We start from the raw sequence: 101,533 nt of genomic DNA, 5'->3' as shown, positions 1-101,533 counted from the left end.
TTTAAATCTTTCCTGAGATATACTTCAAATACTATAAAATTCACCCATTTAAAGCATATCATGCAATGATTTTTCAGTATGTTCACAGAAGTGTGCAACTCTCACCAAATCCTATCACTAAGTCTAAGTTTAGAACAGTTTTGTCACCCCAAAAAGAAATCTGTCACTAGTGAGGAGTCACTCCTAACCCGCCCCACCCACCCACCCACCACTCTCCAGCCTCAGGCAACCATTAAACTATGTTCTGTGTCTGTAGATTTCTCTACTCCAGACATTTCGCATTAATGAAATCATACAATATGTAGTCTTTTGTGACTGCCTTCTTTAACTGAGCATGATTTCAAGGTTCATCCGTGTTGTAGCATGTATCGATATTTCATTTCTTTTTACAGCAGAATAAATCCATTGTGTAGAGAGACCACATTTTGTTTATCCATTCATCAGTTAGTTCATGCACATTTGGGTCACTTCCACTTTTGGCTACTATGAGTAATGGTGCAATGGGTACTCATGTATAGGTTTTTGTGGGAACAGATGCTTTCATTCTTGGGTGTATACCTAGAACTGGAATTACTGGTCATGTTTATCTCTATGTTTGACTTTTTGAGAAACTGCCAGTTTCCCAAAGTGTCTGCACCTTATTACATTCCCACCAGCAATGAATGAGGGCTCCAATTTCTCTATAACCTTGTTATTGTCTATCTTTTTGATGATAGATATCCTGGTGAGTGTGAAGTGGTATCTCATTTGGTTTTGATTTGCATTTCTCTAATTACTAATGATGTTGAGCATCTCTTCATGTGTTTTTGACCATTTGTGTTTGTGTGTGTGTATGTGTGTATAGGGGGGGAGTTGAGAAATGTCTATTCAAATCCTTTGCCCTCTTTTTAATTGGGTTCTATGTCTTTTTATTATTGAGTGAATGGATGAGTTTTAGAAAAGCAGAGGGCAGGAGTAAAAGCTTAGATATGGAGAAGAGTGAATGCCAGCAAAGAATAGCAAATAAAACAGATTGGCACGGCATAGGAAATGTGAATCTGCACTTAGCAGAAATGGCTGTCAAACATCTGTATTTAATTATGAAGTGGGGACAACAATGAGACAAAATATGACAAAGAACCGGTGTTTATACACAGGATAAACTCATAAATAGAAAGTAATACCATCATCTTAAATGGGCTGGTCACTGATTTAGAAATATTATATTTAGAAACATTATCAAAGCGTGATCTGCTTTAATCCTCCATTGCATGATTTATCCCATTTTTTAGATGAGGGAACTAATGATCAGAAAACTTTAACTTGTCCCAGGTCAAGTTAAATTGACCCAGGTATTATTATTTAACTAATAAATGTCAAAGGTAAACTTCAAAACCAGGTCTGTCAGCCTCAGAAGTACAAGAGAGTGGCAGTGTGCTACTTGGGAGATAAAATTAGAAAGGAAGGCTTGGGATCTTGTGGTACCTTGACTATTCAGGAAAAGAGTTTTTGCTTGGGACGCCTGGATGGCTCAGTGGTTGAGCATCTGCCTTCGAGCAGGTTGTGATCCCAGAGTCCTGGGATCGAGTTCCGTTTCACGCTCCCCTTAAGGAGCTTGATTCTCCCTCTACCTATGCCTCTGCCTCTCTCTGTGTGTGTCTCTCGTGAATAAATAAATAAAACTTTTTTTAAAAAAGAGTTTATGCTTAATTTGCAGACATTGGATAGCTGCCATTTCTTAGCTAGGGTGATGAGGAACTACATTTTGAAAACCTAGAACAGCAAGGTTGGGAATGGGGAAGGCCAGAAGCTGGGAGGCAGGTTAGGAAGTTCTTTTTTTTTTTTTTTTTTTTAATTTTATTTATTTATTTATGATAGTCACAGAGAGAGAGAGAGAGAGAGAGAGAGAAAGAGAGACAGGCAGAGACACAGGCAGAGGGAGAAGCAGGCTCCATGCACCGGGAGCCCGATGTGGGATTCGATCCCGGGTCTCCAGGATCGCGCCCTGGGCCAAAGGCAGGCGCTAAACCGCTGCGCCACCCAGGGATCCCAGGAAGTTCTTAAAATAGCCCAGCAGCACTTGACAGGATGAGCACTGGGTGTTATGCTGTTAGGTTGGCAAATTGAACTACAATAAAAAAATATACCTAAATAAATAAATAAATAAATAAATAAATAAGCCCAGCTGAAGCATAGAGGACAAGGACCAAAGAGTCACAGGGAATCCAGGCAAGATGACAGACATGCATGCAGTGGTGTGCTGGAGCCCACTTACACTGGCTCCCTAGAAGCCAGTTATTAAATTTTCAGCCAATTGTTAAATGCCGCCTTTATTGCGAATTAAATTACATCAACATACAATTTAACCTTTTACATTAAAAACAGAGGTAATATACACTCCAAAGTCATGGTTTCCTAATTATCTCACTCCATTTTACTGTTATCTGTGCTCTTGAGGCTATTTTCATCCATTTTCGCTGTATGGTGGAAATACTCTGTGAATGGTGCTGCTGAACATCTCTTCCCAACTTTAGTGACACCATGATGGTACCTTGATGTTGGCCACGATAGAGTATCCATAGCACTGAAGTTGATAAATCAATATATCAGGGGGCTGCCGGTTGTCAAACTTTCAGCAGCACACCGCTGGGGAGCAGAGATGTTGGGAAGGCAAAGCACGTAGAATGGGGCAGGTCTGTAGATAGAGGCAGTGCAAGATGTGTGAGGGTTCTGGTCCGGGACACATGCCTGGACGTGCTGGCTGTCCCGATGCACATGAGGAACGTGGGATATGGGGCAGTGGGAAAGACAGACTGACCAGGAATGTTTCCTCAGCAAGGCAGGTCTTGTTCAGGCTTTGAGATAAAAGGAGAGGTAGGTATAGGAATGAAGGTACACATGGGATGCCTCATTTTAGCCTTTGGGTACTTCGTTGGTCTCCTGATTTCCCCACACCACAAGACTAAGGGTGGAACTTTCCAGAGCAAAAACTGTTTTATCTGTGCCTGAGTGCTCACTTCAGGGAGTGTGGGGGTGGGGGTTCTGCTAGGTGCTAAGAAGGCAGTATTTGAACTGAATTATTTCTGGGAGTCAAAGTGGAACCACCGCTGTCCATCTTTCTCGGACAAAAATCCAACAGGGTCAAGGTCTCTGGGGATAGCAGGTGTGGTGGGAATCCAACGTCCACGTACAACTAACCATGAGAACTTGGCAAGTTACTTAACTGCTCTAATTCTCATCTGTTCAGGTGGAACGGTGAACTAAGAGCTTTCCCAGCTTGGGTTCTACGGGCCTTTGCCCATCGAAGACACCACGTCTCCTTGCTGTCTCCTCAACCGCTGGGCAGGCTTGCCTGAGTTCTAGGGCTCCCAAAGATGGTAATTTATGAAGCAATCAGTCATCTGGCCATCATCCATCAGGTGGGAGAGGAGGACCTGCGATCTTGTCAGCCTAAGTAAAGGCGACACAGAAGGGCTTTATCAAATGAAATGGGACGGATGGATGGCGGGCTTCCCAGTGTCAGGGAAATATTGATTCAGGCAAATATATGATCTATCACATGAATATCTCAGAGGCTGTTGCAAATAGAGACACTGCAGTACCGAGAGTGCCTTTTACATGATGAAGGATGGCTTTTTGGTGCCGCATCATTGCAAAGAGAAGTGGTGCGCACAGCCCCAGCCTCACTCCCTGAGTCTTGCATTATGGAAACAATGATGCTCTTTCATTACCGCAGGTAAGTGGAGAAATGTACAATTATGGTCCTAATAAAATCAGAGGAATAGAGATGGTGGCAGCTTCCCCAGGGACCCAGAGTTGCCTGGGATTAGGCAGGGTGCAGGGCTGCTGATTGCACTTTCAAGACGCTGCCTGCTGGAGGGAGTTTTGAGGTACCTGCTGACTCCCTGCGTTGTCTCTCTTGCCCGACAGTCAGAAAGCACACAGGAGCCCCTTATCAGGCCTTGGTTGTGCTAGTTACTGTAATCACCAGTGGAGTTACCCTAATCACAGGTGACCTAACATGTTATTTATACCACACTGTATTGGTATTTGAGCATATAAACCAACCTGTTTTGCTGATGCAGGGGCTGGATTCAAAGAGGTTGTGGGGTTGGGGGCAGGGGGTGCTCACGAGGCTCTTCTGTTGTCCAGCAAAAGGGCTAAGACCAGAATTCAAGCTTCCTAAATATTCCAGGGCTGATTTCCACCATACGCCAGTTTTGAAGCATAATCCAAAGCCCACATCAGAAACCCCCCTATACTCCACCTGAAAATCTCCGGTGCTGCACTTCATCCCCACTAGTGTTAAAGGGACCATCATTGGCCAGCGTGTCTACCATGAGCTTGAGAGGTTACACTTGTTTTTCAGTCTCGGCTGTGCTACTTTCTATCTTGTGTTTTCCAAATACTTAACTCTTTCTAAGCCTCAGTGACCACATCTATTACACGGAGATGAATTCATTCTAAGCGTATTAATCGAGCATCTATTACATGTCAGGTACTATGCTATAGATGCTGATAATAATAGCGTCTACCTCACAAGTGTTTTGGCAGAAATGGAGTGAAGACAAGTCAAGTGCTGAGCATCATGGCTGGCCAATGAGAAAATTCAGCCAATGTTAGCAATTTACATAGGTCAAGCTGCCCTATGCATCCTTGTTTCCTTCCTTTTACATATAGTTGTTTGAGGACCTGATAAAACTGTGAGGTTCAGGGGTGAATAAAACATAGTCCCTGCTCTTGACAAGGACTGTCTTTTGGCACAGGTTATCCTGGGTTTGAATCCTTCCTTGGCTAGCGGCATAAGCGTACGGGCTTTTGTGAGGTGTCAACATTATAGAAATATAAAGGTCCAGTCCAGTGCCTTGAACACAGCATTCAGTTAATGATGCTATCATTATTATATTATCGTTATTGCTATCATTATTATATTTTCGTTATATTGTAATGTCATTATTATATCATCATTACATCATTATATTGTCATTATTGGGATTATTATTAAACAGATACTTTCAGTGCAATGTGAATATACTAGAGGGAACAAAAGGAGAGGGGCCATAAAGAGATGAGTTCCTAGAGTTGGTTCTTGACACTGCTCCAGAAGGAAAGTAAAAGATCCACCGGGCCAGAGAGAATAGAATTTGCAAAGGCTGGAATGTTCAGGGAGGAGGACGAGTTCTGTGTGGCTGGAGGAAGGGGCAGGTGGGGGTGAGGGGAAGCCAAGTGAGGCCCGAAAAATGGGACAACTTGGTCAAAGGTCATAGAAGTTATGAAGGAGTTTGTCTTGCAGAAATTGGCCCTGAGGAGCCACTGCAGAAGTACAAGGGCCTGTTTTGGGGTGAGACACAGAGACCCGGCTGCTTTCATGGCACCTCGCTCAGGGAGCTAACTTCCCAGGTGACAACCCTGACACTCGTGCTTTCCTGCCCTGCTCCTCGGGGTGCCCAGCCGCGCTGGTCTCTGCTCCCCACGCCTCCCTGCATGGCCCTGTCTGGCCTGGAGCACCCCCTGAGCATCTGGATTCACCTCCAAAGGCAGAAGGAGGAAACATCCTGGGCCAGGCCATGCCACCTGCGCTTAGAGAACTCACGTCCAGAGCGTCCACGTTGCAGACACACCAAGGCCTGGGCAGGGTCCCTGCGGTTGGCGACCAGGGGTGACCCTCCAGACCCTCCCAGAGCCCGTCTCCTCACGGTGGGAAGATGGGGGAAAGGCAGACAGGAGCGGACTCCGGCCTGCAGGCTGACGTGAGGGAAACGTCAGCTCCCGCTGTTCTGCTCAGCTGCTCCTTCACCGCTGGACGTTGGGCCTCCTGAGGGCCGAGGGCCGCCTTGCTGCTCCGTGTGAACGACGGGCTGGTTCCCCACTTGCCCCCTGGAGACCTCAGGGCCCTTCCTAACTTGTCAACAGGCTTCCCCTCCATTGTAATGACTCTTGCTCAGCGGCAGATGGGGAACACGGCTGCTTTCCCAGCAGCTTCTCCCTTTCAGGAGTGGCTGTCCCCTGGCGACCTCTGTGAGCCAGTCACATCGTCTACATGGTGGCCCTGCTAACCCAGTTCCCTGTCAGCCATCCTGTGGCCCGAAGCTACCCTGCCCTGCGGCTTCGGGGAGTGTGGGAAAGCCCGTCACAGTCACACTTCTCCCCGCCCAGGGCAGGCTGTGGGTTGTGGAGCAGGGAATCCAGGGCCTACCTTGCCTCTCCTTGTCAAGGCCAGGAACCAACCTTGACACACGGTAAAAAGGAGGTGAAGTCTCCTGGTGTCAGCTCTCTGGTCTGTTGTCCTAGAGCTTCCAGAGCCTTGGGTGTTCCAGGGACCTAAGGGCCTCACAGCCCTGCAGGGTCTCGGTGAGATCATGGCCTTTCCTGACCCCCCGGCCACGAACAGGTTCAGGTCAGCAACCAGTCCTCGGAAGACACTGGAAATCCGCCCTCTCGGATGATCCTACCAGTAAAAACCACTTACTCTGGTTAATGGTCACTCATTCAAGCTAATTTTTCCCTTATTTATTTATTTATTTATTTATTTATTTATTTATTTATTTTTAAAGATTTTATTTATTTATTCAGGAGAGACACACAGAGAGAGAGAGAGGCAGAGACACAGGCAGAGGGAGAAGCAGGCTCCATGCAGGGACTCGATCCCTGGTCTCCAGGATCACGCCCTGGCCTGAAGGCCACGCTAAACCACGGAGCCACCTGGGCTGCCCACTTTTTTTTTTTTTTTTTTTTAAGATTTTATTTTTCCCCCCTTTTAAACAAGAACTTTCCGGATACCACACCTCAACCTGTAGTGTGGTGGTGGCAGAGAGAGCCCTGGGGCAGCAGGCCCTGGGGCCCTAGAGCAGCATTTGCGCTGTAGGCCGCTGCCTGGGTCCTGCTGCTCCTGTCAGGTTAGCTTTCCCTCCGGCTCTGCGGAGAGTCGTCACAGGGATCATGGGGAAACGGTAAGAATCTCAAGTGGTTGTGGTGTGGCTGAGGAGAGGAGTGGCTTCTCATTTCCAAGGTTCCTTCAGGCAGGACCTTGGAATTAGTCCCTGGCTATTGGGGTCACCATCTCTTATTTTGTGTGAATGGTGCGACTCCCCAAATAAATCATAACTTTCTGCGAGGTCGGGGACACATACATATGCTTTCTGCATATCGTGTTCACAGGCCATCTCTGTTGCAAGTCAGAGATAGTTTTTTGGAGAGTTATTTCATTTAATAGTTTCAAAACTCTGTGACGACAGCTATCAGGACTTCAATTTTACAAATGGGGAAGGGGAAAGGTTGAAATGCATTGGTCAGGGCAGCCCGGGTGGCTCAGCGGTTGAGCTCCTGCCTTTGGCCCAGGGTGTGATCCTGGAGACCCGGGATCGAGTCCCGTGTCGGGCTCCCTGCGTGGAGCCTGCTTCTCCCTCTGCCTGGGTCTCTGCTTCTCTCTCTCTCTCTCTGTGTCTCATGAATAAATAAATAAAACCTTAAAAAAAAAAAAAAAAAGAAATGCATTGGTGGGAGCCCAAAGCTAAGCAAGTGGCAGAGTGGGGATTTGAGCCCAGCTTGGCAAATCCTGTGCAATTTCTACATCACAGCAACCAGCGTAAGCACCAGCCCCCCGGACTTGCAATCCAGGCTTCTAGGCTATATGATGACCCAGCCTGTATCTCCAGTTCTTGCTCCTGAACTTTGTAGCCTCGTGTGTCAGTGCTGATCATGGTGAGCAAGTAGAGGGGAGGGCCTGGAAAACCAGCAGGTGGAGATGAGCCTCCGAGTGCAGGAACCCGCACGTGCAGTCTGATGAATCTGCTTTACCTCCTTAATTGATTTTGAGTTTGTCTCAGAGATACACACGTGCACAGTCTTTTTCAAAAGGGATTCCTCGTTGGAACTACAAAACCAAGACTGTGATGTGAGTGACAATTTTCTCCATTCCTCCCAAGGATGCTATATAACTGGTACCATCCTAGGTGCATGGGAAAGAAATTAATTTGTCACGTGCAATGGATGCCTGGGGGCAGTGGTTCTCAAACTGTGGCGCTGGACTCCCTGCTTGTCCCTAAGGCTGTCTCTGGAGATGCATGAGGTCAAATAACTTTTCATACTAATACTAAGACATTATTTTCCTTTTTCGCTGGGTTGACATTTGCAGTGATTGTGGAAAAGTAGTGGTGTGTAAAACTGTTGGCACCATAGCATGAATCAAGCCGTGGCACCAAACTACACTAGGAATCGTATTTTTCATCACCACACGTTTGCTGAAGAAAAAAATTAGGTTTCTCCTCAGAATTCTTTCATTAGATCCTTAAAAAAAAGTTTTTGTGCGAGGAGGCAAGAAGTATTTATAAGGTACTTCTGCTGCATACCAAAGTACCATGAAAATCTTGAGGAAAAACACTTGTGTGATTGATTATTTGAGCTATGGGTGAACCAGCAGCTTTTTCCAAAGAACAACATTTTTACTTGAAACAATACTGATAGACAAACTATTGTTACTCATATTCGGGTACTTATAGATATTTTCTAAAAAAATGCATAACGTAGGCCAGTCATCTTAAGGAAAGCAATTGATGGTATTCTTGCCCAAGATAAAATTGAGCTTTCAAATGAAAATTAAATTTTGGAAAATCTGTATGTATCACTGTGAGCACCACAGCTCCTCCGTTGTTAAAGATTTTTCTGATGAGATCGATGGTGATACTAATGATTGTAGGATCTTTTTATATTATATAATGAAATATGTCAACATTTGGAAGATGCACATAAGTCAGTAAATAAATGTTTTCCAAATGACCGAAGCATAGTGTTATAAAGTCATGCATGGATAACAGAACCGTTCAAAGTGTAAGATAGGCCAGTAGATTTTAGTGTAACAGGGTGCGTAAAGTTCACGGATATGATTTCAGATTTCACGTTACAACTAACCTTTAAGGAACTATCGTTTGTTGCATTTTGGCGTAGAACCAAAGAAGATCTCCAATTATTGGAGAGGGCCATACAGTTATCCTCTCTTTGTGTGGCTGGATTTTCTTTATTTACTTTGCCACAAGAATTTGTCACAAAAGATTAAATAGACAAGCAGATATGCAAATCCAAATGTTTTCTACTAAGTCAAACATTTGAAAAGATTTGCAGGGGCACCTGGGTGGCTCAGTGGTTGAGCATCTGCCTTTGGCTCAGGGTGTGATCATGGGGTCCTGGGATCAAGTCCCACATCGGGCTTCAGACAGGGAGCCTGCTTATTTCTCTACCTCTCTCTCTGTGTCTCTCATGAATAAATAAATAAAATCTAAAAAAAAAAAAGTTGAAAAATAGATTTGCAAAAAATGAAACTCCTTATTCTTATTATTTTTAAAAATTTTGTATACAAGTACACTATTTTTAAAAAAGATTTTATTTATTTATTCATGAGAGACACACACAGAGAGAGAGAGAGAGAGGCAGAGACATTGGCAGAGGGAGAGGCAGGCTCCATGCAGAGAGCCCGATATGGGACTCGATCCCGGGTCTCCAGGATCAGGCCCTGGGACAAAGGCGGCACTAAGCCGCTGAGCCACCCGGGCTGCCCACAAATACACTATTTTATTAACATGTCATAGGTTTATTATTGTTATTTTAAAATAAATATATAAAAATTTCTTAATTTTTAATATGCTAAAAATCAATATATATAGTCCATGTAAACCAAAGCTCTTCGGAGTCCTGAATGATTTTTTCTTTAATTTTATTTATTTATGTATCTGAGATAGGAAGAGAGATAGAAAGAAAGCCAGCTGGGGTGGAGCAGAGGGAGAGGGACAAGCAGACTCCATGCTGAGTGTGAGCCTCCATCTCAAACTCTGAGCCTAAATCAAGAGTCAGGTGCTTAACCCACTGAGCCACCCAGGTCCCCGATTTTTTAAAGAGTATATGGGGTGCCCCCAAAACCATTTTAAGAACCACTGCCTCAGAGCTTTAGGTTTAATGTCTCAGAGACCCCAGAACTTTAGAGTCAAAAATTCTGCATAAATTGCTGTGAGGAGGGCAGGCAGTCTCATATTTTCTAAAAGCTTCCTGAGAAAAGATACATGCACAGGAAGTAAACTTCTTAAGAACTTGCCTGTCTTAAATTAACATTGTTATACTCTCCTACTTAATTGATAGTTTCATATCAAAAAAGAGATTGTATGATGTCTTCTTTTTCTTGAGTGCCCTAAAATATCATATTTATTTAATAGTATCCATTTGTTCTTATTCATTTCAATGCTGATGGATCCCCAGTAGAGACTTTCAATCTGAAAACCCACCTCTTTTGGTTCTGGCAAATTCTCTTTAAGTGTTTCATGTCTGGGGACGCCTGGGTGGCTCAGTGGTTGAACATCTGCTTTCGGCTCAGGTCATAATCCCAGAGTCCTGGGATCGAGTCCCGCATCAGGACTCAATGCTCAATGGGGAGCCTGTTTCTCCCTCTGCCTGTGTCTCTGCCTCTCTCTATGTCTCTCATGAATAAATAAATAATTTTTAAAAGCGTTTTATGTTTGTTTTCATATCCTCCAGGGTCTCTTTCTAGAACTCATTTTATTTGAATATTGGACCTTCTAGTTTTCTTATTCTTAGGTTGGTCTCCTAGTTTTCATATTTTCTCTCTTCTCACTTTCCTTCTGTTCTCTCTTTTTGTTTCTTTCTCCTTTTTGGTTTACTTCCTAGGTAATGTCCTTAATTTAACTTTTGAACTCTACTGAATACTTAATTGTTGCAATTGTCTATTTAATTTTCAGGGGCACTTTTTCTTATTCTCTTAATTGTCCTTTACCACAGTCTGTGGTTTCTGTTTCATAGTTACAATACCTCTTCTGTTACCTTTCTGAGAACACAGATGATACAAAACTTTTTTTTCCTTTTTTTTACAAAACTTTAAATGTTTTATTTTCCTTGGATTGTCTCTGTTTCCTACAACCTATTATTTCCCCTTTGATTTTTGTGTCTGTCTTTCCCATGAGAGGATTCTCTCTGGTGTTCAGGTATCCTTGCTCATTTGCTTGTGTTTATGAACAAGCACTAAAAAGCAAACTGAAATCTCTGCGCACATACGTAGGGTTTGCTGACTGTTGAGCTTTGCTATAAGATGGTCAGTGTAGGCCGTTTGTTGGGAAATCTCCACTGTGAAAGTCTTTAACTCTTTCCTTTAGGGCTATCTTAGAGATGTTTCTGGAAGAAATGTCTTTCAAATATCTATGTTACAGGTCTAGCTACAAGCATTCTGGAAAACTGGAGGGAGAAGGCTAAAGGCCACAAAGTATTGAGCATAAATGTTCATTTTGTTCATTAGAGTATGATCCCTGTCTTCAACTCTCGTTGATATCTACCATTCCAAAGACTCTCTGCAGAGATTAAATCTCCGGTTCTCCTGGGCTTGCAAGAGGCAAGTCATCCATGTACTTGGAAGGGAGGAAGAGATCTGGGTGTCTGTTATTTTTAAAAATAAATGATGTCATATTTACATAAAAGACAATATGCAAATATTATATACAAAAGCATGCAAGTGATACATATGTAAATTATGATCCTCATTAATAAGGTTAACGTCAATTAAGAACTAGAACATTCTAAATATTTTTGCACCTACATCTGTACTCATCTTTTTTTTTTTTTAAGACTTTTATTTACTTATTCATGAGAGACACAGAGGCAGAGAGGCGGAGACAGGAGAAGCAGGAGAAGCAGGTTCCATGCAAGTAGGCCAGTATGGGGATATGGGACTAGATCCTGGTACTCTGGGATCACACCCTGAACCAAAGACAGACGCTCAATTGCTGAGGCACCTAGGCGTCCCCATCTTGCAGCCTTCTTCACCATCCTGACCTAGAGGTAATTACAATAATAAATTTTGTATTTATCATTTCTTTGCTTTTAAAAAATAATTTAGGGACAGCCACATGCAGAAGAATGAAACTAGACCATTCTCTTACACATACACAAAGATAAACTCAAAATGGATGAAAGATCTAAATGTGAGATAAGAATCCATCAAAATCCTAGAGGAGACCACAGGCAACACCCTTTCTGAACTTGGCCACAGCAACTTCTTGCAAGATACATCTATGAAGGCAAGGAAAACAAAAGCAAAAATGATCTATTGGGACTTCATCAAGATAAAAGGCTTCTGCACAGCAAAAGAAACAGTCAACAAAACTAACAGAATGGGAAAAGATATTTGCAAATGACGTATCAGTTAAAGGGCTATTATCCAAGATCTTTAAAGAACTTATTAAACTCAACAGCAAAGAAACAATCTAATCATGAAATGGGCAAAAGACATGAAGAGAAATCTCACCAAAGAAGACATAGACATGGCCAACAAGCACATGAGAAAATGCTCTGCATCACTTGCCATCAGGGAAATACAAATCAAAACCACAATGAGATCCCACCTCACACCAGTGAGAATGGGGAAAATTAACAAGGCAGGAAACCACAAATGTTGGAGAGGATGTGGAGAAAGGGGAAGCCTCTTGCAATCTTGGTGGGAATGTGAACTGGTGCAGCCACTCTGGAAAACTGTGTGGAGGTTCCTCGAAGAGTTAAAAATAGAGCTACCCTACGACGTAGCAATTGCACTGCTGGGGATTTACCCCAAAGATACAGATGCAATGAAATGCCAGGACACCTGCACCCCGATGTTTACAGCAGCAATGTCTACAGTAGCCAAACTGTGGAAGGAGCCTCGATATCCATTGAAAGATGAATGGATAGAGAAGCTGTGGTCTATGTATACAATGGAATATTCCTCAGCCATTAGAAACGACAAATACCCACCATTTGCTTCAATGTGGATAGAACTGGAGGGGATTATGCTGAGAGAAGTAAGTCAATCGGAGAAGGACAAACATTATATGGTCTCATTCATTTGGGGAATATAAAAAATAGTGAAAGGGAATAAAGGGGAAAGGAGTGAAAATGAATGGGAAATATCAGTGAGGGTGACAGCACATGAGAGACACCTAAATCTGGGAAACGAACAAGGGGCAGTGGAAAGGCAGATGGGCAGGGGGTTGGGGTGACTGGGTGACAGGCACTGAGGGGGCACTTGACAAGATGAGCACTGGATGATATGCTATATGTTGGCAAATTGAACTCCAATAAAAAAATAATAATAAAATAAAAAATAATTTATGGATGCCTGGGTGGCTTAGTTGGTTAAGTGTCCAACTCTTGATCTCATGGTTGTGGAATCAAGCCTGTCGTCGGGCTCTGCATTTAGCATGGAGTCTGCTTGAGAGTCTCTCGCTCTCCTCCTGCTTGTGCTCTCTCTCAAAATAAATAAATAAAATCTTTTCAAAAATAAAATAAAATAAAAAGTAGTTGAGTGTATATACCATATATGTATATAGCCATAAGCAAGGTTGGTTTTGGTTTTGTCTGTTTTGAGCCTTATAAGAATGATAGTATATTATATGTTGTTCTATAATTTGCTTTTTTTCACTCAAGATATGTTTCTTAGAATAACTGCTTCTAAGCAGACGTTAGGTCAATCCTTCTCTTTGCAGTTCCAACTTCATTCCCACTTGCAGAATTGCCTTGTGCTGCCAATCCCTGAGCTTTCAGAGTTTCCTCAGTGTAAATTGCCTCACGTGTTGGATTTCTCTACTACTAGCTGAGGGTTTAACTTTTTCAAAGGTTGCTAAATCACCAAGTTACTATTTTTAGGTGTTTTCCAGCTTCTAAAATGTTGCCTGTGTCTTTTTTTGTTTTTCAAGGCTCACACTTCAAAGCTTTTTGCAGTCACATTAGTGAGGTTTGGAGAGGGAACCAATGTAACCATGTGTTTAATCTGTCATCATCATTTTTCTCTTAAAAGGCTTTATTTATTTATTCATGAGAGACAGAGAGAGAGAGAGGCAGAGACACAGGCAGAGGGAAAAGCTCCCTCCGTGTGGGGAGCCTGATTAAGGACTCAATCCCAGAATCTCAGGATCACAACCTGAGCCAACGGCAGACGTGCAACCACTTGGCCACCCAGGTGTCCAAGTCTGTCATCATTATTTACGAGTTTTTACTTCCTCCCTTCAAATGGATTAAAATCACCTGGGATGGTCCAATTTACGTTTCAGTGGTGCCCTCATTTTCAGAGCCTACTCTATAGATAGGTATATATATATACATGCATGTGTGCATGTGGAAGAGAGAGCACAATCGTGAATGTATAAGTGTGCAGATGGATCTACAGTGCTCCTTTTTTCCCCATAGGTTTCATGGTGACTTATTCAGCCATACTGAGTGGCTACTTTCTGTCATGTATTATAACAGACACATAAGGATATAGCTAGTTATGGCTTCTTTTCTTAGAGAGTTTATATGATAGAGAAAAAAAAAAAGTAAAGTCATGAAATGGTTCCGTGCGATACATAACCACTTTGAAATTGCAAGGCATTGGGATTGGGTGGTGTAGGACTGAACTTGGGGAGAGAGATTGGGGTTGGGATGGGTAAGAACTGAGAGAGGAGGCAAAGCTTCCATGAGACCTAAGGGCATACTTTGGAGGAGAGAATGGAATGGAGGCTATTCTAGAAGGGCAGATCTCAGGATACCCTCTCTTTGGCCTACTAAGCACTAGCTCTGCTAGCATTCTACATCCTTGGATATGCCAACATCTTCCCTCAGGAGACCGGCTTAGGCTCTTTCTACCTGGAATACTCTTTTTCCCAATCTTCCCTTAGCTCACATCAAAACTTAAGGGCACCTGGGTGGCTCAGTCGGTAAGGGTCTGCCTTCGGCTCAGGTCATGATCTCAGGGTCCTGGGATGGAGCCTGCACCAAGCTGCCTGCCGGTCTGTTTCTTCCCCTCTCCTCCCCCACTCAGGCATGCACTCTCTCTGTCTCAAATAAATAAATAAATAAATAAAATCTTAAAAAAAAAAATCCTTAAATGAAAAGTCTGCTTCCTTAGGCAAGCTTTCCTTGACTCCCTCAACCAAACCACTGTGTCTCCTTCCACCCTTGTCTGCAGAGTTCTTCTCTAGGCATGCGCTGTACTTTTCTTTCTCAGTTTCCCCATAGATTTTTTTTTTTTAATTTATTGGAGTCAATTTGCCAACATACAGCATAACACCCAGTGCTCATCCCACCAAGTGCCCCGCTCAGTGCCCATCACCCGGTCACCCCAACCCCCCACCAACCTCCCTTTCCATTACCCTTTGTTCGTTTCCCAAATTTAGGTGTCTCTCATCTTTTGTCACCTTCACTGATATTTTCACTCATTTTCTCTCCTTTCCCTTTTATTCCCTTTCACTAATTTTTATATGCCCCAAATGAATGAGACCACATAATATTTGTCCTTCTCTGATTGACTTATTTCACTCAGCATACTACCCTCCAATTCCATCCACATCAAAGCAAATGCCCCCACAGATTTTTAATTGTACTTTTATTTGTGTGATTACATTATCTAGTATCTATTTTTTACATTAAATATGAAATTCAAAGCAGAAGAAACGAGCTATTGTGTTCATGGCTATCTCACTGGTGCTTAGCCCAAAGCCTGGCACATGGAGGAGTTGTATGGACAAGGAAGGGTGGACAGAGCTAGGAGGAGTCTGAGGTACCAGCCTCCAGTATAGCCTCTCACTGCTCTCCACCTTCTGGGATTCACATCTTTGATTCGTCCCCTAACATATTGCACTAGGAAGTCCTGTGTGACCAACAGAATATGCATGTCACTTCTGAGATTGGGTTATAAAAAAGTACAACTTCCTTCATGGATTCTTTCCCCCTCTATTATTTGCCTTGGGGCAAACCATCTCCGTGTCTTGAGGACACTGGGTAGCCCCGTGGAAAAGTCCAGGTGTCAAGGAACTGAGGTTTCTGGCCAACAGTCAGGGAGAGACTGAGGCCTCCCAACAATCACATGACTGAGCTTGGAAGTAGAGGCTCCAGCCGTAAGAAAATCCCAGCCTTGGGACCCCTGAGTGGCTCAGTGATTCAGTGTCTGCCTTTGGCCCATGGTGTGATCCTGGAGACCCGGGATCGAGTCCCACGTCGGGCTCCGTGCATGGAGCCTGCTTCTCCCTCTGCCTGTGTCTCTGCCTCTCTTTGTGTGTCTCTCATGAATAAATAAATAAATAAAATCTTTTAAAAAAAAAAGTAAAAAGAAAATCCCAGCCTTGGCCTAACCTTGATTGCAACCTCATGAAAGATGCTGGGCTAGAACCACTCCACTAAGTTATTCCCGAAATCCTGATCTCAGAAACAATGTGAGATAATTAACGTTGGTTTTAAACTGCTATGTTTGGGGGATAATTTGTTATGCAGAAATTGCTAACCAATACAGGGTTTAATGAGAGAAACAGGTGCCTTAGAATAATCCTGCTTCTTCTTTTGATCCATTTAAACAATGCTCCTCGTGGCTTCTTCTGAGGGAATCTTGGATCTTGGACACGTCCCTTTGCAGTGTCTTTATTTTTTTGTCCCAACTATTCCTTCATTGAATGGCTCTCTCGATTCCCATGTTTCAATGGTCTGGTGCTTGTTAGAGGGGCTCTGACTATATTCACAGCTTGAATCTTCGAATAGGTCAAAAAGCTCTGGCTGATTCTGGGCACAGATTTCTTCGAGGTGTGGGGAGGGAGGTTCCTCCTCTAAGTTAAGATCTATAAGAGTGAAAAAAAAAAGATTTATAAGAGTGCCTCATCTTGAAAATCCTCTCTTGAAGGAGAAAGCAGCTTTGTTAAATGTGTGCCACATGGGGGCATCACTTCAGTTCAGACTTAGGGGAAGTGGCTGCCCTTAAGAGGCCAGGGGAGATTCAGGTCTGGGCTGTGCTTCTGAGGCAGAATGGGGCAGTGGTCAGGAGCTCAGGTTTAAAGCCGCACAGGCTAGGTTTGAGTCCTGTTCTGACTGCCACTAGCTGTGTGTCATGCGGCAGCTCTGAGCCTCAGTGTCTCTCACCTACAAAATGGGGTAATGATACTATTCATCATCTTCATAGAGTTGATGGAATAATTATATAAGGCAACTTATTTAGCACAGTGCCCAATGAATAATGGTGACTTTATGTTGATTGCAAATGACAGAGTAAGACTGAGTTAGAAGCTGGTGTCAGGTTCTAGATTTGCCTCTAACTGTGAATGTGAACAAAAGGTTCACTTCTTGGTACTTTCATTTCCTCATTTATAAAATGAGGGGGGTTGGGCAAGTCCGTGTTTTTAAAAAAAGATGTTTCTAAGTTTTTATTTTTATTTTTTAAAAAAGATTTTTATTTATTTATTCATGAAAGACACACACACACACGGGGGGAGGGGACGGGTGCAGAGACACAGGCAGAAGGAGAAGCAGGCTCCATGCAGGGACCCCAACGTGGGACTCGATCCCGGGTCTCCAGGATCAGGCCCTGGGCTGAAGATGGAGCTAAAGCGCTGAGCCACCCGGGCTGCCCTAATTTTATTTTTAAGAGAGACACCCTGTGCACAGGGGAGGAGGGAGAGAGAGAGAGGGAGAGAGAGAATCTTAAGCAGGCTCCACGCCTATCCTAGAACCTAACCCAGAGCTCCATCTCAGGACCCTGAGATCATGACCTGAGCTGAAATCAAGAGTTGGACACTTAATGGCCTGAGTCACCCAGGCGCCCCATGTCAGTGTTTTATAATGTGTGATCCAAAGAACTATTTGTGTCGGCATCACCCAAGGGCAGATTCCTAGGTCCACCACAGTCCTGAAAAATCGCTACCTGAGTGGAGCTCAGGAATCTACGGTTCAATCAGTCCTCGATGATGCCTGTCGTACATTGCCTGCTCTATCATTGGATGAATCTCTAAGATGGACTTAGGTACCTGGTATCAGGGGAAGCTTATCCCAAGGGCTGGAACATGAATTTTCCATCAGAGAGGTAGATTATATTTCTTCCCTTAGCCCACACCAGGAGTCCTGAATCTGTAGGATGAATGTACTTCTTTCTTATGCCCACAGGAGGTCAGTGAAACATTAGGCCTCTCTATCTGAAAATTTCAGAACAAAAGAATTTTGAACAGTGCTGGTCTAGAAGTAGAACTGCTTCTGCATTGCAAAAGATAAGCCTTATTTACTAATAGGCTGCTCAGATGGATGTTTGCGTTTCCACACATCCCCCAATCCAACAGTGCCTTGCTCTTTATAGAGGAAGGTACATTAGCTTTCAGGTTCATAAACTTTAATCCATCAGTAGGTTTTCTAACATAACTGTCCTTGGTGCTCTGGGAGTCATTTTTAGGCAGAGAAGATTCTCTGCTTTGAATTTCTCTAGGGCGTCTCTTTAGAGGAGTTCTAGATGTGTTTCACACACCTACCTGATGGACCTGGGGCGTGAGGACTATTAGCTGAACTTAGAGATGAGATTATGGAGGCTCAGAGAGGCCAGACCACCTGCACGAAGGCACACGGTAGTAGTGATCAGACCCCAGGTCCAACGCCTCATCATCAAGAACCTTCTTTACGAGATATGACTAATGTCATGGGTGTTCGGGCCAAGTGTTCTTTTAGCCAACTTATACCATCCTGTTGTCTTTTATTGAGCTTCGGTCTGGAGCCCAGCAGTTGGTCTTTTCCCTTAGCTCAGTTTCTTTTTTCTTGGAGAACCACAGTTATTAGGTGAGAGTGGAAGAAGTAGGATTATCAGGGAAGGGCCCAAGGTAATGAGCATCTGTGTCCGTATCTACTTCCTGAGCCTGTCACTGTGTGGCCAGAAAATCCTGGGCTTACCCTCAGAGTCTGCTGCAGGCCGGCAGTTGGAGAGCTGTTGCTGAAGAACTGGATAAGCATTCAGTTAACAGTAGCTTAAGACCTTAAAGGTTACCCCTTTGGTGTTTTTCATGCTTGTTAAATGCCCTCCTTTGTAAAAGCCAAGTGGCAGCCCTTGTGGAAAGCCAATAAGCTTGGCAGATGTTCTAATGGCCAGTCCAGCCTCCTGGTCCTTTTCTTTTCCCTTTGGCCATGGCCAGAGCTTGAAGGAACTCTTTACATTTTGAAAATTGCAAAGTTGTAATCCAACCCACAAGTTTTAGATGAAGGTGGGGCCCAGATCGGAGCAGTGGTTTGCCCAAGGCCCTGCGGTGAGTGTTGGCAGAGCATCAAGTGCAGGAGAGCTTTCCCATGGTGACAGCGGAGCTCGGGCCTCCAGCCAAGAGCAGGACAGGCCTCCTCTTGCCCTGACGTCCATCATCCCTGTCCCTTGGCTGGGAATTTTATCCTCTTACCACTCCACCCATCCAGCTCTTACTCATCCTTCAGCATTAAGCCTAGGTATCGCTTCCTTTGTGGAGTCTTCCTCAGCCGGCCTTGCCAACTGAGCTCTTCCCATATTCCCACAGCCCTCTGCCATCCCTATTAGGGCAGTTCTCAAGTTCTACTCACCGACTTGCCTGTGGGTCAGTCACTGCTGCTTCTCATTAGCCTGTAACCTACTTCATTCCAAAATGAGGATTCATTTGTGTGAGTTTAACAGTGTGATTCCAGCACCTAGTAAGTGCCAGCACGTAGTGGGTGCATTGATCTTATCTTTAGAATGAAAGAATTATGCAGCCGGGTAGAAATTAACTTAGGCTCTAAGGCAGCATGCCCCCAAATTTAACACACATTGAATCATCTGGGAATTGTGCTAAAATTTAGGTTCTGATTCAGGAGGTAGAGTTTAGGGCCCATGATTCTGCATTCACCAAATAGCCAGTGGTTACTAATTTTGCTGGTATGCAGGCCGTACTTTTGAGTCATAAAGGAGGGAAGATCGCAGACTGCTTTGTTAACCCCTCCCCCCCCAAAAAAAACAGGAAAGTAGGTTAATCAGGGACTACCAAGGAGTTCAGAGAGCATCCCAAAGGACTGCACACAGGAGGAACCTTAGAGAACTGTCTCTGATTAGCAATTCCTATCTGTCTGGGGCTCAGCCAGAAATGGACTTCAGCATTGTTGACTTTGGCAAAATTCAAAGCCATCAAGAAGTTCTCTCACCATCCTGCCAGATGGGGACCTTTGAAAGGGAAGATTGGGAATCTCTCAGTAATGCTTTCTCACATTTGGGCAAGAATACACGTCTTACAAAATACTACAATATACTACTATCTTAATAGATTCTTAAGGGAGAGGTGTGATATTCCATTGTGTAGATGACAAAACTAAGACGCACACCTACAAAAGACTTGCCAGGGCAATTTAAGCCACAAGGCATTGATGAAAGGGGTACTGAGATTAGATTTCCATTATATCCTTCCTAGAACTAACGTCCTATCCTAAAATAGCCTCACATCCTTAGAATTTCACTGCTAGAGCTTGCTTTAATAATCCTCTTGCAGGCAAATTGGGACCTTGACTGAATTGTTTGTTATCAAACCATTAGCATCTAGCATGGTGCTTGCACTGGAAGGTACTCCATGGATATGGGTTAAGTAAGTGACTAGATTCTCACTACTGGAGAGTCTGAACTTATGCAATCCATCAAAATTACGAGTTCAGCTGATTACAATATAGCACTAATGAAGTCAAGATTGTGGGTTTGGTTTCCCTGGAAGAGTGACACAGCTTTGCCCTGTTCCCCGCCCATGCTTTTTAACAAACTCAACAGCCTTTGTGAAAATGGGACCTATTAGTGATTCGGGAACTTGGTGAGAATATGATCGTCCAAAAAAACAACTCAGAATATGTGCTGGGAAGGGCAAAGGCATCTTTGATGAAGGTGATATCTCAGGCCATAAGTATGTTGGCATATCACCCCTTACCAGTGATGCCCCCGGTCATCTCCACTCTCCACTACCTGCTGAAGAATTCCTATCTCTGAAGTGTGTAGTGATCTGAGAACACGGAGCCTTGCCCAAGGAAGGACTGAGGAGGGAAGGCAGGCTTAGTACCAATTCAGAGGCAAGTCTGGACCCTCTATTTGCCTTTGTTCAGTCCTTATACTTTCTTTGATTGTTTTTTTTACCCTGGATATATATTCCTCAGAAAACATTTGAAAATCCTTTTAAGAAAGGTCTTAATTCACATGAGATCCAAGTAAACTGCAAAAGAGGCTGGGAAAGATAGTCTTTCTATGTCTAAGAAGGAGACATGAGATGGATGACCATCGGGTCAGTCTCTGTCAAAATCACCAAGCAGTTTTTCCTCGCCTCCAATTTTTTTCCAGATTATTCCATCCAAGCACTGATTTGAAAAATGATTATCGGGATGCCTGGGCGGGTGGCTCAGTGGTTGAGCGTCTGCCTTCAGCTCAGGATGTGATCCCGGGGTTTTGAGATCAAGTCCCACAATGGGCTTCCGCATGGAGCCTGCTTCTCTCTCTGCCTACATCTCTGCCTGTCTCTGTGTCTCTCATGAATAAATAAATCAAATCTTTGAAGAAAAAAAAAAAGAAAAACGATGATCAATATGGATAGCTGACATTTATTGAGCACTTAGTATACGCCAGGGACTGTGTTAATTGCCCAGCATACATTATTTATGAAATCCTTACAAGCAACGTACAGGAAGGCACTGCTTGTATCTCCATTTCACAGATAAGGAAAATGTGACCAAGGGTAATGAGTGACTTGCCCCAAGTTGTAGGACTAGAAATTGGCGGAGCCAGGCTAGCACCCAGGGCTGTCTGATTTCTCAACCTTTACATGATACTGTTAGGTGACAAGCTGACACTTGGCTTCCTTCTGATAGGACCACCTTCTTTGCAATTCTTTCTTTGGAAGCTGCTCATTTCCCTTCTATCACTACCACTATGCCTCCTCCAGCTCCAGCCTAGAGACTAGGTTGACATCCGCCACGCAGTTACTCCTGCTTTCCACCATTATTGTTCAACTTTGTTCCTTCACCAGCCCCTCCCCCTTTGGCACCCACAGCTTGGTTGATGTCATCTACTGACCGAGTGGCCACGGCCACCTCTTGATCGAAGTTTTCAGCATCTGGCTTCTCGTCTTCCTCTACAAGCCATTTCCTATCATTGTCTGGGCAATTCAACATCTATGGTGATATGTTCCACTCCATAACCTTAGAGTCTGCTTTCCACGCACAAGTTCACCTCAGCCCCTTTGGAACCTACTCTCACTAGGAGCTGTTTGGCTTTTACCTTCTCCCTCTTCATCATCAACCTCGTGGAGCACTTCTCCACCTATCTAGGCCACTGCTCTTTCTGGCCCCACTTCACTTCCTCTCTAGTATGGAATCCATGGACAGCTATTTCACTTGATCTTAGTCAAAAGGCCGAGAAGTGATAATGGGCAGCTATTTCACAAGAGCACCAGCAGAGTGAGGCTGGATAGTGTCACAGAGCAGTAAAGAATCTGGAAAGGAAAGTCAGAGGATTTCCTGAGAGGTATCCTTTTTCTCATCATGTTGCTGAGAAGCAGTTGTGATGTGAGAATAGAGAAGTGAGTTAAGGGAATCGTCAGGCTCCAACCTGACTGTCCAGGTGAAGTGTTACTAGAAAAGGAATCTGTGGGGGGGCACCTGGGTGGCTCAGTCAGTTAAGCATCTGCCTTCAGCTTGGATCATGATCCCAGGGTCCTGGGACTGACTCATTGGTGAGTCTTTGTGAGGAGTCTGCTTTTCCCTCTCCCTCTGCTCTTTCCTCCTCCCCAACCAGCTCATGCTGGCTCTCTCTCTCATCTCTCTCTCTCTCCCCCAAATAAATAGATAAAAATATTTTTTAAAGAAAGATAGAAAGAGAGAGAGAAAGAAAAAGAAAGAAAGAATCTGTGGGAATTCTAGCCCTGGATCTGGTCCATGTAGTCAAGTTTTTCTCAAGGTATGACCTTGTGGACCACCTTATTGGAATAATCTAGAAGTCCTTAAAGGCCCTGGCCCCATCCAGGACCTCCTGAATCATATTTGGAGATGGGCCTAGGAATACGCATTTTCAATGAAATCCCCCTTGAATTTCATCTAAATTTAAGGTTTGAAGACCTTTGACTTGGGCTGGTCAGACACATTTCCCCCAGAAGGAGTTAAAAAGCCTCTGTCACCTCCTGCTTCCACCCCCATGACTCACTCCCACTTGGACAAGCTTCATACTTACCAATCAATCCATGTGACTTCTCTTTAAGCCCCTCAGAACTAACTCCACTCCTCTCCCTGAGGGGCCTGGAGTGAAACAAGCATACTTGGCTCAGGAACAAACAGAAATCCACCCCCCCCACCCCCCGCCCCATACCCATCCTCTCCCCTCTCATGTCCTCCCTATATCGAGATGTAGCTTCAGTCCCTCCCTTCTGTGTGCTGGTGGAGGGGAGAGCCAGTGGGATCAGCAAACTGATTAATCTACTGGGGTAGGTAGGCATCAAGAGATAAAAATCCAGTCTTTTATAACTTGTTAAAACCTGCCTCGGGGAGAGGACAATAAACCAGGACTCCCTGTACTCAGAGGACCTCGTAGCTCCTTATCTGCGTTGAGACAAATCAGATCAATTAAGTTCCCTGCAGAGCATAGCGTTTCTCCTTCTGCTTTCCAAACAGCTACTCTGCCTCTGGGGTCTCTGTCCCCTCCTCCCTGTGTGGCAAAGATGGGGCATTGCTACTCAGTTCTGGGACAGCCCATTTTAGAACTTGAAACAACACAGAGTTTGAGCTCAGAGAATCTGATTAAAGTCCGAGCTCCCCTCCTTTCGCACTTCATGACCTTGGGTGAGTCACTAAACCTCTGACTCTATTTCCTCAGCTCTAAAAAAGTAAATGATTCTATTCCTCCCTGCCTTCTCCTAGGGTTTTTGAGGACAGATGAGATGATTCTTGTTGTGAAAAGGGTAGAGCTGTGTGAGCTGGTAGGAGCAGGCATCGTCATGGGCAATATCCTGAAGCAAGATCCATGAGGTCTTCCACCTTTAGCTGCCAGACAGCGACCCGCTGGCCCCCGGGCAGCCCACGCACATGGGTGAGCATCCGAATGCTGCCATCTTTACAGATGCACATTTCCTGGTGCTGCCAGAGAGTCAGTGGTGCTCCCTGTTGTTCTAGGGCGGGTGGACTGGTGGCCTGCGTATCATATCCGAACAACCCAATGAGGAGGTGAAGAGTGTGGAGGCCGAGAAAAATTAAGGCCATCCCACCTCAAGTTTAGCATTAGCACAAGTACAGCCATCTTAGGCCCCTGTGAATAAGAGCTGAACTTTATGGGAAAAACTGCAGAATGTCCTCAATGTCCTTGGCAGGGAATCCCGTATCAGAAAGACAACAGAGCCCACGCCCGTGGTAGAAAGTCCCATATTAGAATGAGAACAGAGCTCAATGCCCTTGAAAGCCCCATATCAGAATGTAAACAGAACTTGAGAAATTCTTCCACCCCTTCTGAAAATCCCTTAGACCAGCCTATGAAAAACCCAGCTGTAACCCACTTCGGGGTCCAAGTCCCTCCTTCACTGTGTCGGGTATACTGGGACCCAAGCTGGAGCTTGCTAATAAACCCTCGTGCGCTTGCATCGGTGTCGGCTCCTTGGTGGTTTCTCGGATTCACAATCTTGGGCACAACAAAGAGGGCTGGCTGCCTCATGAGGTGGAAGGCCAATCCTGTCTTCCATCACCGTCCAGGGACTGAGCTATAGATTTGACTTTATAGCTGCTGGTGTGTATGGAGAGATAAGGAGTCACTTACTCAACTTCCTGAGAGTTTTCAGACACGCTTCCATGAGGTTCATGGGAGTTGGGCAGGCTGGCTGTTCAGGCTATTGGATTTTGAGGCCCCCCTGGCCCAGGCGTTATCTGGGCCTCTCCACATACTCCTCCTCCCACTGTCAGCCACCACCACTCTGGGTCTTGTCGCCTCAGGTTCGTGAGCTGAGAATGACTGATCCAGTCCAATGGTTCTGTGATGCACCATGGTTAGCGGGTTCCAACCCCTTTATGTTTTTGTTGTTAAGAGGTTTGTTATTTTCTTTGCCTGGAAATAATTCTTTGCTGGAAAGAATTCCAGAAACCAAGGCAGGGGCTGTCCCTGCAGATCACACTGTAGAGGAACCGGACTGCTTGGCTTTTTGAGAAAACTCTTAACCAGGAAAACAATTATAACTCATTATTCCCACCCAGGCTGTAGGGGGCCAAGGTTCTTTTTAAATTATAACGATGATGTCAGTCTCCCACTTAAAACTTGCAACGGTTTCTCATTGTACTTGAAATTAAATCTAAACTCCTTACCCGGGTCTTTGCCTGCAGCCCTGGGCTCACCCTGTGGTTTCACGCTCTCCCACGCCGGCCTTCTTTCTGCCCCTCAGGCACAAACCAGCATGATCATTCTTGTCTTGGGCCCCATGCAGTGACCCCGCTTCTTCTTTGATTCTACTTTCCTATGCCTTTTCATGAGCTGCCCTTTCTGGCCCTCAGAGCCCTTCTTGAATGCCACCTTCTCTGAGAAGCCCTCCCTGACTGCTTGACCTGCGATGGCCTCTTTCTGTCACCCTGTCACCATCCTCTGCAGAGCACTTACCGCTCTGATATTCTTCTTGTTGAGTTCTTTATTTCTGTCTCTTTCCACTAGAACAGAAGACAGAGCTCATGTTTACTGCAGCACAGTGTCTAGCATGTCAAAGGCCCTCAGGAAATATCTAATGGCTCTGAAGGACTTGCCTTTATACAGCAGAAGACATTTTTTTAAGTTTATTTTTTTAGTAATCTCTACACCCAACATGGGGCTCGAACTCAGGCTGAGATCAAGAGTCACATGCTCCTCCGACTGATCCAGTGAGGTGCCCCTACAGGTGGAGACTTGAATCCTGGGCCTGTACCGTATCATCTAGATGTTCAGAGCCTCACTTTCTTCCTTAGTTAAATGGTGATAGCGATACTGACTTTGCAGGGTTATAAGTATTTGATAGGAAATAATATATAAAAGTGCCTTGAATGGAGGAGATGCCCACAAAAATCCATCCATCCATCCATCCATCCATCCATCCATCCATCAATCATATAATATTTCTCTTCTTTCTCCTCCTTTCTTTAAGCCTGGCTCTGCCAATTTTGAGTCCTGAGACCTTGGTGGATCATTTTTGTTCTCTGGGTTTGATGAGGGGAAGGGACGGACTGTTAGCAGGTCATCAGTACTGACAGTCCAAGTCAGTTATTTTTTATTTGGTGGAAAGAAGCTAGATTCTTTTTTCTCCCCCAGCCACATGGCCAAATGGGCTTCCCTAAGCTACTACAGAGATGCTCCTCCTCTGGCTAAATGGGCACAGTGGGGGAAGTGCAGAACGAAAGCCAGTGAAGAGGACCACCCTTTGAATACTAAGCAGCATCTTAATTTCTCCTTGAATTGGCGAGCTTTATATTACAGGTCTGCTGTTGGCAGATGTGGGGGCGGGGGGAACCTTGATGGTGGCTGAGTTAAATACAGCTGGGATTTACAGTGGAATAAAAGGTGCCAGATTAATAGGGTTTCTTTTCTCTGAACCATAAATTGGAAGCCCTGGTGCCTGATCGGCTACTAAATCTCCAGCCCTGAGGGCTTCTAGACAGAGAGTTCTGGAAGCACCCAGTTGGCAGCCCAAGGTTGGAGCAAATAATGATCTCACCAGGGCTTTTGCTCTGCAAAGGGAGCCGGTTGAAGGGTAGAGGGACCTACCATATTTGCATGGTGGCAATGACATCTGATTCCGCCTCTGAGCATTGGCTAAGAGCCCTTGTGCAGTCATCTCAGGGGATGGCCTGAGCCGAGGCCAGCAGATGAAGGGATGGAGAGGACATGGCAAGTGGCATCGTCATCATGGTTCAGCCGTCTGGAGTTACTTGAACAGGCTTGGTGAGTACCTCCCTGCCCTCCTGCTCCTCGGTGAATGTTGCAGAGGGATGGGGAGTGGCCCAGGGCCTGTGAGGGCCTGTGAAGGCCACCCCTGTCAGCCCCTAGGGACATTTACTTTGACAAAACCCCCTCCAGAGTTTGGAGGAGCAGGGTCAGGGTACAGTGTGAAGGCTGGTGTCCTCACTTGCTCGAAGTCGGGTGGCAGAGGCGGGGACCAGGCTGGAGGGTGATCTGATGGCCCCCTCAAGACTCCCTCCAAGGAAGCCCTCTGGCCTAAGAATGCTAGGGACTAGCCTGAGAGGCAGGGAATCCGTGTCATTTCCTTGTCACAAGAAACTTCGGGGTAGCTGGGATTATGACTGATACCATTGTAGGAACGAGGAGATTGGGTGGTGTGCTCAGAGCTCCACGGTTGGGGTGGCTGCAGCCGAACAAGAGGCAAAGTCTTTGGACTGCTCCGTCTCCACGCTTCCTCCCTTTAAAGCCACCTTCCATCCCACTTTGGCAGGGACTGCTAAACCTTTCAGTGCCTTGATGAAACTTAAAAGAGATGCTCACCCTGGGTGAATGCAGCCCTGTGCCAGCTCTGGATTTTGGCCCCAACTTGCCCTTTTGACTGGGTATTCTTTTGCAGACAATAAAGGGGACAACCCTACACAGTTGTCCTGCGGATGGGAATTCACAGATTCTCAGCTTCAGAGGGAGGCTTCATCACAAAGGCTTGCCATTTACCTTCTCCTCTTCCCTCTGCTCTTTTCAGCAGCCCCTTCAATGGAGTCTCTTCTGGAAATACCCAGACAGCTTACCCAAGCTGCCTGTCTGGGACTTTTCAGTAGAATCCTACCGGGTCCTTCAATCCAGGCAGGAAAACAGAAACAAACAACAGAGGCTGGAGCGAGGGGCTGGGGCTCTAAGAGTCAAATGGAGTCCACCCCCAGGTACCACCTCTTCTGGTGTCTTCTGCTGTCTTCCCGACCAAGCTTGGCACACTCCCAGCCCCTCTCTGAGCCAGTAGTCATTAAGCCGCTTTGGCTAGATCCTCTATGGACATGTAACAGAATATTTATGTCCAACCTGCTTTTTTTTTTTTTTTAAATGTCAACAACTCAACTTATTTTTTGGCTTTTTCTTTGCTGCATTAGAAGAAGTCAATTTCTCTTATAGACAGGAAGGTGACCTTCTCTTGAATAAAATAGAAACATTTTTCCTACTGGCAACTGTGCTTCTGAAGACTAAACTTCCCTGCCTTAACGCAAAAGCAAAACCTCTATCGTGTGAGTGTGTATGTGTGTGCTTACCTGTATATGTGCGTGTATGCTAATTATTTAGGACGACATTAAAATTGCGCTCAGAGGTCCCATAAAAGAGAAGAGTAAAATGAAACTTTCAGGAGAAAGGCAATGCAAGTGTATGCTGCGATTGAGAGGAGACAGGGCAGGAAGGGACAATCTGGGGAATGTGGCACAAGGAGTGTGGTCAGAGCGGAACAGCTGACCTGGGGATGCCAGGCAATTGGGCAGAGATGACCAGTATGGGAGTATGGGAGTTTCTAGAAGGTAAGCTACATCAGGATCTTTGCCATGGGACAAAGTACCTGCTATTTAATTCACATGAGGGGGCCACCTTGCCTGCCCCTAAAGTCCTTGTCATCTCAAACTTCAGTGACTTCCACAGGCTACCAGTCTTCCCCTTCCCACCACCTAGATGCTCCATGGGGCTGTCTCTCTGCAGGGGTCCCAGGTTAATTGCAGTGTTGGAGACAGATCCTAAGTAGGCAGCAAGGAGATGGGGAGGAGATGATATACCGTGTGAAGGGGTTAAGCTGTGCAAGTGAAGGTCTAGGGAGTTAAACATGCGTGCCCTGATATCTCAAATAGGCAACCTCCTCAAAGCTGCTAGATTGTTTTTTGGTGAGAAAAGATTTAATTGTAAAGGCATGAGTGGAGCTTGCAATTTTGAAAAATCCAACCGCAGATTATTTTCTAAAATGAAAGACCCTGTGGTCATGAGCCAAGTTTGCCCCCGTGATTCAACTTCAATAAAACACTGTGAAAATGCAAACCTTTTGGAAAGTGGATTTTTCTAAACCTAACTCAAAATGCAGGCATTTTATTGAGTCCCTTAGATATGAAGCAATAGGTCGTTTTAGACTAAAAGGATAGATATGTGTCGCAAAGAGCCACCCCCCCCGCACCCCCATCTTCTCTCCTCTACCCACATTTAAGCTGGAATGCATTATGGGATTTTCTGAGACCAAACTTCCCAGAAGCAAGACTCACTGGATTCTGTAGTTAGAAAGGATCTCAGAAGTCATCTGGTCTACCCTCCCACCTGTTGTAGCAAAATCCTGCTGATGATTGGATGAGTGGCCACTCAAGGACAAGGACAATTAGATTTTCACTGGTTTGTCTGGTTTTGGTTTCCTAGCACCTGGAGTATCATTTGACCAGGTGCTCAGTGAGTGTTGACTGAGTGTTGAGTATCTGAATGCATGTCTCTCAGTGACAAAGACGGTTTCCTTAACCAAAACTCTACTCGGGCTCCTCTGGGCTTTCTTCTCCCCAGAGCCCTGACTTTGGGTTTCTGTGTTCATCTTTTCATTGTCTGATTTTAGTAAGAATTCTGCTAAATCAGTTTTTTTTTTAATTTTTAAGACTTTATTTATTCCTGAGTGACACAGAGAGAGACACAGAGAGAGGCAGAGACACAGGTAGAGGGAGAAGCAGGCTCCACGTGGGGAGCTCGATGCAGGACTCGATCTCGGGAATCCAGGATCATGCCCTGGGCCAAAGGCAGGTGCCCAACGGCTGAGCCACCCGGGCCTCCCAGAATTCTGCTAAATCAGTTTAAACAGAATCCCCCACCCTCTATATCTTATCACCCTCGACATCTGATCAAATTCCTCATTCCCCACCCTTCTCCATGGCATTTCTGATAATCCCGGTGTGCCTTTAGCTGGAATCCTACTAGATGGATTTAGCCAGAATCCCCTCTGACCCCTGATGTTACTGCTTACTAATTTTTTATCCACTGACTCTCCTTGCTCCTTGGCTTTAAATTCTCACTTTTCCTTATATTTGAAGCTAAGCCTAAACTGGGGGGACCTCTCTCTGGAGCCACAAGATTTCCTTATAGTAGCTCCCTTTGAATAAAGTCTCTCCATCTTTGACAAGTGTCATGAATAATTTTTAACATCAGTAGCCACTTGGAGTCACGTGGGGGCAGGGTGCTCACTATCTCAGAAGGTAACGTACTGTTTGTGTAGATCATGATGATTATGAGGAAGTTGTTTAAATTGAGTCAAAATCTGGTTTCTTGCAAATTTTCTACATGTGTCCTGGTTCTGCTCTCTGAAGCCTGCTCCTTCATTGTCTTACTGTAGCTTTTACTATCCTGCTTTCCCCTGGTGTTCTTTTTTCAGTGGCCTGTGACCTCATGCTTGTCCCTGCTGATCTGGAACATTTCCAGTAAAATGTTTAACTCACAGATGCCTCACCAGGGCAGTTTAGGTCTCCCCTTTCCTCTTGGCCTTGTTCACGTTGACTAGACATGTCTTAGGTACCCTCCTTTCTCAGCTGCCTGCTATTACAGAAAACTAGCTAAAAGAGAAGATATCTCTGGTGGAGATATTATCAGTGATTCTAATTTTTTTCTTTATGTTTTCTTATGATAACGGTAAATGTTTACAATGAGAATCCCTTACTTTAATGATCTGGGGAGAAAAAAAAAACCAATATAGCTATATCTATTGTGGAGGAAAAATATCGATAAACTAATTTATAATAGAGTGTTGGTGAACAGCATTAGGCTAGAGAAACTTTATCAAATATCTATTAAGTACCAGGCACTGAACTAGGTAATACAGAGATAAACAAAACTTACTTTTTCCTTCAAGTAGCACCCAGTTACCTTGCTCAAACAATTATGCCCTAAGAAAACAAGATGCCCGGTTGGTATGGGAGCACGAAGGAGGTGCAGAGAAAGTAAACTGGGGAAAGAAAAAAAAAAAGTAAATTGGGACAGCAGCAAAGAACTTTAAAAAATAGATGATCAACAGGTAATGAAGAGCAGGGAGCCAAATGTGAAGATGTGTGGATGTGCAAGAGATTGTGTACCCTTTAGGGGGCTCCCAGGGGTTTGGTGGGTTGGGGAGGCAGGGTGTGAAGCAGGGAGAGGCAGGAGTGAGGCAAGAGGGCACCAAGATCATGAAGAACTGGCCACTAGAGGTTTAGACTGCCTTCTGTGTGTGTGCCAGGGGGTTGGCAGTGAATCAAGAGGCGGGTAGGGTGAGAGCCTTTAAACAAAGAGAACTAATAACTGTGTCCAGAGAAATGATCTGTAATGATAGAATTTCTGGCAACGTGGTGGTTAGCAGGAAAGATTCCTGGGTGTGTGGGAGGGAAGAAGAGGGATATATGACCTTTATCGTTCATGGATGATAGACAATACTGGCCCCGTCTCTTCCTTCTGCACTGCCACCAGAAATGGCTAAAGGAATTGTGCAAAGTTTAAGAACACGTATTCTAGAACCAGTCTTCTTAAATTTGAATCTCAGCTCTACTATTATCTCTGAAATCTTGGGCTTTTTGTGTCTCGTTTCCTCATATGTAAGGTGAGAATAATAATAATAATACCCACTTTATTGGGCTGTTGGGAAGATTAAATGAATTCACATATGTCAAGCTCTTTGAGCCCTGCTTGGCATTTAGGAAGTAATGTGTTTGTATTAAGTATGTCTTAGCTTCTGAAGGTATAACCAAACTAACATGAGTTTTCTCCTGGGTGAGTCATAGATCAAAACTACACCAGGTGGAACTGTCACACAAAGTAAACTTTATTTGTGGCAAATAAGGAGACTGTGGGGCATAACTTCTAAAGCCATGACTCCCCAAGCAAGAGTGAGTTTATTTAGGGTTAGGATGAATATTGAGAAAGGGGAGCCTTGTCATCATATGCAGAGGTGAGAATAAGGTCACACACGTGCCTTAAGGAAACATGTCTATACTTCCATTCATTGTACGTTATGTAGACAAGGCTTGTGCTCCTCCTTGGGGGAGACTTTAGGATTATAATGAGATGAAGGTAATTGTCAGTGACTCCATGGTCCATCTATGCAAGCTTAAGTCGGGGGTTGAATTCAATCTGGTCTGGGTGGTCTGGCCAACCAGAGGTCTTCGTCAGGGCAGTTGTTATTGCTTAAGGGGTAGTTCTGATTTTCATCACGGGATGCTATGCCCATCGGGTCTCTTGACTGAGTTACGAGATAAGCCGGAAAGAAGAGCTTAAGGAGAAACTTGGGACAAAGGTCAGTGAGTACAAGCAGGTAGACAGTAAAGGTCAGATCTTAGAATTTAGCAGGTGACAAAGGAGACCAGAATATGCCTCTCCAAAATGTGCCTCTTTGGCATCTGGATTATTTTGAGCTACAAAGCCATTGAGAACCAGCAGATGCAGGAAAAGCTCTAAAAAGAGGGCAAAAATTTTCCTTTTATAAAGCAAATTTTAATTCATAGAGATGTCTCTCTTGCCCATACCAGGAAGAGGACTCTTAACTACTCATTTAATGGAGAAGGCGCCATTTAAATCTGTGTAATGAACCTTCCTTTTTTTTTTTTTTGTAATGAACCTTCCTAAACAATACCTGTTTACCATGCTTTTCCATCAGCTGCCCATAACTTGCTTCCACGAACTACCCCCCTTTACCCAGAAGTCCCAAACCCTTTTTCCTTTGTTTAGCCTAAGATGGTATATAAATCCAAATGCAAATAACCCCTTTGAGTTGATTACTGGATACTTCCATGTATCCTCCAGTAGGGCACATGTAAATAAATTTCTTTTCTTTCTTTCTTTTTTTCTTTTGTTAATCTACAGGGCCCCTGCTGAAGAACCTAAGAAGGTGATGGGGTGGAAAAAATTTCCCTACCTCCTTTTTAATTTCTTTAGCTGGTGTAATAAGTAGATTGATATAAAACAGATTAATAGGAGTAAAAAATAATTTTGTATGTACAGGAGCCCCCACAAAAATATGAGGCTCCAAAGGGCAGCCAAGGGACACCTGGGTGGCTCAGCAGTTGAACTTCTGCTTTCGACTCAGGGTGTGATCCCAGGATCTGGGATCTGGTCCCACATCGGCCTCTCAGCATGGAGCCTGCTTCTCCCTCCTCCTATGTCTCTGCCCCTCTCTGTGTGTCTCTCGTGAATAGATAAATAAAATCTTTTAAAAAACAAAAACAAAAAAACAAAGGGCAGCCAAGTAAATGAGGCTTATATAACATCCTGAACTAAGGAGAGGGGTAGGAGTCTAGGGATCCAAAGGGAAGGAAAACCATTAATAGGAAGGCAGAAGAGATGGTTGGGAAACAGAGGTTGCCCTATTATGCAGATGATTTTCTTAAATAAAAAGATGTCCCTGCTAATAGCTTTCTCCCTGGTACCGGTTCTCTTTCCAATGTAAATTCAGGCAGTTGAGAGGGAGGTAAAGAACTGTTCCTGAATCTGCTGGGTTTTGATTACCTTTAGCTCAAAGTAATCCTCTTGGCAAAGAGACAGAGTTTGGGATTGCAGAATGTGCTGCCCTGCAATGGGCAAAGGGGAAAAAAAAATCTCCTTGACACTCCTCATTATTGTTCTATCTATGAAGGAGGAAGAAGGACCAAAAAGGAGTTGGAGTTAGAAGCAGCATGCCTCCATCACTAATTGATTGTGTGACTTTGGCAATTTAACCTCTACCAACCCCAGTTTTCCTGTTGGAAATGCAAATGATAATTCCCACCTCGCAGGGTCTTGTGGGGATCAAATAAGATAATGGATGCAAAAACACTTTATAAATTGTAAATTGTCGAATACCAGGCACAAGCTTAATATTATCTCACAGTCTTCCCACAAAGAGGGCAGGGCTGGGTCTCTCTATTTAACAGAGAAACTGAGGGCTAAAGGGGTGCAGTCATTTACCACAATTCTGCAGATCTGGGTCAGGTCCGGCTTGGGACTTGCCTCTGCACTCAGCAATTTCCCCACGGGGTCTGGTCAAGTAAGCTCTGCTGGCCACATCCAGACCCAGAATACACATAAATAAGAGCAAAATCCTGGGCCAGCCCCCATCTGCCACTTCGCTGGGTTCTAATTGCCTCTTACTTCAGAAATAGGAATAATTAAACTGAGCTTTATTTTAATAGGCCTCAGGTCAGGCTCGGCCTTCTGCATCCTTGGTCAATTTCCCCCATGTTTCTGGGCTAATCTTAGGGAGAGGAAACTGTCCTGAAGTGGTTCATTTGCATCAAAACCACTATAATTTGTAAGTAAATGGCATTGCTTTTAAATGCAAAGAAGCATCCGAGAGTTGACGGAACAGACTGTCTTTGATTCTTCAAAAAAATTGCAACCCCTAATGTTCTGGAAATAATCTTTCCTTCTCTCCAATTACACCCATCCCAGGAGGAGCCCCTTTCACCCCTCTTCAAAATATAGCCATTAGAGTTTCTCCAATCAAGGGCGGCTCTCCTTGCCCACAGGGAGACTTATTTGAGGAACAGTTCTCAACTGGGCAGACCCTTTGAGATGCTAGCAAGCGCCCAGCGTTGGGAAACAAAGATGAATAAGATATTATCACAGCCAACAGAAGGTTTACAATCTCTGAAGGGAGAGAAGGCTGCAACGTAGGTAGCAGAAGGCTCAATATGGTGTTTTAAAAGGGTGAAAAGCAACTCATGACTTAGAGTCTGAAAACGCTTGGGAGATTAAGAAAGTTGTGGAGAGAAGGTGGTTACTCAGGTGGACTCCGAAGGTTGATAGGATTTCTCCACCAGGACAGTTCTCCACCGTCCCCAATGCCCCATACTCACCTCGCAATCTCAGGTCAGCTGCTGTGCTCAACCCTTAGTCTTGTGCATTTGACAGTCCATCCTAGTGTTAAAGCATTGCTCCCTGCAGGATTCCACTGGGAAGTAACTTTGCCATTTTCGGGGAAGAAGAATTTCCTCTGCCCTTTCAGGGTCCTTCTGGCTAGACAAAGAATCAAGTCAACATGAGACAGATTGACAAGAGAAAATCAGATTGAATAATGTGCTTGTGGGGAATCTACACAGACATGGAAATTCCAAAGACTGGGAGGGAACAAGAGGCTTATGTGAGCTAAGGAGAGGGGTGGGGAGGTCTGAGGATAGAAGGGGAGAAAGACCATTACCAGGAAGGTGAAAGATGTTTGGAAAGCAAATATTGCCCTATTATGCAGATAAGTGTCTTAGGTAAAGAGGGACCTCCTCTTAGCTCTCTTCCTGGTCCAGGCAGGCAGTTGAGGAGGAGGTTCAGAGCTTTTTCTGAATCTGCTGGGTTTGGATTGCTTTTCACTCAAAATAATGTTCTTGTCAAAGTGGCCCATGTTGGGGTGGCCTGCCCCTGCCCCCTATACCATCTAAAGGGAATGGGTGTATCCTAGCCCCCTGCCTTTTTTCTGGCCCATGTTCTATTCACTCTGCCTGAGTTCTTTGGGCCAAGGGCTGAATGCTAGCCGATAGCTCAATGGGAGCTTAGAACTAGGAGTGAGTTGGAATCCAGGCTCTGACCCTTGCCAACTGTGTAAACTGGGAAGGCTATTAAACCCCTGAACCTCACACTCCTCATCTGTAGAATGACAATAATAACTACCACTTTACTGAGTGGAATGGGAGGGGTGGTTAATGGATATCAAGCAATTAGAAACTGCTTGATAAAAAATGTTTGGTTTCCTTTATGGCCATAAATCATTAGTTGTTTTGGGCCATTTTCCAGGTTTGTACAGAGATCTTTGTCCAGTAGGTGGGGTAGTAGATGACAAATAGGTGCTTACCCAGGGAACTGATGCTCTGTTTCACCTCTATACATTTGTATATGCTTTTGCCCACATTTGGAACATTAGCATCTTAATCCCTCCCTCCTCAACCCCCAAGTGACTTGGTTAACTACCACTGATTATTTGACATGCAGCCCTGCACCCCACTCCCAGCTAGACAGCTCCAGTTATGGAACTGGGAAAGGAAGAGTCAGGAGACTTGTTTTTCTAGAAAGCCATGCCATGGACTATATTATTGTTCAAACGTAACCATTGCCCCTCTCTGGGAGAGTATGCACTTCCCTACCCCGTTGATAGCAAGCTTGACCACATGACTTGCATTGCCCACTGAAATGTGAGCAGCAGGGCCATGTGTCTTTTCCAAGAAGGAGTTTTAAGAGCCAGCATGTGAATAACCCCACTCTCTTTTCCTTCTGGGTTTTGGTTGGAGAACATGGGGCAGAACCACAGTTGGCCCCCAGTGCACATGCATGGGTGAGAAATAAACCTTTGATGCCGTAAGCTCCTCATTTGTCAGAGTCATTGTCACTTCAGCCAATCCTGACTGATACAGTGTATTCGTTGGCTCTTCTTCCTCTGAGGTACTGGCTGGCCCTTTTCTCCCTCTCCAGTGATTGCACCAACTCCATGCCTAAATATTTGCCAGATCTGTTTATCTCAAGCTGTGGTCCTCACGATGAGGATAGGCTGCGGGCACCTCACCCTCAGCATGCACAGAACCGAGCTCACTAAACTCTGCTGCTTCTCCTATCATTGCTTTTTATATCCACGAGACTATCTAGGGGCACCTGGGTGGCTCGATTGGTGAAGTATCTGCCTTGGGCTCAGGTTGTGGTCCTGGGGTTCTGGGATCGAACCCCAGGTCAGGCTCCCTGCTCAGTAGGGAGTCTGCTTCTCCCCAACTCTCTGGCCTTCCCCCTGCTTGTGCTCTCTCTCTGTGAAATAAATAAATAAAATCTTGAAAGAAAGAAAGAAAGAAAGAAAGAAAGAAAGAAAGAAAGAAAGAAAGAAAGAAAGAAAGAAAGAAAGAAAGAAAGAAAGAAAGAAAGAAAGAAAGAGAAAGAGAGAAAGAAAGAAAGAAAGAAAGAAAGAAAGAAAGAAAGAAAGAAAGAAAGAAAGAAAAGACTATCTAAACAAGTCTAAAACATCACTGAGGACATTCTCAAACCCCTCATCCCACTGATGGCCGGGGCTGATCACTTCTACTGCTGAAATGTCTCTCACTTCTGCTCTCTCTGTTTAAAGCTCCTAACCAGTAATCTGGCTTTCCATTTGTCATCTGGATGCCTGCAGGAGCTCTGCAGCTGTTCTGCTTGCCTTTTGTCTCATTCCTGATCAATCCATCAATCCTAACATTTGCAGGGCCTGGGGTAAGGATATGAATGGAGACCCAAATGCTAAATGTCTAAATATTTAAAACTTATAAATCAAGATTTAAAAAAAAACATGCTAAACAGATTATAGCCTAGCTTTCTGTCTTAGCAAATATACATTCATAATTACATGGAAACCCAGATCAAATTTCAAATTTTTGAACTCCTCAGAGTTGTATGATAGAACACAGTAGCGTGGGGAGATCTGGATCCCGAACCCTGGCTCATCATCTACACCCCATTCTCTTCTCATCCCTGACTCTATCCATAACAGAAGAAGCCTTGCACACAGGTGAGAATTTTGAGCTTACATGTGTAAGATTCATCTATACCCCATGCAAGCAGCTGAGATTTGGCCACCCCTTAGCCTGTGATCAGTATAACAAAAGCACTGTCTACCCATAGGATGAAGGACCAGGGAAGGTAATCATTTGTGCCATGGAATTGGTCTTGTAGTCACATGTAGAAGGACTTCCAAGATCCTGGACACCCAGAGCATACTCTACTGAGAAAGACATAGGCTTGGATACTTATGGCCTTTTGGTTCCATGTACTTTTACCCTCTGGATAGGGGCACGACTGGATATGGATCAAAGTGGGTTCTCCTTAAGTGGGAGGCCTAAAGCAGGCCCCTTTTCTGGAGTCAAAGAGCAATTCTGCAATCCATAATCATAGTCAACATTTATTGGGCACATCTGATGTGCCAGGCAGAGTTCTAAATTCTTTATTGATGAAGAAACTCAGGCACATCTCTTTTTAAATTTTTTATTTCATTTTGTTTTGTTTTTTCAGGCACGTCTCTTAATTTGCCCAAGCCATACAGCTCATAGGAAGCAGAGCCAGGGATTGAACGTAGGCAATTTGATTTCAGAACCACAGCACATAATATGCTCCACTGCCCCTACAATCACCTTCTAAGTCATAGCACTAATTGAGCCTATTTCCTATTTACCAAAGTGGAGGTGATACAGTGGAAGGAAAACAAGATTTGGAGGCAGAAGGTTTGAGTTTCAGTGCTAACTCTACCGTCTGCTATCTCTGTCTCTTTCTTAATCAAGGAACTTTGCCTTTCCATAAAATTTGGAGAGTAATACTATGTTCCCCATTCAGGATTAAGTGAGTAGTGGATATCAAAAGCTATAAAGCCATGTTATTATTAAGTCTATTATTATTAAGATGATATCCCAGTTACTATGGATACATGATAAATTACCCTACAACTTAGTGATATAAAAGAACCATTTGTTACGCTCTTAGGTTCCATGGGTCAGGAATTTTGACAGGGCATTTTCTCTACTCCACAATATCTGGGGTCTCAGCTGGAAGACTTGAAGTCTGGGAGCTAGAATCATCCGAAGACTTGCCTCCTCCCATGTGCAGTTGTTGATGCTGGCTATCAGCTAAGATCTTCACTGGGTTGAGAGCCTGAACATTCCCATGAGGCCTCTCCATGTGCCTGGGCCTCCTCAAATCATGGTTGCTGGATTCCTCTAGTGAGTGGAGAGAGATAGACAGAAGATAGATAATTGATAGGTAGATAGATAAATAGAAAGAAAGATAGAGCTGCATAGTTCTTATGATCTAGCCTCAGATGCCCTCGAGCATCACTTTGGCTGTTCTCTATTGGTTAGATGAGGGACAGCCTGCTCAGACTGAAGAAGAGAAATCGACTCTGGCTCTTGATGGAGAGTGGCAAGGTTCTAGAAGAACATGTGGAAATGAAAAATACTGCTGAGGCCAATTTTGGGAAATATAGTCTGCCATAGAGGCTCATGAGCTTTCTAATAATCATCAGTGTAAAGACTAATTCCCAATGCCTTGACATAGCACCTAAGGCAACCTGTGGCCTGGTGTCCTCTTACCTTACCATTTCCCTCCCTGTTCATATCCCACATGCCCACCTTGGTGAGCCAGAGTGTCTCAACTCTACTGGGAATTCTCATGGCTTCCTTTTGAGCGCACGTACCCTCTCCTTGGAATGCTCCTTTTTTCCGCTGTAGTGATAGGGCGTTCTATCCATCCTAAGTGAAATCTGTCCTAAACTCAGAGCACTCTAGATAATTAGAGCAACCCTGGATCACACCTGATTTCAAATATCTGATTCCACTGTCAGTTTAAAAAGCAGAAACATCATAACTATAGCTCTTAGTTAAGTGCCCGCAGATAGATGGTCAATTGTGTCAATCATTGCGTCCTTTCATTAAACAGTAAGCTTTCTGAGTTTATTTCTCTTCATCTTATCCCTCCCTCTTTCCATTTCCAGCCCAGTACACTGCCTGACACTAAGAGAAACTCAATAAAGTTTCTTTGTTCTAACTTCTCTATCCTCATCAATTCACCTAGGATTTCCCCCTTATTGAATAGATTCCCCAGGGGATGGGTGGAGCCAAAATTGGGCCTGGCAGTTCCAAGTCCAAATTTTTCAGAAGCTTAAGCATTTTTATTTTGGCTTATGTCAAGGCATTATTGGCACGTGGCTGCTGAGTCGACCTGGCTTGTCATTAAAACAAAACACAACAAAACTCTTTTATTCAAACAGCTGGTTGTTTGAATGAGCTCTCTAAGTCCACTGGTGTTCTTTATACCATAGGGATGTGACCTCATAGTTTCCGCAAGTTTTGAATAATCACAAACTCTTGCAATATCTACAGTCATGAAACTGAAATACCTGTAGAGGCCACTGGCTTATTTGCAAAATACTTATATTCTTTTGCGTATAATTTATGGAACATGAGAACTAAATCTGCTGTAGAGTTTGGGAAATTTTGAAGGGCAAATTTGATTATCGCCCTTCAGAAAATTGCCTTTTATTGAATTTTTCTCATCTCTGCTGTTTCTTAGTTCCTTAACTGCTTCTTCTTCTGCTTCCTCCTCACCCCCTTCACTAGTCACATCCCTGTAGCACAGACAAGAAAGCTGTTGATGGTTAGACTTACAGATGGTGAATCTACAAAGTCCTTATGATTGCCTGGTGGGAGTTTCCTTGGATTTTATGGCACTGAATGAGGCTCAATTGTGCAAATAGGTGTGTCTACGAGGTGTGAATAAGAAATGGTCTCCAAGAGAAACACCAGCAGGAAGATGACAATAACTTTCCGGTGGGGGTGGGGGGGAAGGACATTGTCAAACACATCTCAGCCCCACCTGGATTGCATCTTCCTGGAGTGACATTATCTCTCCACCACTCTTCACCGTAGCTGGGAACAGATTACAAGGTCTCCTCGCCATGACATAAGCATCACAAATTGGGATGGATTCCCCATCTGCTTGCCTGAAATGATCCCTCATCTTCCTGTCTCATATTGGATGAAAATTTTGTTAAGAGCAGGTAATTGGCTGTGAAGCTTTGCTTTTGAATGGAGGAATTTATGGTGTATCAAGCAGCAAACATGCCCTCCAACATCATATTATGTTAATTCCTCTCCATCATCTGAAGGTGATTTGACACAGCTTAATGTGATGTGACTATAGAACATCAAAGGAAAATACACAGTGGAGGGGGCACTTACTGTCCAGACGCCTGTTCCTGGAAGGGAAGATGCTTTCAAATGGGTTGTCCCAAACAACCTGAGAGCCCAAGGCATCACTGCTGTTGACTAAGTGCTTTTACACATGGCGTCTCGTTACTCCTCGCACCACAATCTTGTGGGATGAGTGTGATGGTCGCTCACATTTTACCAACGAGCGGTGACGATTCAGAAACTGCTACTTTCCTAAAATCACATGGCTGTTAGGATGCAATGCTGGAAGTCTAGAGAAACAAAGAGGGCCGTCCAGGTAATGAATCTGGAAGCTTGGGTTTTGCCTGATACTGAGCTAACTGGGAATCTGAGTTCCCCCTTCCACAGAGGTAGGACCTTTCCTAAAACTTAGCTTCCTACAAGTCCTGAGGGTCCCAAGGTCCCCAGGCATTGGATAACTGTTCTTCTTGCTATCCCTCTAAGAACCTACACCTAACCTTAGACCGCCGGACACTTGAACCCCAAATGTAGATCCTTACCCCGTACAAAGCTGCTCCTGCACTCACCTCGCAAAAGCAATGAGCAAATGGACGTGATGCTGTGCTTTGGCTGGGGTCCAGCCCCGTGGTGCATCCAGCTGCACTCTGGTCACTACTCTATGAAATGTAGAGGCCAGATGTGTCCTGCCAAAGGTTCCCTCACCTGGTGAGGCTCGCTGGTGGTGTTGGAGGCCTGTGTTTCACAAAGACAAATCCAAATTTTCTACTTCAAATCCTCTGTTCCTTGTATTGTTGAGGCCATTACATTTCAGAGAGACATGTTCACATTTATTCAACTCTAATGTATATTAGCTAATGACCTACCGAATCCAAATGGGTCTTGGAATGTGGCACAAGATACTATTTCACACCACAACAAAATTTGTTTTTTATAGATTTGCATCCTAAGGGACTGCCTAGAGATAAAGAGAAAGTGGCTGCTTTTGTTTGTTTGTTTGTTTGTTTGTTTTTTTAAACAAAGTTATTCTTTATTGACAACTGTTTTTATAAGTCTAGGTAGAATTATGTTCATGAGATCAGCTTAGCTATTGCTTTGGAATCTGCTTGGAGAAATGTTTGAATCACCATCCCCAAAGTAGCCTCTTGTAGATAATCCCTAATTGGAAAGCTCTACGATTGAGTCCAACCAAGGAAAAGAAGTAGCTCACTTGCTTCTCTAGAAATGACATTGCTGTATCTAACAATTTAGGCAAAATTAATCATTTTCAAATGACAAAAACCGGCAGAGTAGAGATCCAGTGATTGAAAGCAGGAGATATGGGATTGCTTGAGAATTGAATGGGCTGCCTATGAAGGAAGCAATCTCCTTTTCAGAGGAATTCAGATGGACAATCATTTAGTGAGATTACATTAGAATGACCAGAAAAATTAAATGAGAGCAGTACTACTAATATTAATAGTAGCGTTTATTTTTTGAGACTGGGCCTAGACTGGGCCTAGGGAGGTGCAAAGTAGTTGGCACACACTGTATTACTTGAGCCTCATAACAACCTCATGAAGCAGGTAGTACTAGCCACCTGAGGATGAGAGCAGGGCTACAGAGGTTAAATGGTACATTTGGGATTATACACACAGAAATATATTTTTTTAAAAAAGATTTTTATTTATTTATTCATGAAAGACACACACAGAGAGAAAGAGAGAGAGAGGCAGAGACATAGACAGAGGAAGAAGTAGGCTCCCCACAGGGAGCGTGATGCAGGACTCGATCCTGGATCCTGGGATCACGCCCTGAGCTAAAGGCAGACGCTCAACTGCTGAGTCACCCAGGTACCCCTAGAAATAGATTTAAATCCGGGTGTTTGATTGTAAAAGCACTGTTCTTAATATGCCCTCTTCTAGCCCTGGGAGTCCATGACGTTCTTCTAAAGCCTTGCTCTGACCCCTGCTAAACTCAACTTCTTAATTTAATACACATAAAATAAGTCCTGCTTCTGAGAGAATTCCAGAACCCTTGTGTTGAGATTAGAGGTTATTTTCCTACAATATTTTCCTTCGAATGGTCCCCACCTCTCTACCAGCAGATAGAGATGAGCAATGGTAGGCCTCCTAGTGGACAGTGAGCTCAGGGTTACCTGTTGAGAGTAATAACCTGCTGTGTGATGAAGGGGAGGGCTGCAGGACTGGGTTGATCCAGGCCACTAAGAGTGTAGGAAGCTCCTTTAAAGTAGAGAGTATAGCTTCCTTGGGGAAGAGTTCCCCAACAAGAGTCGGGGGATTATAGGGGCACCATATTGATTTCCACCAGTCAGTAAGGCAGCAGGGCAGATGTCTGGATAGCCAGAGCCTGGATCCAGAAATCCAAATAGATGCGATCACAGACAAATCCTCGTGATTACCTGAGTGTCATTTGAAAACATCATTTTTCTACATACGTCTTGATTGAAAACGTGGGGAAACCCTATTTCCAGCACCCTGCAGGTTGGCACCTGGGGGATGGAAGGTGGATTGTGTGGATGGGGAAAGTGAGGCTCAACGACTTAACTCTGGAGGCTGTCCACGAGTTCTTCCCAGGTTCCCTCCGAACGACAATAGGAAAGCAAACAATAACAACAACAAAAAGAAAAGAAAAGAAAAGAAAAGAAAAAGAAAGAAAGAAAAAAAGCAAAGGGAAAAGAAGAGCGTCTCCACCAGTCGAAGGCGAAGGAGCTACAGTAAGGATTTGCCAGGATTCCAGACCCAGCTACCACGGGTTAGGCCCTGGCCCGTGATGACATAACCAGGAGACATGAATTATTGAAACACCAGAGTTTAACATGCTTTTCTTAGTAATAACCTCTCTTAGCTCCAACCCACCCCCCCAATACCACCGCACGACCCAGATGATTCATAAGGACACTGAAGCTTGCAGAGGCTCCCGTTTTGAAACTGTAGCCAGCGCATCACCCATGTCGCGCGGAGCTCGTATTTAATTCTGACAAAGGACAAATATGAGGGGGTGAGAACTTGAGGTTTTCCCTGGGCCGCTGGAGAGGAGAAGGGTTGGGCCGTATAGCAACTAGGCCTTAAAGAAGAGGTGATGATGCATGCCTGGTGGGACCGGAGAGGCAACCGTGATCCGGGGGCGGGGGGGAGCGGGGGGCAGCCCGCAGCTTGGTTGGGGGCCGAAGTCTGAAGCTCCCCCACCAGGGACCCGCCAGTCACAATAATTACATTGCTGCCTCTTCATACGATGATTTATTTAGATGTTGCTTTATGAATTAATTCCCTCTAATTGCTGCTCCCCTCACTGTAAATCAAGGTTCCTTGCTTTGTGTAGTACGAGGAACATGATCCTACAGTGTGGTAATGAGTCCAATTAGGAAGCAAGGCAGATGTGGAAAACCAATTAGTTGCAGGAATATGTCTGTGCCTATGTATCCCAAGCACTGTTCAATTGAAATTTAATAGCGACTTAATAAAACATTGTTTTATTCATAAACCATCTCTTCCTTCCAAGCTCCCATTTGTTTGTTTATCTGTTCGGTTCTAAAGGAGCCGGAGCCAAACTTGCTTCACGCTTGCTGAGTCTCTTTCTGGGCGGAGAAGATGATTATTTTCTCTCTGTGGTTGAAGTGAAGGGATCCTTGTTTGGAAAGGGAGGCCGGGAGGCCAGTGGTTTGGAAAAGGGATGAGGTTTTGGCCTCTTTATCCTAATGTGACCATCACTTGGTCCGAAGACTTGAATCAGGAGACATCAGTGCTGTATTTTATATACACGCATATGCACACACATGTCTATCTATCTACATAGAGAGGAACAGATACTCACATACCCGTACTTGCACGCACACATATACGTGTGTAGATACACGTGTACACATAGATACCCACCCAGCAATGCACACAGATACATGCACAAACGTGCATATACATACATCCACATGCACACATGTATATGCACATGTTCCTAAACACACATATACTCCTATTCAACCGCCCACAAAGGAACCCCCGTGAACCTAACAGTCTTGCAGGGCTTCTGCTCCCTGAGTCTGACCATGACTCAAGGGCCCTCCCACTTCCTAGGGCTTATTCCACTGAGAAATCAGACTAAAATGAATTATGGGGGACGCCTGGGGTGGCTCAGTGGTTGAGCATCTGCCTTCTGCTCAGGGCCTGATCCCGGGGTCTTGGGATCGAGTCCCACTTTGGGATGCCCACAGGGAGCCTGCTTCTCCCTCTGCCTCTCTCTGTGTGTCTCTTGTGATACATAAATAAAACTTTAAAAAAATGAATTTGGGGCAAATAAATAAATAAATAAATAAATAAAACAAGTTATTAATCTTATGGGTTCAAAGGGTCACCTCTCCCTCAATGTTTCCTAAGGATCAACCCACAAATCACCAAAACATCAAAAGGGTTAGAAATGCAGTTTGTGCTGTAACCCGAGGGAAATTGCTGCGGATGACACCTAGGTACACGCGTAGACAAGCCACCTGGCAATGTGTAAAAGGAGGCAGAGGGTCATCCATCCCTCAGGTTGGCGGAAGGGTGGCAGGGGGTGGAGCAGGGCACATAGGGTAGGGAAGGCGGTTTCTCTAGCTGGAGGAGGACTGGCTGAGGGTCCTTAAAGCTACTGCTCTCTGCAGGTGCAGGCAGGCGGAGGCCTGTTGTACTGAGGAGTCTGGGTAATAGAACCTCAGAGGGAAAGGGGACTTTGCAGATGTGTCTACGTGATAGGAGCATCCGAGGCCCCGAGAGACAGGAGCAGGCTTCCTTCCCCGGAGCTGCAGGGCGTCTTGACTCCTGCACCACCTTCTTTGCACAGCGTCCTGCTGCCTCCCTTTAGGAAACAAATCTCTGGCTTCCAGAACATTCACGTCCCAGAGTTATTAAAAAAATCTATCACAAAACAATCGCAGTAACTGAAAATCCCTCTTCGCTGCTCAATCTGATAGGTAAATCACTGAACTTTTTGATTTATGTAACTCATTATCATTGCACGGTCGCTGCAGTGATATGCTCCATTTGTCTCCTTGATCATTATGTGGTTGGTTCTCTCTATGTCCTGAAAGCGAGACCTTAATAATAACCAGCAAGGGTAATGCAATTAGCAAGATGTGGCATTTGTGTGTGCAGTTAGCCGTGCGCGTGTGCACGTGCATGCGTGAGAGTGAGTGTATGGGGGGCCGGGGAGGGGATTGGGGTGGGAGTCGCTGAGGAAGTGTGAGGGTGGAGGGTGTTCATTGCAAGAAGGAAAGGTAAGCCCATCTTTTGGGACCAGCGCCCCCTTCCCTGCAGCCCTAGGAGGGTGAAGGGGCCTGTGGAAGTCCTGGTTAGATGGTCAGATAGTCCAAGCGGGGCCCCTGGGGACCAGCTGCCATGTGCGGGGCAAGGGAAGGGCAACTGTATCACTGTGGAGAAGGAAGAGAAAGGGCTGTTGGGGATTTCAGAAGCTGGTTGCCCTAGTGACCTGAGAGATGAGGTTGCTCATCCCAGCTCACAGAAAGTCATTATTGCTCTTCTGATTGCATCTCTCCCTTGGGGAAGATTGTGACAGTGCTCAGGTTACAAACGCCCAGCCACTTTGGAGTGGGTGATGCACCGACCCAAGCTCATTAAGGATGCTGGAGGAGCAGAAAGGCTTTCCTTGCCCTTCCCAGCCTTTCCCATGTAGAGGCATGTTTTTTGGAAGAGGGTGGGGTGGGGGGTGGAGTGGAGTAAGAAAAGGTAGCTGTCAATCAAACCGATATAATTTTTAAAAAGTCAGACTCGATATCCAAAAATTCAATACCATTTAATTCAGCCAATACTTACTGAAGGATACCTGACAGCTATAATTATTATTGGTACTATCAATATAGCATATACCGTCCTCGAATGGGGAATTAGTTAAAAAAAAAAGAGTAATGGGCGATTCCTGGCATCAAAGGAGTTTACAGTATCCTCAGGCAGGAAAGGATGGTCCAAGTGCCTGTAAGTCAGAGCAAAAGCTAAGGAGCGACAGGAGAAGCGTCCGAGGGTGGCAGGCGACAGGCTTCAGGACGTGAGCTGTATGATCTGGAGTGTGGGGTCTCAGACAAGCAGAGGAGGGCATTGCATGCAGGTGGGAGGAAGGGCATGTGGCCGAGGGGTGCCGGGAGACTGGGGGTGGTACTGGGGGGTGGGTACCGGGTATCCCCCTTATCCAGAACCACGATCCCTGGGAAGATAGCATCTGCTCTGAGTTTGGTGGGTCCTGAGCAATGACAGGAGCCTCCACCTGAGTGTCCATCACATCCTTGGGCCTTTTTCGTTCCTTCTTTCCTTCCTTTTTTTTTTTTTTTAAAGATTTTATTTATTAATTGATTATTTTATTTTATTTTTTAAAGATTTTATTTATTTATTCATGAGAGACACAGAGAGAGAGGCAGAGACACAGGCAGAGGGAGAAGCAGGATCCTGCAAGGAGCCCGATGCGGGACTTGATCCCAGGACCCCGGGATCACACCTTGAGCCCAAGGCAGATGCTTAACCGCTGAGCCAACTGGGCGTCCCTAAGGTTTTATTTCTTAAAGTAAACTCTGCACCCAACGTGGGGCTCAAGCTCACAACCCCAAGATCAAGAGTTGCATGCTCTACCCACTGAGCCCATCGGGTGCCTCCCATTCTCGGGATTTTTGTCTACCATAGAAACCTCTTCAGTGATGGCTCATCTGCCCAGCTAAATGATTGTTTTGGAAAATGCAATGCATCAACCCTTTGTAAATGGCACATTTAATCTGGGCCCCTCAAAGCTCATAGCAGATGAGTCTTGAAGCGCACACCCCGCACACGCCTGTCTGCAGTGACGATATAATGCTCATGAGTCCAAGGATTTGTAAGCTATTGTAAGATAGTTTTATTTTTTTATTTTTATTTCTTTTTTAGTGACAGAGCAATGCAACCTTTCTGTTCCTAATGTGCATGGCAGGAGTGGGTAGTACAAGTAGCAGTTATTTTAAATTTTTTGTGGGGGGGACCCCCAGGGGCCACACTTCCCCCACTGGCCTGTTGGTTGGAGAGAACTGGAAGCCAGGACAAAGACTCTTCTCAGGCTTCCCTGGGGCCCACGTTGCTTGTGCGAAGAACTGCCTTCGGGGCATCTGCTTTCCCAAGCAATCAATGCAAAAACACGAGTGAGAAATGAGTAGCAGCAACCGCTTAGCATCCATTCTTCCTTGTAATTAATATCACGTGGCTGCCCGAAGGGCCTAGAGCTGCCTGGTGGAGAAATGCTCATTCAGAGAAACCAGGCAACACACAAACAAACACGAAAAGGCGTGCTGGCACATAATTCTTGCAAAATGCAAAAGGGAAAGGTCTTACCTCAAAGCTGTCTATAACTGAAATACCGCTGTGGGTTTATGTTTGTCTTTTTTCTGTGCCTCTGAAAAATCAGCTCATATATTTTCTTGCAACCAAGACAAGCACTCTCTTAATTGTTCCATTAAAAGAGGTGTTGAAATGTTACTAATTGTCAAATGCAATTAAGTGTAGCAACATGTCACAGGTAAATTAACGAGAAGCCAGGTGCTTGCAGGGGGGTTGGTGCGCAGCGTTGGCTCTGTTGGGAATAATCGTTATCCTTCCTGGAGCTGACTCCTGCTTGCCTGGCCCTGGAACTGTATGCATCATGCTGGCCCATGATTACAGCTTTTAAGGGTTTCTGACTCATCAGTGGCCATTTGCTGGGAGTAGTTTTTAGCGGCTCTGTCTCTAAAAGCTCGATAGTGAGGTTATTAGCAGAGAGTGTTGGTAACTTAAAAAGGAAAAGTCAATTGTTATCCTTGAGTAACCCAGCAAAAAAGGAACAGTATTTGCAAAGAAACCCGAGCCCCGTGTCTCCAAGCACAGAAAGCAGCACCCACAAGGATAGATAGAGGTGCCTGATGGACTCCCTGCTGTTGTCGTAGGAGCTTGGTTAGATTTGCATTCCTTCATCTGATTTCTCATTTACTCATTGTGAAAAGCATTTCCGCTGTACTCTGTGCAGTAAAACATACAGAAGCATAAACAGGACCCTGAGAGGCCTGCTATCATTTTCAGCTATTTCATCTAGGTTAAGCACACACATTTTCTTTTTTCTTTTCTTTTTTTTAAATTTTTAAAATTTATTTACGATAGTCACACACACACAGAGAGAGAGAGAGAGAGAGGCAGAGACATAGGCAGAGGGAGAAGCAGGCTCCATGCACGGGGAGCCTGATGTGGGACTCGATCCCGAGTCTCCAGGATCGCGCCCTGGGCCAAAGGCAGGCGCTAAACCGCTGCGCCACCCAGTGATCCCACATTTTCTTTTTTTTTAAATCATTATTTTAAAAAAATCATTATTTAATTTATTATTATCATTTTATTTTACTTTTTTTTAAAGAATAGTCTTTTCATTTTTTTCTTTTAAGATTTTATTTATTCATGAGAGACACACAGAGAGAGAGGCAGAGACATAGACAGAGGGAGAAGCAGGCCCTATGCAGGGAGCCTGATGTGGGACTCGATCCCGGGACTCAGGATCACACCCTGAGCCAAAGGCAGACACTCAACTACTGAGCCACCCAGGCGTCCCTATTTTACCTTTTTTTTAGAGAGAGGGAGAGGCCGGGGCAGAGAGAGGGAGAAAGAATCTTAGGCAGGCTCTGCACCCAGCGTGAGCCCGACATGGGCCTCAGTCTCAAGACCCTGAGATCACGACCTGAGCCAAAATCCAGAGTGGGATGCTGAACCAACTGAGCCACCCAGGTGCCCCAGCACATGTGTTTTCAAGCAGACCATAAGCTCATGGATAGTAGGGACCTGGTCCTATTCGTTTTTTGTGTCTCCAACATCTCCTGCCGTGCCTGGCATATAATAAGGGCTCAGTAAACATTTAATGAGCAAACAGAAATGATAAAACAGTTTGGGAGAGGGGGCTGCGTTGGGGCAGGAGGGTGCATTTGGTTGGAGTTTGTGTTTGTGGTGATGATAGGGCCTCTGCGTGGAGGTGTTTTAAGTCTGGTGAGTCACTGGAGACCAAGTTCCTCATGAGGTTAGGGCTGGAGGTTTGTTGTCGGGGGCCACCTGTGAAGAAGGGCTAGTCCAATTGCAGGGCCCTGTCCCTGATGGAGGAAGAGGGAGGGGGCAAAGGGCTCATGCTAGGGTTAGTGAGCATCATGCAGGGGGCCCGCAGTTGTGAAAAGAGGCAGAGGATCTAGATCTTTCTATAACTGCAGGGGGAGCAAACGTTTCCTAATCTACCGGGGTCCCTGGCTGGGCCTGAAAGTTAAACTGACAAAGACAGTTTAGTGGGAGAAAAAGCATAAAAATTTAATTAAAATTTTTATGTGTATGGCTGGATGTGTCCATGAGAAAACCAAAGGAGGAAACAGAGCAGGAAGCTGTTATACCTTTCAGACAAAAAAAAGAATAAATTTGTCGAGAATTGATAAGCCAAAGGGGTTTGGGCAAGGCGTAGTAAGTGGTGGAGAGACAAGTAGGAAGATAAGGGCTGGTTTAACAAGATTTGTTTGCGCAGATTTCTTGGTTCTTTCTTTCTTTCTTTCTTTCCCCATCTCTGCTGATAAGAATATCTTCCTTCTTGCTACAGAGAGGGGAGCCTTCATGTGGGAGTTTTATGACCTGTTTCAGGGAAGAATGGTGAGTGGGGAGGAGGGTTATCAGGGTGACCTCCCTGGTTCTGCTATTTTCAAATTCCTCCAGCTTATGATATAGGACACGTGCCATAATGTGGGGTAGCGTGTCCTGAACCCCATCATTACCAAGCAGGCCCTGAGTGGGCAGAGAAGTCAGTGGAAGCTCTCGTCTGCCAGACTGGCTGGGCCCTCTGGCACAGCAGCACAGCCTTAGGGGGACGGTGTGTGATGGTCTGTGTGGGTTTTTCCAATACCAACCACCAACCCTCCAACACCAGCTAGGTGTCCAGCAGTCCAGTTCAATTCAGACCCTGAGGATCTGGAGTTAGTGCAGACCCCCCAGTCAGGAGGAGAACTTAGTCTCACAAGCCTGCTCCCACTTCAGACAACAGCCACAAATAGGGTACCCAGACCACCAACACCTCTGCCTGGCTGATTAAATATTCAGTTTCCCATGACCCCTTCTTAGGGTTTGATAATTGGCTACAGCAACTCACAGGAGTCAGGAAAATGCCTTATTTGCTGGTAATAAAATTACGAGTTTATTGTGAAGGATAGAGGTCCGGAGCAGTCAAAGGCAAGAAATACAGAGGCCAAGGTACGGGGGCGAGAGGTTGGAAGGCATGCACGTCCTTAGTGGGCACACTATTCTCACAGCACATCGGTGTGTTCATCATCCTGGAAGCTCCCCAAACCCTATTGTTTCTTTTCTTTTTTCTTTTATTTTTTTTTTTAGAATTTTTGTTTATTTATGATAGTCACACACAGAGAGAGAGAGAGAGAGAGAGAGAGGCAGAGACACAGGCAGAGGGAGAAGCAGGCTCCATGCACCGGGAGCCCGACGTGGGATTCGATCCTGGGTCTCCAGGATCGCGCCCTGGGCCAAAGGCAGGCACTAAACCGCTGCGCCACCCAAGGATCCCTGTTTCTTTTCTTTTTTAATGGAGGTTTCATTAGGTAGGCATGAGAGATCAAATCAATGCTGATTGACCTCAATCTCCGGACCCTCTCCTCTTCCTGGAGGGAGGTCAATGAGGCTCCAAGTTCTAGCTCTCTAATCACTTGATTAGTTTTTCCAGCCACCAGGTCCTATCTTGAAGCTATGTGGTGCCCCTTCCCTAACCAAAAGTTATCTCATTAGGTTACAAAAGATACTGTTATTCCTCAGGAGATTCTAAGGTTGATAGGAGCTCTGGATCAGGAACAGGAAAGAGCAAGTCCAAATGTTTGTATTTTAATTATCCGACAGGGTCCATTTCAAAGATGTATGCACAGGGAGCTCACTTCACACGGGACTGTGATGAACATGCTGGCTTGGGTACTTCCCACCCATCCTGCCATCACTCTGCCTCTAACTTCTCACACTTTGAGAAGAAGTTTGGAGACGTTACTGCTAATATGGTCCCCGCCATCCCGTCAGAATGGATCACCTCCCAGGACACACACTCCTGGTCCACCTTCAGTGGAGACCCAGTATTGTGGATGTTAGCTTGCAGTGAGGCATGCCCCAGAACAAATAAAAGCAGGTAGTACGAGAAGTTGCTTCCAAACTTTGGTACCATCACGTTTGGGTTTCTTTTGGTTTCAATCAAAAACAGCGGCTGTGCTGGGGGCAGACGGGAAACTGAGTGGTTGCCTTGTTAAATAACTCAAGTGGAGCCCTGTGAAGTTCACCTGAGGGCCTACTAAATATTAAAGGTTCCCAAGCTCCACTCCAAGATTCATAAACTCAGATTGTTGAAGTGTGGGAGAGGTAGGGCAAAAATACATGTTTACAAGCTCCACATTGGTTGTTTTTCTTTAAAAATGATGTTATTTATTTATCTTATTTTGGAGCGAGAGAAAGTGATCTAGCAGGGAGGGCAGGCAGAGGGAGAGGGAGAGAGAGAGAAGATTGCATGATGAGTGTGGAACCTGATATGGGGCTCAATCCCACGACCCTGAGATCATGTCTGACCTGAGCTGAAACTAAGAGTCGGATGCTCAACCGACTGAGCCACCTAGTTACCCCTCCACATGCGATTCTGATGTCTAGCCTCATTTATTTTATTCATTGAATCATCCCCTTGAAATTTGTATTTGGGTTTCAATGAAAACATGGACATCCACTCTCCCCTACATCTCCTCACAGGAGCATATAAAGAGACACTCAACCATAGAGGGAAGGACATAGAATTTTGGAGACCTGGCCCAGGATTCAATCAGAAGAGCAGCCAAAGAAAGTTTCATTCCAAACTATGCCAAAGTCAAGGTTCTGGTGGGAAAGAATGGGACTCTAACACATGAGGTGGAGACATCTGGATTAATGCTCCTGCCATCTTAAATTCCCATATTTCTTTAAACACTCTGAGCCTGAATAAGAGGACCATTCTTTCCTATTAAGGGTTAGACGCACTCCTTTCATGAAGACAATACAAAAGTATCTCCAAGCAAAGATATGCTTGGCCTGCCAGGGAAGGAATGAGATGGTATTCTCGGAGGAACTACAGAACCTAGCCAGGAAAGGACGCATGGGAGTATATTTTGATAGTTCTGAACCAAGGAGTTAGGGAAGCAGAACACAAATTTAGATAAAATTTGATATGGAAGCTTTTTTTTTTTTTAAACTCCCTAGCAAGGAGCTCATGAGAGGGTACAAAGTTGCTCCTAAGACATCTCCCAGAAGCATGGCAAAAGTGATGGCTCGCACTAAGTCAGGTAGAAATACCAGAATTGTCATGGGAGATGGTTGAAAAAGGGATTAGAAAGCTCAGAGAAGTGGGCATGTTAGCTTGAACCTAACATTTATGGCTGCATGACTATGTCCTGTGCAAGTGCCCAGAAGAAACAATAGAGAATGTGCTGAGAGGAGCACCCGCGTCAATAGGAAGGTAAATGATGGTTCTCTGTAGGCCTGCGTGGATAGGAGATACGGCTGCAGAAATAGGCTCCCTAGTGACAATGGGGATGATAAACCCTCTAACAGTGGCTAAGTGGCAGTGCTTAGCCGTCAGAAGCCTGGTGGGTACAATTATCATAAATAACAGCAAAGCTACAATCAAAGGGCACTGGAGCTGCAGTTATGAAGGTATTCACGGTACACAGCACCCCTAGTGGCAAAATATATGGGCAGCCAACAAAGGTACCGCCTAATCTGTTCGATTAAAAAAAAAAAAAAAAAAGAAAGAAATCAAGAATAGATAATTAGGAGGCTGAGAGCAAGTTACTCCAAGGAAATGTCATGATTCCTTGGTCAGTTTTCAGATTTGAGCCAATTTTCCGGGCTGGAACTCATTCAGTGGGGAAGACTTTTGAGTTCCCAGGAAGAAGGACCCTAAATACCATAGCTAGTGTACATAGTATTGGGTCTACCAGTTATTCCCCGCAGGAATTACAGCCACCTGAAGGAATTACAGCCATTTACTCCACTAGTGAAAGGAGATTCTCAAGCATTTTAGGGACTCTTGGGCATAGGATCTGCGTAGATATCAATACCTGGAAACTGCAAGTAGTACTGTGTCCTCACTGATATAGTAGGAACACATAGAGGCAAGCTGATAATCGGAGGTTTGGCCCAAATCTGGCGCATAGTGTGTCCAATAGGCTTGCCCATCCACCCAAAGGCCATTTCCCCGGTTCCTCCATGTATAATGGGGATAGGCGTACTTGGTATTTGGCAAAACTATCCGTTAGATTCTTGGCCTGAGGGGTAAGAGTTATTATATTGAGAAAGGCTAAGTGAGAGCCTTTGAATCTTCCACTACTCCCACTGCTGGCCAAGCTACTAAATCACAAACAATATCACAATATCACATCCTAGTGCAAATGGCAGAAATTAGCTCTCGTCTTAAAGAGCTACGGGATGCAAGGGTTGTGGTCTTTCTCGTAATCTCTATTTTTAATTTTTTTTTAATTTAAATTTTATTTTTTTAAAGATTTCATTTATTTATTCATGATAGACAGAGAGAGAGACAGAGACAGAGACAGAGATACAGAGAGGCAGAGACATAGGCAGAGGGAGAAGCAGGCTCCATGCAGGGAGCCCGACATGGGACTCGATCCCGGGACTCCAGGATCGCACCCTGGGCCAAAGGCAGGCGTTAAACCGCTGCGCCACCCAGGGATCCAATCTCTATTTTTTTTAAAAAAGGATTTTATTTATTTATTCATGAGAGACACAGAGAGAGAGGCAGAGACACAGGCAGTGGGAGAAGCAGGCTTCCTGCGGGGAGCCTGATGTGGGATTTGATCCCAGGACCCTGCAGTTATGGATTGGCAAATGTATTCTTTTCCATCTCTATCAAAAAAGAGAATCAGAAACAATTGATATTCACTTGGAATGGACGTTAGTATATATTTATGATTTTGCCCCATCCTCTGTCATCATATTATGTAAAAAAACTTGCATCATCTAGACATCCCACAGAATATCACACTGGTCCACTATATGGATGACATCCTGTCAATCAGACTGGATGAGCATGTTGGAGGTCTTGGCAACCGATGCTTGAGCCAGACAATCTAGCCAACTCAGTAGCACTAGGGTGTCAGTGATGGGAAACCAGACACTTTTGGAATGTCCCAGTGGGAAAATTGCAACATAGACACCTGGACAGTTCTCAAACAAGGCCATGCCATCTGCAGCAGAAAATGATGCCCGTTTGGAGAAACAGCTCATGGAGGGGCACTGGGCCCCAGGACAGAGGGAACACTAGACCTTAGGAGGTTAAGTGACCATGCATCTGGAATAATTGCCCGAGACATGCTGTGTTTGTTGCAGAATGAAATGCATTTGGTTTTTACTGCAGTGAAAACAAGGACAGGTAGTCTGAGTAGGGTTGTCTTCTTGAGTGCGCTGCTGTTTATCCAATTTAAAAGAAAGCTTTCTGACGTCGCAGAGGAGGGACACTTTTTTTTTTTTTTTTAAATCTAAAAGTTACTTTTCTATCTTTCTCTAGAGCCTGGTGTTCTCAGGTTCTTTTCTTTTCTCAGTAGCAGCTTGGTAAATGCTACCAGACTCCCTGACACCCAGCATAGAACAGTCAGGTTTGGCCCTGGGCTAAATTACAAAGCAACAAACATTTGTCTTCAGCTCTCCAGCATCTCTTTGCCATGTTTTTTCCCAAGTCTGCACCACATCACCTCTCTTTCCTTGCTGTCTCTTCCTGGAGTAGATGCATTAAAAAAAAATGTGATTTTTTTTTTTGCCTCGTTTTTTGCTTTGAGGAAAAAAAAAATGGTCTGTTTTGGGAACAAAACATTCTATAGCAAGTCTAACATACTCTGTTCCCTCTTCAAAGTATCTATTTTTACTTTAAATTTGATAGCATTAACTTGTAGGTTGAGACCCACAAAATGGAGGCAACCTCTGTGACACTGCCTATCAGAGACTAACTCACGTTAGCCTGCTCTCATGGAGAAGCCTCACTGTCAAGGACACTTAATGCCAATCACAACCTTCCAAGTTGGGTTTAGCTAGCCCGCCTCCCCTAGAAAACAGAACCTGCTGGCCTTGAAAGGAAATCCCTGCCCTCCTAGCCAATCACACCCTGTTTTGCATTGTCCTTCCAGGGCTGTCTAAAACTCACTCTTACCCAAAACCCCTTGGGAACAGCCTCTGCTGCTTGTAGGCTCTGCACTCCCCCAATCCATGGACTATTTTCCCTTGAGTCAAGGACATCAGACTCATTACTATTGTTTCTGTTTCGTCATTTGACAAAGTGGATATTCAATTTGCAGTATAATTATTTGATTGATATTTATTTCCCTTTACAACTGTATATGCAACCAAGGGCCCTGGTTTTATTTTTGACTCTACATCTCTGCAGCCAGCATACTACCTGGTAGGCTGCAATTTAGAAGTAATGTTGAATATAAATTTAAAAATAATTATATAAGCATGTATACATTTCTAAATAATTGTTGTAATTGAGAAAATGTCTTAGGGGTAAAAGGATGATGGGATTCAGGGCAGAATGTGACACTCTGGCAGGTGGATAATTTTGAACTGAAGATAATCAAGGCCCAAAAGACTTAAGAGGAATGTTTTTACTTCAACTGCCTAAAAGGATTTAGGCCAAAAGTCTACACTGGGAAGAGAGCTGTTATCAAAGATAATTTTTTTTTTCATAAGAAAGTCTTTTTCTCAGGGCTTTGAAAACATTGGATTACCAAATAGTTGCTCTTCCCATCTTCCTGTGGATCATCCTCTCCCCCTTAAGGGTCCCAGATCCTTCCTTCTCCTCCTTAGCTCAGTGGTGGTGGTGCATAAACCTCAATTGCCTGACTGTCGGAAGGTCTCCTGTCTTTGTGGGGCTCCCATCCATATATAATTAAATTTGTTTTTTTCTCCTGTTAATCTAAATTATATCAATTTATTTATTAGACAAGGCAAAGAACCTAGAAGATAAGAAAGGAAACATTTTCTTTCCCTACTGTTTTGGCACCCATAGGGGGCTCTTTGCTGGCTGGACACCACTCACTATAGGGCTGCTGCTGCTGAGAGGTCCTGGGACTTATGACCCGCACTGGCAGAAGGTGACAATTTTTTTTTTAAAGATTTTATTTATTTATTCATGAGAGACACACGCAGAGAGAGGCAAAGACACAGGCAAAGGGAGAAGCAGGCTCTCTGTGAGGAGCCTGATGAGGGACTCAATCCTAGGACCCCAGGATCACGCCCTGAGCCAAAGGAAGATGCTCAACCACTGAACCACCCAGGTGTCCCAAAGGTGAGAATTCTTACCACATCAGTCTCCTGGATCTCTGCCTGAAGGGTCTATCAGAAGTAAGACTGATGACTGTCATTTGCTTTTCATAAGTTTAAATTACAGGAAAAAAAAAAAGAAAAAGAAAACTTTGTGTGAACTAGTTCCTTAGGGTTAACAATTTTAATAAAGATTTGTTATGAACACTCCTGATTTCTATTAATTCCCTTCCTCCAGAGGTAATCCTTGCTTTCTTTTGGTTTTGCCCATTATGTTGTTTATCAGAAGGAGGAAAACCATAGATCTGATGAGATTTTTCCTTTCATCTTGTTCTATGTCCTGAAAGCTTGGCTTTGTGACCAGTGAGAGTGTTCTCTCTGGTATCCACTAGCCAGAAGGTACAAATATTGGCGGGCCTCTGGTGGCCAATTGAATGGACTAGAGCTAGGAGACACAAAGTCAAAGCTCTCTCTGTCTAGCTGTGCCAGCTCTTAGGGGAGTTTATTTTTTTATTATTTTTTAAAGATTTTATTTATTTATGAGAGACACAGAGAAAGGCAGAGACACAGGCAGAGGGAGAAACAGGGTCCACGCAGGGAGCCCAATGTGGGACCTGATCCCGGAACCCCAGGATCACGCCCTGAGCTGAAGGCAGACGCCTAACCGCTGAGCCACCCAGGCGTTCCCCCTTAGGGGAGTTTATCAGAAGAGGTCCCAGTCCACAGGGGCCTTTGTCATCTCAACCTCCATTGCTCTGTTAGTGTTGGAAAGTCCCATTCCAACAGCACCTGCCTGGTCACAGAGTAGTGTGCCTATGACTGGAGGCTTCCCACACTCCTGTGAGAGACGAGAGACACCATTTTCACTACACAGTTCTTAAGACCGGTGACAAGAAGGCCCTTGCTCTCTTAGGCTAACGCTGGGAGTGAACATTCTGGATCTTGTGAGCGCTACATCTTTTGCATTCTCTTATGGGATGCCTCTTGTGTCCTTGGGTCAGCAGCTATAAGGAGGCTTATTGGTTTGAGTCATTATTGAGATAAAGGTAAGATCTACTCATCAATGGCCAGAGGATGATAAATTGTTTGAATCAGAAAGATTTCCATATTTGGAAAAAAAAAAAAGTTTTTAGAGAGCTCTCATCCTCAACAGTTGCCTTATGGGTGTCTATGGAAAGACCTCATTAGAAGATAGATATGAAGAGATGTAACTGCTAGCCTTAGGGATTCCCGTAACAAGATGAAATTAGAGAATTAGAGAGAGAGAACACGAATTAAAGCCTCCATCCAACATAAAATCTCCTTAAAATCTTGCCCTGTCTCCTCAACAAATTCCTCGAGCTCCCCAAAGTCTTCCACCTTCTCCAGGAAATCCCTTCAACACCATGTTAGCCTCCCTTGCCCTACACGATTTTCAGAGAGCACTCTCATCTCATCTGTAAGCCCAGAATGTACAGGTTACTCACGTAAATATTAAGAGCCAGGAAATTAATTTAACAGAAGCATCTGGAAAGGACATAAAGCTCAGACATAAAACTTGTTTTGGTGGGCTCTGGAATCAGGCCCTGCCAGCTTCAGACCTTCCTATGCAATAATGCTTTTTGCAGGTATATCCTAGACCCCACCCAAGAAATTCACATCCCTTGGACAACAAGTGACCTTTTTTTTAAATGATAAAGTTCTTTTACCTCCACTTTCAGAAGATCCTACCAAGTTTATTTTATTTAATTTTTTTAATTTTTTTTAATTTATTTATGATAGTCACACAGAGAGAGAGAGAGGCAGAGACATAGGCAGAGGGAGAAGCAGGCTCCATGCACCGGGAGCCCGACGTGGGACTCGATCCCGGGTCTCTAGGATCCGCCCTGGGCCAAAGGCAGGCGCTAAACCACTGCGCCACCCAGGGATCCCCGATCCTACCAAGTTTAAAGAAAACATTTAAAAATTAATGCCCCATCCTAGAGGTAACAGACGGACAGAATTTTTCCCGGGGCCTTCTATAAATGACCAGAAAATAGCTCAATTGTTATTTTCCTATCAAGATTTGATAGGAACAATATTGGAGACTTTTCCCCCTAAAATAAATTGGTCTAAGGTTAAATTATACACTGAGAAAGAAGATGGTTATCCAAAGGCCTTTCTTGAAAGCTTTACATGGACTTTTCAAAGGAGTACTGCACTAAACCAGTAAGATTCAAAATATAGAAATCTTTGAATTTCCATCTTAGTTGAAAATTTTCTCTAATAAACATTTTCGCAAATTTAAAATAGGTTGATGGAGTGGGCAAATCAACCTCTACATGTTTTCACAAAAAAGGCTACCAAATTTTTCGGAGTTAACTTGCAAGAATGCAGACCAAAAAAAGCTAGAATGAACAATTCTCGATTTACAGCTTGAATTTTTAGATAAATAAAAGCATAGTTTCCAAGAGCAACTAGAAGCCCATTAGAGCCTTTCTTTTGCCTCCAGATATTGTTTAAAAAAAAAAAATCAGGACCTTGAAATACAATGGTTCCATATTTAAGAAAAAGAGGGAAAATTTAAATAGTAATGACCCTAGACTTCTGATAATAGAGAACTTCTAGGAGAAAACCTGCATTCTTTTTCCATTTCTTAAATATATAAATCTTACTGTGTCTTTGAAATGTAAACACCCAGGGAGGTAACTAAAACAATGGCCTGAAACTATTAAAAAAAAAAAGGGTGTGCGAGTGGGGAAAGAGGAGACCTATTTAAAATACCACCTGCTAAAAAGGCTCTCTTGCCCAGACTCTGGAGCACAGCATCCTTAGGATTTCTTGTCAAGGACAAATACAAATCTTAATAGTCTTCTCCATGAATACTGGCAAAAAGCTTTTAAGTGAGTAATCTTAACTTGTTCTGTCTGCCAGAAACACAATTATTTATAAACTAGTGGGTTTTGTTTTGTACCTAATTCATGGCTAAAGTTTTAAGACAAAAGCAACCAGTTCTCTGTTTGTGTGTGTCTCTTTATGTACGTCTATATGTATACATGATAGAAGTGGCGGATTTCTTTTGCCTCTAGGTGGTGGTGCCAAATTTAATTTCTAAAATCGCTCTATTTAATTGGCTTAAAAACAAGTGCATTTGAGCTAAGTATTTCTAAATCTCAGAAATATAATAAAAACAAATCCAACCATTTTTCAAGCCCAGGTGATCAGAGATAATTTTTGGTACATAAAAAACAAGTTGAGGTGTGCTGGTTTCATTCATACAGACGTAGCTTTAGAGTTATCAGCATTAAGTATAATACTTTTATCTACCATGGTTTACTGCAAGTAAAATAAGCTCATGTTATCTCTCTTATAAAGTCTGGCTGCAAAAAAAATAACCTAAGATGATGGCTAACTGCTTTAATGTGTTATGAAATTTTCATGAGTAATTTAAGTATGATTGTTAAAGAACAAGTAAATAGACATAAGTGGGATAAGAATTTTCAGGTGAACTTTTCAGTAATAGCTGTTTTATGGTATGTCTACTTAAAAAGTTTACCAAATCTCCTTGGTAACCTCACCCTTCGAATTTGTCTCAGTTAAAATGAAATGGTGGGAAGTCGTCAAATGTCTAGGCTAGCTCCAAATAGGATAAAATACTAGAACAATAGTTACTAAACATAGGTTTTCTTTTGCAGAGATGCTAAAGGTAGTTGGGGTCCATTAGGAAACATGTCTATGTCATACTGAAAATTCTGCTATGAAAAAGATGTTTCTAGATATTCTAAAAGTATTTATAAACTTGCCAACCCACAGAATGCTAATAGAGAAAACAGTTTATAATAGTTTTCTTCTTTACTTTCACCAAAAATGAAGGTTTTTAAGAGTTAAAAACTCTAACATATGTAATAAATGCCGCTAGAAATAATAAGGGAAACACCTCTGAGTGTGAAGAAAGCAAGATGAGTGTTTTTAAATTAAATATGAGAAATGAAAATTCATTTTTTGTTAAGGGAAAATAATGTTGTCCTGAAGACAGGCTAATTATCTTAAAATGGGAAGGAAAAATTAAAGGACAAAATTGGAATGTAAAAAAGAAATTTGTAATAGATTTTTAGAAAAGAAATCTTGGGAAAGGAGTTTTAGTCAAGTTAGTGAAGATTAAAGTAAGTTTAATTATGTTAAATGAATTTTAATATCCATAGTAAGCTGGTATAAAATCAGAATTTAAGTTTCTTTCTGTTAAAAGGAAAAAGAAAGTTTGCTTGAACTATTGGTCTGCTCCTGATAAAAGATTGTAAAAAGTTTTCCTTTACCTCTTAAAGTAATTTGCCTGGCAAGCAAAGATTTTTGTCTCTTGTCAAATAATTTCCTGTTTTTTTTTTAATCAGGTCTTTGATTACTTAGGAAAGCTGAGTATTCTCTGGTAAAAAAAAAAAAAAAAAAAAAAAAAAAAAAGAAAAGAAAAAAGAAAAAAGAAAAACAACCAAGAACCAAGGTTTTTAGTTTTTTAAGATTTTATTTATTTACTTATTTAACGAGAGAGAAAGAAAGAGAGAGAGAGAGAGAGAGATTGAGGGTCGGGGGAAGGGGCAAAGGAAGAGAATCTTCAAGCAGATTCCCTGCTGAGCTCAGATGGGATTGGGGCTTCATCTAATGACCCTGAGATCATGACCTGAGCCTGAAATCAAGAGTCAGATGCTTAACCGACTGAGCCACCCAGGTACCCAAGAACTAAGATTTCTTAAAACAACTATTTAGCTTTCCAGGTTTGCCTGTGAAGTCTTTAATTGACAATATAGTTAATGGATAGCTAAGTATTCTTTCACAGTGACATGTAATCCTGTTTCACCAAATTTTTAAAAACCTCTTTGCGATTTTTGACAAACTTCTCAAAAACCAAATTCTAGGGGGGATCCCTTGGTGGCTCAGCGGTTTGCCTTCTACTCAGGGCGTGATCTTGGAGTCCCGGGATCGAGTCCCACGTCGAGCTCCCTGCATGGAGCCTGCTTCTGTCTCTGCCTCTCTCTCTCTCTGTCTGTCTGTCTCTCTCATGAATAAATAAATAAAATCTTAAAAAAAAAGATTCTAAATAGTCTTTTTGAGCTCAAACTAACTGAGGATTTTTTAGAGAGTCCCGGGAACATCTCAGAATATTTGTTCTCTCTCCTTATTAAAAGGGAGATTAAACTAATTAGGCTTATTTCTTATGTTAAATTACCATGGGAAACATTGTCAAGCAAAAAAGTAATACCAGGGCATCTGGCTGTGGCTCAGTTGGGAGAACCTATAACTCTTGATCTCCAGGTCATGAGTTCAAGCCCCACATTAGATGTAGAGATTACTTAAAAAGAAAAAGAAATAAACGTAATACTAAGCCTTTTTCGTGTTGTTTTGTTTAGTATGTGTTACCAGTGTTCTACAAATTGCATGAAATTTCTAGAAATCTAATATGTCCTGGTATAACATCAGTCATAATCCCAGTTATCTTAAAATGTTATGTGTCACAAAAATAAATAGATTTCCTTGTCAAGTGCATTATAGTAGACTTTCATCAGATCTTTAATCATGGCTATTTTTAAGTCTTTTGTCATTTACAGATGGTTATGGTTTCTCTGATGCTTTTGCAAAATTGTTCCTGCAAAAGTACTTCATCTTCGAGAAGACTTATGGAAAGTACTCTAGAATACAGATTTCTGATAACTTTGAGATAAGAAAACCGAACTGGGTAAGACTTTTCAAAGCTAATTGAATAACTAGATTCAAGGAGAGCAAATACCAATTGCATTATATTGAATGAACTGGGGAGTATGCTTATAATTTTTTGTTATTTAAAACATGGCCAATTAAAATTTTTTTTTCCAGAGTTAAGAAAACTTTATTCACTTTTCCTTTAAGCTACCTATGACTTAGAACAATTTGGTAATAGATAGCTTTGTGAACAAAGATTGAACTTTTATCCTTCTCTCCCTACTTGATGCCTCTAGGATTCATAAACTCTTAGTGGGTATTCTGATTTTCCTGGTGATAATTATTTGCCTAAGTTCAATAAGAATCTGTCCTTCTTGTAACAACACACACTTGAAAACATTGGTTGCATTACCAAGACTTTGACTGAATGTCGTAGTTACGAGACATGTACAAAGACTCAGATGTGACCAGACAGCTCTAAGGAGCTAAGGTTGACTGGAACCAGTAATTCCCTTGGGGAAAAATGTCCTGGTACCTTACTTACAGGAATTCCAGAAACTTTACCAGGTGAGTGAGAAAGGCAAGTACTTCCTGGCAAGTATAGAAAATTCAGTATAGGGATCCCTGGGTGGCGCAGCGGTTTGGCGCCTGCCTTTGGCCCAGGGCCCGATCCTGGAGACCCGGGATCGAATCCCACGTCGGGCTCCCGGTGCATGGAGCCTGCTTCTCCCTCTGCCTATGTCTCTGCCTCTCTCCCTCTCTCTCTCTCTGTGTGACTATCATAAATAAATAAAAATTAAAAAAAAAATTCAGTATATTTCAGGGACCTTGAAAAGAGAGGAAGTAACCCAAATCTATAGGTATTACAGAAAAGTCAGATGGTGCGTCCTTAGCTTGGCTTCCTAGCTTTGAGAACCTTTTAAAATTTCAATCTGAGGGGTGCCTGGTGGCTCATCAGTTAAGTGTCTGCCTTTGGCTCAGTTCATGATCCCAGAACCCTGGTATCCAGCCCCTCATGGAAGTCCACATGGAGCTCCACAGCCTGCTTCATCCTCTCCCTCTGCCTGAAGCTCCCTCTGCTTATACTCTCTCTCTGTCAAATAACTAAATGAAATCTTTAAAAATATAATAAAATAAGATTCTTGAAAGTGCAATCTGAGATTCCTTATAAAAAGTGCCAGCACTCAGGGCAACCCAGGTGGCTCAGCAGTTTAGCACTGCCTTGGGCCCAGGGCGGGATCCTGGAGACCAGGGATCCAGTCTCACCTCGGGCTCCCTGCAGGAAGCCTGCTTCTTCCTCTGCCTGTGTCTCTGACTCTCTTTTTCTTTCATGAATAAATAAATAAAACCCTTAAAAAAAAAAAAAAAAGTTCCAGCACTCAGCGGTTGAGCGCCTGCCTTCAGCCCAGGGTGTGATCCTGGAGACCCAGGATTGAGTCCCACTTTGGGCTCCCTGCATGGAGCCTGCTTCTCCCTCTGCGTGGGTCTCTGCCTCTCTCTGTGTGTCTCTCTCTGTCACTCATGAATAAATAAAGTCTTAAAAACTTAAAAAAAAAAAAAAAAGTTCCAGCAAAGCAGATGAAAAAATTCTATGTGGTCAATCACTATTCTTGTTATATTAACAATCAAGCCAATTTTTAGATTTATTAAATTTATTAAAACTAGACTTATTTTGCAAACAAATTAATCTTACTTTGGTTATCTCTAATGGCAATGGGGTGATTATAGAGGGCAAAATGGTGTTTCAGTAGATATTATAATATATGGAGATAAAATTCATGATTAAATTCTAGTTCTATCAGTTGTCTTTGAGGTTTTGTTTTCTACCTGTAAACTGGACCAGATTCTGGGTTCTTTCAGTTTCCTCCAATATTTGGGCTACAACTCTTTAAACTAACATTTCCAATTTTTCTTCTACCCTGCTGACTTAGGATCGTTGAGAACTAAAATTGCCCTTTTTCCGAGGCCATGCCAACTAACATTGGACGACTTGACATAAACTTCGGAGAAATCACCACAGAAACTCATGTATGAACAGTCTTTGTGCCTGTGGCTGTGTGGGCGACTCTGAGATCACCAGAGGCATTCAGACTACAAACCAGGAAAATCTGTCCAGTTGCCATTGTCCGTTCTCACTCCATCTGAAGATGCTTCCAGTCTGACATCTAGAAATCTTTTCAACTATTCAACCAGTGACCCGCAGAACTCTGTTGGTTTATAATTTGCTCCAGTAATTAGCTGTTGTTGTTTTTTTTGTTTGTTTGTTTCCATAGAAATGCCTTATTAAATATCTGGTTTTTTTTGCATCATGCAGGCCTAACTTTGGGATCCCAGCTGCATCACCACCTTCTAAAATGAGACACAACTGTTTAACTGAACTGACATATTTTCAAGGCTAAGAGATTAATTCAGTGAAATAATGGAGCAATATTCCAAGATGAATACAATCAAGGCCCACCACACTTAAGAAGAAATTTCTCCTCCTCTTTAATTGAGTAAAAGAATTTAGATAGGGAGCCTGTACCAGGAAGAGAGTTATTACCGAAGAAAACTTTTTTCTTTTTTTTTTAACAGAAAAAAATCTTATCCACATGCCATGGCAAATATTTGTTTACCCATTTTTGATCTTCCCATTTTTGGATGGATTGTCTTCCTCTCTTTAGAAGTCCTAGACCCCCACCTGCTTCAGGATGGCATATAAACCTCAATTGCCTGACTGTGGAGAGCCTCTCATGTCTTTGTGGGGCTCCTATATGTGCATAATCAAATTTGTTTTTCTCCTATTAATCTGTCTTATGTCAATTTAATTATTAGTTCAGCCAAAAAACCTATAAGGGAAGAAGTAAAAAATATTTTCTCCCCTGTAAGAAGCAGTTCCCCCCTGTTGGTTTGCCACTGAGCTTATATCTTTGGTTCTTACCTACACATCTGTTCCAAGCCCACTCCCTACTGTTTCTGATTTGGGACTTTTACTTTGCCTATAGCTCAGGGAAGGACCAAAGGAAGAGTAGGAAGAGGAGGAGAAACTGAGGAGTGAGGAACTTTGTTAGCCCGTGGGACCATGGGAAGCAAACACCTGCGAAAATTTTCCAGAAGGTGAAGAATGTTAAAGAGAGCACATGGGGTGCTGTGCTCAGTAAGTGCTTTCAACATCTTCTAGCTAAAGAAACTGAGATATTCAGAAGTCAGGGATTTAAATGAGGACACTCCATTAGTTTTCTAGGGCTGCCATAACAAAGTCCTATAGACTGGGTAATTTAAACAACAGAGCTTTTTTAAAAAATTTTATTTATTTATTTGACAGAGAGAGAGCATGAGAAAGCACAAGCAGTGGGAACAGCAGGAGAGGGAGAATGGGCTCCCCAATGAGCAAGGAGCCTCACTCTAGGTTCCATCCCAGGATCCTGGGATCATGACCTGAGCAGAAGGCAGATGCTTAACAGACTGAGCCACCAGGTGCCCCTAAACGACAGAAATGTATTATCTCACAGTCCTGGACGCTGGAATTCCAAGATCAAGGTGTTGGCAGGATTGGCTGCTTCAAGGCCTCTCTCCTTGGCTCGCAGATGGCCTGTTTCCCTGTCTCCACGTGATTTTCCCTCTGTGCCAGTCTGTGTCCTAATCTCCTTTCTTATACTCGGTATTGGATTAGAGCTCATCCATATGACTTCATTTTACATTAATTACCTCTTCAAAAGCCCTACTTCCATTCTGAGGCCCTATTCACATTCTGAGGTGCAGAGGGGTAGGACTTCCAGAGATAAACTTTGGGGAAACCCAGTTTAGTCCATAACAATTACCCAGCCAAATAAAGATAGTATAGCCCAGGGGTTAAACAGACTATATTCAGAGTCAGAGAGACTGGGGTTAGGGGCACCGGGGTGGCTCAGTCGGTTGGGCTGCTGGCTTTTGATTTCAGCTTGGGTCATGATCTCAGGGTCCTGGGTGGCTCTGCACTCAGTGGGGAGTCTGCTTGAGATTCTCTCTCTCCCTCTGCCCTTCCCCCCCACTTGCTCATGTGTGCGTGTGCGCATGTGTGTTCTCTCTCTTGCTCTCTCTCTAAAATAAATGAATAACTTTTTTTTTTTAAAGAAAGACTGGGGTTAGAATTCTGACTTTACACTTAAAATCTCTTGGAACCTCGACTTTCTCCTCTGCAATAAAAATAAGTATGGCTTTTGCCCTATTAAATGACATGAGGTGTGCAAATACGTGTAGAATGTGAGGATGTAGTAAGTACGCAACAACTTCCAGCTGTAGTAGGTAGTGGTGTTTTTGTTGCCATCATTGTTGTTATTACTGGTTTCCTTTTACTGTAAAAAGGGGCTAATAAAATGCCCCCCTACTCAGAGCTGCCAGGATAGTATAGGACGCATGGCAAGTAAGAATATGCTTTGCCTGCCACAGAGTAAGCTCTTATATGTTAATTGTGGCCATCGTCTTCATGGAATGAGAAGCTTGTTTCCCTATATTATCCTACTGAGTAGGATCTGATGTTGCAAAACTGTGTCTGTATTTAATAAAATGCAATTTTCTTGTTGGGACAGTCTTACCCAGAGAGACAACCTACTTCAGGCAGGAGCTCATATTTTAGTTATTAAAATCTGAAATGAAGCAACATCAGAGGATGCACAAGTTATAAAATTATTTAGCTTAAGGGGGGGTGGGACCCATATTTCCAAATTGCAGAGCAAAGAAACGTTCGGGTTCAATGTGGGTGATTAACCGTTTGATATCTTGTCAGGCTTCCACAAAGTCTTCCTGTATTATATATATATATATATATATATATATATATATATATATATATATATATCTTGCTGTGTCTCATGTAATTAAGAAATGGTGCTGGGTTCTTGTCATCCACCATTAAGGCCTAGTCACAGGTAGTTTCATAACATCTGCTTCTTGCAACCTTCTAATTATCCATAAAAATCTGGCAGAAGGACCTGACAGTTTATCTGGAACACAGAATATGAATACAAAACAGGGTGCTTGGCTTCTAGATACAAAGTGATGGCACAAAACAGGTACTCTCTGAGCTCTTATTTTGCATGCAGCGATGTCACCTGTTCAAATCAGAGTTAGGTGCATGTCTTCTCAATAAAGACTCAATTTTGAAAAGCATCTTTTGACAAAATGAATGTGGGTCAGGAATATGTTAATGGTGCTTTGTCAGAATCTGCTGTCAGCTGCTGCTCTGTTATGCCTTGTGCAATCCAGCCAGACACCGTGACTTCCCTGCCTGTACCTGCAGGCTCTGAGCTGTCCGCGCCCTGATACGAAGAGCTGGGGAGCTCTTGACTGGACCAGACACCTGCCTCCAGCAAGGTCGGCTCCTCGCCTCTCGTCACTGGCTTTCCTTGTAGAGGCCGCCTTTCTTGCCCACCGACCTGCCTGGCTTTCCGACTCATCAGCTCACCTTGACTGCAGGAAGTGCATCTCCTCCAGTCGGTACACTGTGTGCATGTGATGTGCCAAATTGCTACTTTATTTGGATTATAGGTCCAGTGTGTCTACCTATACCTCCAACATCCATTTGGACCCATGGATTATGGGCTTATTCTGTCCTTTGGTTCTGAATCCACAGACACTCGTCTGCCCATTGGGCTTTAGACCTCTACTTTGTTGAGGCTTCTGGTCCTTTTGTGTCTGATAATCTCAGGTCTATGAACCCTCAGACTTGCTTCAACTCTCCTGGTCTTTCCATCTTTCATCTGCTCTGTGTCCTAGTGTCATGGAGATGCATACAAATACTCATTTTTCTATTTATTACTCACAAGCACTTCTTGTGCCTGTAATGACCTTGAGAGGCAGACACTATGATTTGCTTTGTAACTTTTTGTAAACTGAAGTGCAGAGAAGCTTACTGTTTTATGGAAGGCCTCAGACTGGATTTGAACTCAAATCTGCCCTTCTCTGGTTTGCATTTTTTCCAGCCATGGACTTCATGAGCCAATATGCTGCAGATCAGAACAGCTGTTTATCTGTGGTATTCATTTCTCTAGTAAACACTGAAAAGGTGGCTGAGCTTTATAACTGTACTTCTATAAATGTATGGTTTTTTTTTTTTAAGATTTTATCCATTTACTCATGAGAGATACAGAGGCAGAGAGAGAGAAAGAGAGAGAGAGAGAGAGAGGGAGGCAGAGACATAGGCAGAGGGAGAAGCAGGCTCCATGCAGGGAGCCTGATGTGAGACTCCATCCCAGGACCCCAGGACCCCAGGATCACTCCCTGGGCTGAAGGCAGACACTCAACTGCTGAGCCCCCCATGTGTCCCTATAAATGTATGTTCATATCGAATGTGAAATATCAAATGTTCATATCAAATTGTGAAATTTTCTCAGCTCCATGGTTCCCATTTTACAAAAAAAAAAAAAAAAAAAAAAAATGAATTGAGACATTGAATTTTAGGGCATTGACATGTCACATGGATGGTAAGTCAGCAAGAAAGCAGGAGTTTCCTAACAGAGCAATAGGATAATTTGTTGAAAATACCACTAGATTAAGAGGCAGGAGACAGGTCAGTTTGAGGGCTGGCTGAGAATCTTGCTATTTGGTAAATGACTTGACTCTTCTCTTTCTTCATTTTGAAAATTGCTCACTAGGTTCACCTACGAGTTTTCCGGCCGCTGAAGTATGCTCATGGTTACTGGTTCCAGATCAGCGGTCACTGGCCACGATACTTGAGGCTGTCTCATCTTATTCCTACATCACAGAGATTTCATTTCTAAATAATCTACCTCATGTATTAGGCATTGGGGGGTACTATTACTATTTTAAACTGCTGTGTGTTTATAAGCAGGAATCACCTGGGCCACTTTCACTTCCAGAAAAGACTCTGACTTCTTCCTCCCATTTCAGAGCCTGGGCTGCCATAACAAGCCCTCTGGGCCTCTCTTGTCTCCCCAGAGTGGCCAGCTAAGACACGATGACTTGAAAACCAGAGGAAGAAGAGCAAAGTCAAGCTGAGACGCGGATCCTGGTCTTCTGATGAAACGAGGGGAGGGGGGGTGGGTGGGGGCAACTGGGCTTTGAATCTTGGATGCTCTTCTTCACTACTCCGAGTGTGGGCCTGGCACCACAGTGGCATCACCTGGGATCTTGTTAAAAATTCAGAATCTCAGGCTCCATCCCACATCTGCTGAATCATTTGTACGGGATTCCCAGGTGACTTGTATGCACATTAAAGCAGCGCTACTGGGTTTATTAATTTGTAGAAACGCTTAAAAATTAACCTCCTTGGAGGGGCCCAGGGAAGTTGCTGCCATTACTGGCAGGGGCTTAACTGAGAAGAAGTCTGGACCTCATTACAGTAGATAAAGTAACTTAGCTAAAAGCTAAGCTTTCAGGAGGGCAAAGGGGAGTGATGTGGGCTTTTGAGGTGAGGCCATTAACAGTTGGATTATAGCACAATGGGCCATAATGGGGTAGTCATGAAACGTAATTGATACGGTGATGTTATACAAAAGGACACTAGCTTTGTTCCAGCCTCTTTCTTCAGAGGAGGCGGATGGTAGGAGTGGGGCGATCCGACAAAGGAATTCATCCTATAAACATTGTAGTTTCTCCTCTGGCCTGCTCTGTGTCCAGCTTCAGGTGAGCCCTTCCTTGGTGTGGGCGCCCACCAGGTGAGCAGTCTCCAGCCACGACCCTGGGGGGCCTGAGTGGCCCACCCTGCCCCATGCCCACCTGTGAAACCCCTGCAGGTGAGCTCCAGCCTGGGGATGGCATGCCTGGTATCAGGCAGGCTCGGATTCTGGAAATCTCTTCAATGGGACCCACAGAGCTTGGCCCCCGTATGACACTGCTCCTTAAAGCACAGGGTGCTGAGCTCAGAGCCACGGCAGCCCCTTCACCGAGCAACTGTTTGCTCTTTCTTGATTTATTTCTCTTGATTGCTCCACTTTCTTGGGAGCTCAGAACTTGTTTTCTTTGTTAGCGCTCTACCAGTTTCTTTTCCACGAGTACTTTCCACCTGCCTCCGGGAAGATGTCATCAAAAATGGAAATGCCATTTATCCTGGAAAAACGGTTATGTATTTCTGATTTATGCCACACCTATTTAAAAAAAAAAGTCCCACAGTATGATACATGGACTGAATGTGAAGCTGAAAAATGAAAATCACCTAAAATCAAGGTGATAGGAGGACATCATTATTCTAGAAGCTAAATTGGAGCATAGTTGGGACTGTGTTACACAGGGATTTTTATTTATTTTTAGCATTTCACTTATTTATGTGAGAGACAGCAGAACAGGAGAGAGAGCATGAGTGGGGGGGGGGTGGCGGTGGTGGAGGGGAGGGAGAGAGAGAAGCAGGCTCCCTGCACAGCGGGGACCCTGAAGGGAGGCTGGGATCCCAGGACCCTGGGATTATGACCTGAGCCAAATGCAGAGACTTAACTTCCCGAGCCACCCCAGGTCCCCTACACAGTAGCTTTAATATGAAGCTACTGGCAGCCAAAGTTGTGCATGGAGCTACTTATTCCTGGTCGGCGGGCATTACACCAGTTTCTCAAAGAAACTTTTTCTGGATACTGAGCTTGCAATAGTAAATACTATTTTTGAGTAGCCTAGATTCTACTAGGCACCTGCTAAGCCCTTTGCATGCATTATTTGATGTAATGCCCACACCAACATTAAGAGAGAAGATAAGAGCGACAGTCCCATGTGTGAACTCCACAGCCAGGGAGACCAAGTTTGGAGCTCGTCTCTACTGCTCACAAACCAAGCGACCTTAGGCAAGTCCCTTAGATTCTCTCTGTCTCAGGTTTATTATCTATAAAAGTGAAATATCAGCCATACCTTACACCTTGATCACGCATTTTGTGATTTAATATACACAAAGCACGCCATGTCTGGCCCTTGTGAGTCCTTGCCACAATTATCATTATTTCCACCTGACAGATAAGGAAATGGGGTCTCAGAGAGGTTAAGTGGCTGACCCAAAGCCCCCTAGCCAGATCAGATCAAATCAAATCGACACCAGATCTAATCTGACTTCCCCTTAAACACTTCACACGCTGACTCAGAAACTTGCCGCCTGCTGCTGGCAAGGCCCTGGGGTGCAAACAAAGAACCACCATGAGCCCTGAGCAGTCAGTGTTTGGTTGCCTTTGGTGAGAGTTTCTGATCTATATGTTATCTTTGGTGGGTGGAGGGCCCTTCTCCCAACTGTTCAGCTTGGGCTGGACAGTACCTACTTTCTTTCTTTTTTTAAATAATTATTTTATTTTATTTTTTTTTGAGAGAGAGAGAGAGAGCAGGGGGAGGGGCAGAGGGAGAGAATGTCAGGCAGGCTCCGCACTGAGCATGGAACCTAGGCAGGGCTTGATCCCAGGACCCTGAGCCCAAGGCAGATGCTTAACCCACCGAGCTACCCAGTGGCCCCATTATCTACTTTCAATGTGAGTCTTAAGTAAAGTTTAAATAACGAGGGACTTGCATCGCAAACCAGAGTGTGTATCTGTGTATCTATGGATTCTATTTGGTGATAGTGATTCCTGGCCACCACTTCTTCCCAAACGCAGTTGAACTTTACAGAAATGTAGGCCAGCATCTCCCCACCCGCTACTATATTTAAAGCCCATGTGGACACCACATCCGGGGGGTGGGGGTGGGGTGGGGAGGTGGGTGAAGGCTGCTTGCTTTGTTATTTCCCACCATCGCAGAGGGGCGAGCCTCCTCCCTCAGACCTGGGCAGTGACGAAGGGCAGCAAATGTGGGTGTGATTCCCCTACAGCCCACCAGGTGTCCTACCCAGCCCTGCTATCTGACAGGCAGCAAGGAAAACCCGCCTTGTTCACCCCTCCAAGGAGGAAAGAAAAAGGAATTGAAGGTGGTTGAGGGAGTATAGAGAGGAGGGAGGGAGGGAGACTGTGACAAGACTTCCAGATGCTTCTTCTTGCTTTTGGTGATTTAATATACACAAAGGGAACTTTTTTTGCATTGTTTTTCTTTGATGCGGAGGTGTCTCTCTGCAGAAAGCCTGGTCAGTTTGTTACAATGTAGGAAGCTTTTATTTCCATCGGGAAACTGGTGTCCGGCCTCCCTGAGCTTGGGGCTGGGGCTGCTGTCTACATCCCCTTCCTTTTGCCTGAAATCCCCTGACCGGCTCCCCTCCCTCCTGGGATCCTCCTCCTACTTCCAGGGTTTGATTAGAAAAGAGATAAGGAAGGTACTGACCCTGGTGGCTCATCTGAGTCTTCATTGCTCTGACCTGTAATCCTGGTGGGAGGAGGAAGGGAATTCGGATCCACTCAGTTTTAAGAACTGGAGGCATTTAAAATTCCAGAATAAATCTCTTACCCCTCCTTGCAGGTGGTTGGCTCCCGGCCTGTCATCATCAGGCTTCCCTCCTTTCTTGCTTTCTTTGGGAGGACCCCACACAACTGGGGAAGCTGGGGTCAGGTCCTGGATGAGAGAGAGCTCCAAAGCCATGTGGTGGCTATCTCCAACATTGCTGTCCGCACCAGGCCTCTCTGCAGGCCATCATCATAGATCGTAGATTGTAGATCACCGCCACAGACCCCACATATTTCCCAGGGGAGCAGAGGCATCCAGATAGATGCGGTGCTCTGACGGGCAAATGGGGGGTGGGCCTGATTATGGGTTATTCTGTGATTGAAACGTCACCCAGAGAGCGGCTGGGGATGTGGACAGGATATCTTCATTTAGCACCGGCTTTAGGAACCTCAACGTGGGATATTTCCCCCATAGAGGACCTCGATAACAGAGCCCGGAATACAATCCTCCGGGAGCGTCTAGCTTTTGTAACCACCGCCTGATGATATGCACAGCTTTTAATATTCGGAGAGCCTTTTGCCAATACATATCTTCTAGCGAACTGGGGAACTGGGGCCCAGATGCGATGTATTATTGATAGGATTGTAATTTACTCCTCTCGGGTTGTATCTATAGTGTATACCATTAGCACAAAATATTAAATTACCAGTGGTTGTATGTATTTGTCTATTCGGGTTTGGCTCAATGATATTTGCCTTTCGCCTCAATAACAGATCATGAATAAAGAAAGCAGGGCGATATTGTTTTTTTTTTTGTTGTGGTGGTGGTGGTGGTTGCAAGGGAATTTTGATGCAATCGTTTTCTCTGTGTTGGGTTTTAGCGAGCCACGCTTTGCAATGAAGATAAGGGGCCATAAAATAGCGGGGGCTGGACCGGGAAGATGGATGGGGCAGTTTGCTCGGGCTGCAGGCGCACACTGGCTTGCCCAGCAAAGCTGCTGTGGGCCAGGCCCAGGGTTTGCTCCCTGCACGACGGGGAACAGACAGTCTGCTGTGCGGGCAGGACGGGGTGGGCAGTGAAGACCCTGGGGTCGCAAATGCAGGGCCCGGGCCTGTGTGTGCTGCGAAGGTCGCATCGTGGTGGGATTTGGGGCTGGGGTGGGTATCCAGCAAGGCATCCGGTAGTGTCCTCTGCAATCCAGGCATCACGCCCTGGTTGGTGTTTGACAGGAGGCCCTTGGGCCACTGGTTTTGGTTCTAGGCCCCACGTGGCCGGAGGAAGGTTGCTCACACACAGTCACACGGTCACACACACACACCCTCTTCCTAGAAAAGGAATCCAGGTCAGAGGGCTCAAACCAAGCTGTAAATGGACATGCCACTCCCTCCTGCTTTTGTGCCCCTTTCTTTCCTTCAGAACCTCCAACAGGTGGTTCAGCAGTGGAGTGTCGGCCCAGGGTGTGATCTCGGGGTCCCAGGATCGAGTCCCCACATCGGGCTCCCTGCATGGAGCCTGCTTCTCCCTCGGCCGGTGTCTCTGCCTCTCTCTGTGTGTCTCTCATGAATAAATAAATAGAATCTTTAAAAAAAGAAAAAAGAACCTCCAATAGGAGGTGTTTGCTGGCTCATTAGCCCGAGTGACCCATTCCCCAATCTTTACCCCATTTGTGGCAATTGTTAATTTTTTAAAAAAATTTTTAATTTTTATGGATAAACCTGTTACTAAAAACATGCCCATGGCTTGGCCTCCTCCCCCTGCTGTTATCCATGGGCCTCAGGTTGCACAAGCAAGGGTGGCAGGAGCAAGGGCCTGTCTGGATCCATATGAACTCAAAGCATGAAGATATGGTGCGGAAATGCTTACTCCTTTGGGCTCCCGCCCAGGGCCTGTATCCCTCAGGGGCGGAGTCCCAGGGAGGGTGAAGAGGCCCTGGGAGGTCAGTGGCTGGGGGAGGGGCTCTGAGACCCCAGTGACAGGTAACTAAGGGCAAAGCTGGAATCTTCTTTACACTGGCTCCTAAGAAAAGCACCACTCAGGGAGGGGTAGCTATTGAGTTTTGCTGCCCCGGGCGCATTCTGGAGGTGAAAACCGGTTTTTCTGAAGACTTGTCAGAGCAAGGCTTTGTTCAGTTTGTCTCTTTAGCCCGACTGGCTCCCTGAAGGAGACCTCGTTTACCTGAGGAACTGACAATTAACACAAAGGCCTGGGCATCTCCCCTATAACTTGGGGGGCTTCCTTTGGACTTAGGGTCACTCCCTCCTCCCCACAACCTTCTCCCTCCCTAAAGGAGAGATATGGGATTAAAAAGAAAATCCACAGGCTTGTGAAGCCAATGAAATCAGTGCTAAATCTATCAAAGCAAATCATAGACCCTGACAGCTGAGAAGTATTATTTGTTTTTTTCCTCCCAGATTTCTACTGAGCCTGGTGTTTTAAGCATATGTCTTAGGGAGAAAAGACCCATATAAAGGCAATTACAATTGGTAAATGATTAATGTTGGATCTGACATTTTTATGTGTCAAGTATGTTTAAGTGCATTAACCTTTGCAGAATTTACACCCGTACGATATGAGATATAGCTGGTATAGCATCTGAAAGATCTGCAATCTGCCTTCACTTAAATCTAATTTACATTTATTTTATTACAATATAAATGGGCTTAAAGAAATCTTAATCGGGTTTTTTACCCAGTGCTGCAAGTCCTGCGGGCGCCTCCAGAGCCTGAGGGCAACAGGGGTCCCCTATGGCTTGCGACTAGGGCTCCAGCCACCTGCCTGGAGAACCCCAGGAGAGGGGGGCCTGTGTCCATTTTAGCCCAAAGGGGAGGTGACTTAGAAGGCCAGGGAGTCCTCATCCCACAGCATGAATCACAGAGGCAGGTTTTCCAGCACACAGACAACTTTTAATTTGTAGAAGTTACAGAAAAAAACCACACATTTCCATCGCATCACTTTGAGACAAGAAGGGATCCGCGGCTCCCATCTGGGGTGTCTTTTGCAATCTGCCCACCGCCCAGCCCCCAGCCCCTCTGCAGGGGGAGATGCGCTCCAGATGTCTCCTTTCCGTACCCACATCCCTCCCTGGCACTTTCCTTTTCTAAGTCAGAGCTACTCTTGCTGCTGCTGCGGCCGCTGCGGTGTCAGGTCCACGCCTCCTGAACTTCACTCCACTGAAATCTGGTTGGGTACGAGACAGACTCCGGTGGAATGAAGGACAAGAGAAACACATGGATTGTCTGGGGCTCTTTCTCAGGGGCGGGCCACATGGCCACCCTGGCCTCTGCATGGCGGGGTACTGCCCAGACAAGGGCCTGCAGGATCTCCGGGACAGTGTGGGGAGATGCGGAGGACGTGCAAATGTGCAGCCCTCCCCGGATCACCAGGGAGGCTGCAAGAGCCGGCCCACCCAGGACCCAGACACCCCCATGCCCGTTGCCCAGGCAGGCCAGGCTGAGTGGCAGGGCTGGGGCTGGGGGCTGGGGACTCTTGCTCTTTCTCACCCGCAGGGCAGTCCACGGGAGAACCTTCTCTGCATTTCCCAGGTTGGGATGCGGGTTATCGTCTCCCTCGTCTATGTCCCCTGTGTGTGTCAGACCTGAGCTCCATCTGGTTGGTCCTGGCTGGGGGGCGCAGGTGCTCTGAAATTGCTCGAGAAAAATCCATCTCTAAGGAACTTGCTTACCAAGGGGATGGGACGTATTCTTTCCAGAATGCAGCATCCAAAGAGCATGAACTGTACTCTGTAGGCTCGTCTGCCAGTAGGAAACCCAGTGGAGGTGGGTGCGGAGCTGTGGAGGGACCAGGATGCCTGGGTGGCGGTGGGGGATGGGGTGGGGTGGGGTGGGGAGCCAGGCCCATTCCTGAGGGCAGGGGTGGGCAAAGCAGGGGGAGACTCCTTGGTCTCGCCCCTTTGGACTTATCTAGGACGTCTACTTTCCGGTGACTCCACATCCTGGGCCAAATCATGGGAACAATCCCATATTCTCTGGGCATGGCGTTGGGGCATGTGGGGCGGGAGGCGGTGGCCTGGCTCGCGGAAGCTGACCCAGACAGGGAGGATGGAAGCTTCAGAGGCTTTCTGTCCTCTTAAAAGCAATGCCCATGCTCCAGTTGCTGCTTAGTTGCTGCTCTGGCCTCTTCCTTGCTGTGTTCGGGCACGCCTGTGGCTCAGTGTAAGCCCCATAAAAGGCTGTTCTCAGCACCAACGTACAGACTGGGTGGGTTTGGGCAGATCCACCCTGTTGTTTGGAATACTTTCTTCCTGGGGCTTGTCCTGACCCGATACAGGGAGGCCCTAGCTTATGATGTAGCTCCTCCCTCAAGATCCAGCCCCCTGGGCATAGGGCCTCTGCAGAGGGCTCTGGAACAAGGGCTAGGCTGTCGCAGCTCTTGCTGAAGCAGAGCCTGGCTGTCCTTGGTCAGGGTGAACACGGGTGGTGCTGGGGGCAGGGAGCTTGGTACCAAGGGGAAGAAGGAGGGCCCATCCTCCCCCACTCAGCGTTCTTCATAAATACTCACGATTCTCAATCACGAGAGAGACACGCACCCTGCCTGTGCATTATTTGGACCTTATAATCCTGAACTGCCTGTGGCCCATTTCACAGCCAGGGAAACCAGACTGGCCCGGCTGGCTCTGAGAAGTGATAGCAGAAGATGGTGGGAGGAAATAGTCTGGGGAATGGAAGGATCCTTTGCTTTCTCCTTGGATTTCAGTCCAACTCGGACAGCAAAGGGCCCCATTGGTCTCCTTTCAGACCCTCATGACGCCATTCTTACCCTCCCAACATGTACGGTCCACCAGATTCTTCAAGGCCTCACTTGGAGGGTGCAGACTCTCACCCTCATGTAGGGTTTTTAGCCTCTACGGTGGATCCCCCAGAGAGGACAGTGTCTGTCAAAGCATTTTAGCTGTGCAAGGCCATACAAACAGGAGGTATCATTGACCCTTGCCCTACAGACCTGCCGCAAAGCAAGGCAGAGACAAGGAAAGATGAGCCTAGAACCTGCATCAGGAGCCTAGACCCAGCCTGGACCCCATCCCCAGAGTTCAAGATTCTCTACCCACCATGCCTTTGTCAACTCGATGGCCCAGTGCTTTCTCCTTGGCCACCTGCAGTTGTAGGGTTGGGTCAGAGAAGCAAATTGTTCCTGTGCTGGTTTTAGAGTAAGTTCACCCGATGACTGCTCTCCTGCTCCCCAACTGCCCCGGGACCTGTGCCCCACACGGCTTCCCAATAAGACCAACGTGGACACAAGAACCGAAGAATGGAGTCAGGTCCTGAAATTTCTTGTTATGGTCTACCCTGCAGCCCTGCCCTGAGAGGCCAGGACTGCACCCCTCCCCCGCCCCACCCCATTCCTCTAGTTGGGCACATCGCTGCTGTGAAATCTAGAAAGAACTGTAATCTTGGTACTTAACTGCTCGGCACCCACCTTACCACCCCAATTCCCATTATCGGTGACAATTATTGCCTGAGACCGTTGGAAACTGCCCCGCACCCCCAAACGTAGAACTGGCCTGGGATTTGGGTAAAATGAAGTAGGTCCTCCTATTTTAGCTTTGGAAGAAGTGGATAATCAACCTCCAGTGAGTGTGGCTTCTTTCCACAGCCCATAATCTTCTCTTTAACTGTCCAGAGATCCTCCTGGTACAGGCACTCGGCTTGGGTTTTCCGAAGCACCCCAAATCACAGATTTCAGACTCACCTGGAAGCATGCGTGTCCGTACCTTCTCGGAGCTTGATGCAAAATAATAAATAGGCTTTTTTTTTTTTTTTTTTCCCATAAGATCACTCAGAACAAAGAGATGGCTGGAGACTCAGGTGTATGAGAGGAAGAGAAGGAATTCCGAGTCTCGGAATGTTCTTTCACTCCTGGGGTTGGACGGCTGGAGCTAAGAAAGGAGAAACACTTACTGTGTCGGATCCAGTTGAGCAGGCCTGTTCCTGAGGGGGGTGGGGTGGGGGCCGGTCCTGAAGAGTCATCCTCCCTTTAAGAAAAAAAGAACATGGAAGCAGGGAAGAGTGGAACTGGATTAGAGAGAGCAGAAGTAGCTGGAAGAAAGGGTTTGCAGCATGTGGGAGGGCTCCGTGGGGCTTTTGGAAATAGAAGGTTGAGAAATAGGTAAGAGACAATGAAAGAGAGAGAAACGGGTTTTTCCAAGGCAAAGGTGAAGAAGGACTCAGCCCCTTTCAAGGAGGTGGTACTAGTTTCACTCTTTATTTATGCACCTCTCAGCAGGGCTTCGGGTTACCTGCCGGGTCCGACCAATGGAGCGAGGGCTCGGGCGCCTGGCTCCGCCCCTCAGAACCCACACCCCGGGGGGCAGGACGGCCAGGCCCTCCTGCACACTCACCTTGCTTTCCTATTGTTCTGTAAACACCCACCAAGAGTGAGGGGGGTTAGATCTCTGTCGTTGGAGGGCCACTGCGGGGTCACCGAGCACTGTCCCTGAAGGCTGGGGTGTCCCGAAGGCCTGGGGAAGGAGGAAGGAGGGAAGGGGAAGGCTCAGGTGGTATCTGGGCTGGGAGAGACCCTGTGGGCACAAGAATCCACTCAGCTGTACATCGGGGGGCGCCGATCGATGGCATCTTGGGCTCTTGAGCCGCGACCTGGCTTCCTAGCCCCGCACTTCAGGAACGCAGCAGAGAGCCCACAGCCCACGAAGGGACGGGCGCGTGGAAAGGGGACCCAGGTGGGAGCAGGGGCCCAACCAAGTGGGTTTTCCTGGAAGGTAGCACAGGGTGAGAAGCAAGTGGCTTTTATCATCCAGGAGGCTTTGTGATCTGCTTCCCTGCTATTCCTGGGGGTGGGAAACCCCGACCCTGTAGGAGAGGGAGTTGGGGGGAGATGCAGGGCGTTGCAGAAAGAGCCAGCCAACTCATCAGGGACCCTGAGAGAGGGGGGGCTCTCGGGCTCTGATTATTTTAATTCCACCTTCCCCTGCTCAGCTGTGGCCCTCCACCACCTTCCTCCTGCCCCTTCCGCGCTTCCCTCTCTGCACTTCGCCCTCTTGGCGCCCTGGGGTCATGGCTGGTGCCTTCTGCGGAGAATCTTAGCCTGACTTCCACCTGTTCTCCTGGCAGATCTCCTGGGGCGCAGCCGGGATGACCCCTTCCCTTCTCCTGGTCAAGCAGGGGACTCAGGAGGCCAGGATCTAGGGCATCTTGAGGCAGCCCCCCTCCCACGGCCCTTCCTAAAACTGCGTGCTCTCTGCTCAAAATCTCTTTAGAAATCAGCAGATCCCAACCTGTCAGGGCACCGCCGGGGCACCCGGGGATAGAGACGCCCTCGGTCTCGGGTTCACGCAGCCCGAGAGGGGGCAAGAATTTCATGTTATCTGCATCTGCCCCCGCGGAAGGGCTCTTGGGAGCAAACAGCCCATGCACCCCTGCCTCCGGAGGGCCTCACATTTGTCCAGAATATCCTGTACTCTTTGTGGAAAAAGAAAAAGCTCCACTGGGGGTGGGGGGGAGGGAGATTTTCCAGGTGATCCCTTCCCTAATAGGAGACCCCCCTCACTGTCAGGGCCCGAGACGTCCCGCCAGCCAGGCCCACTGTGCCCTCATGGAGCCGCAGCTCTTCCACGCTGCAGGGAGTAGCATAGAGACGGAAGCAGAGGCCCTGGCCAAGATGCACACTTACGGGTTAGAGGCCTTGTCTGTCCCTTGCTGTGTTTCATTCATTCACTCACTCACTCATTCCTTCATTTACTCTCGCCCTAAAAGCATCAAGTCAGGACCAGGCGATGCAGATCACACCCTTTAGGAGCTCCCGACTGGGGTGGATGCATACGGGAACAGGCATCAGCAACAGGCCACTGAGAAAAACGCCGTGAGTGCTCCCCTAAGAGGGAAAGGCCAAGTTTTGTCTCCGGGATGCAGGGAAAGGTCCCAGAGAGAAGGCGACGTTTGAGCTGATTCTGCAAAGATGAGGGAGGACAGGCGGCCGGGAAGGACCCAGCTTGAGTGGAAGTGCTGAGAAGGAGCCCTCACGCTGTGGATCCGAAGCTCACTGTGGTCCAGGGTAGGACTCGAGGTGGGGCGATGGAAGCCTGAGGAATCCGACCGCCCCAAAAGGAGAAGAAAGGAGGGGGAAGGGGAGCACAGTAGCACAAGTCCCACTGGTTATACTCTTCCCTCCAAGGGTCATCTTTGACCTTTCCATTCATTCTGAAAAATGGGAATAGACTATAGCCCAGTTGACACAGCCAGGAAGGGCTCCCCTGTCCTAAATCATCATCATCATCATCATCATCATCATCAGATCATAATAATAAATATTTACTATTATTGTTGTTATTCCTCTCCACTTGACTCAACAAGGTCCAGGAGGTTGCTCTGTGAACCATCTGGACACTGGTTTGTATGGTGGGTCTAGAAGGGTTTGGAAGCACATTTGGGTGGCTTTGCTGGAAGACACCTGTCCCCCCGCCACTCAGTCTGGTTCTTTGTTCCAAAGTCAGCTCAAGAGGCAAAAGACCTAGATGCTTTCCCTTCCTCCACACATCTAGTGGCGGAGGCTTGAAGAGGCATTGCCAGGCTCTTCTGAGGGTGTCTGTGGGCAGAGATGAACGGAGCTGGGAGGGAGGGGTGGTTAGACCAGGAGCACAGGCTGCCTCCAATCTCCAGGCCGGAGCTCACCACTAGAAGGGTGCATACTCATTTCTCTAAAGTAGGGCTTCACGTTTCAGATTGACTGGTGTCTCACCCCTTCCTCCTCATTCCTCCATCCTCCGCTCCCTCCAACAGGCCGGAGCCATGGTTTCTCCGCTGGAAGATCCTTGGTCCTTACATGCATCCTTGGGTCTTGAAAACCCACCACCATTCCCTCTGCTTTGACTTCCAGCCCCATAGCTTCCTGCCCCATCTTTGGCTTTTGAGGAAATAAGGAAGGTATTGCAAAGTCCCCCGAGCGCTCCGACACCTGCTGAACTTCAGTGTTACCCATCAGTCCCCCTGGACTGAATTCTGGTTGTGAGCTCCTCTAACTGGGCGGCTCTGCCTCCACGCCAGGCCTGATGTCCTTCGTAAAGGTCTGTGGAATCCATCGTCATTCTCTCAACTGGAGAGGGGGTTGAGGAGAGGCTTCCAAGACCCCCCCACGCCCCGACATGGCACAACATTTGGAATGTGCTGATCTCTTTGGCGTGAGACAGGAAAGTTAGTGTGACCCAAGGAGATGGCTTGTCCCCAGAAACCTGGTGGGGACCTCAGCACCCATGGCCTGGAGTGTGTGTGGAGCCTTCATCACCAGCTTCCCACTGGTCATTTGCTTCTAGCTTTGCACCATGTTTTGAAGAGCCAGGAGGACCTCGCCCCAGGAGGTTTCTAGTTAGGGCCCCAAGTCAGCCAGCTTGCATGTTGATTCTTTCATCACTGTCTAGGTTCAGTACTTTGGTCCAAAAAGTAACTGTACAAAGGTAGGACGGGTACGATGTGGTTTAGCAGCAGCAGAAATAGGAAACAAACAAACAAAAACAACAAAACCAAACAAACCCAACCTAGGTTGAACTTATGATACACTTTAAGAAACCCCACGAACGTGAGATAGTTGCCCAAAAGAGCAAATTCCATCTTGGTTGTGTTATTAGAAATATGAGACAGGAAATAAGGAAGGTGAGATTCCTCTTCTACTCTGGGCTGATCAGATCACACCTGGTTCATTGCATTCAGTTACGGGTTTCCCACCTTAAGAAGGGCCAAGACAAATCTCAAAGTGAGAAAAAAAAATGCTTGAGTAGCTTTGATCATATGTCACTCTGGGGAAAGATCAAGAAATGGGGTTTTTATTCTAAAGAAGTGATGCCTGGGGGATGCGGGGGGAGATGTGAGAGCCATTTTCAATGATATGAAGGTTGCCACGTAGGGGAGGCTCATATTGGCTCTTAGTGGCCCCAAAGGGTAGAATTAGGGGCAATCTCTTTCCCTGTTCCCACTTCTCCAGGGAAGTGCCTTTTTAGCAACAGACTAGGGAGGATGCGGGCAGGCAGCAAAAGAAATCTGATGGTTCTGGAGGCAATCGAGGGCCCAGGAGAGGGCGAAGTCTCTCCTCAAGGGGTGAGTGGAAGGAGCAGATACACTCCCACCAGGTGGTACAGAACACCTGTCTGAACAGGTGGGAGCAAAGCCTCAACCCGAGTCCATAAATCAAGCCGAGGTCTCTTCCTCCCATCTTGACCCCACCTTCCCTCCCATTTCATCCTTCTCTCTTTAATTGACCAGAGCCTGGTGCAGGGCTGTGCAGCCGGCGGTTTAACCGGGTTTGGTCTTGCCTAGCCAGGTCTCCGCACACGGGGCGCTTCCCCAGCACCCCCGCTCTGCACGGGGCGTCCTGTGATCTGCGCACACCTCCATCACACATCATCCTATACTTACTGATTTCTTGTCTTTCTCTCTCAAGAGACCGTGACATTCTTAAAAGAAAGGAAAGTCCTATATGCTTTATGCTTAGGAGCTCCTGGCGCGTGATAGGTGCTCAGTGTTTGTCGAGTGGGTGCAAATGAAGCGGGGCCTGCGTGGCGGAGTGTGGCCCTTTGCTACCGAGGAGACTTGGGGTCTGGGTCTAACCCCCCGCCTTCGTTTCACTGTTTCCTCAAGGATTGATCAGAACCAGCAGCTGCAACCAGAGCTTTTCCTGCTCCATGGGATCTGAGAGCTCATCACCTGCTCTTCCTTTCTTGGGCTTGGGCTAGAGGCCCCATTCCTGAGGTGGGCGTATTCTCTGGAGGCTAAGGATGGTCTCTTCTTCCAGGCCCTCTCTCTCAAGGCCTAATTTATCCCCTCAAATGAGGATAAAACCCCAAGACACATCTTAGGGAAGCCCTCTTGTCTTTAGCTCAGCCACTCTGGACATTTCCCACTATTATCTGCTCCAAACAATCTCTGCAACTTGCCTGGAGGCCTTCAGGGTTTGGGGAACTTCCATTTCCTCGGGGAATGGTTGTTGCAAATGTTCTTTTTCTTTCTTCTTTTTTTTAAGATCTTATTTGTTTATTCATAAGAGACACAGAGAGAGAGACCGAGACACAGGCAGAGGGAGAAGCAGGGTCCCTGCGGGGAGCCTGATGTGGGACTCGATCTTGGGACTGATGTGGGACTCGATCTTGGGACTCCGGGATCACAACCTGAGCCGAAGGCAGATGTTCAACTGCTGAGCCACCCAGGTGCCAGAAATTTTAGTTTTCGACATTAACATCTGAACACTCCTTTAGAAAAGCAGAGGAAGCAGAGGAGTGGGAGGAGGATTCTTTTTTTGTTTTGTTTAGGGTTTTTTTTTTTTTTTTTTGGAAGAGAGGAGCATTCTTAATTGAAGAGGCTTTGATAAGTTGGAACAGTCCAAGTTATTAAACAGTAAGAGGGAGGAGATTTCAGAGCACTTGCCTCTTCTGTCTTTAACTCATGGTTCCCGCCTTTAGGAGAATTCGAGGGTGTGGACAGTGCAGAGGAGAGATGGGTGTCATTGTTAAGTCATAGCTTCCCTCAATGTCATGCACTTACTATGTGCAGACACTCACTCCACCAGGTGCTGGGAATAAGTGGGTGGCTAAGACTCGGTCCCTGAGCACAAAGACTTTGGGTGCAGTGAGGGAGACAGCCTGGTGACACGGAGGGGCAAGGCTGGGAGCCCCTGCACTAGCCTTGTGGAGTCAGAGAGGAGTCTCTATCCCTGCCCAGTAGATCAGGGAGGCTTCATGGAGGAGGTGCCACCGGCTGAGCTCGGAAATTCAAGAGGAAATAGGCCAACTGGAGAAAAGAGGGGATTTGTTGTGGGGATTCTTGGGGGCCAGAGGGCCCCAAGCAGGGATGGACTGGTTGTCTTTTTCCTAAGTAAAAGATAAAACGGGTGGGTCATTGGACAGAGGCAGATGTACCACCTGGGGGGCCTAGAGTGACGCAGGGGAGGCGATTGAAGGAGCCCACTCTGCCTGGGAGGAAACAAACAAACAAAAAAAAAACGTAAGCCAGACTGTTTCATGAGCATCTCTGCAGGATGGCCCTGCGCAGGTAATCGCGGTTGGCAATCTCTGCTGGCTGCCTTGTCGTCGTGTTTTCTCTGTTTCATGAGATGCCAGTTCGAATTTGCTAAATAAAGAGGGACGGTTGGCAGTCGGGGAGACACCGACTGGTGAGCTGGTAAAGTGAGACAAGCAGGCTCGAGGCCACCGGGCTGCTTAGCTCAGGGCCCGGGAGGGCTAGGGTGTGCATGTGCGCCTGCATGTGTGCACGTGTGCGCGTGCATGCGGATGCGGTGCGGGCTAGGGTGTGCATGTACGCCTGCATGTGTGCACGTGTGCGCGTGCATGCGGACGCGGTGCGACGGCTAACGAGGATGCAAGCCTGTTCCAGGCTGGCTTCCCAGGAGTCGCAGAAGGGCGGTCAGGTGGGCAGAATGGCTGAAAAAGAAGGGGGGGAGGCAGGTAGTCGCAGAACTTCTCCTTGAAGGTGCGTTTGCACATACCGAGCTGTTGGATGGGGAAGTGATCCCAGTCTGGGTGTCTCTTCTCGGACCTGACACACTTAAACAAAACAATTAGAAATGGGACGAAACGACGAGAAACCAGACTTTCATCTGGGGGCTCATTTGGGGGGGCGCGGGGCACAGGCTGGGCTCTCAGAAGGTGCTAGCAGGTGCCAGCTCATCCATCTTGCCCGAGTCCTGGGGAAGCAAGCTCTGCTGCTGAGTGCAGCAGTTCTGAGCACTACAGCAATAAAACAGGCCAGGAGCCTTCACTGCAGGGGAATGGGATAATCCTACAATTTAATAAGCAGGAACATGCGGCAGGGCTGAAGCAAATTGCTCCTGGGTGATGAGATTGTCGTCTCTCGGCAGATCAGGAGGGAAGCGGTGCGAAGGTGTTTGGGGTTTGTGTTACTGGGGTGGGGGATGGCATGAGGGGAAGCTGGGGAAGAAGAGGACCCGGCCTTGAGCCTAAACCCTGGGATTCATTCCGAAGGCTGGGACACATGATAGCCTAAGTCGGTTGGGCACTGCTTGAAACTCAGGATGGGGGGAGGAAGGGAAGGGACTCCTGTTCTCACTGAACTGAAAGACACTGGGGGTCAGGTGACACAGCCCATGGGGCGGGGGGATGGGGGGTAGGGGTGGGAAGGGAGCAGAGGTAGGTTTGAGCCCAGACTCCGTTAAGGCTAGTTATGCAGCGTGATCACTTGGCCTCTGCCGCTCTGCTTCCTCGTCTGTAAGATGGGCACAGGGGTAATGCCTAGGTAACGCGTGGGAACGGTCTCCCCAGAACTCTGAAGAGGTTTGCAGTCATCATGAAGGCTTATCACAGCTAAGATTCAAAAATGTTAAAACGCAGAGTTTTATGGACTTGGGGGTTGCGAGGTGCATCCAGTGTCCGGGTTCAGTGTTTGATGCGGGGCACGTCCCCCGTGTTCCTCAAGCCAACCCAGAGATGTTTTGCAGCTGGCTGCCACCCCGGCTTATGAGAGCCGAGTATTAAAATTCCAGAAAATAGTTTGCCATCTGGTTGCTGAACACGTTGGTTTTTTTTTGGGGAATCAGCCGCAGCGGGAGGACTTAACCCTGCGCCAGAAATCAGGGGCCTCTTGAGAGGCAGCGGTTAGGCATTTACCAGCACAGGCCCGACCCCACTTTTCTGCCTTCCGTGGTGCTGCGTGCTGCTTCCCTAGGGCCAGCTGCCCGGGACACTCCGCGCGTTGGAGCAGGGATGCTGAGGACCCTGGAGGGGCCTGGGTCTGGTCCTGCAACCCAAACTCCTGTGTCACCCGGCTGCTTTCTGTCTCTGGATGTCATCTATAGGGTTCTGTACTCTTGTGCTTTCGGTTACCCTCCTCCCTCCGCCCAGAATGTTCTTCTGAATTCTGAATATACTTGATCTTGAAGCAGCATCTCCTTCCCAAAGTGTCTAAAGTTCCCTGATCTCGAGAATTCCCAGACCCCTCCATGTGGACCTCTCCGTGGCACCTCTTCCTACTGCGGTGGGCAAGTGGGTGCCGGCCCCCCACCGCCGCAGGGCTGGGGCGTCCTCCTGAGGCAGGGCCAGATGCCATCCACATGTCCCGATAGCCTCTCTTACAATAATTATACCAGGGTTTGTCCTCATGGTTTGCTCCTGGCATCCTCAGGGCATAGACTTTTCACAGATACGGGAACTGAGGTTAAGTAACTCAGAAGACGTAATAGAACCAGTAAGTGTGAAAATTTAGATTTGAGAAAAGGCTTTTCTGACTCCGTGGGCCTGGGCCTGGGCTCTTGCTGCCTCTTCCCTTATGTTTCCCTAGTTGGGGTCATTTTTCTCTCCCGGACCAAGAACCTAGCACAGTGCCCCACAGTGTCAGGGTTAAATGCCTGCTTGATGAGTTGACTAGAACTTCCTTTCCTTTCAATAATGGATTTTGTAATGAAAATGAGATGGGGATCAGGGAGGAGCTATAGCATGATATTACTTCCACAAGATCAACCCAGCCCCCTGGAAAGCCCTGAGAATACATCCCCCTCACTAGGCACTCGCCTAGATGTTCCCTTCAGAGCAAAGCCTTGAGTTTGTGTAAAGGCTATTGAAAGGGACAAGCCTGTGGACTTCTGGCCGAGGAAGACTATTTAACAAGATTTGCAGTTCTAAAATAAATAAATAAATAAATAAATAAATAAATAAATAAATAAATTGCAGTTCTAATGGCACACACATCAAACCTTCCAAGCTTTAGCAAAGCTCTCCTGCCTCTTGTTGGCTTTGTAGCCAGCAACAACACCAATTCACAGTTTCCCTCAAATTGGAGAGCCAGGAGCCCATGTGAAAATGCAAAGTCTACAAGGAAATAAGCTCTTTTTAAGGATTGTCATTAAGGGGGGACACATGATGGGATGAGCACTGGATGTTATACTATATGTTGGCAAATGGAATTTAAATAAAAAAAAAAACACACTGCCCCCCCCCCCCAAAACCAACAACAAAAATGAGAGACATTCCTGAAGGATTTCCTTGTAGTCTCTCATGTGTGTCTGTATGCATGCATCTGGGTGTCCTCTTTCCCACACCTTGAGGAAAAAAAAAAAAAAAAAAAAAAAACTGTAGGGAGTGGTAAGGATACAGCAATGAGAATTTCCTCTTTTTTCCACAGGCCTGATGCCTCATTCTATCTGGGCTTGGAAATACGAGCCCACCCTATTTTCCAGCCAGTTTGAAGGGAGGTAAGAGACCTGCTCATGTCTTTTCTGAACCACAAGAGAGCCAACGCCACACAGTGGCGAGGAGGCATTCACTGGGTTGTCCTCTGATGGAAAATCCAAAGCTCAGAATGTCTGCTTTCCCATGAAGGTTCCGCCAGAACGACAGCAGGTAAAATTATAGGTTTACCTTAGGCCAACATTTTGAAGAAACTGTGGCGCTCCTCTTCTCTTCCAGCTAAGCTCTGATGTGTGCAGACTCCCTATAATTACTGTCTAATTGAATTTAACTATAGGGCTAGAACGAGTTTTCAACCAAGTCCCCTCAAATAATTTGTTGCTTATTAGAAAAAAATGGGTACTCTTACTGGCTTTAGGGGCATGCGTATATGGCTGCCCCAAACTCCACAAGAGAGAAAGGAATTGCTGCTGTGAGTTCTGGTCATTTAAAAGGGTTGGTTGAATCACAGTACCCTTGTATCCCAGCTTGGAACATTCCAGAAAGTTCACTGTCTCTAAAAAAGGAACTCCAGAGGGACGCCTGGGTGGCTCAGCAGTTGAGCGCCTGCCTTCGGCCCGGGGCGTGATCCCAGGATCCTGGAATCGAGTCCCGCATCGGGCTCCCAGCAGGGAGCCTACTTCTCCCTCTGCCTGTGTCTCTGCTTCTCTCTCTCTGTGTCTCTCATGAATAAATACATAAAATCTTAAAAAAATAAAATAAAAAGGAAATCCAGAGATGAGGCTTTCCTAGGGCCCCAACATGAAGTGTTCCAGTCCCTCTCACTCTTTTGGTTAGGAGATTATTCTAAATACCCAGACTTTGCAAACCGCGGGTTGTGGGTTAAATCTGGGCTTGGGCTTCTTGTTATTCAGCTTGCAAGATGTTTAGATGTTTTTGAGTTGAGGGGAACAGATTGAAATCAGACAGTTTCACATAAAATTCTGGATTTCAGCTTTCCCTCAAAAGGAAGAAAAAAAAAATCTGTCAATCCAGGGCCTGAGGTCCTGCATCAGAACACTTTTTTTGGGCCTGAATCTCAGGCCCTTTAAAGAAGGCAACCATTTTACCTTCTGGCCATCGTCACTCACCCACTTACCCGTCTTCACTAACTGGCCTTTGTCTTTTTTGGATCTTTGAGCCTCCGTCTCTCAACACCACCCCCAGTCTCTCTGTAATAAGAGCTGATCTTTTTTTGAAGGCAGTGTGATACAGTGTTAAAAGGAAGGCCTTCCGAATTCCAGAAACTTCTATAAATCCTAGCTCCCTTGTTCTCTAACTGTGTTACTCTGGATGCCAACTCTACGTTTCTGATCCCGCTCTCCACATCTGGGACGCACATGGCACCATGTCACAGGCTGGTGTGAGCCTCCCAGCACAACCCTTGTTGGCACAAGGTGGGGATTCAATAACCACTAGTTTCCCATGTTCTCATTCCGCCCTGACGGGACGCAGAGAGAGGATGTTGGTATCAGTCAACGACAGGTAGCTGGGGAGTTTCTTTTGTTTCCTTCTCTGCCTCCACCTTAACCTTCTCACACAGGTGAACTGCAGAGAGGTAAACCTATCTGCTCCAGGTAACTCAGTGAATAACAAATAAACCCAGGTGTCCTGGGCTCTCAGCCCAGTGCTCATTTCACTCAGGACAGCCTGCCAGCCCCACACAGATTCTTTCCAGGAGAACTGAAGATGCAGCGAGCGTGGGATTTCTGTTGCTTGGGGCTTGACAAAACGGTTGCGGACAATGAGTGGTTTGAATGTCTGCAAAGAAGCATCGAGGGAGTGACCTGAATTAATCACACAATTGTTGCGAGATATCGCCAGGGTGTTAATAAGCTCTGCTTTACCATGTCGCTCTTTGACGAGGCGGTTTGCACAGACTCACCTTCGGGTAGGCCTTGCCATCCTTTCTGAGGTGACCGTGCAGGAAAGGTGTGACATCTAGGTCGGCACCATCATCACCTCTGGCTGGCTCTTTAAAGCAAAATAAAATAATATCAAATAGCTGATCCAGCCTCATCTCCTTCCCACCACCAGGATCTTTTATGTACCATGTAGTCATCAGACATGTGTCTTCACTTGCAGATGGCTCAAGGGCTCGGTGGGGGCCAAGGGAGGTCTTGGGCAACCTTGCCATCTTCTCATAAGCTGATTCAGACTCCCCACGGTCTGGGAGAGAGACGACCAGAATTCCAGCCCACACCCACTCCCAAGGCTGTGTGTGACCCTGGACAGGTCACTTCACATCTGTGGATCTTTGTTTTCTCAATTGTTGAAAGATGGGCCTGGAGAGGATGGACTCTGAGGCTCCTTCCGGCTCTATCAGTCTTAGGTGACTACTAACAGAAGACTATTAACCTTCAGAAGGCTGTGGAGAGAGTTTGAGAAGGACCCTAGTCAAGTTGCTGTGGGACAGGAGGGAAGTTACTGGGCTCGATGGGTCAGAGAGAGGCTGGGGACAAGGAAACAGATTCTCTGGTTTGTTCTTTTACAACCCTTGGGGACCCCAATGAGCTGGAAGGATGCCAGGCCGCTGAGTTTGGGCTGAACACAGTGCCGGGGTCAGGAGATGGTACCATGAGGTGGGGCAGGGGGATGGTGAAACGGGAAGTAGAAGGCCTTGCAATTCCATTCTTACTTAGCTTTATAGACTGGACAGTGCCTCCTTGGGCAGTGGGTTTCACCCAAACGTACCTACCTAGAAATGTAGATGTGTGAAGACTGTGCGTGCGTCGGGGCTGAGATTTTAAGCAGACTGGCTCTTCCGTTCAGGTCAGACCAAAGATGGGAGTGTACAGAAGAGAAATGGTGACGGATTTCCCTTTCATAACCAACTGAGCGGTTTCCAACAAAGCATTTAGTCTCTCCGAATCTCTGGGGTAGGTGTCCTTCCTGGGGTTGACCTGATCTTATTCTCTGGGTGTATCCAAGTCTTTGGATAGAGAGGCTTCAGCTGGAGCCAGAAATAAGGCACAGATATTGATTTTTTTTTCTGGATGTGAGATCTTGACCTCGGCTCAGGACCACCCTGAGGTGGCATTGCAGAGTTTCTTCCGTTGCCTATATCCCGGCAGAGCTCTCGGAGTTGCCCTAGAGCTTCAGAAATGAGAAAAGTTCTGTTGGAAAGGTGGAGGCAAGATTGAAATCGGGCTGGCCTGGGTTGGATCAGTGGTGGTTCTGCTAAGAGGAGTCTGGTTTCAAGTCAGCCACGCCCTCCCTTGCTGCCCTGAAGATCTTAATGCACCTTGCACCCTTCCACGTGCTGTTTATAGCAGCCACTGATTCTTCTGACCACATGGATCACCACTGATGACTTCGTTCTCCCCCCTGGTCTTGCTCTACCCATCCTCTGTGCTGCTGTGTGGTCTTTACCACATTTTTCTCCCCCCCAGATGCTCCCGCCTGCGGTGGTGATCTCTTGCACTGACCTGCTTTGGCTGTTACCTTCTGAATCCTTCAGTCTAGCTTTTAATTACATGCTGTTTTGTATTGTTCTCTAATTGTTTCGCATATACCATTTACCGCCCCACAACCCCTCCAGATTGTGGGGTTCCTGGAGCCAGGGACCAGGGCTTCTGGCCTTCTTGTATCACCCACCGGCCCCAGCCTTACTGGCCTCAGGGAGTCTGAACTTTCATGGTCACAGGCTTTGTACTAGACATGCTCTTCACTGGAGACGGGTGTCCCCACCCCGCCCCCACACACCTCCCCCAGCTCCTGCCTGTGACAAGCCTTCTTCTTTGGCTGGGGCCCTGCAGCTGCCCTAGCATGCCTGCTGCAAATCAGCTTGAAGTAAGCTGTCTGTAAGTGCCCTGGTGAGTCAGTCAGGGCCCCTCCTAGGAGACAAGGAATTCTGAGGTCTTGCAAGCACATGCCTGCCCATCTGTGGAACGATTCCATGGCTAACCCTCCTCTTGCCTCTGGGAACGCTCCTGACTTTTACCTTGCTCAGGTAAGCTTCTTCCCTCCTCCACTGGCTGCCCTGACTTGTCAGGTGTAGATGGCAGGGCAACTCTGAACAGCCAACCGTTGGTAGGGAGAGGCAGGACATCCACTTTCCTGGGCATTGTGGGATTCTGGTGGGTTTACTTTGGTAAACCCAAAAGAAAGAGAAACCACTGAATCATGGCATTTTTGAATGCCCAAAGAGAGCGACATTAGGGTGGAGAAGAAGAGGCCAAGGCTCCGATTTGGCTTGGCCACCAACTAGCTGTGTCATCTTGTATGACTCACCCACTCTCAGCTTCCTTTTCTGTAAGTTGAGGCAGTTGTACTAACGCAGTAGCTTTCAAATTTTTATTCTTTTATTTTCAAAAAGATTTTATTTATTTATTCACGAGAGACACAGAGAGAAAGAGAGGCAGAGACACAGGCAGAGGGAGAAGCAGGCTCCACGCAGGGAGCCCGACGTGGGACTCGATCCCGGGTCCCCAGGATCACGCCCTGGGCCGAAGGCAGGCGCTTAAACCCCCGAGCCACCCGGGCTGCCTGCTTTCAAACTTTTATAAAACGAAGGAACTCTTTTATCAAATGAGATATAATGAAGCATTTCAATTTCCGGAATGGAAGAGCAGGGCCATTCTGGTTGAAGCAGGGGTGCGGAGGGGTTCTTGGTTTCCTCTCGGCTTTTGAAATTATCCTGTGAAATACCTTATCCCAGCTTCCCAGGAACCCAGTGTGAAAAGAACTGCGAAGAATCATCTTTATTAACTGTTTTAGCTCTGACAGTCTCCAGCCCTTCCTTGCTACTCAAAGGTCCTGGGGCCAGCAGTGAGTGAGCACCAGGGAGCTCGTTAGAAAGGCAACATTTCAGGCCCCCTCTTGAGACCTACTGAAGCAGAATCTGCGTCCCCAGATTAACAAGATCCCCAGGTGATTTGTCAAAGCTTGAGAAGCACTGCTCTGTATCAGCGTTCTGTGGCCTGGAGAGCTAGGTGATGTGAGGACCCAACGGGAGATACATCACCTCTTTTGCTGAAGTACGTGGGCCTGGTCGCCTGGGGTTGGAGGTGTGGGCCATAGCTCTTTCTTGCCGCAGTGCATTAGTCATCCCCAGGATGGGGAACCAGCCATGGGAAACCGCAAGGCTTGTTTTCAGGCTTAGCTGAGGAGGCAGGAGAGGGCTACCACTTGGCCTGCACACTGTGTGTCGGGTCATGCTGGAGGCACAGCATTTTGAAGAAGGATTCATGTGGCCAGTTTGGAAGTGCTCATTGCAGATGCTGGCTTAGCATGACTGTAACAGGCATTTCTGCTTCTTAATATCTGTCTTTTGCCCTGTTGAGCAGGACCCCTAATCCCTCTTCAGTACCGGGGGTATGACAAATGGGCTTGGATTTAGAACACCTCTATTTCAGTCATAGCTCCAGCCTTTTGAGAGTCATTCCCTTGGGTCTCTCTGCCTCTCTGGGCCTGTGTGTAACACAGCATGGTCACCGTCACATGGCTGGCAGAATGAACTAAAGCACGTGGAAGCTCTTTCTCTCAATTGTGGAGTGCTAAAAATGAGGGATATTTTTATGGCACTTCTGATTTGTGCAAATATCCAGAGTTTGGCTTCCTCTGGCCCTACCAACAATGCTGTCGCGGAGGCCACTGATACCCTTGGGAGGCTGACGGCTGGTTTCTCATGTCAGCCCTCAACTTTTCCCCCCTCAACTCCTGCGTTTTTCAAAGTCAGGACTTGATGATACAGTATTGTAGGAAATTGAAAAGAAAGGAAAAGTCAATCTAAAACTATTTTAAGGCACCTGGGTGGCTCAGTGGTTGAGCGTCTGCCTTTGGCTCAGGTCGTGATCCTGGGGTCCTAGGATCGAGTCCCACATTGGGCTCCCTGCATGGAGCCTGCTTCTCCCTCTGCCTGTTGTCTCTGCCATTCTCTCTCTCTCTCTCTTTCTGTGATTCTCATAAATAAATAAATAAATAAATAAATAAATAAATAAATAAAATCTTTAAAAAACCCAAACAAACCTTATTTTTAAATGAAAAGTAAAAACTTTATTAAAAATGCAAAATGAAAAGAAAGAGAAGAAAAATGATGGGACTCTTACCATGCCCCTGTCACCAGTCAGGCCAGGGGGGCTCCTTTCTGGTGTAATTTTTTTTTTTTGAAGATTTTATATACATGTATTTTAATTTGGCCAGAAGTTGGGAAGAGATAGGTCTTGAATGAAATCCTGCAAAGAGATTTGCTATTTTTCTCTTTTATTAGTTAATGTTTTAATGGCCTCTTCTGTAGAAAAACTTCCTGGTAACCTAGAAGCCTATTTTTGCCGTCGGATGTTGCGGGAACATCTCTGTTTCTGGTGCTTTTTATATTGACAGAAAAATTTAAGTGCCATTTAATAACAAGATCTTAAGGATTTTCTTCTGATTTCTCATTTCCTCTCTCCTTTTTGAAAAACTGAAATCTTCCTCAGCCAAGAATAAACACATTTAGCCCCCAAGGGGAGGGGGGACTTGGTGTGACATCTAAGCAGCTGGAACTGAAGTAGGTTTACAGCTTGGCGGGCAGCCTCAGCCACACCCTAACACTGCCATGTGGTGGGGGGGGTGGTGGTGGTGGTGGGGAACACCCCACCCTTCTTTCTTCCTCTTGCTCAGCTCTGCCCCTGCCATTTCATTCCACCTCCTTTACTAATGGCGTTTTTTCCAACAGCACCCACCAAAGTTCTCTACCTGTAGGAAACATGCTGTGGGGAACTCCGTGCTGGACGTGGGAAGAACCTCTTTGCTTCTGGTGGTGCTGCTGTGCGAGTGGAGGCAAGGCCAAGAGAGACGGGGAGATATCAAAGCTCTTGGGATGGAGCCAGGTCAACTTCCCTTCAACAAATCAATTTAAAAAGTATTGACTCTGATGCTAACTCCCTACCTTGTGAAATCATTCTGGGGAAGCTGGTTTTGGTGGTGCCATTAAGTGGAGCCCAGGGGATGTTGCTTGTAAAGCCTTCTTTACCATATGCTCTTATGACGCTTGCAAGTTCCCGCCATCACTGGCTTGGCCTGGTAAAATGGAAAGAGAGGCTTTGTGCGGCTGCCTCTGCTCAAGGCCGTTCGTTTGCCTGTTGCTGAAAGGTGCTGATCCCCTGGGCCCAACCAAGGCTGCCTTTTGTGATTTCATGGAGTGTTCATTAATTAAGCATCTTTCTTTGAAATCTAGGCCGGTGATCAATTCCCAAAGCACCAGGGGATATTCATGTGGCGCTTCTTATCTCTTTGGGGGCTGGAAAGATATACGGATCTTCACCAACACTTCCTTTCTTCCCACTTAACAAATTCCCTGAGTGCGTGCCTCTGAAATTCAGTCTTTGTTCTAAGTCTAAGGCCCATTTGCCCAACTTTCTGTTGAACATCCCCACTTGGATATCTCTCATGCAATTCAAACTCCACCTGTCTAAAATTGGATTAATCAGATTTCCCCCAACCTTGTCCCTCAAACCTGTGTCCCCCTCCCTAAATAGTCCCCCGCTGTTTTGTTTTGTTTTGTTTTGTTTTTGTAAATGGTATCAACTTTCACCCAGTTACTCATGCCAGCAATTTAGGAGTCACCTTTGATTCTTTTCTATCCTTTACTCTCCACAACCTCTTCGTCTGCAAATCCCATCAGGTTCAAGACCCTTAACAGGTCTTGAAACCCACCACTTTTGGTCCATCCCCATAGCTACTAGATGGGTGCAGACCACAAATCTCAATTACCTGGATTAGGAGCAAAATGAGAAGGTTTCGCTTTCCCTCTTGCGAGTTCCAAGCACAGGGACATGATAGATGTTGAAGGTGAGTTTGCTAAAGGGAGAAATGGAGAAAGGAAGGAAAGACAAACGAAGCTATTACCAATGACCACCTCTTGGAGAGACCACACCAGACCTAGGAGAGAGATGAGAAGCTCTTCAGATGTTAAGAGCTCTGGCTGGAAGTCTTCATAACATTCCTTTGCTTCAGGGCTCCTTGCCAGTGACTTCCTTATCTAACCTAGATCCCAACAGCTACAGTGTAAGCCCGTCTTCACTGGCTTTGTCATCAAGGAAGTATAACGAATCATATTTCTTCTTTATGTGGCAGAAGCCATAGGGATTCCACAGCCTTTGTCCAAAGTCTGGTGCCCATCCAGGCTGGTGATCTGAATCCATCTGCTGGGAGAAGAGCTGCCCCTGGCTGGCTGTCTCTGCTGAATAATCAGCACAAAACTAAAAATGAATTTGAGGTTTGGGCCCAACTTCCAATGTCTTCTGAGTAGCTAGGGACATACTTCCCTTGTCCCATCTCTTATCTGTGCAGCCCCTGAAGCTTTTGCACTCTTTCTCCCTGCCCCCAAACCAGGAAGAAAAGAGCAATGGGAAAAATGAAGAGCCTCAAAGCCTCACCCATTGCAAAGTGCTTGAATTCTCTCCTCTCTTTGTCTCCAGACCAGGACATGACATGACATGTTTTGCTGATGCTAGATCCTTGAGCTGATGGGAAGGGAAAGGAAGCCAGAGAGAATGCATTGTTTTAAAATCACTTGGTCCCCATTTTACTCTCTTACCAAGAAAAGGGGGGGGAAAAAGCAAAGAAAAGAGGCGTCCTCAGTTTCACAACCCTGTCTCTCTGTCTGGGCTACCTCCGAAGACTTGGAAGGGCCAGGTATCTTTGTAGGAGGTTAGCCTTCTGCTGTGAGGGAAAACACTTTCTGCGCTTGTTGGCTGCAGACACCCCTGCATTGCACTAGGAGTAGTTGTGCCAATTTCTGCAGAGGGGAAGCCAGTCGGCCATGGCTCTGCTCTCCTTGGGTGGTGGTGTACGCCATGCCAGTGGTGGTGGTGATGGGGGTGAGGGAAGGGACTGGGGTGTGTGTGTGAGGGAGGTGGGGACAGGAAGGTACTGGGAAGGGGAAGGATAAAGAATAAGCCTCTTTGGAAGGCGGAGTGTTAATGAACCAAATTATTTGCTCAGAGACAAGGCAAATATACAGTTCTGAGCAGGATGATAATTCTCCTGGATTTGGGGAAATTCCTTTGATCTGCAGGAGAATTTCCAGGTACAGTTGAGAATAAGAGACTCGTTTAGCTTCCACTCCTTTAAAACAAAGGGAAAGGACATATAGATTTAGCAACGTGCTTTCCTATATTGTGAACTGTGATAAGAATTTGTCAACATTTTTTATTCATCTAGTGTTTTCAGCCGATCGGCTGAAGTGATTAATTGTGTACTAGTTTTTCTGAATGTCTAGATTTGTAATTAGTTACTCCTGCTAATTTTAAAAAAATGGAGAAAAATTTTGTGTGCCTGCCGAAAAAAAAAAGCAGACTTCTATTTCATCCAGAAAATGACTTTCAATAATGTAATATGTTATTGACTAAAACTTAACATAGAGTTATTAATGATTTAAAACTTCAAAGCTTCTGTCTGCAAAGAATTATAGACCCAGAAATTCAAAGCTAAAAGGGACTTTAAAGATCCTCTGTCAGTGGGTCTCAACCAGGGGCACTTGGAAATGCATATGGCTGTTCTAGAATGTCACAGTGACTGAGGACGCAATTGAGTTTACTGTTCTGAAATGATGGATGCTAAGCATTCTACATGCTTCCGCACCACATGTTTTGGTGTAGTTTCACACAGCTGAGAATTTCCCCGTCCAGAGGGGCAATTGTGCCCATGTTTAGGAGATGGAGTCCAGCTCATCATTTGAATTATAAAAACATCGAGGCCTGATATTCCCCAGGTTAATAAGCTGGCAGTGAGTGGGTCTGATTACATGTCTTTGAAATAATCCAGTTTTTTTTTCTGTTGTCCTCTTATGCCAATTTTAATAGTAGTTGCACAGCTGGTGTGAAGAGACCTTCTCCACCATACAGTGAGAGAACCAATCAAAGCCTGTGCATCTTGGTACCTGGGATATCTATTTTTTTCCTCCTTGTCTATTGTGGGGACTGCAAGTCTTGTTTTCCCAACCAACGGAAGGGCTTAATAGTGCAAGAAGAACAGTGAAAATTAAAATGACCAAGAACAGATGAAGCCAGTTGCTTTGAGGAAATTGTGAAGGTAATGGATAAACTAGAGAAGATGGAAGATCAATGGGGGTTTAAATTCACTCTTCATCAGGAAGAGAGAAGTCAAATGAGAAAAGTTGGAATATGTGCATTAGGAGTGGGTAAGAGATATTAATATGCAGTCTTTTGATCAGTTCACGGTGTCCAAGTCCAGGAGCTTACATCCCCATGTATTCAATACACTGGCAGATGAAAATCACAAAAACTCTTTATTTTCAGCAATCATGAAGATGGAAAGTTTTCCAGAATACAGGAAATAGGAAAATAGTCTTCTAATTTTCAGAGAGAGCAAAAAGGAAGTTTTAGAGCCAACTCCAAAAAACTTGACATCAGATCTGATAAAACTCTTCAGCAGTATGTGGAGACTCATTGCTTTAGGCATGCTTAGAAAAGATTGAAAGTGATGTCTGGCAGCCAGCATGGATACTGCTGCCATAAATGGACCTATTATGGATCAACCACATTGGCAAATCTGGGAAGGTCCACAAACCTAGCATGTCTTGATTTCTGCAACATGTTCGACAAAGTCTTTTGTGATATCTTAGTGGATAAAACTCCCAATAGGTGTATTAAGCGATGTTGTAGTTCAGTGGGCTTCCTGTTCTTGAATTAATGCAGTTAAAGAATGTTAATAAATGATAATCTGGAAGGAGAGGTCAGTGAAATTTACCTTCACCTTAACCATGTTGTGTTCTATCACTACTGCATCAATACTCCGAAGGGACACAGTAACAAATAGGATTTTCAATTTCTTTGTATGACAAAGAGTCATATGGAATAACGTTAAAAGTGATCTCAGTAGACTGGAAGTCCTGGACCAAATTCAAGAAGATGAGATTTAACACATCTAAAATGTTAATCTGTTGCATTGAAACTCAAAAATCAATCACACAGGCATTGAAATCAGGAGACCCTGGTTTTGCAGATGTTAATACTGAAAGAAAGAGGGCTTTCCAGGGGAAGAACTTTCTATTGGACGATAAGCAGAAGATGAAAATGTAGCAGGATGTGGTTTTCATAAAGTTAATGAAATCTGAACTGTATCTAAAGAAGCCTGTTGGTTGATGGAAGACTGGAGAATACATCATATGAGGAATGATTGAAATAACAAAAGACCTTGTAATATCTGGACTAAAGTAGAGGTAACTAAATGCAAGGTCGTCTTCTAATACTTGAGGTGTCCTTGTGAGGAAAAGGCGGAGGATTTGCCTTGCAAGAACTTAAGCAATACAGTGAAGACAACAGGCAGAAGTTACAAGGAGACAGGTTTTAGTTGAGTATAAGGAAAAACTCAGTAATAGTCAAGAAGAAATGGGCTTACACTCGTGATCATAGTCACATGGCTAGTAGGTAGAGGCGACTCAAGTGTCCGTCTACAGATGGATGAATTGACAAACAAAATGGGATATATACATACACTGGAAAATTAGCCTTAAAAAGGAAAGAGATTCTGACACATGCTATAACATGGATGAACCTTGAGGACATCAGGCTTAGGGAAATAAGCCGGTCATGAACGGATCAGTACCGTAGGATTCCACCTATGTGAGGTTCCTAGAGCTGTCAAATTCATAGAGACGGACAGTACAATGGTGGTTGCCAAGAAATAAGGAGTTGTCATTTAGCGGGGACAGAATTTCAGTTTGGAAAGATGAAAAAAGTTCTGGAGATGGGTGGTGGTGATGGTTGCAGAACACTGTAATGTACTTAGTTGCCACAGGACGGTCCACTTAAAAACCGTGAAGAGGGCGATATTTTATACCATTGACGTCCCTACTGCAGCTAAAAAAATTAATAAATCCGGGACTTCCATTTGCCTCCAGAATCAAACTTAAAAAAAAAAAACCCAAAGAAGAAATGAGCTGCTATGAGAGGTCCTGAGTTTCCCATAACTATAGGTATCCAAGCAGGAGCTGGACAGCCTTATGGTGGCACGTCCTGGAGGAATTTCAGGATTAGAGGAGACTGTGTCAGTGACTTCAAAACTTCTATAATTGCATGAAAACGGAGGCTTCCTCCATGCTACGGACTGAGCCAGGCAGCATCCTTTCTTGATAGCGTATCATCTACGCAAGAGTGTATTCATATACCATATATCATACAAACATAAGACCATGTTTCATGACAAATACGGGTTGCGATATATATGGTCTAATGAATATTAAAAAAATACATACCCATTTAGCCCCCATCTGGGTCTAATATTGAAACATGGCCATTACGTTAGAAGCTCCTCACTCCTGCCTTGCACCTTTTCCCATCAAGATCCCTTCCTTCCTCCCTGAAATGACCCGTCTCCGGATTTTCGTGATGACCGCTTCCTTGCCTTTTCAGAAATAGCCTTATGATCTATCATGCATCCCTAAACAACATAGTTCGGTTTTGCCTGTTTTGAAAGGCCTGTATATCATATAATATGTTTTCATTGTGTTACTTCTCTCTTTAGCTCATTAGGTTTACAAGATTCATTGGCATTGATACATGCATTGAAAGTGTAATTAATTCATTTTCAATAGATCAGAGTGTTCCCTCGTGTATATATGCCACAATTTATTTATTGTTTCTACTGTTGGACGTTTGGATGGTTTCCAGCTTTTGGTTTTTACAGACGCTGCAGCTAGGAACATTCATGGGCATGACCTCTGGTCCTCAGGTACAAGAATTTCTCTAGCGAATGTACCTGGGGGTAGAAATTTGGTGTTGTAGGATACACATTGCTAAATGTTCAAGATAATGCCAACTGCTTTTTTAATGATAGTCTTAATTTACACCGTCGCTATTTTTTCCCCCAGTAATAATTTTTTTTATAGTAAAGTACTCTAAATGTCTTTTCTTTCCTTTGATTTTCTTAATAACATTATCTTTTCTCTAGCCTACTTTGTTATGATACCATGACAGCATATAATACCGGTAACATGCAAAATCTGTGTTAACCAATTATTTTTTGTTATTGGTAAGGTATCTGGTCAACAGTAGGCTGTTATCAATGCTTTGGGGATCAGAAGTTCTATGCAGATTTTCGATTGTGTTGAGGGGTGGGGGGCAAGTGCCCCTAACCCCCATGTTGTTCAAGGGTCAGCAGTACTTGTCAGATTCAGATTGCACTTTTTACCTGAGAACTAGAGAAGGTGGTGATGTTGGCAGCCTGGCTCTAAGATCTTGCCATAAAGTGGGAAATGTAGTCGAGTTGCCTTAAGAAGAATGTCGGCTCCAAATCAATGTTAGGTTTTTCTTTTGAATAAAATGGCTTTAATAGAGATGATCCTAAGCACACGAAGGGCAGGAAGTGCCACATATCCTTTGGTTGGCTGGCCCATTCCCACCTGGTCCCTCAGATCTAGGTTGATAGCCCCTGCTCATCAAATCCTGACGACCTTGTGTTCAAAGTGCAGTCTTCAAAGAAAGACATTTCAGAGCGAGATATAATTTACTGAATGGTGTCAATGTTACGGTGTGGTGAGGCTTCCTGAATAGAATTGAAATGAAATGAAGTGGCTTTGAGAGGATGTTGGCCACACAGCATTGTAGCTTTTGGCTCCAGCGCTGACAGCCTGAACTTAAAACTCGGTCTAGCTCAGAGCTCAGCCACTTTCCAGCAACCTGGAGCAGGTTAGTTGATCTCCTTTTTTTTTTTTTTTTTTTTTAGTTGATCTCCTTAAATTTGTTACCTCACCTGTGAAATGGGTAGAGTGGTAAGACCTACTGCCTGTGCCAGCATGGGGAGAGGTCAGAAGTCATGGGAAGTGCTAAGCTCTGTCCCTGACATGTAGTGTCCCATAAATGTGGCACAAATTATCAGTTTCCCTCCAGAACTACATTGA

General features: G+C 45.5%; 2 long non-coding RNA genes and 1 other non-coding gene across 5 annotated transcripts; 1 reads left to right on the top strand and 2 right to left on the bottom strand.

Moving 5' to 3' along the window:
- Window positions 1-16,253: 16,253 nt before the first annotated feature.
- On the bottom strand, window positions 16,254-23,081 carry LOC111096610. Its single transcript, XR_005361582.1, has 2 exons — window positions 22,964-23,081; window positions 16,254-16,586 (listed from the first exon to the last, which is right to left on the bottom strand). It is a non-coding gene; the product is annotated as an uncharacterized LOC111096610 (long non-coding RNA).
- Window positions 23,082-26,324: 3,243 nt separating this feature from the next.
- Window positions 26,325-70,553, top strand: LOC119872493. 3 transcript variants are annotated; one of them, XR_005361880.1, is made up of 5 exons: window positions 26,325-26,668; window positions 62,198-62,325; window positions 64,220-64,497; window positions 64,603-67,742; window positions 69,204-70,553. It is a non-coding gene; the product is annotated as an uncharacterized LOC119872493 (long non-coding RNA). The 3 variants fall into 3 exon arrangements; XR_005361879.1 differs by having other exon boundaries at window positions 64,220-65,424; window positions 67,546-67,742; XR_005361878.1 differs by having other exon boundaries at window positions 64,220-67,742.
- Window positions 70,554-75,688: 5,135 nt separating this feature from the next.
- MIR205 (microRNA mir-205) lies at window positions 75,689-75,757 on the bottom strand. Its single transcript, NR_049433.1, has one exon. It is a non-coding gene; the product is annotated as a microRNA mir-205 (primary transcript).
- Between the last annotated feature and the right edge of the window lie 25,776 nt (window positions 75,758-101,533).

Source organism: Canis lupus, chromosome 7, assembly GCF_011100685.1.
Source record: "Canis lupus familiaris isolate Mischka breed German Shepherd chromosome 7, alternate assembly UU_Cfam_GSD_1.0, whole genome shotgun sequence".
In the NCBI taxonomy this organism is placed as follows: domain Eukaryota; kingdom Metazoa; phylum Chordata; class Mammalia; order Carnivora; family Canidae; genus Canis; species Canis lupus.
This window is presented reverse-complemented; position numbering and strand designations above follow the sequence as displayed.